Below are 108,943 nucleotides of genomic sequence, written 5' to 3'. Positions count from 1 at the left end.
TATTTTGTTCTGAGTGTAACTTTTACCAGACAAAAGGCAGGAATATCTGTCTTTGTAATGTGGTTTCTCAAATGGAATGGTGTAGTCATTCGCTTACGGTAAATGTGAGGATGTAATGGATTAATTTGGCAACCTTCCCATCTTTGTCAGCAGTGCTGGGAGAAAATAGTGTCGTCTGATATTGTTTATAAAGGCAGCACATTAGTAAGACGGAAAAGAAAATAGTCCGTGACCTAAAATGTAACTGTATTTTATAATTATATTATATTATTAAGTCCTTATAAATCTGCTTTTCAAGCAACCGACTCCACAGCTTCACAGTCCACTGGAAAAGTAAATGTGATGGTTATGTGGGATCCGGACGTGCCTTTTTGCTCGCTAGGCGGCGTTCTTTGCGGTGACCCTGGGTGTTGTGGAGACAGCGGTGCGGTGAGCGGTGGGTGGATGGAGGAAAAAAAAACATGGTAGAAATCCTGCAGTGTGGCGTCAGAGTCGTGAAAAGGTATGCCCCGCCTATTACCAGAAACTCGACGTCCTCATTGGCCACTAGACGCATTAGTCACCGAGGCTTCTTCCCTGATTGGACAGTCGAGCTGTCACTTAACGAGGCTCGAGAGGGAGTTGACGTAATCTCTTCGGTAAACCAAAGCGATCCATCAGTCCTCCTCGCCCGGGTTCCGATAGGCGTCCGCCTTGAGTGCATCAGGAAAATAAACTCTTTCAAGGAGCTTGCGGTCGCAACCACACGCCCTTCCAGCGGAGCACGCCGCTATAATGGGTGTATTTGCCGAAAGTGGACTTAGCAACAGCTTCCGTGCTCGCATAATTTGATAAGAAAGAGGGCACACTTTGACGCCTGCTAGCTAACGTTCGTTCTTGCTGCTGTCCTCAAGTATTTTTTCCCTCTGGTGAGAGTCTTCAAACGTAAGTACAGCATTGAATTGAAATTATTTATTTTTCTTTCGTCGGTACTGCTTCCGTGTATTTTGCACGGGACCCGGTTTCCATTTCTTGGCAGTTGTCGTCGGTGTCTGAGAGTTCTCTTGAAAAGCTAATACTGAGTTGAAACCTGCGGGTGTCTTCCAGAGCTCAGACCGTTAGTTCACCCTGGCTGTGGTATTACCAGGAAAACTGTCACGAATGAGCCAGTTAATGCTTGGTATCGTTTGCGTGGACAGCGTCGGTACGGTGGTAACACCTCAGCTCGATGTGTCACACACCAGAGGTTAGTCAGCTCGCGCTCCAGAACAGTTTAATTCATTTATGTGTCCACCTATGATGGCAATTAAAATATTCACGTTATTGTTTTTCTGTCGTAGCTTCATTGTAACACATTGAGGTTAGACTCGATGCGTCGGGTCTTTACTGTTGAAATACATATGTTAGCTAACTAGCGTCGCACTACTCGTTAGCGCACAGCGGCGGAGGATTAGCCTACTTCCTAACATACCCGTCCGTCATGTTTATAAATGATGTTTTAAGCCCTTTTGTTTGCACAAGATCTGTGGTTGATGTCGCAGACAGGACCCAGCTCAGTGCCCCCACCGTAGCTCTCACCAAATAGGGGAGATAGAATTTCATGGGCGTATGCTTTAAACAAGTATGGCTGACTACAAGGACGTGGGGGGGGGGGGAATAAAAAAAATCACCAGATACTCGGCATATGTAGTCACCGAGCGTATGGATTTATGTCTGGCATAGGATGTAATTGCCCTGCTAAAGTTGGAAGCCATGGTATAACAATTAAAAAAAACATATGTGTCAGCATCCCTGCAGTGCAACGCTGAAGCAAATAGATAATTATTTTTTTTTGTCAATTCCAAACTATTTACTCAAGTATTGTCAGTGGATACAAATATGTGCGTTGTGCTGCATTCTCCACATGCTTTGAAATGTACCAGGGGCTGCTGTTGACAAAACAATAATGTACTTCAGTGGTGTTGGTCAGCCATATTTGTTGTAGGCTGCGAGGACTTCAAAAATTGTGGCAAGATGGGAGGCTGCACTTCCATTGTATGGTATCAGTCGTGGGCTCCTCTGCGTTGCATAATTTGTCAGCTTTTTTTTTTAGGGTACTCGTATAAAAATGTGTGTTTTTTGTTTTTGTTTTTTTTTTAAACATAAAGTCTGTCCTGCTTCTTGTTTTGCTTTAGGAAGGATATACCAGGAATTTTAAAAGGGGGGACAGCTCAACGCTGCAAACATGTCTGGAGCGTCCGTCAAAGTTGCTGTCCGGGTTCGGCCCTTCAATTCCAGGGAAACCGGCAAGGAGTCGAAATGTATCATCCAGATGCAAGGCAACACCACAAGTAAGTACCTGACTGGCAAATAAACAAGGAGACACATTTCTAAAGGGGTGGAGGTTGGCATGAACATGTGCCAACTTCTCTGTTCATGTCTGCTCTTTGTAGCACACATGCCTCCACAGGGTCCTCCTGCAGCGGGCGTCTCTGCTAAGAACAGTAGAATGAGCACGGTGAATGGTGGACGGTTGGGGACAAACAGCCCTGAAAGAGAATAAAAGGCTTACAGGGGGAAAGTCCTCCTCCTCTGAAGGGGGACGCATACCTCAGGGGTCTCTGTGTGTGTGAGAAACGCCGAGTGGGGTCACACTGGGGGACTGAGGGGCTGCCACCAAGCCTGGCCCGCTAATGCCTTCAATTCATTAAGGCTTTATCACACAGTTGGTGCTCTGGAGGCGCTGTATTACTCTTACTCTTCTGGGTATGGTTGTTGTCTCGTTGTTTACACAAACAGTTGTAAAAAAAAAAAAAAAAAAAAAAGATTGAGAGACATCCTAACTGATATGGTGTAAAGTTATTCATTTGCAAAGATGCAAGGCTCTTCATTCAGCTGTAAAGTTGTAAAGGGGTACCGGTTCAGATGCTCTGTCAGCATTTCCGGCTTTACTTCAAACACATACAGATCATAAATTATTGTAAAATGATTGCATTATCTGAGTAGCCCGAGCAGCTCCACGTTCTTCTGTCTGTCTATCTATGAATGATTTAAAGAATCCATGAAAATATTGACTTTGTATATGGAAATCAGCAAAGGTGTCTTGTAGTCCTGTAAAATGAGTGCAAAAGGAGAGACTATTGGGGAGCAGAGCTCTATAGTCTTGTGATTCAACCTGCTGACTCGTGACTGTGAGTCATCTGGTCCTGCGCCTGCTGCCTCCTTCCTCATGTCGCTGTTGTACATCCCATTTTTGACTTTCAGACGAGCACAGCCTCTGTCATTAGCTTGGAAACACTTACTTAATCTAACAGGACAGCATGTGACAGTAGCGGACCAGTTCTTCCACTTGCCTCTGTTATTTTTCTGGCGTCCTGTCTGCCGCAACATTAAACTAAGTCTTTTTTTTTTTTTTTTTTTTTGAATCTTCAGTAGGATCAAGTATTCGTACCAGCTATGGCTCACTAGCCCTTCATCTGCTACGCTCAACCCAAGAGGAGCTTTGTGTAAAATCTGCACTTCTTTTACTCCATATCTGTGGGCTTTTTATTATGCCAATGTCATTCAGAGGAGCTGGAGGGTGACTCGTGGTTTGTAGCAGAACTGCAGTGCAATATGCAGTGTTTTGGGGGTTAGAGAGTGTGCGCGGGTGCGTAAGAGGAGGAGGCTGCAGCACTGCCTACTCTACATCCTATCACATGGGCAGATTGCAAAGCAGAAAGGGAGGCTGGCAGGTGGCCATACTCTCCCTTCATCAGGACCCCATTGCAGATGGTATGCTGAGAATGCTGTCTTATTTAGATTCAGGCTGGTTAGCTGTAACAAGGTCATAAAACATGCACAGGTCCCTGCAAGCAGCGGGTATAATGACTCTGTTTGTGGTTCACTGGATTATTGTCACTCGGTCTGTCACTTGTAAACAAAGGGAGGAATTATATTTGTTTGGTTTTTTTTGCCTCCTAAAATAAATTGGGAAGGCCCAAAGGATCAATGTTTCTGCATTGTTTATATGAATGGCCTGCGGAACACACTTATCATATGTTTCACAGGGAAATAAAGCCAAGCAGTCAACTGTTGAAGGTATTTTTCATATGTAGTAACAGAAAGCAACAGTACATTTAGCCCTATTAATTCAGTTTATAATTTAATATTATTGTATAATCCCAGTGTTATTCTGTGACACAGCAAAACAGTTAAGTTGACAAGGATCTTTTTTAGAGCTCATGTGTAATGTACATGTCAGTACAATCGTTTTTGAGTTAAAAGTATTAAATTTTTCTTTATTTTCTCCCTTTTTGTTGTCCTTTGGATTTACTGGCTGTCTTTTGATGACGACAGAGAGGAGTTTGTGGCTGCTGGAACGTTTGGTCAGAAGGAGCAGTCTGGCATTATTTGAGGCTACTGGAAACCATCATGAGTGATTGTCTTTCACCAACAGTTGCAAAAGGGACAAAGGTGGCTTTGATATGTTTGTTCTTTTTTTTCAGTTCAGCGAAGTCCATATATAATTTAGGATACCTCTGCGTCTGGACAATCCATCTTCAGTGCTATTCAGAAATGCCTTTGGAGAGAACTACCAGTCTGAAGGGTCGGATATCAGAGGCTGTCAGCTGCCTTCGTGAAACACTGTGTTATGGTTTTTGGGAACTGCCTGGTCAGCTTGTAGGTGTTCAGCAGATGTGTGGAAGAGACCATGACTCCCCCCATATTGTTGTAGCTTATTCAAGGGCATATGTGTCGGCATTAGTGTGTCAACAGAGACAGAGGAGAGCCTCGGGGCGAGAGAAGGATATGCTTTCTCCCTCGCTTTCATCACGCAGGGAGGGTGTTTGTCCAGAATAGGATGCAGGCGGAGGGGCAGCAAATTGATTATCCAGCATGCAGTCAACGTGTCCAAGGCCTCTGTGGGCAAGCTCCAAAGGAGTAAAGGCCTCTTTCAGCAGACGCTCCTAAACATACCAGAGCTAATGTCATTATAATGGGGTGACGCCATGGGCTTTCTGCATCGGGAAGTGTTGCTGCTCACAATGGTGAATAACGGCAAAACACCCAGAGCCGGCCTTCATTAGGGCTCTGATGTTTTCTCCTTCTTCTTATGTAACGCGTGTGCTATGCTCTGCCTCAGTCGGCGAGCAAACACACTCACGGCCATGTATGACCAAAGATGGTGGATGCACCTCGCACAGTCGGCCGTACAGAAGGAAAAACGCTTTCACTCCAGAGTGGAAACACAACTGCATCCGTATGATTCCGCATGTTTCAATGTTAGTATTTGCCAATGTTAAGAGTGGCTTTCTTAACTGCTTGCAAAGAGATATTAGCCGAGCTCATCCCGTCATTGTCTAAATCTACATATACAGTATGTTATGTAATCTCCTCCCTCGAGTTGCTACTAAAGCAGTGCAAGCCATTAATGGGGACGAGCAAAAGGTTACCTTGACAGTGGAAACCTTTACCGTTCAGATGCGTTTTGCTGAGTGTCCCGTCCTTGTGAGGAAAGTGGACGGTGACTTTACAAAAACGCCACTCGGAGGAACCACCTCAGCCAGTGTCAGTTACACACAAGAGGACGCCATGGTAAAAAGCCCACCTGCCTGGAGGGAATGGTTGACACGGAGGTGAAAGAGGATGCGGAACAAATAGCGGTCAGTCTGGCCATCCTGCAGCATGGGCCGATTGACCTTATTAGGTCCAATAATCCGCTGGATTGTCTCGGGTCACCGTGCCTCAGTGGCTGCTATAATCCCAGTGACAGTCGAAGGTGTGCACAAACCCACTCCGGTTGTTTGATTCCTCAACACCCCCGTACTAAGGTTGTTCTGAAGAGCACGCATTTGCCCACGAGCGCTGTCTGTTCTAGGCCGTGATAATGCAGTCCAGACGGATATCCTAGCATGGAGAGGCCACACAGGCAGAGTCACTTTAAGTCTTGGGACTGTGTTAACTTAATACATATATGACATTACCCAAATTGGCTTGTAGTGTTTCTAATAGTCTTGTGCTCGTACTGATTGACTTTAATATGGTTATAGCTCTTGACTGGCATGTAAGATATAATATGTAGGAAAGTGTTTTAATCTCTTCAAGTTTAGGGTGGTGCGAGACAAGACCTGCTGAAGGATTTCTTTTTTCCTGCAGTGTTTTCTGTTTACGTAATTCTTTGGTTTTAGTTATTTTGGTAGTTTTGGCAGAAGGTTGATCCAATGACTTAATCATGTTGTTGGAGGTTTTCCTGGAATGAACATTCTCAAGGAAAAGCCCATTTAAAAACAGACATTATGCTATTATTTGTTCACTTGGTTTCTGGGGATCTCGCACAGCAGCCTGGCCAACGATGGTGTATAGTTATTTCAGCAAAAAAAAAAGAAGAAGAAAAAAAAGGATATGTATATTTGTTGGCTTTCTGCTGTTGGTGTCTTTTAGCTGAATTGGTATTCTGTGGTGTGACTGAGAACACTGTGGGAGCCTTTTCAGAAAAAGTGCGACGTAAGAGAAGAGGATGCGATTGGAGCTGACTGGAAGGGGGGAGGGGAGACGTGAGCGAGCTCAGCCTTGGAAGCAGGGACAGTGAGAGTTGTGCACAGGCACCGTTCACGTGTAGAACAGCGTGAGGCTGCTTCACATCTACACTCAGCCAGATGAGGATGATGCTGCTTCAGTCATTGTGGCGGAAGCCCCCCATTATAGAGCTGCGAAATGCATAAAAGCAAAGCTGTTGTATTTGCATTTGGCCCGTTGCCATTAATGCCCTGCGGTGTATGCATGCTCTGCAAGAAAAAAAGTCTTTATTTACAGAGCAGATTAAAGAGATGTTTCTTGCTGAACAAAAACCCTTCAGAAAAACGAGATGGCCCTGAACGGAAGGAACTTCCTGCTGGAGGATCCTGCTTGGCTTTTTGCTGCGGGAATGACTCCGATTCACTGATATTTGCGAGTATGACGAGGCTTAAAATGTCATTCTGGAATAACAACATCAGTGGATCCCAATGCTGCATTGGTCCAGACAAACGCAGTTTAAAACAAGCCTTACGCTTGAACCCATGTAGTTGGCCAGTTTATTATCGTCTCTTGGAAAAGAAGCCTGATCCCAGGTTGGATTTGTGGCCCCAGTGACCATTTTCAGTCGTCAGTGTTTCCTGGCTTCCCTCCCTCATTTTCCATTTATCCCAGTCTCTCCCTGATGAAATCCGGGACCAGAACTGGGACCTGATCTCATATTGTTGTTACGTTAGCGTACTGCTGGCCTTCTCCTCACCTACTCCCCGCTCCTTTGCCAAAGTCGGATGAAACGGCTGAACTTTCCCACATTTCCCAGAGTGAATGTCTGTCTTTTTTTCTTTTTCTTTTTTTTTCAGTATTTGTGCCCGGACCAACACTAGCTCTCTTTCCAGACTGTATTGTTTGGTTTCCTTGCACAGTCTGTGGGATGAATTCAGAGGCAAAAACCAGAGAGCTTTGCAGTCCAGGCACGGGTCGTAGCTTGCTGCTGGGTATGATGCTTAATCAGCCTCGCGCATGAGCACAGCGATAGCAGCAAAGGCAGAACTCTTTTGGAAAGTTCAATGAATTGCTGGATTGGAATTGACCCGGAATCTTATTGTTAATTGGAAAAGCAATGTAATATTGTTTTTTCTTTCATACACCTGCATGTTGATAACAGTGTTCTCCTTTGTTTTTCCAATGGCCCATAGCTGTTTGACTACTAATACTAAACAATTTATTCTGTATTATCAGTAAGATATGACCTTTAATATGATGTAATTATTGTGCGCTGCAAAGTTGTTTTCATGAGTTCATGGCACTTATATAATGCCAGAAAGCAGTTAAAGCGAGACTTGGGGCTCTGAGTGGTGGAGAGTTGCAGAAATCCAGGTCATTGCTCAGTGAAATGGGTGCCTGTGGTGAGCAGTGAGTGTGAGGGGCCTCTGTATGTCCGTTGTCTGCCGCTCCGCCTGCTCCACACTGTTGTCCCCATTCAGCCATTCTGCAGGAAGCGCATGATGTCATGTGCATCGGCCTAAGACAAATTTAGAATTGCATTTGATGGCCAACGCATTGGCTGATTGTATTTCATAAACAGATAAAACACAAATCCAGTTTTCTGCAGCTCGCGGCTTGTCAGCGGCTTTCACATCTTTGATAACTGTTTACGTAGTTTGTTGAGCAGTGGTTGGAAGACACAAGGTATCGACGTTGAAATCTGCATCATATGGCAGAGGAGGTTTTATTAGTTTTCTTATCACAAGAAGCTATTTTATTACTTTAGTTTGATTTTTTTCCGCTCTTGTGAGACCTAGTTGTTAAATTCAGTCTGAAAGCAGCTGACGTGTCCAGAATTACAATTGTGAGAAATGCTAAGTGGTAGATTTAACCTGAAAATGCCAGACTTGCTACCTATGAGGCTGTGGATTGTCATCGTGACGCAGGAGGTTTGAAAAGGCCTCTGACCTTTTGCAAGCAGCACCTGCAAAGTTGGAGAGTTTCCTTCCTCAACCAGCCAATGTAAAACAAGGCTTGTGAGGAAGGAGACTTTCTTCCCCCCACTGACTAAATATCTTGTTCCATATTGTTCATCTAAACAAGTAAATATATCAATTCCTTTAATATTTGTAGACATTGTGCATTTGTCATTTAAACTTGGCATCACACATATTATTTACAAGCAGCGCGGCCCGTCGTTGATGTCTATTATGATGCCGCACGTTGTCCGTGGGGGAAGCTGCAACGGCGCGTCAGCGTCATCACCTGAGGGGCTGCCTGACATCCCTGTCATTGTTGAACTTGTGTGTTTGTTCAGTGTGTGAATGGAGTCCTGCTGGCTTAGCATGTTTTCGTCTGGCTGGTGGCTTCTCGAAGCCTCTCTGTGGTCTTTGTCATCCGGGATGCGGCGGGGCCTGCGTTCGCTGCTTGTGTCCAAAGCGACTCGGGGGGGGGGGGCAACCACTGTCTGTGGGCTGAAGGGCAGTGTGTGGTTTGGACACGCAGCGGAAAGGTTGGGTGGCTGAAATCTGTCCATTCCTTCCTGTCACTGACAGTCTGTCGGCATGTGAAGCGCTAGCAGCCATCTGCTGCTGTATAAATAGACAGCAGTCCGAGCTGGAACAGCTGGCGCATGGGTCTGGATGGTGGCCTTTCACACTGCTCTCCAGCTACACAGGCCAGCACGCAAAAATTCACCTGGAATTATTGTTATATTATTTCGAGTTGGAAAAATCACAAGAAACTTGAAAGAAAATCCTCTATCAACAGACTTTGTTTCATAAAAAACAATATATATATATATGTGTATATGTATATGTATGTATATATATATATATATATATATATATATATATATATATATATATATATATGTATATATATAAAAGAGAGTATTAGTAGAGTATATAGGACAACAGATATTATTAAAATGTATTTTATTGACTCTGTTTTACTTTTATGGGGTTGTCCATCATAGTAATTTCTTAAAATGTAAGTTCAATTCTTTTTAAAACCAGTATTAGGAATTCATTGAATATCTACTCTGGACCATTTACACAAATGTTTTATAGATTTTTAAAAATACGAATGGTAATTTGCTATTTATGTTTATAAGTTCAGTTGGGTTTGTTTCTCCGGTCACAATGCTGCAGTTGTTTCTCTTCCTGTCAGCCTTCAGATCTGCCTAAAGCACATTCTTAAAAAGAACACCTGCCTTCCACAGAGCTTGTAAACTGCTCCGCTGCTTTTCTCTTTTTTGATTGTAGAGATTCCAGTCTGAACAAGTTTAGATATACAAACCTGTGTTTAAGTAATGTTTGTTGTAGTGCCATTTCACTGATATGATCACTTTTCAAGGAAAGACTTGAAAGTTCAGAAGACTCATTGTTTAAATAGTCATTGTTACAGAGTGGACCGGGCACATAAAGCCTTGTCATAACAGATTACCTAATGCGTTTTACAGGCCCTGTGCATTGCGGTTCCCTGCATTCATCTCATTGTTCTGGTGTCTTCCTGTGTTTTTTTCCATTCCCCCTCTCACCCTCTAGAAAGAAAAACACACTGGGATCAGTGGACACATGGACACAATGGTTCACATTTAAAGCATCATTCTTGAACCATTAAAACACAGAGGGCTTTGTATCGAAATTAGACATTGAAGACGTTGGTCTTGTAAGAAACCTTCAGGGACTGAACTGCCCATCAAAGTTGAATATATTCTATTTGTTTTGTTTTGATCTATCAGTGTTGATTTTTGAATGTAATCAGCTGTGTTATTGTGAAAGTGTGGTAGAAAGAGCTACAATTACGCCTCCCATACAATTCCTAAATTTCAGAAGAAATTCAAAGTTTGCTTTTTAAGAATTTAATTTTTAAGATTTGAATTATCCAGAACTTCCGCCAGCTTTGGGGGTTCAGCTTGTACGGCAGGATCTCCAACCAACCACATATTGAAACACAACTCACAGCTGCTTGTGCACTTGCGAAAGTGCGCTATATCCAATGGGGTGATCAAGATATCACCTGCTGGAGTTTCTGTTTCGGAGCTGTTTGTGTGTTGTGCGCGGCGGCTGCGACAAGCTCAGCTGTTTGGTCGGATGCGGCGCGGCACTGCTCAGACGCTACTTTTAGCTCAAAGCTTTGAGCTGCGGCCACCGCCGGCTCCGTCACCTGCGCCGCTGCCGTGGAGACCGAGTCATCACACCAGCTCATCAAGACACTGGATACAGCGGAAAGTCCGCATCGCGGGCCGAGTCCGCTCCGTCGGCAGGCCTCTCTATTTTAAAACTGAAAACCCGTGTTAGCGTTACTGCGGCGCTGCTCGCACCAGCGGTTTGGTGTCAGCAGCCGCTTAGCTTCACCGCTCACGCGTTAAAGGTGTGTCTTTATGAAAGACGCGCAGCAGTGAAGCTGTGGCGGCATTGATTTCAGTCTTGATGTATTGATGATGGGGTAGGGGTCAAAGGTCAGACAATTAGCGGCCCATTAAAGGTCCAGTGTGTAAAATTTGGCTTGATTTTATGTTGTTGTTTTTTTTATGCTTAACACTGTGCGAATAAATACATTAATAAAAGTGTATACTCACAATACAATGAAAGTAATTTTGTTTTCCTACCAGTAGAATGTTTCTCCTACATATAAGAATATACGTAGAGCAAGGGCTACTAGCGAGCTGCCCGCCTGACAGTGCCCTAAATACAAAACGCGTTCTCATGCAGACTACATTAAATACCAGGCTTCCTTAAACATTGTTGCACACTGGACCTTTAAGGCAATTGTTTCTAAGACCTGGTAACAATTAGAGTTTGAATTGGGAAAAATGGTAACATTTAAGAAGTCATCACCACAAACTGTGGAATGTCTGACAAATTAAACACAACCTCTTGGCTTTGCTGTTAAATCTGGGAAGTTCAGTCCATCTGACCCCCGAAGCGCTTTACATTGAACCCATTATTTATCCACACCACATTCACACTGGTGGTGGTGAGCTACATGCGTAGCCACATTTCCCCTTGGGCAGACTGACGGAAGTGCCAAACCACCCCTCTGACCACCAACCAGCATCCACTCACATTCATACGTTTGTGTCGTTGTTTGCCATGCTCTCGTCACAATCATGCTTACAATCAATTACTTACAATCTCTCTGAGCTGTTGCATCACATGCTTGCGACCCTGGGGATGCTGTTAAAATTCCTCAAGCTTGTGAGAAACACGCATTATAATTATACATTGACGTCAGTGTTTTGTTGGTTGGACTTTGTGACCATGCATTAGTTGCTGTGTTTGTTAGTTTTTATTTTCAATCTTGAACGGCTGTTGGCTTGTTCTCTAGTACCTCGATCCCAGACCGACATCGACCAGCCCCAGCAGGTCATTGGAGGAGTTGCTACAGCGGAATGCACTTCAGGCTGTATGTATACAGACTGTATCTCAGCTGTCCCAGGTGAAATCGGCCGGCTTTTAGTGCCCATCCGAGGTTCAAAGCCCTGCTAACGACCCAATTACTGAGGGGTGTCTTCCTGCTCTGGCTGGATTATTGGCCCCATGCTGAACGCCGGAGCACAAAATGTCTGCCAGCTACCAGCCAACCAGCTGAGTGATGCTCTCTGCACGGCAGGATGTGGTTAGTTATCTGGTGCTCAGCCAGTCTTGAAAGGGGGACTTCCTCTAAAATGCCAGGAACCTGTGCTTTGAAATCTGTGCTTTGCTCACCAGGAAATTCAAATCCAGCACTGTCATACATGTGTATATATATTTTATTAACTAAAGATTGACGCCGTCGTCCATCATCTCTCCTCAGCTTAGTGCACGCAAGTTTCTGAATGAATGTCTTTATCTTAAAATGGTTATCTTTGCTGCACAGTGCTAAATACTGGCTAGCATTTCTTTGAGCAGCTTCTGTTTCTAGAAAAAGCCGTTTATGAAATGTTACCCAACCTTTTTTTTCTCCTTTTTTATTTTTAATACAATGTTTAAATCAAATACAGTTGAACATGTATTTAAGTGACAAATTAAAATGTCTCCAGTCACCATTAGAGATTTTGAGGCTGGAGGAAGCAGAACTCAGTGTGCTGCATCCGCCCCATCTGTGCCAAGTTGAGGTTGTTATGGCAACGGCAGTCTGCTCCTGTACCTGTTGCCATGGCTGAGAAGGACTGAATGATGACGTTTATTCAGCAGCAAGATATGCTTGTTTAAAAACTAGGATGTCACTCTGGTGGGAATATTTACCGTGTATGGAATACCGAGACATTTCTCGTGCTGGGTTATATATATTACCGTCAGTTCTACATGTTCGGTCTTGGGGTACAAGTATTAAAGGTGAACCAAGTGAGAAATACAGAGAAGTGGGTGACTCATTCTCAAGATGTGAGAGCTTTGATGGTGTGTGTGTATGTGAAGTTAAGACCCCCCCCCCCAAAAAAAAAAAACAAAAACAAAAAAACAATTGGATTTTTCTTAAAAGCAGAAGCCTTATAATCATTTTTGCTTATTAAAATGAGTTGTCAGGTGACGAATGTTGGACCCCAAAAGAACAAAGTACAGCAACTCTTTTCCCCCAACACCTTAAGTTAGAAGCGCTGGTTGAGGATCTGGTCCAGGAAACAGCTGGTGTCTGCTATCTGCTGTTGTCAATAGTGTGATGCTATCAACCTTCCTCTTACCACGCAAAGTCCAAGAAGTAAAACCGCGTCAGATTGCGTACAATGGGACCATTAGCGTCCATATTCTTCCCTGCTTCCTTCCTGTCAGTGCGTTTGCAGTCTGCGATGAAGAGAGACACTCTTATGACGCACTCGCACAGACACGCACACAGTGGGGCCTCGGCAGTAAACAGAGCCATCAGCGCTGAGAGCGATGCGCGGGCCACTGCGACGGGTACCATAGTGCCACGTCGTGAGCATGATTCACCTCGAGGACTCGTGCAGCCTCCCTCTAGCCGCCGCCGCCGCGCTGGTCTCCAGTCGAGGTTGGCCCTTGAGTTTGCACTCTGTCCCGCAGAATTATTGATATAGAGCCCACCTGACTCGCTGGCCCTCTTCAAACACAGCTCATCTGTCAGCCCGTCGCACATGGCGCCGTCCCATCAATCTCTCTGTTTACCCGCTAGGTTGCTTCGTTAGCGCTGCGTTTGGCTGACTCTGTCTCGCTGCGTATTTAGCTCCCCCCCCCCACTCCCTGGTAAGTGGCCACTGTAGATTGTTCCAAGAAAGGGGAGTCGGCGCACTGCTAACATATATAGATCTATACCCCTTCATTTCTTCATGCCCTGGATCCAGTTTCCCTTTTGGAGGCAGGTCAAAGTTGAAATTTGGCTTAATTTAGCCACCTGTCCCGCTGTATCTCCTTCCAGCGCCGCCGCCGTGTCAGTTTACCTGTCTGTACGCTGCGGGGGTGGAATCAGGGGGTACTCGACAACGCCTTTGTTTTTACCTGTTCCCAAGTTGCGGCCGACCCGCTGCAAGTCACTGGGTTTCTCAGCCGCAGATGAGGCTTCCTGCTTTCTGAGGACACGCTGTGCTTTTCGTGTGACCTGCGAGGGGCGATATGCAATCTCTGTCGCTCCACATCTGCTGAATTATTGATAAGCATGTGCTGCAATTCTCCGAGCGCATTAAGGCACTCTGCCTGAGAGACGCCGTGGCGCAAAGAGCCTCTTTAAGCGCCTTCATCTCGGGGAGGCGGGCCCCTGGCTTTAACGCCTCCTTTTGGCGAAGCAAAGATTTGCCTTGAAAAATCCAGCTTAATATTTCCCTGCTCATGTTTCACATCTTTTCTGAAAAGTTCCAAAAAATTGTCGAATGCATGCGAAACACACTGCGTTGTTCCTCTCGGAACCCCCCCCCCCCCCCCCCCCCCCCCCCACACACACACACACACACACACCCTCCCCCCCAACACACACACACACACACACACACACACACACACACACACACACAGCCGCCCGTTCCGTCTTTGGGTTCCATTGTTCCTCCATTTGGATTGTTGCCATTGAGACACACTGGTTACTTTTTAGTCTCTCAAACCATTTTTTTCCTCCAGCCTCCCACTCCTGCTCCGCCTCCCCTCCCCCTCTGACCATCGAGGTATGCGTTTGTCTGTCTGCCATTTGCAAACTGGCCGTATTGACCCAGACGCCAGGACGGTCTGGTCAATCAGAATGCAGTTTGTCTAAGGGTGGTGGTGGTGGAGTTAGAGGGGGCAGGTTATTGGAACAACTGGGACACCGTCTATTTGCGAATACCTTCTGTCAAACGTTTAGAGCCCCCCCGGTCGGCGTCGCACATCCAGTTTGCTGTGTGGAGCGCTGCAGCACTCAGCCCCGTGGGCACGAGTCAACACGGCGGGGAGGGACGGCATGCCGGGCATGGCTGCAAATTCCTGTTCATTAAGAAATGTCTCCGTGGCCGTGGGGAATGGCAGGCCCGGCATGGAAATCTCACGTCGCCACCATGTGTGCCTGCAAGAGGCGGACAGGGAGCAGACTTGATGTGTGGCAATTGAAACTCAATTGTTTGATCTCCTTACAGTGCTGCAGATGCATATTATGAAGGACAACAGTCAAGAGGACAGCATGGGTGCAGTTCTTGGAAAAACATAGTGACCCAAAATTTCTTCATGCTTCAAATATGTTATTGTCAGGGTTGTTTGTTTGTTTGTTTGTTTGTTTGTCAGGAAACGGTGGTAAATTCTAATTGTGTTTCTCTCTCTTCTCTCCCACAGTTATTTCAAATCCCAAAGCCCCAAAGGAACCAGCGAAAACGTTCAGTTTTGATTATTCCTACTGGTCGCACACCACGGTGAGTTGGAACACTTTCAGCTTTTCATAGTCTGCAATAAGACACATTGTTACCAATGTGGACATGTTTTGGCAATATTTAATCCTGATCCCTCTCCTGTTTTCCACCCCCGCAGCCGGAGGACCCCAGCTTCGCATCACAGAACCTTGTATACAATGACATTGGCAAGGAAATGCTGGCGCACGCCTTTGAAGGCTACAACGTCTGCATCTTTGCGTATGGCCAGACTGGAGCTGGCAAGTCCTACACCATGATGGGCAAGCAGGAAGAGGGACAGGAGGGAATCATCCCCATGGTTGGTTCCATCATATTCTTTCCCATATTCATATTTTTGACTGCAGACCTGTCTGTCTGTCTGTCTGTCTGTCTCTGTCTGTCTCTGTCTGTCTGTCTGCAAAGAGCTGCTGCACTTTGCAATATAAATAATAACATCCATCAGTTCTGTTTTTTTTTTTCAATGCGTCTTCACTTTGATCCACCTCAGCATTGATGAAAGAGCAGCAGCACTTTCTTTGCAATGAGATTGCACTTAGGCAGCACTTGCAGCCCTTGATTGCACTCACGCAGAGATGTGTTTGAGCCCCCCCACGCCCACACAGCAAAAAAAAAAAACAACGTTGTTTACAACACTTGACACATAGCCTGTCACTTAATGCATGCACTAGTTCAGGCATGCTCCCGTCTTTTTGGAGTAAATGACAAATAAAACTTTCCTCCAACTGAGAATTTTGCCAAATTCTAAAAGCCGTTTTGTCCAGCTGGGACTGTGTGGAAGCTCTCCATGCATTTATTGCCTAACTATGTAAACTCCTTCTGAGTCGCTGTCACTCCTGACTCTGGGGTCTGCAGCGTGTGCAAAGCACTGCAAAGCTTTCAAATGGCTTCCTGGGAGTGTGAGACAACCCCCCTCTGCAAGTCCCCTCCCCCCTTCACTTTAAATTTTTTCGGGTTCATTCGGAGTTCAGGTTGTACTGTATGTTTTGAAGCACTCCCCCCCCCCCCCCCCCCCCCCCCCCAATGGCTTTACTCTTATCAGTCTGACCGCTTAATTCCCCGCATCTCAGCGATGCCCCTCTGCTCTCCCGGTCGGTCATTTCTAGTCGTCCGCTGGGCTCATCAGATGCTCCTCTGTTCCTCTCTGCTCCGTAAAAAACAAACTCTTGTCTGCTCACTGCATCATATGAGTCTCACCCTGCAGAATAATCCAGCGTGGCTTCGGGCCGCCTTATTTTCTTTTCCTTTGATCCATATATAACTGCCACTTTAGCTCAACTCTCTTAAAGGTTGATATACTTGCCTGTGTGTGTGTGTGTGTGTGTGTGTGTGTGTGTGTGTGTGTGTGTGTGTGTGTGTGTGTGTGTGTGTGTGTGTGTGTGTGTGTGTGTGTGTGTGTGTGTGTGTGTGTGTGTGTTTCATTTAATCGAGTTAGACTTCAAAGTTCTTGCACAACAATTTAGTCGGCAGTACAGCTCGCACTCTGTGATCTCTCCTTGCTGTTGTTTGCACTTAACGTCTGACTGTTCTGCCTCTCAGCTCTGTGAAGATCTGTTTGAGAAAATCAATGACGACGGCAACAAAGAGGACCTCTCCTTCTCAGTCGAGGTGAGGCTTTGGCTTTGCTGTGTGTGTGTGTGTGTGTGTGTGTGTGTGTGTGTGTGTGTGTGTGTGTGTGTGTGTGTGTGTGTGTGTGTGTGTGTGTGTGTGTGTGTGTGTGTGTGTGTGTGTGTGTGTGAAATCCTTGTTATGCGCTGCTTATCCCCAATTCCCAGCCCTTGAACCCCTATTATAATGATGCATACCCACCATTGTTATAATCAGTTTTTCTCTCTTTCTTGTTTGGCCTTCAGGTCAGCTACATGGAGATCTACTGCGAGCGAGTGCGCGACTTGCTCAACCCCAAAAACAAAGGAAACCTCCGGGTTCGAGAACACCCGCTCATGGGCCCCTACGTGGAGGACCTGTCCAAGCTAGCCGTCACCTCCTACACAGACATCGCCGACCTGATGGATGCCGGCAACAAGGCCAGGTGAGTGAGTGAGTGAGTGAGTCAGGTCCTGATAACCTGCCAATAACCGAAACATCAGGGAAGCATTAGCCAGCGTGATGGCTGTGGCCTTGGATGATCGTTAGCAGCCCCTCAAAGTAATGCTGTCAGCTCCAGGTTGACTCTAGCCTTGTTTAAGTTGCAGATAATGGGCAATGCTTGTGAGTATGAGTGTTGTGTGATCATATGTCATGCAGTGTGTGTTATAAGCTGACTCAGAAGCCGTATTTCTAGAACACGGTGCAAAAAGCCCATCTCTTCCTTGTGAATTGGCTCTCTGAAGGCAGCTCGTGCATTTGTATTTGGAGCGCTACTAGCATTATCTACCTCCGCCATGCCAGCTAATCCCCCAGACTCGATTTACTCTTCTGGGTATAAAACCTTGTGCTTATCGCCCCAGTAACAGCAAGGCCATGAATCCGCCGCTAATGAAAAATAAGTCAATAAGAAATATTAGTGGGTTTAAGCAAATAAAATGCTGCGTTTCCTAACCTTGTTTGCGTGCGTGAACCTGCAGGACTGTGGCCGCCACCAACATGAACGAGACGAGTAGCAGATCCCACGCTGTCTTCACCATCGTCTTCACGCAGAGGAAACACGACAGCGAGACAGACCTGTCCACCGAAAAGGTCAGAGGAACTAACGCAGACGGTCGGCACTAATCTAATTCATAGACTCAGCCTCCTTTATTTCATTCACTAGTTGAGCTCGGCTGATTTCGTCTTTGTTGGCAGCGATCTGAAAATGACAAAATAGAGGCATTTTGGATCAGACCATTTCCTCTGACTGTGGCAAAACAAAGGCTGCAGTGTGACATTAAAGACAATGCCTGTCTTCGTCGTCGTTGTTGTTGTTGTTGCTGCTGCTGCTGCTGCTAGCCTCTTGATCAGATTTACCTGCCACACAACCATGTAAAGCTTCAGATTACACATATTTGACATAGTGACACATTTGACCCTTTGGGTTGTTGAAACATTTATGAGGTTTTAAAGGTAGATGATTTCTGAAGTGAACTAAACTGCCTTTCATCCCCTCCCCCCCCAGGTCAGCAAAATTAGCCTTGTTGACTTGGCTGGAAGTGAGCGCGCAGATTCTACGGGAGCCAAAGGAACCAGACTAAAGGTAAAGAGTCTCTTTGGCGCAAACACTTTGCACATGTGAAGCTTTGTTGTTTGCCCCCTTTCTGACTAATGTTTGTTTGTGCGCTCACAGGAGGGCGCAAACATCAACAAATCTCTCACCACATTAGGAAAGGTCATCTCTGCCTTGGCTGAAGTGGTAAGAGCTCCTCACATCTTCATACATCTTGTTTGTCCTTTGCTCTCTGCCTTTTCTCCTTACCGTTACCGTTTTCAACTGCCTTTGCAAGAACTCTGTGTGGCCAGGCATGCTGTAACGTCTGCCCCTCTGTTTTCTCTTCTCCTGTCCTTGTAATGCCTGCTTACACAGGATAATTGTACCAGCAAGGTAAACCCCCTGTCAGCCTGACCACTAACCCTGATTCTTCCCATTAGGCTGATTTTTACGTCATGTCTTGTTTCGATGTCGGTGCAACGTTTTTCTTTCACCGTCGTATTTACTGCCTTTAAATTCCAAGTCTTTGTTCTTGATCAAACGCTAATCAACTTAAACTGTCACTTCCATCATTCAGCTCAAGCCAAATTTGACATCTACTGCTGTGATTTCTTCAGCCTGAGCAGAATGTGTTTTTCCCCACTTGCAGAGCAAGAAGAAGAAGAAGTCTGACTTCATCCCGTACAGAGATTCCGTTCTGACGTGGTTGCTGAGGGAGAACCTGGGTATGATTCTTACTCTTGACTCTTACACTAATGGTGTGAAGCAATCAGCTGTATGTGTCCTGCTGTAGGGAGCAGACCAGAGATAGTCTATGTTGCTCTCCGCCAATTTAAAAATGACTCCGTCAGCAGGCTGTATTTTAACCCAACCAGACGAGAATATCAATCTCGCAGGGCCAGACATACAAGGAGGCACTCACTGACACTCTGTATGTCAGCATTCAGTAGCTTGTTTGTTGTTTTTTTTTACTTTTTCCTGGTCATGATCCATTTCAAAACATTTTTTTTTTTAATCAAATGTAGTGCTGTCTGTCCACATTTTATTTGAAAGACATCAGCTCCTTTGCACTGGCACTCAAATAGCCGCTTTATGTTGTTCAGGAGGAAACTCGAGGACAGCCATGGTCGCAGCCCTCAGTCCTGCCGACATCAACTACGACGAAACGCTCAGCACGCTCCGGTAAATCCCTCCTTTGAGGACCTTTCGGCTAATCGTTTGCCTTTGCGCCTCAGCGACACGCATAAAACCCCTTTACCGCTCCCTTTTTTTTTTCTAGCTACGCTGACCGAGCCAAGAACATCAAGTGCAACGCCGTCATCAACGAGGATCCCAACAACAAGCTGGTGCGTGACCTGAAGGACGAAGTGTCCCGTCTGAAGGAGCTGCTCCGAGCCCAGGGCCTGGGAGACATCCTGGACAGTGAGTCTGACGCTTTGACAGCACGGCCACATCTGCAGCCGAGCAGCAGCTTCCTGTCCTCTCAGGGGTCCACCATCAGCCCGTTTCTCTCCGCCATCCCTCTTTGTCGTCACTTCTGCACTTTTACATGAACCACATTGAGAGAAAAACAGATTCTGCTCTGTGCAGAGTGTCTTTGTGTAGAGTACTGTGCCTTTTGCTTCACTCTAATCAAGGCTGTCCAGATATTTTCTTAGATTTTGATGAAAACATATACGCCGCCTTGTGTCTGATTAACTTGCAACACAAGTTGGATTACACAGCTAATGCTAATGTGCTCCAGATAAAAGTAGGACTCGTTACCTGGCCAATTAGAGACGTTTTGCACCCATTAATAACTTCTAATATCCAAACTGATTAATAACCTGCCAAGTTGCTAATGCTTGCGCAGATGATCACTAATGACACAGCGTAAAACAAGACATTCCGGGCGTTTTTTTTCCCCCTCCCCCTGCAGCTTTCATGTTCTCATCCATGTTACTGACGTGTCTGTAACCGTTTCCTCTCATTCTATTGATGCTGACCTCTGACCCTTCTCATGTCTTCCTGCCTCCCCCCAGTTGATCCTATGGGGGATGATTGCCCGGGAAGTGGATTCAAATGTGTGTATATGCGTGGTAGTGATAATGCCCTTGCACTATATGCCCTAAATGCAGAGAGCTAACACTGCTTACCCCCCCCCCCCCAATACTGCTCTGCTTTGAGCTTTGCATGTAATTACTAAAAACAAAGGCTATACAGTCTGATAGAATAGGCAGACGTGCAAGGTTTCTGGAAGTGTGCTGGTATGGCGAGATTTAGCATGCGGTTAGCTTAGCATGCTTTACGCTTTTGTGTTTTGTTTTGTTTTTTTTGCTAAATGGCTGTGAGGTGAGGCAGGTATTTGTAAGTTGTGTAGAGTCACCTTTATCCTTTTTAACATCAGAATAGTTTCTAGTTTGTCCTCCTCACCCCCAGCTTACTTACAAGAATTTACAAGGCTTCCTTCCTGACGGTTTTCTTTCTGCTTTCTATTTTGTCTTCCTTAACCGTTCGTCCATTACAGGTGAAAGTGCTCAGAACATTAGAATAAACCACAGGAGGAAAGGTGCCTGATTCTAAGTTTTTTACGTAGCGGGCTAGCGGCTGCTTAGAGTAGCTTCCTCCACCTTCAGAGGAAAACTGTGTGCTATATTTTGTGTTGTGTTGTTAGCTCCCGTTGCTAGACCGTCAAAAAGCCCTCCTCAGCTTCAAATTGTTCATTTACTGCCGTCAACTCAGCTGCAGAAGAACATTTGAGTTGATCTATTCTTAGCGCACCACTCCAGTTAATGTGGCCAATGTCGAAGGTACACACTTATATCTGGAAAAGGACGGCACCTGCCAGCTAATCCAGATTTGCCCAGATTCACCCTTTTTTTTCATTCAAAAGTTCATTCTCAGAGGTCAGTTTGCTTAATGTGTGTGTGCGGCCTGAATCTTGGCAGCATGTGTCAATGACCCATCATCCCTCTGAGACTTTATGAACCTTTTCATCCCCTGATGTCCTGATGTTCACATGCTGACAGCAGTCTTCTCTCACACTGTTCTCCCGTTTGACAAAACAAAGAATCATGTCCATTCCTATTTGTGCATATAAGGTCATTTCGATTTCATTGCTCTGCGCTGTGATTCTGGCTCTCATCAAAAACACTTGTACTTGAAACACCCTACGAAAGAACCACTTTATGAATCTTTTCAAACTTTCTCCAAAAGAGCAAGAGAGAAAATTGCTGCTTTCCATCGCTGTCCGTGATGCTGGGTGTTTGTCTTAACTCAGTACAATGTTGTCTTACGTGGGTCTCCCCTCCCTTTTGTCTTTTTCTTTACCACCTCTTCCTGTCCTCTCTACTTAACCCTCATCCCTTCTTTTTAAATTCGTTCTTCCATTTCATGTGTTTGGTTTCTCCTCTCCCGCGCCTCCTCCACCTTGTCGTTCGCTCCCACCTCCCTCCCCGTCTCTTCTTCTCTCCCCGCTGTTGGTTCAGACCTCAAAGACATTCAGAACAATAAGAATAGATACTTGGTAGCTTCAGAGAATCAACGGCCTGGCAATTTCTCCACAGCACCTATCGGTTCCCTGACAGCCTCTCCGTCGTCCGGCTCGCTGTGCAGTCAGCCAGGCCTTCAGTCTGTCACCAGCATTCAGGAGCGCATCATGTCCACCCCCGGTGGAGAGGAGGCCATCGAGAGACTCAAGGTGAGCTTGGCCCCGGTGGGGAAAAACCAACTGCTGCAGCTCCTCAGCTGTGTGCCGCTTCTGCTCCTGGGCTCTGCCTCCGTTTATCTACCAGTCCTCAGTCAGGCTGAAAGACAGAGCTTTTTTTCTTTTTTTTTATCCCGCTAAGTGATTAATCACAGCCCCACTTCAAAACGAAAAGCCTCGCCCATCTTTCGCCCTGTGATGTAACCTTTAATGTCTGAGGAATGAGAGCGAAGGACGCAATTCAAAACTGTGCGTCCGGGCTACCGAAAAATAGATCTGACCTTTTTGTTATTACAGCGGTAGCTTCAAGTGTGATTGATAATATTTTGGCGAAACACAGAGATGACAGTAAACCCAAATCACACAAGCTCACAGTCACACCTCAGCAGCGAGCCTGGTGTGACGTCCGGCCGGTAAATAAGACAAAGGTTTTTCGTCAGAGTCTCTGTTGTTTCCTTTTTAGCCCACACGTAACCTTTCAAAGGGAACGCACCGCGTCCGCTCAGCCTCGTCGGGCCGCTCTGCGCTTTCACGTCTCTCACGCTCCGAGCAGACCTCTCGCTCTGTTTACGGAGGAGCACGCTTGATGATGATGGCAGCAGCAGCAGCGAACCCCGAGGAGCTGCAGTTTCCATAGCAACCGTGTTGCGCCAACTGTCTGTCACGCAGTGACGTCAAGCGCCGACGCACGTACGGAGGAAATTGGACCGAAAATAGACCTTCATCTCGTATTATTGGCAATCAAATGTGATTGTGAGCCGCGTAAGGTTCCCGTTCTTTGTTCCGTAGACGGCATCGTGCCTTTTTAAAGTACTGGGAAGGAACTGAGTGTTAGCGATCCTATGAGGCCTTCAGCAGAGGAGAGTTGCACAAGCAGCTCATTGGTGCCTTTATTTGTCTAGGTCTTCAAAAAAAAAAAAAAAAAAAAGTAATTTACAAATCAATTGTCACGTATATACTGCATATATGGTGCACTGGTGCACCTACACCACAAAATATATTTGTTAATCCAGCAACACGAAGCCCTAATGTTCTGTTGTGTCGCTGCTCCCCCGCAGACCACCGTCGTCGTGTCACCGTCGCTCTGCGGCCCCGGGATTCCACCGCACCGCGGGAGCTTCTCTCAGTAAAGTCTTCTCACTCGCGCTCTTTCCCCTTTCGCCCCTTGCAGGAGTCAGAAAAAATCATCGCCGAGCTCAATGAAACCTGGGAAGAGAAACTGCGGAAGACGGAGGCGATCCGTATGGAGAGGTGGGTGTCGTCAGCGGGCCGTGTCTTTTTCTTTTCCTGTCTCTGTCGCTCCCGCTCCAGAGATTTGGCCTCCAAGCCTTCCTTTGCCCCCCCCCCCCTTCAGTCTGCCTGGGGTCTTGTCAGTGTGTGATAACCCCCCCGAAGCTCTGTCTGTCTCTCTCTCTCTCTCTCTCCCCCCCCCCTTTTTTTTTTAACCCCTCCTGCGCTGTCTTGTCTCACTTATTTCACCTGCCCTTCTCATTTCCCCTGCTCTCATTCTGTCTCTTTCCGTTATTCTCTCCATCGGCGACGCTCGGCTGAGCACCAACACCCATCTGACACCTCCGCTCCCCCTCGCACTCACTCACTCGTCCGCGGCTGCAGACGACAGCCGTGTCGCTGTCTGTCCATTAAGTGTCATCGGTGCCAGTCGCCGCTGTCACATTACACATGGCTTGTTAATGTCGCACGTAATCAGATCCTATCTTTGGATTTTGGAATTTGTTGAGAAAAAGTCAATGTTTTTCCGTCCTGCCAACAGGGAGGCCCTGCTTGCGGAGATGGGCGTGGCCATCCGCGAGGACGGAGGCACGTTGGGAGTCTTCTCTCCGAAAAAGGTACAGCAGTTATCACAAATAAGCACCCATCAATTACATTCCCGTGTTCCACAGGTTGGGGACGCACCTTCCCATTCACTTCCTCATCTTGCATGTTGCATTTTATAACCTCTCCAGTGCATTGGTGCATTTTCTTTAACATCTCTTTGCTTTATTATTCTTTTTTTTTCCTACTTCATTTGCTCCATTCACACTCGCAGCTTAGTCATGAAATGCCATTTGATGAGCAGTTCGATCATTTTGCCTCCAAGGTTTGTCCAGTTGAATCCGTAGACTCCCTCTCCTCCTCTTGAATGTAATCCCATCAGGATTTTCTTAAAGTGTTAGTTTAGTCAAAGTCTGTAGATTAATAAGTAATCGCTGATCACTGTGCACACTGCACACATCCTTGACTTCTTTAGCTCTGTAGTTTGTTGGAAATGAACCTAAATAAATAAAACAGTGTTGTACTTGTGATTATCTTTAAAATATTTGGCCTTGTTCAACAAGGGCTTTTTGCATCCTATTTTTGTGATGATGTGGTGTCACCATAGAGGTAGATGGGCTTTTTGAGTGACATCGAAATGCTTTTGTTGCCTTTTAACCTGACACTGGTCTCTGTGAAAAGCCCAGCGCCGGTTTCAAATTCCTTCCTATCCAAATAAATCCTTCCTAGGCTTTTCTTCACCCTCTTTCTCTGCTTCTAACTCATGTTTCCTTTTTGTTCTCATCCGTTTGCCCTGCATTCATTTGTTCTCTTTCTTTTCACTCACTGCTGCTCCATGGCTTAACACTTGTGTTGAGAAGCCTTGCGATCTATATACAGACTTTAATGGGGTGTTTTCCCCGAAAAAGGTTGGTGCATTTAGGCCGCGCGTTTGCTGGCCCTTAGTGTGACTCCAAAGATGTTGGCACTGTGTCAATGAATGTTTGTGTTTATTGCGTAGGTTCAGTTGGTTCACATTAAATACCCTTGAACATGATGCAACCCTTGCAGTGCGTTTGCTACAATCTTGTCTCCGCTTGTGCCTCACCTGCAGACTCCGCACCTGGTAAACTTGAACGAGGATCCTCTCATGTCAGAGTGTCTGCTCTACTACATCAAAGACGGGATTACAAGGTAACCTTAACCTGGTTAATGATGGGGAACTGCTGCCAGAATGTGCCTAGTTCTGGCTTTGATGCTGTAGCTTTTAGAGCCTGAAACCTGCCATCGAACACGAAGCTTCTCCTCTGAAGACAACCTCTCCCGCCGGGGTTTTAGTTGTCTCCCTGCCTCGGGGGAAAACATTAAATGTCACGGAGCAGAGAAACTGTCGGGCTTTAAGAGTTCTTTCCTTTTAAAAGTAGCACTTGTCCGAAGTGTCCATTTATTTTTCTGTCTCTGATATTTTGACGAAGTGCCTGCTGACACAATGGCAGTGCTCCAGCCCTCAAAATGGTTTCTCTGACTGTCGCAGGGTGGGCCAGGCCGACGCCGAGAGACGACAGGACATTGTTTTGAGCGGCGCGCACATCAGAGAAGAGCACTGCATCTTCCGCAGTGAGAGGAACGCCAATGGAGATGGTAAGGCACCGTGGGTTCGCTCTGAGGTTCCTCAGCCAGTGCTTTTAATATCTGGAAATAATAGAGACACATCAGCACTTCCTGCTCTAATATAAAGGCCTAACGATGCCCAAAGTAACTGAGGACGTTGGTTAAGCACCTGTAATCAATGGATAGAAATGTCCTAGAAATCATTTCATGTCCTCTAATGGTTTGCCTGATGCATTTTGTGTGTTGCTAAAGTGGTCGTCTTGCTGGTGCCCTGCGAGCGATCCGAGACCTACGTTAATGGCAAGCGTGTTGAAGACGCAATCCAGCTTCGTTCAGGTATGTGAATCATTTTTCATGTGTAACCTGTAAAAATGAGACATCCGCATGCATAGGTGAGATTTTGTCAACAACATTATCGAACCTGAAACATGGAGTTGTCTTTGGTCAGAGTGAGATGTCTAGTATATTCTCCTTCACCCTTATTTCTGACACTTTTGTGCTGTGTCCTCTTTCAGGCAACCGTATTATCATGGGAAAGAACCACGTGTTCCGGTTCAACCACCCAGAACAGGCGAGAGCCGAAAGGGAGAAGACGCCGTCGGCAGAAACCCCCGTGGAGCCCGTGGACTGGACTTTCGCTCAGCGAGAGCTTCTGGAGAAGCAGGGGATTGACATGAAGCAGGAGATGGAGAAAAGGTTTGCCAGTCCTCATCCGTTCTGCTGAACATCAGAAATCACTTTGTTTATGTGAATTTTGCTAACTTACCTCAATCTCTACGTAGACTCACTGAGATGGAAATTTTGTACAAAAAGGAGAAGGAAGAAGCCGACCAGCTTCTGGAACAACAGCGACTGGTGAGTTTGATAACCTCGATCTATCTGGTGAACTTCTGGGATTTTTTCTGTTTTTACTACGTTAGATGATCCAGAATAGTTTATAAAGTAAGTTGAGTAGATACTGAGACATAATTATTATAATGCTTCAGTAATGGGCAGCTTACTGAGTGATGCTCAGTTTGTTTCTTACGATGATGTTTTAGTGTAATTGGTAGAAGTTAAAGCATGTTTTGGGTGGTAAATTACAATTTGAAATCTAGTATGTGTTGTTTTGGGACTTGAATCCGACTAGTACTAATTAGGTTGTTTGTGCTGACGCGTGTGTGTCTGTCTTTGAGTCACACTTTTTATTCTTGGCGCATGTCTGTTTTTCTTGCATGTTTTTTCTGGTTTGGGGCAGATGAGCCTTAACCTGCCTTCACAAGTGAATTATAACAGATTTACATAGCAATTTCACAGAGTGAGAATTAGAGTCGAAAGCTTTCTCCTTTTCAAATCCCTGTTTTCACTTTTCTCGTGTCCTCTATAGTGATTCTGAGTCTTGCAAAGCAGCAATTGGCAACTAAATTTGACGAGTTCATCCCGAGCAAATTGACCTGAAACTGATTGGGTGTCACATTGGATGGAACGGAAATTCAACGCCCCCGTTTTAATTACATGTTGCTGCTTTTGCACGGCTCACGTCAATAGCATGTTTTCTTAACTCCCTCAGTACTGGTTCTGAACTAAGTTGCAGTGTTTGAGCGTTGAGCTGGCTGGACTTTGACCTGGCTGTTGATTTGCTCGGATTAGATTATTATTCTCTTCTTGCCCCTGTTTTGCCTTGAGTTTCATCTTTTCAATGCAGTTGCCGCCGTGTACAATGCATTGTGATAACAACGGGGAAAAAAAATACTGCTGTAGTTTTTATTTCATTTTTTTTTTTTTTTTGTCAAATAGTGACAATGTGGTTTCTCATTGACTTCTTTGGCTACCTCTGTTTGCTAGCCCTACCTGGCACATGTTTAGCACACCGAGGGCACGGCTCGACAACACGTTTCACGGCTAGCAGCTGAATCAGATTCACTTGTCACACGCGTCGGTGGTTTCGTCTGCAGAGCTGCAGGCAAAGAGTTCTGGCTCCCAACATGCTCTAATTCTAGCCAAAGACGCAGCACCACACACAAGACTTGACTTATTGTTAGGAAATCGTTGTGATCTGTAATGTATTTTGTCTACAAAGAATGAGAAACTGCATTTTTTTTTTCCTCCCAACTAACCTGTTTCTTTGTAGTGGATTAACACTTACCCTCACTTCTGCCTGTCCTCTGTCTCTACTGGCTTTCTGATCAACTGCAAGAACACTCTTGTCTCCTAACTCACCACTAATACTAAAGACACTCGGCCCTTCTGGACTAAAGTTGGAAAGCTTCAAAAATCCATCTACATGCATGCGTTTGGGATTCCAGTATCAAACGACAACATTTTCCATTAAGAAGAGGAAAATCACAAAGCGATGCACAAGCGCTTCAATCGGCAAACCTTCTTCTATTGGTTTCTATCCAGTAATAGACATGCTTTACCTTTACTTTTAAAATCAATATGCAACATTGGGAAGTAGTCACATTTAAGCTGACAGAACCATTCCTGAAACATAATCAGACATTTTTTTGTCATCTCACCAACACCAAGAGTTTGTAGCGAAAAGAACCTGAGAAGAAAGTCAATGGAAGCCACTGTTGGATTTTTCTTTCCTTCGTATTTTTATTTAAATCATTATTCTAAAAAGTGCATGCTGACATACATCTTGTACATTCATGATGTATGCAGTTACTGAGATGATTAAACTACAGTTAATTGTCGTAAAAACAGACAGTACTTTGTCACAGCTGAAGTTTTGTACTCTGATTCCACTGTGACTGAACTCATGGTGGAAGTTCCCATGTTGCATATTGGTACCTTTTTATTCTTTTTTTTTTTAAAACCATCCTTTCATCCTCTCTTTGATTTCCCATTTTAATTTCTCCTTTTTTGGGAACCGTTTGGTTTTTTTTCCCCCTTCTTCTGTGTTGTTTCCTCAAGGATGGAGACTCTGATAGTGGGGATGACTCTGAAAAGAGGTCTTGTGAGGAGAGCTGGAGACTCATCACCTCCTTGAGGGAAAAACTGCCCCCCAGCAAGGTGCAAACCATCGTGAAAAAGTGCGGTTTGCCCAGCAGCGGGAAGAGGAGGGAGCCGGTCAAAATGTACCAGATCCCTCAGCGGCGTCGCATTACCAAGGACTCCAAGTGGGTGACCATCTCGGACCTGAAGATCCAGGCCGTCAAGGAGATCTGCTACGAGGTGGCGCTCAACGACTTCCGCCACACCAGGCAGGAGATCGAGGCCCTGGCCATCGTGAAGATGAAGGAGCTGTGCGCCAGCTACAGCAAGAAGGACCCCAACGAGCGGGACTCGTGGAGGGCGGTGGCGCGGGACGTGTGGGACACGGTGGGCGTGGGCGACGAGCGCATCGAGGACGTCGTCATGGCCGTCAACGGCTCGCGGCCCGGCGTCGTCGTCATGGACGACCTGAAGGTGCACATCGACAAGCTGGAGGACATCCTGCAGGAGGTGAAGAAGCAGAACAACATGAAGGACGTGGAGATCCGCGCCCTCCGGAACAAGATGGTCAAGATGGAGAAGGTCCTCCCGCTCATCACCCCGGACGGTGGCGAAACCCCTCCCCCTGCCGCCGCAGAGACCCCTCCCCCCACCGCCACCGCCGTGACTCCGCCCCCTCTGGAAGGGAAACCCCCGGTTGCCGCCAAGCCCGAGGCGGAGGACGCAGAGTCGCCGTCGTCGGTCCAGGCCCAGGGCGCGGGCGACGACGGCGCCTCCTCCAGGCGGGGCAGCCTGCTGCGTCTGACGCGACAGGAGCAGCTCCGCCTGAAGAACCTCCAGCAGCAGGAGATCTCCAAGCAGCTGCGGCGCAGCGCCGGCCCGCACCGCTTCATTCCCCCCGAGGACCGCAAGCTGCGATTTCCCTTCAAGAGCAACCCCAAGCACCGCAACTCGTGGAGCCCCGGCACCCACATCATCATCACCGACCAGCAGGTCATCGAGCTGAAGGTGCCCAAGGAGGCGGCGGTGGCGGAGGAGGGCGGGGAGGGCGGGGAGGGCGGCTGCCCGACCGAGGAGCACGTGCACGTGCTCTCCAGGGAGCAGGTGGCGGTGGCGGCGGCGCCGCTGTCGCCGAGCCCGTCGGTCCAGCGGAGGAGCAAGGAGCCGGAGCAGCAGCAGCTGCACCGGCAGAACTACAGGGGCAGGGCGCAGCAGGCGCCTCAGGAGCGAGCGCGAAGCAACTCTTTCAACCACCGCCAGCGGCCGTCTGGCTCCATGGAGTCCCTGCAGCAGCAGCAGCAGTACCCTGAAGGCAACAGGAGGCATTCGCAGGCCTTCTACCAGCCCCGCCCCCCCTACCACCACCAACACCAGCAACACCACCACCAACAACAGCAACAACACCACCACCACCACCACCACACCCAGCCGCTCTACCAGCAGCAGGCGCCCTGCCACTACTACGCGGACGGCCGATACGGCAACTACCAGCAGTACCATCCCGCCGACCACGCCCACCTGCCTGTTGGCTTCCAGCCGCCGCCGCCGCCGCGCATGCGCAGGCAAATGTCGGCCCCCAATCTGAAAGCCAGCAGAGAGACGACGGTGTGAGCCAAACGCTCTCAGTGTGCTAGTTGAGTAGGCAAAATGCATTACAGATCACAACTTTGACGCCTCGACTGCGACTAGTTTGCACTTGACGGCCGTGTTTTTGGTTGACCCAAAAGTATTGTTTGTATTATAAGAGACAGTTTATCACTATGAGATTCTATGCTGTTTTATCTTTTTTTTGTGTGTGTTGTGAGCAACTGCCCTCAGCTGCATTGGAGGCGCTGCCTCAGAACCCATGCTGAGTGATGAAAGGGAGAGTGGTGGTGTTTGTTCAGCATGTGTGACATGTCGTCAATCACGCTTTCATTTGCCAAAATCGTCTTCACGGTTGAGTTTATGAGTTTACGCGTGAGCCCTTTTTTTTTGGTATTGATTTATTCATTAATGTTTTAAGCCACTACAGTATCTAAGCGTCTAATTTTCATCAAGGTTTTTTTCTTTGTCGTTGCAGCCCACATGAAATGTAAAAAACAAAAACAAAGCACACACCCTTTATTTATTCCTTTTTAACGAAAAGTGCGACTGGGTTTGTCTGCATATTGACAGTTTGTGTTTTGTCCTGCCGTTTTCATCGTCGGCCACGATCTGAAGTCAGGAGATCAGTGCGGATAGAATTCTTTGTTACGCCGCAACTATGAACAAAAATCTGCAAGTTTGTTGAGTAACTGCCTTTAAAAAGTACTAAAACACTAAAAAGTGGTATTAATAAGTGTCTTAAATTTTATTTTATTTTCTGCTCTGCTTCAAAAACGTTTTTGCTTTGATTCTTTATAATTCAAGTTTTCAACATTAACAAAATATGTTTATAAGTTGACTAACCAATTAACTTTTTAATGTACTGAGTCCATCAAATTCCTGTTTTGGCTCTTGGCTCTGAAATCCCCAGGTTTGATTATAAAAGTATTGAAAATGATCTAAAAATTAGTTTATCTAAAATTTTGTAGTGTGTAAGGTGTTGGTGGAAACACTTCATTTTTGAAGGGTCACCATATATGAACTATCTTTTCTTAAATTTTATAAATATACATCCTTCAATTATCCCCAGATTGATTTGACATGACTTTTCCTCCCCAGAGGTTCACTGAATACATGTTCGTTTTGCAGCATCGAGTCCAGAATATTGAAAATGATTTCAGTTGTTTTCCAATATTAAACAGGAAAGGATGCACATCGTGCTGCAGCGAATGCATCCTATCCACAGAGCCTGGAGAAAATCTGCCAGGCTATACTGAAGCTAGTTCTCCGTGTCACCTTTCTGTGTGTTCTGCTCGAACTGGTGCCTTTTTTAACAGCGGTAAATCTCCAAGTCTCTCCCCTGCTGTATTTGTAGCCTTTGAAGAGCCCACAGATGGTAATATTCCTCCACCAGAAGGCCTTTAAACAGTTTCAGAGAAGCACTGACACTCGCCGTTGCAGGGAATATCTTTCAGTGGGAGAGTCTTTGAAAAAAATAGAGAGAGAGAGAGAGGGAGAGCAGCGCCTCTGTTTAATACTGCTTGTTTTGACTGTGTATATTCTGCTTCACTGTGCTGCAACAAACAACCAAATCATTGTGACATATGCAAGTGTAGCCCCTCCCGCTTACGCCTTGCCTTGCCTGAATATCTGCTATATGCATGCAGCCGTAGCTGGTGTTTCTTTGTGCCTAATAAACGTTCATTATCTAGTAGTTATGCAACATGCACTGGTGGTGCTTACAAATGCCCGGGTAAGCTGGAAAAAGAAGCCGACGGCCTCACACTGACAGCGTTAGCGTGTGCTGTTCTTATCCGATGTAAGTCCGTTTGTTCAGTCTCCCGGATCAGAGCGTCTGTTGAGTGTTGTACGTCAGCTTTCTTTCTTCTTTTTTTTAAATCTACAAGTGCCTCGTTGTGTCTTCAAAACAAGTTGTGTTGCGCCTGAAGTAAGAACTTTGTGTAAAATACACAGAACATGTGTTTATAGGTGTAAAAAAAAAAAAAAACGGACATATACTGAATGCGTGTATTGCTGGAGGTTTGTTTTTGGAAGAATGACAGACTGAAATAAAATGAGACGCTTCAAGTGCAGTCATTTGTTTCATATAGAAGCTGTTTGTTTGTTCACCACCGTCGAACCAGTTGAGTGACAGCGTCGGACTCCCCGCACGGTTGCTGCGTTTCTGACCTTGCTAGAAAGTTCTCATCAGAGTGAAGGTGCTTCCACTTCTTGCATGGGTGCAGTTTGACAGCAAGAGGCTGCAGTGAGTCAGCTCCACGACTGCAATGCCGGAGCCCTTTAAAGTCTAGTTTAAAGCCTTTGCAACATCGTGGCATCACTTGTATTTGTCACATTAAATTCCATCCATTCATCTTATTTCATGAACGTAACTTTAGGAATTAAATGTCGTCCTCGCCATTCAAGGATTTATTTTTGGTTTTGCCCTCATCCCAAAGTTCACATCATGATCCTTTTGTGGTGCCTGCTGTCTTCAGACAACATCCCAACTGCAGATTACTACGCTCAGGACAACTTATTGGATTTCCAAAAGGTTTCTCTTGAGTTTAGGGATTTCATGCACTCATTCCATTTGTGAGGAGTTCTGCAGGGGGGAGAGATGGTTGGGGAAGGGGGCGGGGGGTAAAGTCAAATGAAAAGGCTGCATTGTCTTCCCAGAAGACACTGAACAAACAGGATGAGGTCATCAGGACCGCAGCCTGTGCTCCTCCGGTGATGATGGCGCCCCTCATTGGATTACAGTTGACTCAGCTTCAAGCAGCACCTCTCAACTTCCACTGCAGCCATTTCCCCTCGCAGTGCGCCACACATTTCCATTGTTTCATCATTTGCATCCCACACATGCTCCGTATATGCACTGGAACATATGACATTTTCTGGTTGGCATATTAGTGTCAATGTACATCAGTAAAAAATGATATTTTAATTTGTCGCTTATGTGTTTGCACAAACGGCAGACGGTGCCATTAGGTTAATTGAAGTGGACAGTGTGTATTTATGAGCAATACATTCAGTCAGAAGGAGAATATAGAAAGGAGTTAGCAACGACGCTAAACGATAAAGCAATGTCTCATGTTATAATATAGTAGTAATCTGTTTGTTCACAGTTGAATCCATTTGGACCTGATGCCAGTGACAGTACCTTCATTTAACATAGGCTGTGAATGATACCACCATAATGTAGAAAATGTATTGCAGTCACTTGGGTGTGTAGCCATAACATCATACTGTATTATCACTCGTAGCTAACCGAGAGCGTCTTTAGCATACTGTGTGTCCTGACCTCTTAGAGAACTATCCATTCTGATGTACAGCATGTATAATAAGCCAAATGTATTTTTTGTGCGTCCTGAGGTGGGATGTGGTGCAGGCGGATGGCAGAACTCGGCTGTTGAGGCAGCTGACAGACGGTTGTGCTCTTCCCCCCCACTGTGTGTTGGTGTCCAGGTTTACGAGAGCAAACTTCAGGAACTGCAGAAGCAGGTGGAGACTATTTCCCTGGTAGCCGAGACACCGGATGAGGAGGAGCTGGAGGAGGAAGAGGAGGAGGAAGGTGCGTACTGGAAAAAAAACAAAAAGCTTTTTGGTGCAGATGCAGTATTGCTCAGATATGTTTACCCACTTCGAGTTATTTTCCTCTTGTTTCTGTCCAGAGCTCAATCTACTGGAATGTATGTATCGTGCTTTCTGTTTAAGCCGCTAGAGAGATTCATTTAAATATCTTAATTAGTGCCTTACTAATCTGTCATTTCAGCCTTTTTTTCTTTCCTTTATATAAGTCCCTTGAAAATTATAACTGCAAAAATAAAATTTTTACTGAAGGCCGAAAGACCACACTTAACCTTTGTATTATCAACATACCAGCTCATTTCTAAACCATTTATACTTTTAACACAAGGCTTTCCTTAAAGCTGTAACCATTTAGTCACATTTTTCAAAGGACAAATTTGAATTTGAATTGTTTTTGTATTTATCAATGTGGATCAACTTTACCAGGTATCGGTTTATGTTTTTCCAATAAGGGAACACTTGATTCTTATATCTTGGTGAACGCAGTGCTTGAGGACTCTCTCCTGTAGCCGACTGACTTGTGTGTGTGTGTGTGTGTGTGTGTGTGTGTGTGTGTGTGTGTGTGTGTGTGTGTGTGTGTGTGTGTGTGTGTCCGCAGTGCCGTGGACTCAGCACGAGTTTGAGTTGGCCCAGTGGGCCTTCAGGAAGTGGCGATTCCATCAGTTCACCTCCCTCCGCGACCAGCTGTGGGGAAACGCCGTCTACCTGAAAGAGGCCAACGCCATTAGTGTTGAGCTGAAGAAGAAAGTACGTTGGAGCGTTTGCAAAAGACCACTTTCAAATAGAACAGATTAGGAATATTGATTTTGATTAGGAAAGAAAGCCAAAATACCTCTGTGGCCATAATTATTCAACCAGTCAGGTGCAGCTTTGACAAGATAGTTCCATCAGGAAGCCCAGTATGATTGCTCCTCAGGTGCTGTTCCTGGCGCTCTGTGATTGATACCACTGACAGGTCGTCTGTCACAGAGACGGTTGCACTAGCCGTATTTAATGTATCCATGTTGTTTCGCTCTGTAATTTATGACCAACGTTGTCAACGGAGCTGGTGGCTTTGCCCCAGGAGGACGACAGGATGAGGGGCCAGAGGAATGGGAGTGGGTGTATATGTTTGACACCCCCCAGTCCCAACCTTGACATGACAACCTCGGAACTGACAGTATAGCCGTGGTGAATTAGAGGTCCGCTGGGAAACGTGCCAGCTTTAAAAATAACGGCGGCGGCAGAGCTTGGTGTCGTCATCGTTTGAGTCAAAAACAGTTTGTGTGTGTCGCTTGGTTTCAGGTTCAATTCCAGTTTGTGCTGCTCACCGACACCCTGTACTCTCCGCTGCCGCCCGAGCTGCTGTCGCCGGAGCCGGAGATGGAGCGCGACCCGCGGCCGTTCCCCCGCACCGTGGTGGCCGTGGAGGTTCAGGATCTGAAGAACGGCGCCACGCACTACTGGTCCCTGGAGAAACTCAAGTAAAGCGCCCGCTCCCTCACTTCCTGCTCCCTCACTCCCTGCTCCCTCACTTCCTGCTCCCTCACTCCCTGCTCCTTCACTTCCTGCTCCCTCACTCCCTGCTCCTTCACTTCCTGCTCCCTCACTCCATGCTCCCTCACTCCATGCTCCCTCACTCCCTCCTCCCTGTGTCTCTGCTCCCGTCGCCTTTGTCTTCCGAGGGGCCACTGTTGACCACCTGCTCTCTGTCGGCCCCTACAGGCAGCGGCTGGAGCAGATGAGGGAGATGTACGACCGTGCGGGAGAAATGACCTCCGGCGGCCTGGAGGACGGGGAGGGCGGCCTGACTGGAAACGACCCGTTCTACGACCGCTTCCACTGGTTCAAGCTGGTGGGGAGGTATGTGTCAGAGATACTGGTGGGGAGGTATGTGTCAGAGATACTCAGCTAGTCAGCTGCTGTTGGGAGACGTTTGTCGTGCTGCTTTGGTGCTTTAATGATGATGCAGCCGCTCGCAGGTGTTCACAGGCATTTGTTTTCTTGTTTGAAATAAAGTTTGTTCCCCCATTTGTCATAATTCACACTCACAGACCACATATTTGTCATATGATTTGTCTGTATCGGCGCCGTCTCATGGTTTACGTCATGTTTTTTTTTTTCATTATTTATTTTGTTTTATTGCTTTTCTTTTGTTGTGATGTTTGAAGTTTGATTTTTTTTTCTTTCTTTTTTTTTACTTGTCCATTCATGTCATTCATTCATTTTTTTTTTTTTTTTTTTTTTTTCAATTTGTGTTTTTTTCAAATTATTTTCATTTTCCTTTAGCCATTGTATCGTTCAGTTGGGTCTGTTTTCCATCCCCCATGTCTATATAATTCCTTCAGTTTATGCGAGAAGCCGTAAATAATATAGCGGATTTGGATAAAGTGGTTTTTTGCAGCAATTTGTATTTTATCCTCTTTCATACATTATTTATATGTTAATCCCTGTTAGGGTGGCGTACCGAAGTCGTGCTTCTTTAAACTGCTGTGACACTAAGCCTCTTGTTATTCCTGTTCCTTATGAAAAGAATCTGTTCTAACCAGCTCTGAGTCGTGAGCACCTTGAAAAATCTTTTCTGAAGCCACTCGGTGTCGTTCAGCATGTGGCAGAGTAGACTTTTTATTCATCATTTGTTTGCTTAATCATCAAATGTTAAACGTATTCCTTTTATTTATTTATTTATTTATTTATTTTTTTGGTGTTCTCATCGTTTCCTTTGGCACACGATATTTATTGTGCAAACTATCAGCGTCAAAGCTGCACCAACACGCTGCTGCCACCTGTTGTTTTTCTGCCTCGTCACCAACAACGTCCGATCGACACCCCCTCCCCCACCTCCCCCTCAGCTCTCCCATCTTCCACGGCTGCGTCAACGAGCGCCTGGCCGACCGCACGCCCTCGCCCACCTTCTCCACCACCGACTCGGAGATCACGGAGATGGCGGACGAGCGGCAGAGCGAGATGTCTGACCTGATCGACGACGAAGCCTTCGTGGACGACACCAGCTCTGACGCCGGCACCGAGGAGGGCTCGGACATCTTCAGCGACGGCCAGGACCCCTTCTACGACCGCTCCCCCTGGTTCATCCTGGTGGGAAGGTTGGTGATCGGCAGTGGTGTCTCACCCCCCCTCACACCACCCCACCACACCCGCCGCGACACAGGCTGGGACGGGCGTTCGGGGGCCGATGGTGGCTTGTTGCGGGGCCGTAGGTGTGATTGGAAAACGGAACAGAGTGAGAAAGCCTTGGAATTCTTTTCTTTCCCTTCCTCTGAAGGCCATGATAGGGATCAGGGAGGAAAGCTCACAGTCAGGACAAGAGGAGTCAGGAGTCCCTCACCACAGCTGGTCTGTCATATCAGAACGTTTTTTCGCTTTGCCCCCACAGCCGTGATTACACACAGGATCCATCCCAACTGGTGAAACACAGTACACAAGTCAAAAGTGATAAATGTTTTTGGTAGACTTTAAAGCAGCAGCAGTTTGACTATTAAGACATTTATGGAAACGATATCAGGGGGAAAAAAAGAGCAAACGCTTCAAGCCGGCAGATAGTTAATTATCTGTTCAGCTTTCCCCTGTGGAAAAAAACTAAGTCATTTTACGAATGAGATCTTGTATTCATGGCTGCTTGGCGGAGATAAACTGAAGCAGCTTTGGATTTAATGTGATTAGTCATACTTCTGTGCTCACAAGCGGGTGGTTTTTTTTCTTCTTATGACTTACTTTTAATTTAGACTCCAGATCTCAAAAATTGAAAAAAGCCACCATCGCTGCCCCCCCCACCCCCGTCCTCCCACCGTGATGTTTCATCCCCTGCCATCGTCACTGCGCTGACTGTATTAACTCCCATCTGTGTGTATTTTGTTTTTCTGTCTTATTTTTTGTGTTGTTGTCAATCATTGAAACCAGATTTCTGTGCTTTTTGTTTTTAAATCATGTAAAGCATTTACCTTGATGAGCTTGTTTGTTTTTAACACACGCTGTACCCTAGATGATATTAACTCACTGCTAGTTGCCCTTTTTACGCAATCATCCTTTTATTTGTTTGGATTTATTGCCGGGGGGGCTGACACACAACAGGCCCACGGGCAGTGACTAAAATCCCAAGTTGGCCGTGTGACTGCCACTGCGCCATCGGGGCCTGTAAATATCACGGCTCGCTAATAAACAGAGCGTGCCCAGAATACGACGGCAGATCAATGCGCCCCCTCTCCTCACCCTCTCCCCACCCCACCCTGAGCCCAGCGCTCTGCGCAGCAGCCGCCTTCGTCACCATGACTTCAGAGATTTGAGAGATTGATCTCTCCTCCCGCACCTCGGCCTTGAGGAGCGGGAGGAGAGGGGACGGAGGTGGAGGAGCGTCTGTGTCATCGGGGGCGCAGCAAAACAAATCAAGTCAGTGAGGGAGAGACTCGCATCGCTACGACGTAACACAATAAAACGTCGTTTGCAGCCCTTCCTGTTGCATCCGAGGTTTCCAACCTACCATATATTTGCTTGTTCCTTAACATTTGTTACTAATTTTTTAGTTGTTTCTTTTTTTTTGTATGTTTTCAGTTTGTCACATTTTAAAATGCTGTAGTCCAAAGCAGCTGCCCAGATAAATAGAAGAGAAGTTGTGTGTTCAGGTTTATGTATGATTTCTAGAACTTTTCTAGAAAAAAGTTAAAATTAAATCTTTTCTGTGTCTGGAGATCGTCGTGGATGTTCAGCCCTGCACAAGAGTCGCATTTTTCATTTTCGCCTGTCCTTCCTTCTATTTATCCCCCTTTTTTCCCCCCATTGCATTTCAGGGCTTTTGTGTACTTGAGCAACCTGCTGTACCCCGTGCCGCTGGTGCACCGTGTTGCCATAGTGACGGAGAAGGGCGAGGTGCGTGGCTTCCTGCGCGTGGGAGTCCAGGCTGTGGCTGGTGAGTAATTAACGAGGCTCCCTAATGAGCAGGACCGCTGGGGATCTGGATGATGCACATCGCCTCCTCTAAACCAGTGCCTTTCAGACACATGCAGGTTTTTTTTTTTAGTTTTTTGCTCTTGGTTGACTATTTTAAATGTGCATCTACTGATGTTTTTTTTAGGCTTAGTGCGTATCGCACAGCTTTAGCCCTCTTTTTGAACATCGGCACAAACACATTTCAGAGGGTTCCCCCTTTGATTCAGTCGCTTCTGTCCTAATGAGAGCGTTGCTTGTCTCTCTGTAGCTGACGAGGAGGCTCCAGACTACGGGTCGGGTGTTAGACAGTCTGGAACCGCCAAGATCTCCTTTGATGACGAGTGTTTGAAAAAGGTAAGCCCGGAGTTGGATGAAAAGAGTTTGTGGATTTAAAAAAACGCCTCCTCTGTGTCTGAGAAAGTGGGTGTGTCTTTAAAGAAATGGGTTAAATTCCGTGTCAATAATTTTTTTTTTTGCTGAAGCTCGTTCTCCCCGCCGAGGTTCATTCACTCCCTAGCAGCTATATGCTAATGCGTTTCTCCCTCTGCTCCAATCAGCACGACTTTCCCTCCACGGTGATGACCCGCTCCGGCTTGTCCCTGGAAGAGCTGCGCATAGTGGAGGGTCAGGGTCAGAGTTCAGAGGTCATCACACCCTCAGAGGAGCTTAACAGAATCAATGACATGGGTACGGCCGCCAGACCCGCAGCTCCTCGCTCGTAAATTCTGACTGCCGCTCCCAAAGGGATACGCACTTGCCAGATGGTCTTGTTGAACGGACCCTAAATGTTGTAGTCATGGAATTGTGCTTTGCAAAGGAATGCGTCCGAAGCCTCGCCGACTCTCACCCCTCTCCCCCTGTGGCTCCCTGCAGACCTCAAACTGGGCAACGTCGCCGAGACCAAGCTGAGCGAAGGCGACGGCCTGGCAGGTCAGCTGGAAGTGGGGAGCATCTTCACCTTCCGCGTGACCGTGCTGCAGGCCAGCGGCATCCAGCCCGAGTACGCAGACATCTTCTGCCAGTTCAAGTGAGTGGACTTGCGTCCCATTGGCTCAACATGCTTGATTGAATTACATTTGCTTGTCATTTTGTTGAACTTAAATTCAGTCGCTTTTAGCAGATATTCTGAAAAATGACCACAATACTGTTTACTGGTATTACCACTCAATGTATTACCACACATTGTAAGATATTTCATATCTTCATCACAGTCCTCATTGGATAAATCGTCCATAAGACTCAAACATTCAGATTTGTTTTTAGCTTTGTTCGTTAACAAACAAGAAACAAGATTTAAAAAATATGTTGGTTCCCCCATCATCAGTCCACAAACTGACTTGTCAGTTGTAGCTAATTGAAACAGGGAAGCAACCTCCTCGCTCAGTAAAATGATTGTGTATGACTGACCCCCCACGTGTGTCTCCTTCGTCTAGCTTCCTGCATCGCCACGACGAGGCTTTTTCCACTGAGCCCCTGAAGAACGGCGGCAAGGGAGCCCCCCTGGGCTTTTACCACGTGCAGAACGTGGGTGCACACAATCGCAACACACTCGCGGCAGTCGGGTGATTTTTGTTTGACGTGCCCTCTTTTTTTTCTTTTTGTCGCGGTGGGAGCAGATTTCCGTGGAGGTCACAGAGTCCTTCATCGAGTACGTGAAGAGCAACCCCATCGTGTTTGAGGTGTTTGGCCACTACCAGCAGCATCCTCTGCATCTTCATGGCCAGGACCTCATCAGGTCAGTTTCACTTCATGGAAACCTTCTTTCAGGAAAAGGCAGCATTTGGTTTGTTGTATTTTAAACTTCTTGTTCTCTCACTCTAACAGTCCTCCAACTCCGTCCAGGAAATACTATCCCATCCCCATGCCTCTGTCCAAACCAGGTAAGGACTCGGCCGCCGCACTCCTCTCCCCCTCACTCTCATTTCAGCATTTCCCCTCTGTTACAGTTCTATCAGCATGCCTCATCTTCTCTTTCATGTCTCGCTTCCACTGGATTTTATTTTCTTTCCTTTTTGATCCTTTTCCCACCATCCATAATCCTCTTATCCGACTCCCAACTCCCGCTCCCTCCAATCTCGATCATACACTTCGGCGCGCCGTTCGCCCCCCCCCCCCAGACCACACCCGTAAGATAGAGCTGGTCCGCTACCTTATGAGCGGCTACATGAACGGCCAAGTGCTGGACACGCTGTCCGAGCACGCCAACGCTCTGGCCTCCTCCGCCGTGGCCAGCCTGGAGGACGAGGCCGACCAGCTCTCTCATTTCCTCTTCCTCCCGCTGCCCAGCGACTTCGTGCTAACCGTCCCCAGGCACCACGGTTGGTACAGCGGAACCTTTGTAGCCCCCCCAGTGTAGTAACGGTTAGACCAGCAATAGACTAGCGTCTGTGCGCCGCTGCCCTGTGTGTCTGGACAGCACTGTGATAGATCTCTGCAGTGGTGAGTCGTGCTGCATGCGGGTCTGTTTGGTTCCACTGCCGCTCAGTCCAGTGTTGCCTAGAAACTGCCCTGAGATGACACCTTCAGGTAAATCCTACGCGTACCCCTGCATCCTAAGCCTTATTGCTCTAATAGAAATTTGTCACAATCGCAGCAGATCACGTAGGTGGCTTTCACAGTGAAAAGCGGGAGCCAAGCGGCTCAGGTCTTTGTGCGCTGAGCAGCAGCAGTCCAATTACCGCAGTTTTCACTGGGTATAACATTCTTTTTTTTTTTTCTTTTTTCCCCCCCTAGTACAGATGAATGCAGTTGCATGCTGCAGAGATTAGGACGTTCTAACCAGAACTTAATCCTGATGTGCCAGACACCAGCGTGCAGTCTGTGGTGCTGTAATGGAATTCCTCACAGCATCTCATTGGATTGCACAGGATTTTAAAAAAAGAAAAGAAAATCTCTCTTTCACGCAACTGAGGATGTCAATTTCAAAAGTCAACTATCCAAAAAATAACATGGAAAATAATCCCAGCAATGAATCATTAGGAAGGACTAGTAACATCTTATTATTCATTAGTGTTATGAGATCCAGGGCCAGCAGTGCGTTCACACCATCACTCATTCAATTACTGCACGTTATAATCCTATTAATGCAGTTACATATGGCCATTTAAATAGCGTCTGGAAAAACAGTCATGGAAAATGAAAGCCATCGATGCTCAATTTATGCGCGCTTGTCTTCCAGTACCTGCCACCAAGCTGAACACCATCACCAAGTCCAACCTGGGCCAGTGTGTGAGCAAGTACGACCTGCTGGTCTGGTTTGAGATCAGCGAGCTGGAGCCCACCGGAGAGTGAGTTCAAGACAGTCCAAGGCAGAAAGTTTTGAAGTCAAAAGTCATGAACGATTTTATGTCGTAGTCTTTTTGTAGTCGGTCACTTAGGATGTGTCTGGGAAGCTGAATCGTGTGTTGTCCTAAAAGTCGTGCGATGGTTGAAAGAGCGACGCCAGTAAAGAACGGAGTGAGACATGTAGTTTGAATCATCCTTTCTCCGCTCTGCAGGTACATCCCGGCTATAGTGGATCACAGTGGAGCGCTGCCCTGCCATGGCACCTACCTCCTGCACCAGGTACTGAACACCTCAAACCCCCCCACTACCCTCCCATCCCACCAGGGTCGTGTTCACTGCCTTGTTATTCATGCAAAGAGCTCGGAGAGAGCTTCACTCTCCTCCGGCTGTGTCCCACGTTGAGCCTCTGTCCTCCCGTCTCGCAGGGGATCCAGCGGAGGATCACAGTGACTCTCATCCATGAGAAGGGAAGCGAGCTGCACTGGAAGGATGTGCGCGAGCTTGTCGTGGGTGAGTGTTCCGTCCTCGGGGTCGGGGGGTGGAAACTCTCACTGCTTTTCTACCGTAAAAAGCAGCAGATGCGTGAAACCCGTGCCGTCTGAATGCTAACGATTAAGTTTCAATATCTCATGGGGAAGCTTTTTTTTTCCTGGGCTTCAATTCCAGTCTCGGGAAGTCAGTCTTCCTTCTTAGTTTCTGAATGATCAGATTATTTGATGTCATATCTCAGAATTTCAGCCCCTCTTAAGAGGCTCTTTCCTGTCCGGTTAAACGTTTTGTCAAGACAACATGTTACGTGTCCTGTCAGGCCGCATCAGAAACAAGGCTGAGGTGGACGACGGTGCTGCTGATGCGGTGCTGTCGCTCAACATCATCTCTGCCAAGAACATCAAGTCGTCCCACAACTCCAACAGGTAGCGAAAAGTGTCTGCTGGTCTAATTTGATGGGCGACCCCTTTTACTTTTGTCATATTTTGAATCTGATTTTTTGCAACATGTGTACGGCTTCATCTGTGGTTTTCCTCGTCTTTGTATTTGCTCAAGGCCGAGTGTAATCATTGCATGACTCAGTTCCATTGCCTTTATCATTTCTCTGTTGCCTGACTGTCTGTGCCTCTCTCTCTCTCTCTCTCTCTCTCTCTCTCTCTTCCTTTGCACTCTCTCTCTCTCTCTCTCTCTCTCTCTCTCTCTCTCTCTCTCTCTCCCTTCTCGTGCTCCCGCTGCGGCTGGACTCTTGATTGTGCTCAGGCTTTCTATTGATAAGGATATTGATAGGTATCATTGACTGGAGAACATAAGGCTCCTTCTCTGAAAGAGCTTCATGCTTCTCTTTAGCTCCCTAGATGACTAGATATAAGTTCCCCTCACTCCCTCCTTTTTCTTTGTTCGCCTGTTGCATTTAGTCTGCCTTTATTTCTACCATATATATATATATATATATATATATATATATATATATATATATATATATATATATATATATATATATATATATATATATATATATACATACATACATACATACATACATACATACATACATACATACATACATACATACATATACATACATATATATATATATATATATATATATATATATATATATATATATATATATATATACACATATATATATATATATATATATACACATATATATATATATATATATATATATATACACATATATATATATATATATATATATACACATATATATATACACATATATATATATACACATATATATATATATATACATATACATATACATATATATATACATATACATATACATATACATATACATATATATGTGTGTGTGTGTGTGTGTGTGTGTACATATATATATATATATATATATATATATATATATATATATATATATATATATATATATATATATATATATATATATATATATATATATATATATATATATATATATATATATATACGTGTGTGTGTGGCAAAACAGGCTAATTTAAAAATGGCCAAAATAAAGGCACTCCTAGATGCAAATGCATTGCCCTCTGTTGTTTTTGTTTGCGTCATTAAATAAGGATCTTCTGTGGCACCCACATCCCAAAATGAATGCTTTCCTCTTTATTCACTGGTTGGCAGTCACAAAACTATCCAAAAAGCCTTTAAGGTCAGCTGGCAGTCAGTGTGTGGATAGGAGCGCCCCCTGCTGTCACAGATGGAAACGGCGTTAAAGCCTCCCAAGCTCAGTGCACTTATGACTGCAGTCAGGTTTAGAAAACAGTTTATTATTCTTTATTTATTTATATATATATATATATATATATATATATATATATATATATATATATATATATACATATATATATATATATATATATATATATATATATGTATATATATATATATATATATATATATATATATATATATATATATATATATATATATATATATATATATATATATATATATACATATATATATATATATATATATATATATATATATATGTATATATATATATATATATATATATATATATATATATATATATATATATATATATATATATATATATACATGCATATCACTGTAAATAGTGCTAGCAACATTATCACCAGCTTGTCATTATTCTAATAATGAATATTAGTAGTGGTAGTGCCAGCAGGCGCACTAGTGGTGGGATTATCCTTGTCTGCCAGATGTTACACTCAAGCCACACACATTTCTGACACACTGCCTCTAACTCTCGTGACTTCACATCGTGTTGTGTCTGTTGTGTAGTTGTCTCTGTGTACTTTCTCACGTCTTGCTGTGACTAGAGTTCAGTTTGAGGTTTACCTCGTTCACCACACAGTGTGTCCCGGTCTGAAACACTGCTACTGACCCCTGCACACAGCCTCCACACCAGTGTGAAGCTTCACTGGAATAGCTATGAGAATATTTCATTTTTTCCCACCCAGGACCTTCTACCGCTTCGAGGCGGTGTGGGACAGCTCGCTGCACAACTCCCTCCTGCTCAACAGAGTCACTCCGTACGGGGAGAAGATTTACATGACTCTGTCTGCGTACCTGGAGGTCAGTCTTCCTCGCCTCGGCCTTCCCGCGGAGGTCGAAATCATCTTGACGTGTGCTCCCTTTGTGCCTCCTCTGTCGCAGCTGGACCACTGCATCCAGCCCGCCATCATCACCAAAGACATCTGCATGGTTTTCTACTCCAGAGACGCCAAGATCTCGCCGCCTCGCTCCCTCAGGAACCTGTTTGGGAGCGGATACTCCAAAACTCCTGACTGGTAGGGAGCCTCTCTCTCTGCTGCACACTGTCCATAGCTACAGACCAGAGCGGATGCGCTCAAATAAAACCTAATGTAATTCACAGCAATCGGGTCACTGGCATCTACGAGCTGAGCTTGTGCAAGATGTCCGACAGCGGGAGTCCAGGTGAGAGATCCCACGTTTTCAGCCAAGTTTAAGGTTCCTTCAAACAAGGCCGATCTTAATGAGGTTGTCCATCCTCCGAGCAGGCATGCAGAGGAGGAGGAGGAAGGTGCTGGACACATCGGTGGCTTATGTGCGTGGCGAGGAGAACCTGGCCGGCTGGCGGCCCAGAGGGGACAGCCTCATCTCGGAGCACCAGTGGGAGCTGGAGAAAATGGAGCAGCTGCACGAGGTGGGTCTTCCGAAAGCCGACGTCAGGCCTTTTTTTTCTCGTGAACGGCGTCTTGACCTGACGCCGCTCCCCTCGCTCGTCCTCCGCCCAGGTGGAGAAGACCCGTCACCTCCTGCTGCTGAGGGAGAAGCTCGGAGACGCGGCCCCAGAGGGACCCGCTGCCGGCACCGCCAAGTCCCTGGGCGAGCTGCTGCTGTCGCCCAGCATGAGCTCCGGCACGCTGTCCACCTCCACCTCCATCTCCTCGCAGATCTCCAGCACCACCTTTGAGAGCGCCATCACGCCCAGCGAGAGCAGCGGCTACGACTCGGCTGACATCGAGAGCCTGGTGGACCGGGAGAAGGAGCTGGCCACCAAGGTGAGTGCACGAGACGTGTGAAAAAACGCACGAGCTCGAGGTTCGTAGTTTAAACCCTCCGATCAAGATTAAATCAAACAAAGGCAAAAAATAAATAAATAAAAAAGATTGGTGTGAAATCCAGTCTACTCTGTTTCAGTGCCTGCGCCTCCTGACACACACCTTCAACAGTGAATACAACCAAGTGGTCAGCAGCATCAGTGACTGCAAGGTGAGCAGCGGCTCTCTTTCAAAGACTCACACAGACTCCCTCAGATTCACAAAGGAAGTTTTCTTTCTATTTCTCACCAACGTTTCCTCCCATGTTCCTCTCCCAGCTGTCCGACATCTCGGCTCTGGGCAGAGACCCCTCGGTGACCAGCTTCAGCAGCGCCACCCTCACCCCTTCCTCCACCTGCCCCTCCCTCTCTGACTCCCGCTGCGGCTCAGTGGACCAGAAGTAAACACACTATTAGCACGTTTTTATCAAACCAGGCCTCATTTTCCAGTGTGTTCCCCCCTCAGTGATGCTGACTGCAAGGAATTCTTCTGCTCAGGACTCCAGAGAACGGCTCCCGAGCTTCCAGCCCCTCCTGCTCGGATTATGAAAACTTCCCCATGGTTCCCGCCGTGGAGACGTCTTACCTGGCGCGGGCTGGAAAGAACGAGTTCCTTAACCTGGTGCCTGACATTGAGGAAATGAGGCCGGGGTGAGTTGCATTACGATCCCCAAAGTGTTTGTTTTTTTTAACGCAGTCGGATCAAGAAGCCTCGTGATGGTGGTTTGTTCCGCCGGACTCCTGCTGAACTCTCCCTCCCTCCGGCCGATTTTCTCCAAGGTCGGTCGTCTCCAAGAAGGGTTTCCTGAGCTTCATGGAGCCCCGCTCCAACTCGTGGGTGAAGCACTTTGTGGTGGTGCGACGGCCCTACGTCTTCATCTACAACAGCGACAAGGACCCAGTGGAGCGGGGCGTCCTCAACCTCTCCACGGCTCAGGTGGAGTACAGCGAAGACCAGCAGGCCATGCTCAAGGTGCGTCGCTTTTGCACTCGCTGACGCTCAAACAATCGAGTCCTCCTGCCTCCGACTGATGGGTGGCTGCTCGAGATGTTTGGGCTGAGAAATATTTGTTTTTGTTTGTTTTAGACGGCCAACACCTTTGCCGTGTGCACAAAACACCGAGGCATTCTCCTGCAGGCCATCAACGAGAAGGACATGAACGACTGGCTGTACGCCTTCAACCCGCTGCTCGCCGGCACGATAAGGTGAGCTTCGCTCAGCCCTCCGCTCAGTCCACTACAGTCCGACCCCATGTTGAAAACAGCAAACCAAACCAAACCAAACTGCCGTTTGCCGCCACAGATCGAAGCTGGCCAGGAGACGCAGCGGAATGCCGAAGAACTGAAGAGGTGGAGCGCCGCGGCTTCCCGCCCTCCGGAAGGCCTTTGAACATACCAAGTGTTAACACTTACTAATCATTGTGATTCTTGACGGTTTTCTCTTGTAAGTAGACTCGTGGCTTAAATCTCCTTTCATGCGACTAAAAAGTTTCTGTTCTGGAGGAGTTTGCGTCCCGCCTCGCCACCACCGAAGCCCCGCCCCCGCCCCCTCCCCTCGCACCCCCTGGCCCCACTCCAAAAGCTTTTTGTGTTTCGTTCGACGATGTTTGGGTCCAATTACGTTCTGCTTTCTCGTAATCCCTCAACTCCCTAACTAGTAGCATGTCGTAATAGTCTACTTGTGTGTGCACGACTCTTCGGAAACTGTTCCTTCCTTCCGGCCGCTAAGTTTAAGTTTGCCAATCATGTTGAGAAAAAAAACAAAAACAAAAAACAACTCTTGTCTATCAGTGTTATCTGTCTCCGGGGAAGATTTTTATTCTTTATTTCTTTTCTCTTTTGTTGTTTTTTTTTTTTTTTTTTTAAATAGTAATATGCCCACTAAGGAACTGCAGCAGCCATTAAGTTGAGAACAGGTTTGCAAGTAAAATTATTTAAAAAAAAAAAAGAAATCTCATTAAATGGGAATAGCCTCATGATTTGAGTAAACAAGGAAATTCATTCGTGACACTTCTCCTTACTGTGCGCTCCCGACAGCAAGGCCGACCAAGTCCGACTGCTGCTAATGAATTTGTGACAGAAGGCCGCAGCCTCTGGCTCCCCCCGTCTCCCAAAATTTGTCCCACCTTAGGCCGACTCCCATCTTCCTTTTTATGTGATGCGTAGACCCCCCCCCCCCCCCGCCCCCCCCCCCCCCGGCCCCGATCCCCTCTCCCGCCCCTCATGCATCAGCCACATCCGACTACCACCGAAAGCAACTTGTCCGTCAAAAAAAAGCAAACTGGATTGTAAAGAGACAAAGACAAACGTGATGAACAGGATGTGTGCCTGCCTGCTATCTGTTCGCGGTTGACTTTAAGTCAGGGCATTCCTTCTCTGCTCCGCCAAGCCTAAACAGCTCAGTGTTATGTTTCCCGTGTGCTGTAACATATTGCCAAGCGCTGACGCAACACGTTGAGGGGGCAGGGAGACAGTGCATTGAGGAGGGAGTTGCCGTTTTTCAGCCTGACACCAGTATTTGTTGCCGAGGCGGCTAACTGCTAGCCTGAACCTGTAGAGCAGCTACATTGCTGTCGAGATACTGAAGTACGTCATGCTCTGCAAAGCGATCATTGGACCTTTTTTTTTTTTTTTTCTTATCTTGATTCATATAACACCTCGTGGGTTTTTACAGTTGTTTTTCTCCTTTTTCCTTTTTTAAATTATTAACATTGTTCATTGTCCTTTTCCTATTATGCTTTTATCATTCCACAGAGAAGTTTTTATATGAAATGCAACAGAGGTCATTTATCTCCTTATTTCTAACTAACTTAACTGGTGTTTAATTTTGCACATTAGCACATTTTCTATAGCAAAGACACATGTTGGTGGCGCACGTCAAGTCAGGATGATTTCTGAGTGACGAAAGGGCACGCATGAAGGCTTCTTCACTGGACAGCTCTTTCTGAGAAAGTGCCAGAGAGGGACAAAGGAGAGATATTAAAGGGACAACATACACTCAAAGTTTTTATTTTCCGGTGTGAACGCTGAAAATATTTGCTCTGGACATTGCTCTACAGCTGCTAAATTAGGTCAATTCTAACGTTCCTCGGTGCCTCTGTCGCTGCGAGTGGTGCAAATGTGTTGTGTGCAGATGGGCGTTGAAAGCTCTGGCCAGCCAACCAGCAGCAGTCCCACTGCGTCATAAAAAAAAAAAAGAGCGGGCATTATGGGTGAGTTTGGCGAAACAGAGGCAACCGCCACTTATTGCAAGTATTGGTGGTTTGATTGGTGACGTATCTTGGTTTTCCTGCTGCGTGAGAGGATTACCAGTGTAGCAGGGCGTCGCTGCCCTGGGATCAGCCAACCCTTCAGGTCAGAGGTGTTAAAACCCTGCGGAAATGATAAATCTGTCAACCAACCCCACGCATTCAATATATAAAAGTGGGAGGGGGCAACAAAAAAAAAAAGTCTATGCACTGAAAAAGGCTCAAAGTGCAATGTGCCTCGCAGGTGCAGGCCTGCTAGAGCAAACATTTTCACATCAGCAACTAGTTTTCAGATGTGTATCATTTGGGACTGTGTATTTATTGTTTGCAATGTATATATTAGTTTGCAGCTCTTTGCACATATCAATAAAAGGGTTCAACTAACTGATCGAATAAAGTCTGTGCGGTTCAGTTGTTCATCTCAGACTCTCAGCCAAATGATGTCGCGGTAGCCTCCTCCAGCCTGCGCCGGGGGAGGGTTGAATGTACAATGAAGACATTTGTTTGGTCGCTATGTAAAAAAATAAAATAAAAGAGAAATAAGAGGAAAAAAAGGAATTTCCAAAAGAGGGAAGTGAAATGTAACCCACCGCTTCTGATCAGGGAGTGTGGTTTGAGTGGAAGTTTGATTTTTAAGATTATTAACCCACTGCTCATACTAGCCCGTCACTTTATTTCTAACAAAATAAGGGTGGTTTCTACTCATTTTATTTTCTTCTAATATCAGGGAATATCATACAAAGTAGCTAGCGAAATCTAAAATAATATAGTGTGTCATTGTTGTGCTGGTGTCCTTCCTCACCTCCACACTTTGCTTTTTCTGTTGATTCCTTTCGAAACACAACCACAACCAGCTGTGATGTCTGATCACTCCCCCACCCCCTCCAACAAGAATATCCATTGGGATTCGTTCACAGAGAGAAAAACACGGTGACATCTACACTGTACATTATTTGTCTGACTGGTTTCATTTTCATACTTCTTTTGTAAATATCTATGTTGTATGGAGCTTGAATTAAAAATGTAAATATGTTTACTGTATTTGTAATAATTATAACCCATTCGCTGTATAGCATAGATGTGTCATGCGGATATCCTAATTCTGTGTATGGTAATCTTGCACCATTGAACCGTTTAGTGAATGAGGCAAATAAAAGTGCAAACTTTGCATTAGCAGAACAAACATGCTGTCTGACTTCTACTTTGCATTTTTACTTTAAGCTCAACTGTGAGATGTACACAGTTGAGCTCAAACATCAGGAAGGTGTTTGTGCTGTGTGGACGTTTCTGTCACAGTTACAGTATTGTTGAGTGAAAGTCAATCGCTCATTTTTTAAAAATAAATAATAATAATAATTCATTTGATTAGGACAATGCACATTAATTGACATGTCAGCAAAAGTATCAATGCAAATATGCCGGAGTTGGCATAAATGCTCATTTGAATCTGTTGTCCTAAAGCAGTTGTGTAAAAACATAGTACACAATACAGTATGACTTATAAATAAAACATGCAGATATCTTACAAACAGAATTAGTTCCAATTCACATAGAAAAGATGAGAACATTACTCATGAGAGCAGGTCTGATTAGTTATTCACCACTGATGTAGACAGCTTCTGACATGAGCTGGCAGTGAGTTCCAGGACTGTTTTCTTCTGATGGACACCACCCTTTCCATCCATTTTATATCCTTAGTAAGTAAAAGGATAACTTTTTTTGAAGGATGATTACAATGCTAACCAGATCACATTATTATTAGTAGTAGGAGTAGGCGTAGTAGTAGTAGTAGTATGTACCCACACTCGAACCTTCTAACTGTCAGACTCCAAGGTAAATTTTCTGCAAAAATAACTAAAAAGTGCCCTAAGTGCTGACTTTCACAAACTAATGTGGAACAAAAAGGATGACGTTTCATACGGAGGGGCTCTCTAGAAATTTCGAAAAATGAAACGCTATCCCTCTCCTCTCATTCAAACAGAATTCAACATGCTATTGACCGTATTCGCGTCAGAAACAGGTAGTATACTATTCATTGTTGATGTATTTTTATTTTATTATTTTTTTTGCTGTGTGCTGTACAGTACTAATAATAAGCAGCACACTAAACTTTTATTATGATTGTAACGATTCATTTCTCACTACTATCGAAGTAAAAAACCTCTGCTAAAGAGGTGCGAGTGAGTGTGCGTGCGTGCGTGCGTGCGCCCACCTACCTTGATTGATTGGTGGCGTAAGCCAATGGGTTAGCAGATGCCTCTGCCCAGATTTCGCGGCCAACTAGCAGTCTGCAACGACGTCTCTTCAGCCTGAGGAACGTCGGGTGATTGGTGGATGCGGTTGTGGGCGTGCGTGAATTCCTCGCACCGTTACGCTGGGAGGAGAATACGGAAGTTGGTTCGGCGAGGGGAGGAGGAAATCCGAAGCTGAAGTGTGGTGGTGTGCGGGTCTGGCCGTCATTACACCAGCGTTAATTCACGGTTCCTCTACGTTCTGTGCATCATGGCGGAGAAGTAAGTTCTTGAAAAGTTTCTTGATTTTTTTTTTCTCCTGCTGCGGTTGAAGCGGAAAGGTTACATCCGTTTAAGACGGCAGTTACATAAATTCGGAAGCAATCACAGCTGGCTAGCATGTTAGCTAACTTTCTGGTCTGTGTTGAGTCGGGGAATAAATGGGATTTAGGAAGTGAATATTGAGCGTTTGTAAAAATTAAAACTTGTATTTACTTGTGGTTTCGGTTAAAGCTGTCTGGGGGGGGAAACAAGGAAAGGAGTTTAAGCGTGTTCAGAAAAGTAAAAGTAGAAAATGGTGGAGAGTGTTCAGATGTTCTTGTCGCTCAGTCACTGCCATCATGGCTCTTCTGCCCACAGAGCAGACATCGCACTCATCGGTTTGGCCGTGATGGGCCAGAACCTCATCATGAACATGAACGACCACGGTTTTGTGGTAAGGATCCTGACTCGCGTTCTTTCTCGATCGTACCTCGGGCGAGAGACGCAGCAGCAGCAGCAGCTGATCACCTGTCGGAACCTTGTTGTTTTCTCACCCAGTCTTCTCTGAACCCATCCAACAGGTCTGCGCGTTCAACCGAACCGTGTCCAAGGTGCACGACTTTCTGCAGAACGAGGCCAAGGGCTCCAAGGTGATCGGAGCTGAGTCGCTGGAAGACATGGTGTCCAAACTGAAGAAGCCCAGGAGAATCATCTTGCTGGTCAAGGCTGGACAGGCGGTGGACGACTTCATCGACAAACTGGTCGGTAACTTTTGTGGCCAGCGGAACTGTAGAAAACAATTTGGCGGAGCTGGCTGGATCTTAACCGGCGGTGTTCTCCCCCCAGGTTCCTCTTCTCGAGGCCGGGGACATCATCATCGACGGCGGCAACTCGGAGTACAACGACACAACGGTAGGTCGTGGAGGAACACCGTGTCCTGCCCTGTTTGTGGCCGCAGCGGACATCTCACACGGCAGCGTGTTTTTCTTTTTCCATTTCCCCAGCGCCGGTGTAAGAGTCTAAAAGAGAAGGGCTTGCTGTTTGTCGGCAGCGGAGTGAGTGGCGGAGAGGAAGGTGCTCGGTATGGACCGTCTCTTATGCCTGGAGGAAACAAAGACGCTTGGTGAGTGTCCAGAACAACATTGACCCTGCGGGTCAGCCATTTGTGAAAAATATGATCGTTGTACCTGCCAAAAAAGTTTAAGGTGCTCAACGCTCTTCTCCTGACTGTCTTTTGGAAGGCCACACATCAAAGACATCTTTCAGAGCATCGCGGCCAAGGTCGGGACAGGAGAGCCTTGCTGCGACTGGGTGAGTGCCTCTTGGCGTGCGTCATGGCCGTCGCCGTTTCCGCTCGTAGTGAGTGGACGTGCGTGCCTCTGCAGGTCGGAGACGAAGGCGCGGGGCACTTTGTGAAAATGGTCCACAACGGCATCGAGTACGGCGACATGCAGCTGATCTGCGAGGCCTATCACCTGATGAAGGACGTCCTGGGCATGGACCACGACGAGATGGCCAAGGTGAGCCGCGCGGGATCCTTCTGTATGTGTGTATTACATACATAAATATAGATATATGTATGTACATAAGTATGTGTGTATATTAACAATAATGTGTCTTTCTTGACCTTCACCCTTGCCGCTCTCAGGCTTTCGAAGACTGGAACAAGACAGAGCTGGACTCCTTCCTCATCGAGATCACGGCCAACATCCTCAAGTACAGGGACTCGGACGGCTCGCACTTGTTGCCCAAGATCCGCGACAGTGCTGGGCAGAAAGGAACAGGGAAGTGGACGGCCATTTCTGCCCTGGAGTACGGCACGCCCGTCACTTTGATCGGTAAGAGGATGTGAAGGCTGCATTATACCAGGAAGTGTGAGGCCTTCCTTTTGCTCCTTGCTCATTATGCTGAATTCCTCCTTACTGTTTGCACGGTGACACGACCAAAGGCATGACATCACTCATGTTTCCACAATGTTTCAACACCGCTTCAGCAAACACCCTGTGCCTTTTGATGAGCTCTGCTCTGGCTAATGATTAGCCTTGGCAGCTAGCTGGCCGCTAGTCAGCCTCCTCCAGAGGACGTGATCGATGTTTGCCCTCCGCTAAGGAGATTGACAGCTTTCCCCATGTCCAGCTCATCTCAAGTGACATAAGGGGGGGATTTGCTTTACTCTCTGCGGATTTCGGCTTTGCTCCGACAGTATAATAGTTTGTCTCGTAGGCTTTAACCCGTCCCCGTGGTCACAGTGCATTACTCGCTTACAAACACAGCAAACACACCTCCAGTTAAAGGTCCCACGATGTACATGTTGGTCTTGTGGCCACATCCCTGTAGCTGCTGTGTACTAACATGTGAGCTGTGATTTGTTTGCCCGGGCCCCTTACACACAATGCGTGTGTTGGTGGCGAGAGATAAAAGATGCACAAAAGCCTCATTGTGCTCGAGCTGAAGCAGGCTCACAGGCAGCGGCTGGATTTCCCCGCCCTGACGGATCACTGAGCACTGTTTTTCTCTTGATCCGTGTGTGTGTGTGTGTGTGTGTGTGTGTGTGTGTGTGTGTGTGTGTGTGTGTGTGTGTGTGTGTGTGTGTGTGTGTGTGTGTGTGTGTGTGTGTGTGTGTGTGTGTGTGTGTGTGTCACAACCACAAGTCATGCTTACGATGGTGTCTCGTCAGACTGGCAGGTAGTTGCGATTGTTTAATCACCACGCAAGTTCCTCTCCTTCTCGTTCCGCTGCTAATGTAGCAACAAGCCCTGGTTGTCAGATTCCTGCTGAGTCATGCTCGTCTTGTTCGCTGCTGCTCTTGCGCCAGCATGGCATTTCTGACAGGCCGTGTTTCCTGGAAAGCAGCAGAGTGTTCACCACCCACCTGATGCACTGCCAGGAGTGGAAAAATAGCAACGTTTTGACAAGCTTTGACTAAATAACTTGTGCTTGTTGTGAGGGTTTTTTTTTGTGCGTGTGTCTTATCACTCACCCGTCCTCCTCTTCCTCCTCTTCCTCCTCCTGCGTCGCTCTCAGGGGAGGCCGTCTTCGCCCGATGCCTGTCCTCCCTGAAGGAGGAGAGGGTGGAGGCCAGCCGCAGCCTGTCGGGGCCACAGGGCGTCAAGTACGACGGCAACAAGGCCGCCTTCCTGGAGGACATCCGAAAGGTAGAACTCTGCATTTCATCCATTTTTTCAGTGTTTTAAGAGTCACTTCAACCAAACACTAAATACCATGAGGCTTCAAAGACACATACATGTATTTTGTTGTAGCTTTGCTTCTCTTCATTTTTTAATTGACATTGAAGCACACGTTTTCTACATTTATCCTATGAGGTGGGTCACCAAAACACTCCATCCATCTGCACCTGCTCCGGCCCCTCTCTCACATTATAGAACCCACTGTGGCCCCACCAGTCCAAAAGTTTGCCCACCGCTGCTGTAGCCTGTAGATAGATAGCGTGATGTCCACCCTGGTCTGCTTCTGAATGCTCCAGTTTCTTCAGATATTGTGCGCTAAAGCACCGGTTTCTGGAAGTCAGGTCTTTGTAAGGTCAAACAGTGCCAGGCTGTAAACACGGGGCTCTTCCACTGCTCTCTCCCTGGAGGAAGTGACAATCTGGGACCTTTGAACGTTTTCTCATCCATCCGTCTGAATTCTTCACCCTTTGGACTGCTAAAAAAAACAAAAACATTCCTGTTATTTCTGCAGGCCCTCTACGCATCCAAGATCATCTCCTACGCCCAGGGCTTCATGCTGCTGCGGCAGGCGGCCATAGAGTTTAGCTGGACCCTCAACTACGGCGCCATCGCTCTGATGTGGCGAGGCGGCTGCATCATCAGAAGGTTCGTTCGACCTCCCGACGGCTCGCGCCGCAATTCCTCTTTGCCTGCAGCTTTGGGCAACGCGATGTCAACAGGCGTCTTTCACACCGGTGTTGAAAAGTTGCGGCCGGCCAGCGTTGGAACATGTTGTGAAAAAGAGAACACGCTGCTCCAGCTTTGAATGAACACATTACTTTTTTTTCTACTATTTTTAGGAAGGGATGTTGAAGAGAGCCTGTTGTGCCATAGAAAGGCCACTGACTTGAAACCAACTGTTTTGGTTGCTTGAACTAAAAGGGGAAAATGTGACTCTAATGTGAAATCGCACTGAAAGATGGAACTCCAGTTGTGACACTGGTGTGCTTTGTGTAAATGAGGAATTGCGTTGCATAAACCCAACTGTGACATTTTGCACAGAAACGAGAATGGAACGCTGCTCCTTTTGAGGGGTGCGGCCGATCTCCAGCTTAATCACATTAGTCTCTGGAGACTCACAGTTCCCACGTTCAATCAGTGCAGTACACTGGCAGGCTCTGCTTGCAACAATAAATCCAACCAGCCAGTATCATTTTACTCAGCTATCAGCAGAGTTGCGACAGAGGTGATTCCGTTCCGCCGCTGTGCAGTAAAAATGACGAGGCTCCTCTCTCATTTCCTCAACCCTTGACCCACAGCGTCTTCCTGGGAAAAATCAAAGAGGCTTTCGACCGGAATGCCGATCTGCAGAACCTGCTGCTGGACTCTTTCTTCAGCAACGCCGTGCAGGAGTGCCAGGTAAATATACACTCTCCTGGCAGCGATGCCAAACAAATCCCACGCGGACCAATCCAAAGTTTTGAATCCCTTATGAAGGCGCAGAGGTCATGGCAACGGCCCAGTACACAGTTTAAACCTCCGGCTGTTCTTTCTTACACGGTGCTGAGAAAGAAAAGACACCGTTGGGTTGTGTATCAGTTCCACGTTTGGGGCGGAGCCTCATTCAAAATGTTTCAATGTGGAGTTTTTTCATTGCTTGGTTTTGATTCCGGTTCCAGAAAAAATACTTTTCTTCATAACTTGGGAGTGATGAGTGAATATATGAATGGACATGGACAGTTGCACATACATATGCATTCCTGTTTTAAGTTCATATTGTAATAATAAGCGTCCTGCACTGCTCTGCTCCTCGCAATTCTACTTTCGGGTCAGTGTGAACGCAATGCATGATGGGATATATTGCCGGGTCAGTGAGCTTCGGTTGTACAGTACGTTTAGCGGTACATTTCATTGACTAGAGTCAATAAACATGTTCAGGCAGAACTTGGTCACCGCTACAAAATGCCGTAGCGAGGAGGCAGCCCAGACGTCATAATTCCTCCAAATCCAGTTTGTCAGGTTTAAATAATCCAAATAGATCTTAACCAAAGTGTGTGAGTGTCTTTGGTTTCACGCCTCTATAATGTGAAAACCAATCGCCAGCGACTTGGGGTCTGCCTAATGATTATTGGCTCCCAGATGCTTGGATTAACCATCTCGGACTTTGGCACGGAAAGTCGATCGTTTTTGGGTACGCCGCCCTGTCTGCACCGACGCGGTCGGTACCTGGCGTACCAGGCGCCAGTGTTTGTTGGCGACTGACTCCCGCTTGTGTCTCTCTCTGTCCAGGACTCGTGGAGGAAAGCGGTGAGCACGGGCGTCCAGCACGGCATCCCCATGCCCTGCTTCACCACCGCGCTCTCCTTCTACGACGGCTACAGGCACGGCATGCTGCCGGCCAACCTCCTCCAGGTGAGGCGACCCCGGGGCGACATATGGCCCGAGGGAGTCCGGGGGGTGGGGGCAGGGAGGGGGGAGCGGGGAGAGCTGCATCGGATTAAAACGGTTCACGTGCAGCTGTCGCCCGGGTGCGTCTGGCTCGCCGCTTAAGAGGTTTATGTGGTTGTTTTTAGGCGCAGAGGGACTACTTCGGAGCCCACACGTACGAGCTGCTGTCCAACCCCGGCCATTTTATCCACACCAACTGGACGGGCCACGGCGGCAACGTCTCCTCCTCGTCCTACAACGCTTAAGCCCCCCCCCACCTCGGCCGGACGCACACTAAAAGATGGAGGACCAAGACGGAGGGACCAGTTATCTGCGAGAGGAGTTCCTGCCTCCAACCAACCCCCGTTACCTTAATCCCACTTTTGACCCCTCGTGTTTGTTTCAGTTTTATTTATCGATGAGTGGAAATTCTAGATTTTGCTGTAGAGGCTTTTATCACAGTGAGAAGAAGACGGGGAAACAAAAGTGTTCGCTCCATCAAGATGCTATCGATGCAACACGTGATGGTTAACTCTTTGCATTGCACTGTACTGTAACCAGGCTAAATAAAGATTTAAATCCCTTTATAATTAGCTTGTACGCTCCTTACTCTCTGGCTGGTGTACACAAGATTTAGTTGTTTGTAGGTTTGTGGGGCTAAATTAGGCAACAGGTGACATGAAGTGACATGTAAACAGGAGCGCAGAAGAACAGTCTGGGAACCATAAACACACTGAGCTCCACAGAGTTGGTTAATGAATCTTTACATGTATAGTGTCAATGATCAAAAAGACATAAATGAGAAATTAAACGCAAAACCCAATCAAATAAAAATAAATTAGCAGAATTAAATTAGTTGAATATTGATAAAATAAAGGCAATTATTATTTATGAACATCACTATCGTCATCATGGAATGAACTGAGTTGAAGTTAAAAATAATTTACTTGGGTTTTAAGTTTAGGTTTGTGAGTTTTAGTGTCATTAGTCCCATGACTATGACAAAATCTCACTTACTGTCCAGCAGATGGCACCAAAACACTAGCAGGTCCTAAAACAAGGTTGTTGTTTTTTTTTGTTTTGTTTGTTTTTTAATGAAAAGCACTATATTCTCTTTTAAACAAAATTGAAAGAATGAATATGAATTAATGTAGCTTGTGGTGCTGGGTTAGAAATGAAATAGAATGTACATTTTAGTGATCTTTAAAAGCTTTTTTTGAATTTCTGGTTAAACAAGTTTTTCTTGGATAAAATCCAACTGATACTCAGTGAGATGTTTCACCTGTGTTGTAATTGGCTCAGGCTTCATATAGACAGAACCTGCTGGTGTCAACTTATTTTGCCTCTTTTTTTTCTACCAACTGTTAACTGTTAAAAAACAAAAAATAAATAAGTCAATTAAATAAAGAACAGAAAGTGTCTCTTGAGAAAGAAAACATAAGTAGCTGTGACTTAATCATTCCACTATAATCTGCCACTGGTGCTAGACAGTAACTTCACCACAGCGGCTGTTTGATCAGGGTTAGCATCTGCTGCTCTCACCCCCCCGCAGCCGGTGTGGGGGTGTTTGGTGTGACAGGACGCCGTCACAGCTGCTACCAGACCTGCTGCTGAACAGTAAACAATGCCTCGCCTTCGTATGAAACACCTGTGCTGCTGCAGCAGCAGCCCTGTCCCCTTTAATATTATTATTATCACCTCGTTGTGTTTGACGAGCTTCTGTCTCCTGGGAAGACCTTCTTGTTTGACCCCCGAGTGTCAACACTTTGATCCTGCGAGGGGAAAAGCAGAGCAAATGGTGTAAAACGGCGGCGTTGCAGTTGACGAGTGACTGGCGGGTTGTTTCACACGAATGGGGTTCAGGGCCTGCAGTGAAGTGGTGCTACCTGGCTTCAGTCCAGATGTAATCCAAGTGACAGGGTAAGATGAGATATCCTTTACTGTCCTTTAGGTGACAGAAGGTGACAAATTCTTCTTTTGACAGGGCCCACACTTTCATACAACTCCCATCAAGACACATTGGCATTTAGAACCAATTAAAAACCAATGAAACACATGGCTAATGCATGCAAGGGGTTGTTAATATCAGCTGCTGGATGTGTGTGTGGGGGGGAGGGGGGGTTAAAAAGTGCAGGGGCCACAACAGAGTTTAGTTAGGCTTCTGCAGGAGGAGGAGGAGAAGGAAGTAGCGGCGGTGTGAATGGAGGGGGAGGAGATGGAAATGTTGAGCTCCTCTATGGAAGGGAGTGAGGTTGAAACTGGCAGCCAGGAGATCTGATGGAGGAACAGAGATTTGGCTTTTTGTGGAACTGTGCTTCAGCAAACACTTTCAGAAAAGTAAAAGCAGCCGCAGGAAGAAAGCCGAGGACTTTTCTCATTTCAGTGGAGTTCATCAACAAGTTACATTGCTTTTACGAAAGAGAAGTCACAGAAGGTTGCATGACATTCAGGTGGGAACCACTGGGTTGGATGCAACTAAATGTGACTCCTCAGAAGCTGTCCTGGGATCAGTCTATTGTTGATACTCTGTGATGTTCACTAATATTTCCATTTCCTGGAAAAAGATCAGAAAAATGTTCTTGAGCTGTGACCAGTGATGGGAAACAACAGATTCTAGTGGCACATAATTGACATGAGCACACTTCAGTCACGGCCTTGGTGATATTGACCCTTCACGGTTTTCAATGACATTTTATAGCATAAAATGTCATTATCAGGAAAACAAATAGTGGTTTATTTACCTCATGAAGGCTTCATGTGCGCTCTCTCTTATTTGGTCTCTGCAGTTATACAATTCAGAACCCAAAATCATTCAATGCACACATTCATGGTGTTTTTTTTTTTTTTTTCTATTGTATTGGTTAAATCCAGCAGGAATGTTTTGGACTGGTAAAGCTTTCAGCGCAATATCTATATATTGTATCTCGGAGCAGTTTTGTTAAAATAAACAACTTAAGATTTCGCCTCTTGAGCTGGAGCAAGATGGTATTTAGCACCACCAACAGGCAGAACATTATGACTACACCCAAAAATAAACGTGTATAGTCTATCCCGAGGAGGTTGAAGAACAATGACTTGGAAGGTGGAGGCAGTGAGAAAGCCCCAACGCCAAAAGACACGAATCTGGACTGGAGCTACAGTGACACACACCAGGTGATTAAAATCTCAACTTTTATTTTATACTGCAATGCTAAAATAGTTCAGAACAGAGTGAATTCCTGCTGGCATGTTCAGCTACTTTAGTCCATTGAATAAATCTCTCAGGTCGTACATCCACGTCACAAAGCCGACAGTATGACAGGAACACAGAGTGCCTTCTTGACTCCACGGTGACAAAAACACTTTCAAAAGTTATTGGTGACTTTGAGGACAGAGAGAGAGAGAAAAAAAAATGCATTCACTGACAGAAATGCACGTTTATAATTTAAGGCAAGCTTTTTTTTCGTCATACATTTTGGAGAAGAAATGGGATTATGTAGCTTCAGGTGTGACTTTTTTTTTTTTTTTTCAGCCAAATTGAGTATGGTCCATTTTTAATAAATTTGTTACAGCATGCTCCGAGGTTTCTTGGAAGTGGATGATCCCTTTCAGGATTAAGGCAATGGTTGTTTTGTGCCAGTCCGCCCCTTAAATCTTCAGCTTTTCCAAACGCGAGTCCCACTTGGAATCGGGCGAAACCCTGGGCTGTCCGTGTCCAAGGTTCCTATACATGTAAATTAAAGTGTTGGCATATTCAATAAAAGTGACGTCAGGACAAAATAAAATAAACAAACAAATCACTGTAAAGAGAGTGTTATACCTAGTCAAAGTCACTTTTTATTTCAGACTTCCCTTCGAGTCACAAAACATAGAAAATGCATTCGTCAACACTTCAAACACAATCTTTCGATGGGAACTGGTCCAAACATTCACCACATCAGCCTCAGAGCTCACTTGCAAACTCACTTTCAGAGTCTCCCACCCCACACAGACCACTACGTAACATCACATCTTCACACAGAGAAAGGGGCGGTGACGAGGAGAGAACAGAGCACTCAGACAGGCACAGCATTCACATCGAGTCAGACACCAAGAGAGAAGGTACGAAGGAGGAGTACAGATACTCAGAGCACTTTGACGTTTCACACCGTTTGAGAAGAGAGCTGAGGTTTGAAAGATGAGAGAAAGCAGAGACCACAGGGGATCCCAACACTCGCACCAATCCACAGGTTCTTGCAACTCGCGCAGGCATTTCGTCTCGTTCAATTCTACTCGCACAGACAGTCCCTCCGCACCTTCGCTCTCACTCGCCCAGACACAATCCCACTCACTGATCTCCACTGAAGCTACAAAGAGCAGACACAATCTCTACATCCACAAAAAATAAAAAAGGCAGGCGGGTAGGGTAGGGGGGGGGGGGGTGTGAGGGGTTTGGGGTGGGGCGGGGGAGGGGGGACACAACAAAAAAAAAAAAAATAGAAGGACAACACCCACCGTCTAACACAGTAAATGCAGAGTGAAGCTGTTCTTTGATGACAAAGCATTTACACATTGGAGGAGGAGGGGAACTGATAGTGAGATCGGTTGAACATTGCTGCCAATGTGGCCATTCCTCCCGGGAAATTGGGAAAGACTTGGTGAACTGCAGAAGAGATTTTTCATGAAGGCGTTTTTCAAACAAACTAAAAAAAACAATGCATTCAATTGCATACACATGTGTTATGAAATCAAGCCTATTATACGGGTGGCTGGTTGGGGGGAGGGGCTCTCAAGTTGCTCGTGCATGAATATATTTAACTTGCATGCACCTTTTTCTCAATTAACCAAAAAAAAAAAAAAAAAAAAAGAGGGGGCGGGAGTGTGACGGCTTCTGCTAAGAAACTTTCCATCCACTCGGTGCATGACAAAAAACAAACCAAACCAAAACTGAAAAACAAACCCCCCAAAAAAACAGTCACACACAAGTATAAACGTCCTTTACCGAAATAAAAAGGCAGTGTACTTTTTAAATTAGAGAGAAGCAATCAACTCCCCCATCCCCCCGCCACCCCCACCCCGGCAATACTTACCAGTAAGACCCTAAGCAACCAAACGCTAACGTGTCTACATTCCCCAACTAGACGACTTGGACTCCATAGAGTTGCCAAAGCCGGAGTTGAAGCCGCCGCTGGAGGCCGCGTTAGCGCCTGCGGCCCAGCCCAGGCTGGCCGAGCTGGGGCTGCTGTAGCTGGTGCTGGCCGAGCTATAGGTCTGGTCGCGGGTGGTGGTGGCCGTGCCCGCCGTGGTGGTCAGACCCTGCTGGTTGGCCAGCATGCCCATCATGCCCCAGCTGCTCTGCAGCGCGGCAGCCACCATTGCCGGGTTAAGACCAAGAGCCCCAAAGTTAACCCCGCCACTACTGCTGCCCGCCCCACCGCGATTACTGCTGTAGCCCTGACTGAACCCACCAGCCCCGAACCGCCCTCGATCCATCATTTGCCTACTATTATTGTGTTTGGGCTCGGCGTTGGAGATGTGCACGCTGACGCCTTTGATGATCAAGTCCTCCCCGCATAAGGCTTGGGCAACCTGCGGGGCCGAAACACATAGAGGTCATCAGGGGGAGAGGGTCCTCGTTAGTTAATAAATGGAGCGCATTCGGCAGCGCCCCGGCGCCACTTGATACGAATCTCACCTGATCATCTGCAAATGTTACGAATGCAAACGCTCGGAAAGGTTTTGGGATGAAGACGTCTGTGACTTCTCCATACTGCATGAAGTACTGCCTCAGTTCATCGGTGGTCATGTCCTCCGTGCAGCGGCCGACAAAGATTTTACGGCTCCGCATAGGCTCATCGGGACATGCCTGGAAGGACAAGAAAAAATAGTTTAAAAAAAACAAAGAGATTATATCGGGTTTTTAAACCAAAACAACTACTAGATGTATCATGTGCAAGGTAAATATGGGAATTTCAAGAGGACACGTAAGCAAGAAGAATCAATTTGCTTTCTCACTGGAAGCTTCACTTTGTGTATTCATCTATTGCACTTCTGAAGACTATTATTCAATCGCTTTCATTCTTCAGGTAACTCGACATGTGGCGTGTCCAAACTACCTTGGAGTTGGGGAGTTTGCAGTCACACCATCGTCCGTCGATCATGTGTCTCTGAGCAATCACTTTTGTCTGCGTTTCGTAGTCTGTGAACCGGACAAACCCAAACCCCTTCGAGTTGCCAGTCTTTGCATCCCGCTTGACCTAAAGTGGACAAAGGTTAAACACATTGCTGAGTAATAATGACTCGGATACAGTTTGTTGCGCCGTGAACTTTGTGGTACACCCCCAGGCGTCGCTACCTGCACCATGATGACCTCCCCAAAGGTAGCGAAGTAGTCTTTCAGGTCTTGCTCCGTAGTCTTCCACGGCAGCCCCAGAACGATGAGATCCGACGTTTTCTGAAAGCCCCTTTTTACTTTGACGGCGGATGCTGCGTCTATTTCATCCATCTTCCTTTTGTTATCTGTGAAACAAGCTAGTATTAGGGGGAGAGAAAAAAAATTGTCAGCAACTAACGTGCATGTAATTAAACACGAAAAAAAAAAAAAAAAAAAAAAGTGTCTCACTCTGCCACAGCAGGTTACCGAGTTCCTTGGGCTGAATATTCTAATTAGGAGTTGGGTTCAACCACCTGCTTTTGGACACTACTAACACCACACACTGGCAGCAAAAGGTTGAAGGCGCCTTTTTACAGAAGGCTCGACTCACCTTTGGGATAATTGACGACATACACCAGGTTACCCCAGTCATTCTCGGGCGCGTGCAGGACGCCCTCGAGGAGCCGGACACCTCTCATGCACTGCGACTCGGGATTCCGGTACCGCAACCCGCACGCGCCGGGAAACTGTGCAGCAACAGACGACAACAGGACGGTGCCGTCGTCCTCGGAGGGGATCTCCATGGGCTCCTCGTTCTCATCCTCCGCCACACGAATGTACATCTCCGACATCTTTTCCCTTCTATTCGGGGAGCTCGAGTTACAGTAAACACTTTGTGGTTGCCCCGGAGCTTGCGACGTCGGCCCCTCGCTGAAGTTTACTTCTTGTTAGCCGGGGGAGGGGTGACGCAACTCGAATGCAACGACGGTCGAAATGAGAAAGATTAATTCGGCGTGGAAATATGAACGCTCGCCCCTCAACACCCCATAAAAAGGTTAGCAGACTGCAGCCATGTGTGCAGCAAATGGGATGTTTGACGTCGCCGACGGCGGCACGCGCAGACAAGTTAGCAAGCTGGCTAGCTATCAAGCTAGCAGAACTGGAGACGACGAGATGGGAAAATGAATGGGCGCCCAGTTTGCAGTGGCCTCGCTATGCTCGGAAACGCCGCTTCGCCTCGTCCAAGATGTGTATGACCGTAAACTATGCCCCAGCATCAACAACATCGATGACTTGCCTCGTCCGGTGAACCAAAATTTGGCAAAACGAGACAAAGTAGACGTGAACGGCGGTTCGCAGCTAACCCCCGTAACCTCGAGCTTGCTAACAAAATGGCCGCCCAGCTCCATGAGATGACATCATCCCGATGGAAGAGCGCACGGGCAGTATATGGAGGGATGCTGGAGGTTTTATTTGAAAGATTATACTGTAATCCTTTAACATTAGAGTAAAAATTCTATGTGAACGGCACCGGTTCAGAAAAATAGCTCGGGGCGCTGTTTTTGTTTGGCGTTTTCATGTTTTGTAACTCGAATGGGCCGAATCGGAAACTCTTGGCTCTCCCTGTGAGTCTTGACCAAACGGTTCACCTTCAAAGCCGTCAAGCATAAACAAAAGGTGCGCATTGTAAATTCACATTTCACTTTACATATCGGAGGCCCCATGTTTTTGCCAATTAAGATTTTAACGTACAGGCAACGATCCGGGTCAATAATCCCTGTGCAGTTAATAAATAGAAATAATAAAAATGTATTTCCAGGAAACGGCACGTTAGTGTTTACAGCCTCCTCCAATGCTGATACTGATGCTTTGTTGTATTCGATAGGAGCTAAACAAGGCCACAGCGAGGCATTCTCACTGGGAACAACAAAGACATGGCTAGTTGGCAACGGTCTTAATGGCGCAAGCATAAAGTCTAATGATCCACTGGTAAACTTAGTATGAGCTTCATAAATAACATTTTTGGTGTTTTCCTTAACTGCGTAAGACGCTGCAATGGAAACAGAAGCTACAATAAAAACTACCGTGACATATCTGATAGATATAAATGCCAAAAGACAGAAGACACACACAAAAAAAAAATCAAATACATTTTTGACCATTGATATGTGTCCTAATTTTTTATTTATTTATTTTACAAATAAATACTTTTATTGTATTTTACTTTTGTACTTTTCTGTTCTATTCTAAATAAACTGGCACCAAATATACAGATTTTTTAAAATTGGTCTTATTGTCATAAATGGGTACCACGTTTAATTGTTTTTAATATATCTTCAGTTGCAACATTGTAAATTTAGAGAGTCAGGATGAAGCTACAATTCTGGAATATTTGAATTTGGTGCCTTTGTAATGCCTTTGCCTTTGCTTTGTAATTCCTTAAATAAACCTTCACTTTAAAAAAAAAAAAAAAATCTCTCAAGACTGCCAGACAATTGATCAATTAAGAATCTAAAATCTAAAGGGATGGTTACCCAATCATTTCAGCTGAGTTCAGTTTCTGAATACAGTATCATTATGAGAAATTAGAGATCAGACCGCTGCAACTTTGCGTTTATTTCCAACACAATGGTCACTGTGGCTTTGATTGTCTTTGACCTGCCTTTAACGCAACACTGCGAACATGTAGTCCCTCCTTTAAAAAGGATGGGTCAGACATCACACTGATGTTTGAGTCACAGGAAGAAACATGGAGCTGATGAGAAGCAGCACCCTTTTCAGATTGTTGTAAGTACTATACTTCGCAAAAGACATTCAAGGTCTGATTTTAATTATTTGATCAAATATAAGCTTCTTCTTTTTTTTTTTAAATGTTCTCTCCTCCCACAGTGTATTTCATATTTTTGTGCAGAGTCTTTTTGCATCTATTCAAGAGAGAGAATGGATAAATAATCAAACAACAGAATTAACAGGTAACCCTATACACTGCAATAGCTTGTGATATTTAATGGTGGGCATTTAATACCCAAGAGGTGATTTCTAATTTTCAGGGGCAGACATGGTTTGTTTCTCTGAATACATGGAGAAAAAGATCCCTGATGCCACAAGAGAGGAGGTGGGAGTCTGGCTTTCTGATGCCCTGCACGGCCGAGGTGAAGATTCCCCAAACTAAACATAAACGTGATACAAAAGACAAAGTCTTGACAGTCGTCCTCTCCCTTTTCTCTTTGTAAGTGAATCTGACGTCACTGGACCACCTGGACCTGCAGCTGTCAGCCTGCGGACTCTCTCTGCACAAAGACCTGGACAATATCTTCATTTTAAGAGTCAGTTACTCGGGGTGTTTGGTGCAGCAGCAGGTATGCCGTTCTCTCTCTACACAGCTCATTGTTTTTCATCGTAGCTATGTTGATGGCCACTAACAAGATTCAAGCTGTCTGCATGCCTGGTGCTTGATTCTATACACCTGTGGCTACGAGAGTGATTGGAACACCTGAATTGAATGATCTGCACTGGTGTCCCGATACTTTTGGCAGCATAAAGTGTGTAGTTTATCCTTGTCCTGCCTTGGCACAGTCAAGTTTGGCTGGCTGCTTACTTTCAACAATGATCCATACGTACAGTAAGTCTGTTGTATGGCTGTTCTTCAGCACGGCTACTATGTCCTGACACTTGACACTGGGAAGCGGATGAGTCGTTATGGAGGCAGACCTCACAGTCTTCTGATGAAGTGTCCGGTGGCACCGGTGCTTCCCAGCCAAGAACTGATCCAGTGCGACCCGGAATTTATTCAGGTTGGCGATCAACAGATGATGAAGTTGTTACTGAGTTTTCTGGATATTTTACATTCAGAGATTTTTGTATGTTTGTAGGTGACCAGGCAACTTCCTCGTGACAACTGGGATAATGAGGTACTACTGCGATTAACCCTACCGTCTTGATTAAATTCCTGTCCTGTTGAAGTGACCTGGCCGTTTTATATGTGTGTTCCGGCGCTGTTCAATAGCTGCAGTGGTCTCTGTCTCTGAGCGATCAACTCATAGTCGCTCTGGAGGACGCCAGCCTGATTCAAATGAACGCTGCCCTGAGTGGGCCAAACATCACCCTTCAAGGCCGAAGGAAAGAAGTCCTGAGTCCTCTCACGGTAGGGCAATTCAGGCAACACACTGCCACCTAGTGGCCACTGGTAAAATTACAGCTAAAAACTCAAAAGATTTTTGACCGTGTTTAACTGACGCAGGTCACGGAAGAAGATTCAGTGAAATTCTTGGCTCTGAAGCTGATCAGTGGACCATATGCCTTCAGTATGGAAGCCACTTGTCCCAAAGGTGAGCGGGGCAGACATTCAGCATTGTTGAAAACAAAAACCAGCACAGGATGACCTTAATAGTCAAACTTAAGAGTTAAAGGATCACACACGTGAAATACCCGACTGTAAGGTAAAGCTCAGCCAATCTCTAAAGTGCAACATTTATTATTAATTACTAAATTTATTATAGTACTTATTCAGTGTAAATGCAAATGTCCCTGGAAAAAATAAAAAAAAAGGATTATAGTACTGTTTTGTACATTGGCCAGGTCAACCTTGTGAAAGACATTTATAATCTCAAAAAAGGAAATAAATAACACAACCTGGTTTGAATTTTAGTGGGCACAGCGAGAGAGGAGGAGGCCGAGCTGTACATTTTTAAGCGGCACATGGGATTAACCAAACGGGGCAGCCACGGCAATGGAGGACTGACAGTCAGCGAGGTGTTGGTGCAACAGACAGACAACTTTACTGTGCATGACACCAGTCAACTTGTGACCCTGGTCATCCCAACGGCTCAGATTCTGCAAACCAAGGTCAGAAATTAAGGCAATGACCTTAGAGTTTGTGTGATGTGTGCAGGCCACATTTGCTTTTTTTTTTTTTTTTTTTGCAAAAATGAAGCACCTTTTTTGTTCTTCATCACAAAGATCCACTGCAAGTTACAAAATTTAGATCTAAGTTTGTTTCACAGCCCTGCACTGAAAAGCACCAGCTCCTGCAGCCGTTCTACAGGGTCGATGTTGTGCTCTCCTTCAAGGAGACAAATCACAAAATGCACTGGAGCGTGGAGAACACGCTACCATGCACAGGTTAGTGCGACGCTCATCAACACATAAAGCTAAAGTGGTGATTAATTATCGGGGGGATATTTTGACCACTGGCCATTTTACTGTGGAAACACCAGGCACTTACTTTTGTTTGTCGCTCGGCCAGTCAATTATTTAATGTTATATGGCATCTGTCACACTCTTAAAGTGAGTTGGCAGTGAAAAGAAAGGTGAGGGACAAAAACAAGTGTCAGCAAAACATAGAAACAACAAAGAAAACAACTGAAAGCCATAACAAACAACAACTCTCTGAATATAAACTTACAAATTCTTCCAGTATGAATTTGTGTTCAACTTGTTTCTTTTTTCAAAAACCAAAAACCAAATGAAAATCCCAGAACAAAGAATACTCCTACTAAGCTCACTTACTACCTCTCGTCAGAAAATGATAAAAAACATAAACATACAGAGATGAATACATTTGAACATTTTCCTGCTTTTGTTTTTTTTTTTTATCTCAAATTCTTTTTTCAAACCCTAAGCTACAATTTTGTCTTGTAGTATTATATTTTGGTGAAAAGCCACATAATTCTTATAGTGTGAATTAACGTTGGGCCTCTGTCCCATCCCACACACACACACACACACACACACACCACAGCCTCCTGTGTCTTGTCCACGGCAAACCAAAAAGGTGTGATTTTGGCCTTGGCACCGCCTGTTGTGAGGCTGAGTGATGGAGCTCTGTTGGCCCACATGCAGCAACCTGCTCTTCCTCTCCACTCTGGTGAGATGCCTATGAGTCAGAGTGGAGACTTATCTGATGCCGGCTCCATTAATGCAACTGAAGCTACTTTTTCCAGATCTTTTAAATGCAACCACGGCTATATCAGCAGAGTCAAGTGTTGCTGGAACACCAGCCGTAGCCCAGCTATTGGAAACATCCACAGATCCTCCTCACCCGGAATACCAGCATGTGAACACAACCAGTAAAGAGCATCAGAGGTCTAGGTGGCCGAAGTGGGAGTGGGAATAGAACAGAGAATTTAAAAAACAATTTTCTTTCTCTTGTCCTCTGTTGCCTCCCTGTGTGGGTGCAATTATTGTACATGTTGGTTGATAATAATGACTTTCATTTAGTCTGTAGCGGTGACTGAAATGTTGTTTTATTTTTTCCCCCCAATTGTCACGATGCTTAAAATTGATACATTGACGTGCCACCAGCCTAGAAACACTGTTTTACACAGAAATAAAAGATAATAAATAAAAGCTTCCACGTATATCTGGATGTTTTGCCTTTGAATTTTCAAACTTTAAATGACTTTTCATAAATAACCTAACCCCTAACCCTCACCAGTGAATCAATTCTGCAAAGTAAAAAGTGATGAAGCGCCCCAACCCAACTCTGTGAACACCAGCTGGCAACAGACCACTGGCCCTAGAGCACTCCCCTCGTGGATGTTGGCTGGTGTGTTGTGTTGTTATTATAATAAATTGCCAACAGAGGGCGCTCCAAGACCGAGTAAGGATTGGGAGAGGGTGAAGAAGGAGAAGCAGTGGCGTAATCTTGTTTATTCTAGTCTAGTGGGTGTACTCTGACCCCCCCCCCCTCGCACACATCATCGGCAGCAGTTGCTTCAAAACAACACAAAATAAGAACCACAGTAATGCAATAAGTATGTATCCACATAAAAGTGAGATCATGAAAGACCGATGATGTCACTGTCTAAATGTATTGTCAGCAACACAAGATATATAACAGCCATTTACAGCTGGACTTTATTACCTAATGAACAGCAGCCACGAGACGAATTTGTGAAAATTAAGAAAAAATAATAATAAATAATTAACACACACACACACACACGCACGCACACAAAGTTTCAGCAATCAAGTGCAAATAGTGGTGCAAACACAAATAAATTCTTTAAAGCGGCACTTTCCTACCACAGCTTGGTTCCTACCTCCTAGATTGTGTTGTATGTAATGTCCGTACATTGTTCTGGACTTTGTTAACAGTATAACCTACTTAATTTAGAACTTTCACCTTTATATTTGTATGCATGGGCTAGAATAATTTTCCAGTATTTGATGTGCATTGTTTCCAGGTAGGTTTGAAAAAGTATAAAAAGGAAAAAACATTTGCACCTTAAGGACTACAGTCCTGTTTTTGTATTCACAATAGTCTAAAGACCATTCAAGCAGCAAGTTTCCCCTCATGTTTAAATAAAATACACTCTAGAGATGAACGCTGCAGCTGCTACTAGTGTGCACTGAAAAAAGCATCAGGGACATGCCAGCATTGTGAGGGCGGTCCTCTCAATGCTATTGTAAACATGGCTGGATTAGGATTCAAAAATAGATGTGAAGATTAATCTGACATAGTTTCAGTGTTAAAATGGATAAAATAATTGCTGTCTGTGGTTCTATATGGGCTCTGTCAATAATATTGACAAATAATAGCTGGCAGCAAAGTATTGGAGAAAAAAAAGAACTAAATTAGTTCATTTTTGGGAACATTGAACTTTAGTTCAAAATGTGGAATTATGAACGATGAACTGACCAAGTCCATTTTATAATGTGTGAACTGAACTTTGAACTCGTTCAGGTAGAACGTGAACATTCCCAACACTGCTTCCCCCCCAAAAAGTGTTATCCAAAAGTTATTGGATGCCGCCATCCAGTGGGCGAAAAGGGGAAAAGATCTTCCCCCCCAAAAAAGGGGGAAAGAGAGAGGGAGATTACACAAAATGTACACAAAACACTTAAAAAAACCCATAAAACATAAACATACACAAACATAAAAAAAAAATAGAGAGAAAACAGGAAAATGTAGAGATTCAATAAGCTAAATAATACAGCTAAAAGTTCGGTTTATCGTGAAGGTTAGTCTGCAATGGACAATGAGAAATGTACATATTTTTCAATCTTGAAAAACTAAAACAAAGAGAGAGGCTACACTTTCAAATTGAAAAATGAAGATTGATAAAAGTATTTCTAGTGTACGACTAGAAATAGTACAAAAGAAAAGAGGCCTGTGGAAGAATGACTGGTTGTAGATTTAAAGTATAAAAGCACAATGAATAACCCAAAACAAAAAGAAAGATTAAAGTGAGGTTATGAGGCAAGGAATGAAACAGTGGTCCCTTTCTTAAATCTTCCAACCTGCGTTATGGATGAAGAGATTCTGTCAAAACTTTGAATCTCAGGAGTCAAGGCCACATAAACAAGGTGCAAGTGGGTCAACACTGACATATATAACGGAAACAGACTTGTGCAAGTCAGAACCCCTGTAGGGTGCCAACCTGCCCCTGATGCAGGGCAACTTTCCGTCCTCTCTGTGGTAGCCGGACTCTGTATACGACGTCACTGAGTCTCTCCACAACCCTGCAGGGGCCCACCCATTCATTGCCCAGCTTCGGGCGCCTGCCCTTCCTCCTCTGGGGTTTGTGGACCCAGACCAGGTCTCCCGCTTCAAATTGTTGTCCCCTGCACATCATAATTCCTCTCCTGCCTCGCCAAAACAAATGAATCATGACAACATAGGTTTTTAACACTAATGTACGAATTAAGTTTTAACATACTTAAAAAAAAAAAACTAGATTAAAAGATAACCTTTTTGCCGAGGCTAGACACTGCACTACAGTGAGCCGCCAGGAGAGGGAACTGTTGTACATGTTTTAAACTCTCAAGTTGAGCTTTCCTGCAGATGCTCGCGGTCTATAAACCAAAGTGACGTAAAACGTACATTTAATTTATAGCTTGTACAATTATCTGAGCAATACTTACTGTTTTAGGAGGTAGAAACGTAGGGTTTCTTTTAATGCAAAATATTTTCCAGTGTTTAATTACTATACAATTAATTACTGTACTATACATGTATGTAGTTTTTTCAGTAGTTGCAGTCGTAATCAGGCCATTGCAGTACACTAAGAAGGTATGTGTGCTACCTTTGTTTCCACCGTCCGCCCCCCCCCATTGTCACTGACCTCCACCAAGGCGTCAGTAAATGAAAACAGTGCAGTGTTACGCACTTACATGCATCATATACAATGGGCTGTGGGGCAGAAAATCTAAACTTCCTTGTGCCTTTGGTTCCCATCTGCTCCCAGAACTTATGAGCAGGAAATGGAATAAGTGGTGCAAAAAGCAGGCCAACATCCCCTGACTCTTTCATGTGGCCTCTCTCAGCCACTACTTCTATCTGCAGCGACCGTTAACTGTCTTTGCAAAGTTTGAAAAAGAAAGAAAAAAAAAAAAAACCTTTCATGTTGCAGTGTTTCCTTCTTCTATTTTATTCCAGTCCGAACATATGGTTTGCACATCTGGGAGACGCTAAGCATGGTGGCACCCAGCCCCCCACGCACACACACACACACACACACACGCGCCGCGTCTGTGTAGTGATCCATATATGGTCTTCATTGTTATTGCTCATAATCACTCATCATTATCATAAACAAGTGCTGTCTGCGTCGGGCGCTCCAGATTGCCTTGTGACGATGCTCAATAATGTGAACTTTTAGAAGACCTTTTGGAGACGGCAACAACTTTTTAATCTGCTGAACAAGTTTGGCCGGACAAATTCTTTTTGTCCTAGTTGTCGTGACTGCCTCCCCCCACAGTGGGGGACGGTGACAAGTTAGCAGCGGTGAGATCGGATCAGGAAATTTGATAAGTGCCCCTCATCTCGGCTTGTTTGAGAATAACCACATTTTGAGGCTGTAATAGAACGACAGCGTCATTAACTGACTGATAACTTCATGACGCCAAAACATGAAGTCAGAATTGCTATTCTGGACAAACTTTGGGCCATTAAACGCCACTTGAGCGGCTCTTGGCGCCGGGTTACTGGGAGGCAGACAAGGTTTCATGCAACTGGAGGGGTGTGCGTGTGCGCGCGTGTGTGTGTGTGTGTGTGTGTGTGGGGGGGGTTTGTGTGGCTTAGAGTGGTTTGCCGGGCCTCTTCATCTCGCTCGGCGAGTAATTACAGAATCATGGGTCAACCACGCATGTAACCACGGTTTGCCTTGCACAGTAGCAGATGTGCTCCTGACATTATCCAGCGCCCGAGCAAAAGGTAAACAAAAGCAGATGCGGCCGGTTGCTACGTGGACCTTCGCCAAACTCGCGTAGACCCCTAATTGCTCCCATGTGGGGCCCCGCTGGGCCGCAGCAGTAAAAGAGAGCCGGGCCGTGCCCGCTCCAAAGATTGGCCCGCGCCGCTCCACGGGAGGAAATTTATGAATGGGACAATGATGGCGGTTGTGTTAGTGAGTGTTTTTTTTTTTTTTTTTAATATGCCGTGGCTTGATGTCACCAGTAGGTGTTGGGCCTCTCTTTCACCCTCAGCCTGGCGGCCTGTCTGTCGTGCTGCAGCCCTCCCTCCCTCCCACCTCAAGGCCTTTACTGGTCTTGAAACTTCCTTCGTCAAACGGTGACTGGATGAGCCCTGCGTGCGTGTGCGTGCGTGTGCGTGTGTGTGTGCGTGTGCGCTATGCGTGACACTGTACAATGTCAGGGAGGTCTGTGGCTGGACGGGTGCCAGAGCTGCTGCAGGCCAGATGAAAAACGGAGGAAGCGGCTCCTCGATTTGAGCGGCCTGTCATGTCTTTGTCTCTGTCTCAGATTAGCGCCTGCAAGGCGTCCAAACCCAGCTTTCGGTTGGGATCGTGCGTCCATGCAGGTGAACGGGTGTCGGAGGTCTGCCACCCCCCCCCCCCCCCGCCCCCCCAACCCCCACCCCCCACCACCCTCCCACCTGTGTTCTACTGAGACCTTGGAGCTACAGTATATCTTGTGATCTGAGGCCTGCACTGCACTGGTAGCATTGCTCTCTCCCTCTCCTTCTTTTTCTCTCCCTCCTTTTTTAAAACCTCTCTTTTTACAGGCGTCCTCCTCCTCCTCCTCCTCCTCCTCCTCCGTCGCGTGCGCACCGACGCGCGCGTGCGCACGCCGTGAAGCTGGCTGCCAACAGCACATGCCTCCTCTCCCTCTCTCATTAACCGCAACTGTCAGATCCTCCAGATGAGGAGCAATTAAACCAGATAATAAACACTCGCCATCAATTCCTGTTTGTTGATGTTGTTGTTGTTGTTGCTGCCGCTGCCGCTGATGTCGACGAGCCGGGGGCTCCTCTCCTGCCACCTCGGTGCTAACTAGTACTTGAGTAACACCGGAGAGCAACAAGAGGGAGAGTCCTTCATAACTGCTGAAACCTGTACCTGCTGCATGCGACGGCCAGCCGGCGGCAGGCATCGGATCATAAAAAAGACAGAGTGAATGTTAACAATTAGATCCTAATCAGACGCAGCTCACAGAGGCTGCGCTTTTATCCCCGGGCCTCACAGAAAAAGGCAAACAAAGCGCGGCAAACTGTCAAGATAAAACACTACTTGGGATTGGCTGTGTCTTAGGGCTTCTTAAAGGCCAGTAATCTCGCCGGCGCGCTGCTCTCCGAGACGACGCGCTGTAAAGACTCCCGTGTTTGCTCTTGTATTGGAGCGATAAGGCTGCTCCTCATCACGCCTCGCTCCCGACGAGCCTCGTCTCCCATGGCGATGAGAAGATGGGGTGGCGTCGTCGAGGGGAAGAACAGAGGGCAGCCCCGTGGAGGGATTCTTTTTAAATTTTGTTTATTTATTTTCACGCGGTAATGACAGCCAAACGTATGGCTCGTCTGCTGTTTTGTGGATCGCTGCGTACGCCCGGAAATCCCTTTGTGCTCTGAATGCCGCGATAAGATTAGCGCTGCGCTGCTGCTTGTGTATCACGCAGCTCATTTTTTTTTCTTTTAAATTTGAAGCAGTAGAACCTGAGACATTGCTGCATCTTTTTCCTGTATTACCCACAGTCGAAACACTACTGCGAACAACTGCACTGTGCTTGTTGCAGCTAATGCGGCAAACTGGAGGCTGGCTCAGGTGGCGCCTATCAAAAGTTCCATGTCACATCCAATTTCAGATAATTATTTTTCATCCAAACTCCAGCAGAGCAGCCTCAAACAATTAATTATTAAAGGAAGAAAAAGCCAACTGATCCCCTGAAAACTGCACAGTTAGCCTGTTGGCTTTAGCTTCCTGCTAAAACGGATGCTTTCTTAACAACCGTCCACATGTTAGGAGGGAAACAAAACAAGACAGTCATGGGGCCAGATGGCATAATGAAAACATGGAGAGGCATTAGTGCCCTTTGTGACACCACAAAAAGCTGATCTACGAAACTGCATCGACTGAGTCACAATATTTGTTTGCTTTTGAAACGGAAACACTGTGCATCGACTGGTGATACACAAAAATACCAGAATTATTTGGTCTGCGTGTATTACCTGTCTATATTTTCTATTTTTATTCACGAGGAGTTCACCAAAAGACTCAAGTCAGATATTGATGATTTAATATACATGCTAAAATTTTCATTTTTGTTTTATAGCTCTATGGATCAACAACAGGTTTAAGAGTGAGGAAGGGTTTTGATGAATAAATAACACATAAAATTTCTTTCACTTTTCAGGTGAACTCCCCTTGACCTCAAGATAAGCGAGCACATTTACTCGTGATTGTTCAGCTTGGGAAAAAAACAGCCCCTGGGATGGTTTTCCACTTTAATTTGAGGGGTTGGACCGAGTATTCTTAGGAATTTAAAGACAATACCCTTTCTTTCACAGGCTATAAAAACATGTATACAGCTGTACAAGGAGTTTCCTGATCTGAAGGCAAAAGATGGTGTCACATATTCCTATTACCAATCAGGATGGAGTGGCGCGGAAAGTCGTGTACAGTAATGCCTGCTCCCAAAAAAAAAAAAAAAAAGAGCAGAAAATAAATGATCTGATTTCCCTTTCCCTGTGGAAAAATGGATGTGGCCTCTTGTTTTGAAAAGATATTTCCCTCGAAAACACTCTGAAAACTAAACAAAATTGACAGTTGCTGGATTTATTGTCTGCAGCCCTTTTGTCTCGGGCGCCCGCTGTTTGTGCCTTTGCCATGGAAACTGCGAGGTTATTTATCTTTACAGCCCCTTTTACAATAACGTCCCTTTCCTGACCAAACAACAGAGGAAATATCAGGTCAAGCCTCTTCCCCCCCGACTAATGATCAGGTCAATTTAGCCTCAGCACTTCAGGCGGCTCACGCACACGTTCGCACGTGGTACCTGCTGCAGCCGTGCTATTTATGAGAAACGTACGGGTTTGTGAGTAATATTTCCGTCTTTTTTTTTTTTTGGGACGCCGCGCATTTGTTTATTTTTTGGACTTCTTGTTTTTTTTTGATTGTGCAGAGGAAAAGGGAGGCGATGGTTTCCTCTTTGCACTCCGGATGTCTGAAGGCTTTTGAAGGGCGAGAAACACTAGATGGAGACAGAGAAAACAGACTGGCTCTGAGAACATTTACGTTTGGACACACACCCACGCACACACACACACGCGCGCACACACACACACACACACACACACACACACACACAAGAAGGGCAGAATACACTGTCTCTGTTTGAGCAAGGGGAGATTTGTTCCGTGCGGTCCTGCAAGCTGCTTCCTCTGGTGCAGAAATTTGGAAAAGTTGCCGGATTCACTCGCTCAGAGTGCCGTATTTTTCCCTCCCTTGCGGGATAATCTAATAATGCACTTTTCCCAGATAAAATGTGCCGCCGTGCAGCCATCTGCGAACGTCTCGCAAATCCTTGTGACTCGTTGGTTCTCCAAGTATACTCAAGCTGTCGGCTGCTGTCCTCTCTCTTATCATTGGGGGGAGATGAGCAATTACTCCTTTTAAGGAGTCGTTCTGGTGAGAGCAGCCCAGCAGTGTGTGCACACACACCACTTCCCTCAATTCGCATATAAACAGTCGCAGATAATAGGAGAAAGTGACAATTTGGATGAGGCGGAATGGCCGTAAAAAGCACGAGGTGCGCAGGAAGTGCATGTCACCATTAAATGACTTAATGGGCCAAAGTGTCCCACGACGGATCACATGTAATTTACATCAAGAGTCGGCGTAATAAAGACTTTGTAAAACTTACATTGAAATTCAATTAGAGTGTTGAATGCATAACTAAAGCCGTGAAAAATGAACTCATTGGGGGTCCCTTTTCATTACTGCCCTCGGGCAAAAGAGACCATTAATTTAATACATTCCATGTTTTTTTTTCGCGCGAGCATTTTTAAGTTAACACGGTTCCGTCCTAATGTATCTGACACAAAGAGAGAGCCTGCCAAAGACTGCATTATACAAGCAGAAAAGAGCCCTGCCCCCCCCCCCCCACCCCCCTCTTTAGTTGTTACCTTGAGTAGTCGGACCACTTTCAATCAGTCAAGCTTGAAAAACGACCCCGGCCCCTTCAAAGAAACAAAACAACAAAAGGAGAAATTATGATATTGTTTTATTGATTCATGGCGCACACACGCCAACGTGGCGGCGTGCGAGACGCACATGGGCCGCGCCCCCCAGCGTCCGCCACGGCAACCATTCATTTCAATGGAGTTACTCCCCCAGCGCTGTATGCCAAAAAAAAAAAAAAAAAAAGTTTTTGGCTTCCGGGTTGCTTCTGCATTATGCGACCCATAGGGCATGAAGCAGTATTGCCGCTTCCCATCATGCCTCTGTAACTCATATGGTGCACCAGGATGCATCAGCCAATCAGAACAAGCAAAGAGACAGAAGAAACGCTGGGAATAAACTGTTTTCTGGGGAATTTCTGCCCTTTATAATTTTTTTTGTTGAGGGATTTAAAGTCCATGACTTAAAATTTTGCAATAGAAAGATTTACAATGAACCGCGTTTCAGTATTTTACTGCGGTCCATGGGAAAAATGCTTTTTTGTGTGGCATTGGGTTTTCAGCTGCAGTACTTTGAGTGGCCACCGGAAGAAAATCCCCGCGCCGCCGTAACGTTTGTCTGGAATCCAGTTCTTGTAATACAGCCACGGTGCCGACTGTAAACGGTTAAAACGGCAGGACTTAATTAAGACGCTGCCATTTTATGTGAGAACAGTGGATCAGCACCTTTCATTCAACCACAAAGTCAAAACAAAACAGGGACCCCACCAACCCCACCCCAACCCACCCGTCAGACGTTGCAGCCCGGAGAGGATCACTAATTAAAAAAACAATTTAAGAACTGTTCCAGCTTGGTAAATCTGAAGTTTACCAGGGGTCAGTAGACTTTACAGCGCGTAATGATTCGGAGTGTAATCACGATGTAAAAGGAGCAACGGAAAGCCACCAAAGTTTCTTGTCGGCGGGCCGACGGCGACCCGTTGTGTCAGTCTTCAGGGTTTTTTTCCCAGAGTTCAGGAGGCAGGTTGTGTTAACTGCTACCTGCTTGATGCTCCAACGGTTTATCAAGCTCCTTTGCACCTTTGCACGCAGCTGCTGTTTGGTGAGCGCCGGGGGAGCGGCAATAAACCGCAGGCACTCGTGCAGTCTCGTCGCAAAAACAGGTGAGGTCATTATCATTTGGCTCATCAGTAATTCTGTTCCTCTGCCAGGGAATCGGGCTCGCAACGCTGAAAATTTAGAATCTTTTTTATTCTTCTGTTCTGATGACAACAAGCATCTCTAGCCCGGAAATCCTTGTTGAAATTTGACTTTTGTTTGCTCCACCTTTCAGAAAATGTATGCTAAAAAACACAATTCTGGAAATTTGCCCTTTGTGATGTCAAAAGGACACGAACACCTCACACCACTCTGGTGTTGGTTTCGCTCTTTGATCCCTTTCCAAACATGAGGAAAGTCCAACAAAAAAACAAAAAACAAACATTTTTTATATCAGTTCTATTTTCTGAGGGTTGTAAACAAATGTTTTTAATTGAGTTTTTTGTGAATTAGTTCAAGGATCAATTTCTATATCTTTAAGCTTCAAACCGAACTCAACTGAACTGAAGCTTTTGATGTTATCACATATTTCTGAGGAACCTATGAAGTGGAATTGATGCTAATGTTCACTGCAGGAACTTACAAACCCATTGTGCACACACGCCGCAGAACAGTGCTTCATATAGCCATCAGCTCCTCTAAGGAGTGGATGCAAAAGGCAGTGCGACATGTGAAGAGTCGTAAGCCCATATTGTTTTTTGGGGAGGTTCAGGACAAGAGTGAAAATGGCAGCAGTCCGGGAGAGTCTTTGCGAGGTGGGAGGGAAGAACTCCATGTATAATTCATTGAAAAACTGTGAATGTTAGTGCTTCTTTTCCTTGTTTCGGCACGCATTTTTCCATTTGTCTTGTGATGCTAAATTTTTAACGTTTTCCCCACGTCGCACCGATGCTGCATATAATTAGTGACTTTACAGCAAAATCGCTTCTGACACCACCGTGTTTGCGAATTAGAATACTTCAGATAAGGGCGAATTCAGCTGGGAGAGCGGGGCTGGGAGGAGGACGAGAGTCGCCTAAATATTATATGCAGTGCCCTGGAAAAAAGTGACAAAATCATTTGAATTAACAGAAAAGACGAGAAAGCTAATTGCAAGCTCGTGCTTTATTCATGCGTGTTCGGAAATGCTCATCACGCTTTCAGGAGCAGGATGTGCCCTTCACAAACAAGGCGCCACGTCCCGCGCAGAAAAAGGCAGGAAACGCTGAAGTGCATATTTGATTTATTTATCTTCACCCAGACGGATACTCAGGGCTTTATACAGATTTTGCCATTTGGAGGTTGAAATAATGGATGGGGCGCTCATCCATTTTTAATTCCTCCATGTTGTGTGAAGGGTAAACATGCTGTTTGAGATGTCTTTTCTCTGCTGAACGGTGTTTTCTCATTATGAGCTTGTGTATAGGGAGCGAAAACTAGTCACGAAAGTGCTTAAAGTGTATTGCAACAAGTCGTCGAGGGCGCCTCGCCAATAACGCTTATTCCCAAAAGCCGCTGCTTTCCAAAGAGTAGAAAAAAAAAAATATTATAAAAAATAGAACGCGGCTTCTGTAGGTAGCCCTCGCTGCACTCTGCGTGCCGGCGCCGGCACAGTGACGGTTGTGATTTTCCTTTAATTAATTTGTAGTGCTCACTGATCTAAGGACAGGGATCTTTGTTGACAGACCATCCACCCATGGGAAGTTATTCTGCAAATAATACAGTGCAACAGCTCCCGGTTTGGACCCAGACACCAGCCCACAGATCCGCTGATAATTTGGAATCATTTTTAATAAGTCGTAATTACACTGAGGGTCTGATTGTGCTCTGCAGCCCTTGAAAATGAAATATGTTACATCGGGGCCTGATGGTAAAGGATATTGCTTGCCGTTCATACATAATTGAGCGATCTTGAATGTCAAACCAGTGGGAGAAAACGCAACAGAAGCAACTGAACACCTCACCGCAACGCAGCATGGAATGGGCTCCCAGTCCCAGCCAGCCAGCCAGCTAGCCAGCCAGCCAGCCAGCCAGCCAGCCAGCAGAGAGGAACATGTGTTATGTGGTGTACCAAAGTGCCCTTAGGAAGTGTACATTGACAGCTCTGCATTCAGGAGCGCTTCCCACCCAAAACTGCTTCTCCTTAAGTAGCTGCCGCCTCCGTCCCCTTCAGGGACCTGCAGGAGAATAAGCCGCCCTTTTTGTTTCCGAGGGCTGAACCATGTGAAAATCATGTGTTTGGACCTCCTGAACGCAAATCAGCTGAGAAAAAAAGAGGGGGAAAAAAAGAGGAGACCTGCTAATGGTGAAAAGTCTCCGTTCTGCCGCTGAGTGTTTTTTTTTTTGCCCCCTTCCTGCCTTCGGAGGGGCTCTCTGGAGGAAGAAGGAAGAGTCGCCTGGAAGAAGATAACCCGACTTTGTCCATAAATGAAATACAAACGTGGCTTGGGGATTGGTGGGGGGAGGGGGGTTGAAGGGAGGGGTGCTTTTTTTTTATTTCCTCCTCCTCTTCGCAGATAAACGACTGGCTGTCCTCCGAGCAAAGAGCCATCTTTATATTTTTGACGTTTTCCTGTTTAATGTGTTGTATATCTTGCACGGCGGGGCCCCCCCGCCCTGTATTTATGCGCTTGCCTTTTTGCATTTCCTTTTAAGGCCCAAACGCCGTTATGGATGCGCCGCCGCCAGTGCATTATGCATTATTTGTTAGTAAGTACCATTCTTTTGCATACCGACGGTAACAAGAAAATGCACATATGGAAATTTTAATACAAATTGACTTATACGTATGGACTTGGGAGTCTGCTCTGTAAGCTCTTCTGCAAATAAAATATAGCTCCCTGCGCAGCTAATCCTGGCGAGCGGGCCCTCAAGACTGGCTGCAGGACGAAGCGAGCGAGTGAAAACTGGGGACCTTTAGCTTTTAAAGACTCAGGCTCGGCTACAGGAAGACGGATCGCGCCTCTTTCTCGGGCTTTTATGCTTTGTTACAAGAGGGCCCGCGGAAGAGAGATGCACGCGGGGACGATGGGCGATGTTGATAAGGATGGAAGGTGTCGAGAGGCGCGCCTTCGCTGCGACGCCGCTTTATGATGCGCTTTTTCATTTAGCATGAATGGTTTTTATGATTCCATTTCTTGAGTGAGCGGGAGGGGAGAGGTGGGGGAAGGTGTGTGTGTGTGTGTGTGGGGGTGTGTGTGGGGGGGGTGTAAGAGGACTGAATCAGAAACATTGAGACCGGCGAGAACTTTTTGCCGCGGCTGATGGCAACACAATAAAAGCTTTCTGCTCAAAACGTTTGCGGCGGATGTGTGAAATTGATATTCAGGCGAATCCGAGGGCCAGTTTCTCTCCCTGCAAACTGCCCGGCTGATAATAAGCTGCCGCAGCCGCTGTCGGACCCTCATTAACGATTTGCACTTTTTGCGATAGCCACACATGATTATTACCTTATTATTAGATTTTATTTGTGAGCGCGGAGAAAAAACAAACTATTTTTCTCGTCAAAGTCCCACGTTGAGGCCCTTTTTTCACACCTTGTTTTCTTATGAGGATTATTTCCACACAAATGAACTCATGGCTGACGACAGTGGCAAAAGCTTCACATGCGACGTGATTCACTGTTTAAATGAAACCAGATTTTTCTTATGGAAACGAGCTGTTGGAAATATGTCAGAGTGAAGGATTTCTGCTTTTACCAAAGAAAAATATCCCCTCATTGCAAAATCACACCATTCAAAAATCGATTTGACGCTTTTTGACGATCACTGAAATGAGTTTGTCCGACCCTTTTGTGGTGGAACCCAAAACGACTCTGTTGTGATGAGAAACGCTCGAGTGGCTCCTTCAAAAGTTGCTGAAAATTGAATTTCAAATCGTGCCTCAAGTGGCTCAGAATCATTTGAACCTGCGCTACTTGTGTAAATGTGCTGCGGATGTAAACGTTCCTTTCCACAAGAACAATTAAAAAGCCATTTGAACCCGTTGGCTTATTAGGAAAAAAAAAAAATCCATTATTTTCCCCTTTGCCACTGTTATCAACCTCCTCGTGTGTCTGTCTTGCGCTCACTTTGAGAACTCCAGCAAACTTCCACTGCTATTTCTTTGGGTCTCATTTTCCCGCTGAAAGGCTTCGGAGCACGCTGACGTTTCCTCTTCCTTTGTAGTCCAGATAATATAAAACAAAAAGCATGTGAAGATTTACAGGCTGCACTTTGAAGCTTTTATCATTCCATGCTCTTCAAACCCTGTTTTTTGGGCTGGATTACAAATATAGATTAAAGACTTGTCTCAAATGGAATAAAATGAGCTTCTTTTTTCAAAGGTCGGGTGCAGGGTGGGGTCGGGTGGGTTGGGGTCGGATGGATGTCACGTCACGTGGACACACGATGTGGCTGATGGCGTGCGTGACGGTGCTGGCTGATTGATTGGCGCGCTTTATCGCCGTCCACTGCCTCCACCGGCAGTCTGAGTCTGAGCAGAGCAGCTAATCTGTTTCTAAAAAGGGAAATAAGGAAACGCTAATAACGTGGACGCACGCGAGCATCTGATAAACCCAAATCAATCCTTTAAGTTTGGGTGTGGGCGGACCCCGGCTGTCAAACACAGACCTGTAGGGGTTTCGCAAAGCACATTAGAGGAACTCTCGAGCCGGACCGCTTCCCTGATCCGCACTTCCTGCGATCCCGAACTCCGATACCTCCGTTTAAAGAGCCCCGGTCTCCGGGGAAGAGGGCACATCCCTCTCAATAAGGTTCTGTGGCTTTATCCTCTGGGTCTGAGGCACATAAAGGCTTTATGTGGGCGCTTACAGACAGGCTTGAGCAGAACCGGGCTTTTTGAAAGTGTGTAAATGATTTCAAAGGAGGGGCGGGAGGCTGCGACTCCCTGATTTACTGCTTCCCCCTCTTAGTTCAGATTGATGTTTTTGCTTTTCTGTGCCTTCCTGCTTTTATGGCATCATCTTGTGTCCAGAGATGTGGCTGCGCCAATAAAGAGCCTTTTAACTTTACTTACATTTTTTAATACATGAAAAACGGGGCATGAGAAATTGTTTTTGGAATGAATGGCAATAGCGTCTTAAAGCGCGCGTTTCTGCACATGTGCACCACGCATGTGAGATATGAATTAAAAAAAGAAAGAAAGAAAGAAAGAAAGAAAGAGAGAAAACAATTTAGAACAAGTTCTGTGCTGCCAGCAAGACAAACTGACGTATAAAAAAGAGAAGATGTTGATATTTTATTGCTGATAGTATATTTATAATTCCCCTTGAGGCTTTCAGCGAGGGGACAGCCAATCCGGCGGCGTTGTGCGCTGCCGTAATAGGACTCGCGCTAGGAGAAAATCCTCTGAACCGCAGCGTCCTCATGTCACAAGTGTCACATTGGGCTGTCTAAACAAAGACATGGCCTGGAAACAAGAGGAAGTTAAGGGGACAGGTTAGGCACAACGCGAGGCATCAATTTTAATTAAATGCAACACAGCCCCCACTCACGGGCCTTAATACAAGGAGGCTTACTGCAAAGATCTTATTTAGGACAAACAAGATGACTGCGTCTTTCTCCCACTATCACCCGCAGCCGAGCAGCGCCGAGCGATGCGCCGCTTTAAAATGACTGATGTTTGTAAAAAGTGACATTTCTGCCTAGTAAGCATTCTGCGGCGACGCTCCTTGAGATTTTATGTGCGGGTTCATAAACTCGCAGGCTAATGCACCCTGACACACTGTTTTGATATCATTACGGCATTACGCTCATCCTTTTTTGAGTGAAAAAACCAGAGTACTTAGAAAGTCGAAATTCATAAATAAATTTATGTCAAACTGCACTTAATATTGATTTTGCTAGTGTACAGATTCAATAATAAGGTACAGAGTGCATGAATATTTAAATATAATCTTCATTTCTGCATCTCCTAATGGCCTTTTCTCCTCTACACTCAATTTAAACACAATTTGGAAACTATAATGTATTGAAAATGACTGGAATTCAGCAATAAATCATTGCTGGGATACTCTGTGCCTTTTATAAGATAGTCCAATATTAGTCTCCAGGGAGATTTGCACAATTAGATTTCTTTCTTTCTTTCTTTCTTTCTTTCTTTCCGTAACCCAGCAATTATCATTCCAGCTATCATTCCGGCTGAACGTGTTGTGTCCCCTCTGTCAGTTTCCATGCAGAAATGGAGGAAAACCGAAATGGACTGCAGGCTAACTGGAGACGCCGCAGGTCAAATTTCAGGCACTTGAAGTGCAACCACAAATTGCGCAAGTGATGTTCCTTTATCTATTTATTTTTCACTGTTTGCCGGAGACCGGGGCGACCTGCATAAAGTCAGTTATTGTTAACTGCTAATGGATAAAAGTAAAAGAAGAAGAGTGATGCGTCGTCCGAGGCAGCCGTCCAAGCTAGCGTAAATGAATGAAGCAAAGCCTCTAATAGGCGTGTGGAGCCACAGCGTGCAATCCATATGATGTCTATCAATAATTCATTCTTGGCTTTGGCCTTTTGGGAGACATTAAGGTAATATGAAGAGCAGTCAGGCCAAATGGTTTGCAAATCCCTTTTAAGCGGCGCGCGCGGTATCATTTACCTGATTTCTGCACAACTTTATAATGAGCCTAACTGTTTTAGATAAGCACAGACATTCATGTTTCATGTTGAAAGATTAGAGTCATATCAGGCAATTCAGCTCATATTTTTTTCATTAGCGCCGCGTGATAAAAGCTAAAAGAGGCCATTAGAAAATAACAAAGGAGAAATAAAAATATATAAAGCAGCGGCGGTGTACATACAAAGAACTTAAGAGGAAGAAGAGAGGAAAAAAAATAAGATCTACAGGAGGGTTGTTGGTTTTTTTTGTTGTTTGTTTTGGATTAAAAGTTTCAGAAACCAGGAGAAAAATCCTGCTCATGTGGCCTTCAGTCATGGTGACAGCTGCTCATAGTTTGCCATTGGAACGCCCATCTGTTAGCATCGTCGCAGCGGCCCATGTGGTTCTGGTTCGTCGAATGACACTTTGTTGTCTTTCACTTGCCCTAAGGAAAAAAAACCCCGGTTCAGCAGTAATCAGTGGCCTTTTTTTATGAGACATTTTATGTGTTTTGGAGGCCAGATGGATATTTATTGTTTGTTTGTTTTTTTTGTTTTTTTGGAGGAACGGGCTTCCACTCAGACACGCAGGCCCGTGCTCCTTTCGGATGTCCACACTCCTGGAGGATTAGCGTGCTGTAAGTGTGAGCCGTGTGAAGGATTTCCCTCATTTCCAAGCGGCAGCGGGACAGGAAGCCTGGTCATCACTTCCAGCGTCCCTCTTGCATGTCCACTGTGTGTACACACACTGTGGACTGCAGGCAGTTTGACTCCTCGGCCCAGTGATTAGTCCGCGTGCGTGCGTGCGTGCGCGCGCACACACACACACACACACACACACAATGACACGCACGCACACACACTGACACGCGCACGCACAGCATATTATGTAAAGGTGGCCTGGCTGTGGCAGCTAATGGCCTCCCTGTCTCTGTAAGTTATGGATGTAGCCTTTTGTGCTGCAGGGTCGAACATAAAGGCCCCTCTTTTTAATTCACAGTCACCCATGGTCAGGCTAAATGGCTGACAGTGGAATTGGAAGTCGCTCCCCGACCGCCCCGTTTATTCCACTTTGCGCTTTTTGTTTCAAAAACGGCGAGTGACTTTGAACAAAGAGCCAGAGGTGCTTTGCTCTGAACTTTCTGCAAGGTTAAATGTCTGCCCGCGGGCTATTTCGCTCACGGGCTGAAACGCTGCTAATAGAGAACACTTGCTTAAAATTGTGTGTAAAACAACACGATGACGGCACAAAACCTAAATGCACAACGGCTCCTGCTTGTAAGGAACTGTGAAAGTACAGCGGCAACAGAACTCTGGCCGGCACTTGCCCGTTATTTATGTTTTCATTTGCATTCCGCCGTTCCAATTAAAGACTGTGCATTAAACTTTATGATTGCTTGTGTAAGTTATAGGAAGATTGAAGAGGTACATACAATAAAATATACTTGACTCTGCGCGAGTTGTAAAGAAAAAAAAAAAAAAAAAAAAAAGCCATTCAAACACGAGTTGTTGTGTTTTCTTTTTCCTTCCCGGAGAGAAGCGTGCAGATAAAGCGGAATCTGGTTTATTTATACGTGCCGCGTGGTTGTACATGTGCACCTGGCAAGTGTGGCGAGCAATATTTCTAATTCAGGCTCAGCCTGGCAGCCTCTCATGCTAATTGTGTCTGCGCGCTGAAACAAAGCTTGTTCTCGCCGCCCGACCCTGATTACAAAATGTTGCAGAATCCTGATCTGTGCATTTCTGAGCAGCACTTCATATCCCCCCCCCCCCCCCCCCCCCACACACACACACACACACCCCGTCCTGAGTAGATTATTAAAAATTGATCATTCTTTGTAATAGCTTCATTTCTGTCGCTTTTCATATTTTAATCCTGTTTTAAAGAAAACACGATGCATTAATCAAATATGACAGAACATACTCTTAATGTAATCATGCTGGGGAAACATGAATTGCAAATGCCTCCAACGCCCCCCCCCCCTCCCTCCCTCCCCCGCTGCCCCGCCTCCCCCTCCTACCCGGCCCCCCCCACCCCCCAAATGTACTTCCATTAATGTAACAAAATAAAATAATCATGACCGTTTTAAATAGAAAAGCAGCTACATGCAAGGGCGGCGGAATATTTAAGAATTAGGGTTTGTGTGAAAAGGCGAAACGGGGCGGCTTTACATCAAAAGGCGTCAGCGTAACGAAGCAAACAAGCGGCGGGGGGGGTCGGGGGTGGGGGGTGGGGGTCGGGCGGGCGGGGGCGGGCGGATCCTTGGGGACAGCCAGTCGAGGCAAATGCGAGATGAAGCGCGCCTCGCCAGGCCCCATTTCCTCACTGATCGAGACGGAACACAAGTTTTCTGTGTCAAGTACAAAGATTCTTCGGAGACGGGACGACTCCTGACTAATGGTGCGCCGTCGCTGCGCCGTGCACTGTCCTTGCACTAGGCAGATTGACAGCTCGGCCCCGGGAGCTTTGCATGCGTGCGTGCGTGCGTGCGTGTGTGTGGCAGCGAACGGCGGTGAGCACCGTCCTCACACCCCCCCCCCCAAACACACACACACACACACACACACACTCAGTTTTAGCTAGCTGCTGAAAACTCTGGGGTCATAGAAGGTCACAATGTCTTTTAAAGGTCCTTTGTTATGACCACGTTCAAAATTTCTTTTCTTTTGTTTTTTTTTTGAAACATTTAACATATAAAACATACAAAATTTTAAAACAAATATTACAAGAAAGTATAAAAAAGGCAAAAAATATATAATAGCCCTCTGTTTACAGCCTCCTGTTAAAAACACTTTCCACATTGTTTTAAAGGGGGCAACAACAAAGCAGCTGTGATGCGGTGAGGGGAACAGAGCAAACATGTACCTGGAGTGGTGTCACCAACCTGGGAAAGGTTTCTGTGCAGTTTGTGATGTCACAAACGGCTGTCTTCCAGAACCACGTGTCTTTGCGCACACTTTCTGAAAAGTGGAGCGCGTTATTATCGTAATCATGTTGGACTTTTCTTATTTATGCGGCAATAGAAAGACACCGCAAAGACACCATATGTACACTGAAGTCAGTCTAGCGTAACACAACCATGGGCCCTTTAAGGGCGTGGAGAGAAGAAGAGAAGGCCTTTAACAGCGGCAGAAACAAGTGGTGCCTTTAAGATCTCCTGAGCTGGAAATTAGTGCAGTGATCACATCCTGCAATTAATGTGATACATTATGAACGACTTGGCGCCGCCATGGATCTGCGCGGGGCCGCATTTGCCGACTAAAATATCTCATCAGCGTTTAGGAGTTTTCCTTAAAGAGATTGGGACGGAGCATTCCAAAGACATTCGCTCGAAATGCAGAGGCACCTTTCAAAACAAGTCAATATTCGGCAGCGAAGAAAGAGCTCCTAATTAGATTCATTTCCCTCCCGGATCAATGTTTTCCTCGGGATGTGAGTTATAAAGTCAGAGTGGAGCATAAATAATCAAAAAGAAATAAAGATGCATGTTTGGAGAAATATGGCCGATAGTGGCCATAAAAACCTCGGTCCGGCATCAAAGCGGAATGAATATTTAAAGACAAGCAGGAAGGAAAACAGAGCGAGAAGTGGAAGGGGGGGGGGAGACGACGAAGACCGCGGCGGCGGCGGCGACGAAGAAGAAAAGTCAGTTTCCATAAAGGTCTGACCTTGGCCGGCGGAGTGGAGGAATCCTTTAGAGGGTACCTTGGCCATACTTAGAGAAAAGTAGATAATTTGTTAATGTCACGCACTTGTTGGAAATGGCAGATAAATGGATTTCAGCCATTATTTTCCAGCCTAAGTGAAGTGAAGGAGGAAACGTTGCGGAGAGGACAAACCCAGTTATGACTGATAAGTGTCTAAAAGCTAATGAAGGCTGGCTGGGCCAAGGTCAATGGCTGCTAGTGAGATGCCGTGTGCGGCCGCGTTGTCCTGCCGCTTAAATATAGAGGAAATATACATTGAGCTTTTAACACCTTGAAACATAGGAGAGGCTACTGTATGAAATATGGCCATGTAATGGCTTTTTAATGACGGCCTCCCAGCCCACTATTCTGGCCCGAGATTGGAAATCGGAGGTGAACCTTGATATCACTGTGCTAAGTGCTTGTAATGCACCGTAACTTCTGGCCGTGCCGCTGAGTGAGACAGTCCAGGCCAGGAGATGAATGCCCCCTGCGCCGGACAGGGAGCTCTGATGGCAGGAGGACACGGCGCTCCTCTCCGTCCCAGACACAGCAGCCTCACTCCGCTCGCACGCTGACCGCAAACGCACGTGCAAGGCTTGTGTGTGCGGCCATTTCCATTTCCAGCAGGGGTTTAAGTGAAAAAAAAAAAAGTCGGATCATTTTGGGAATAGTTGAGTTGTTGGTGCAAAATGTTTGGATACGTCTTATGAAACTTGGTGTTTAAATGAGGTAAATGGGTTTAGAATGTTAGAAATGTTGCAAAGGTCCCTCGGACTTCATCAAACACTGACACTTTAGTGCTTTGAGTCGTTTTTCTTTTTGTTTTGCCTTTAATATTTTTGAGTTTAGAACGTACAAAATAATCCTCCTGCACGTTGTCAGTTGAGGGTTTGTCTTTTTAAACATAAAATGATGAAAAGGTGCAAACGGCTCTAAGCCATTTTCTGAAAACAGAACCGTTTAGAAACAGTGAAAAACTGTCTGCCAATCTGCATGCTTAGCCCTCTGTTTACAACCCCCAGGACAAAAATGACTTTCCCGTGAAATCAGGACATTTTAGTGAAGGCCTGGAGCCTGATCAGAAAATCTTCGCTCTCCACTGTGTAATTTCCCCTTTGTTAACAAACTCACCTGTAGGTTACACCTGCAAAATTACCGCTTGTCAATCTGTGATTAAAAAAACAAACAAAAAAAAAAAACCACAAAATGTCATCAGTTTCCATTTGATGTCATCATCCCGGTGACGAGCCGCACTTGGTGGACGCCACCTTTCAGTCCAAAACATTATTCCAACTGAATTCACTTCAAGAGTCCTGCTGTGCTTTGGAGTTGTGCCTCAGCAGAATTCTCAGGCGACAGAGACAGAGCGAGGGTGGTTTTACAGGCCGCTGCGGTTTTTAGGTACCAGCTGACCCTTGGCTGGACTCTGGGTTTTGACTCCCATAATCCAATCACCCGGGTGAATAATTAGAAAATAATAACACCGGTGCAACATCATCTTGGCTCCATCCTGTGCAGTGGCTTCCCTCCTGCCACTTGTGTGCTTAATGTCCTCTAAAGACCCATATTACACCCCAATTAGATGGCACTCTTGTTTCCTTACATCAAGGGCTTGACTCTACTGGCTTGTCACCCTCCCTCGGCCTAATCAATTTCATTACTCCAGTTACAGCCCCGGCCCAGGAAAGCTGTGCCCTTAAACTTCAGCTCCTGCTTCAATCGATCAATAGCTCGCGTCCCTGCCAAGGTTCCATTTAAAGTTCATTTATTTCAAGCCATCATATAAAACAAGACAGAGCATCGATGCAGCCCCACTTTGTTTTATTTGACTGAGGATTTCCACCATGACACTCAAATCCACTCCGGTTTGCTCCCTAAGCTGTTCTGGGAAGGGACGGCAGGTGGGATCACTCCTTTATTTACTTCCTGTACACTCCCCTCCCCCGCAGCCCTCCCCACCCCTCGCCATCCCTGTGACCCGAATCACATTCCTGTGCTATTACACAAATTAGAAATCATTTATTTTCCTTAAAGAGGGAAGATGGCAAAGTGGAGAGGCGGCGTCACCAACGTGGCCACTGCAGCTGCCAGACCGCCACAACAGCAGGACTTCAAGATGGCCATCAAGGTAAAGGCCGTCCATGAAATCAGTTGGTACTGTTCACCAAGTCGTCTGTATTACAGAAACAAACACGCAGGAATAACCGAGGAATCAATGATCAGTGGGAGTCTGTTGACGGAAAAAATCTCACTTCACAAAAAACATCCCGTCCCGCTCCCTTATTAAAGTTTCCGCCCTCTTGAAGAGACGTGGTTTAAACTTTCTGCCCGCGGACACGCGGAGCCGCGCCAGCAAACTCGTTAAGCGTTCGTGCCACTTTTACGGGTAATAACCGCCCGCATGAAATTTAACAGGAATACACCTTCCACACATTTCCCTCCGCGCGGCTCCCCACGGATCCCGCAAGTGTAACATCCTATATTATCACCAGTTAATTAATGTCAATGATTAATGAAATATCGCCGGCTCTGTCTCCTCCATTATGTACTTTATTTGTGAAGTCTGCAGAGATGCCCGGCTTTGGTGCGCAATTATATACAGAATTAAGATCCTTAAATATTCATAGGAGCCATATAGAAGATGATCGTGATTGTGAAAGCCTGCATCTCCAGCCCTTCATTAACGAGACAACTTCATTATCATTCACAGCTTGACAAATCAGCCGCACGGTCGTGGAAATCTAATGAAGACTCTTTTGCTTTGGTTACTGCGAGCGAGGCCCTAGTTGTTGGACCGAAGTCACGTGACCACCGGTGTGTGGAAATTCAGCAAATCAGCATCTCAAGTTGTGGGACGGCTGTCAGGCCAAGGCTCCGCCGGCTCCTCAGAGCTTGTTTTCTATTTCTCAGCGGAGGCCGTGAGTCAACGGTGACAGGCCGGCCGGGCGGCACACTCACCTGTCCACTCGCAGCCACGCACAGCACAGCACTGACTGCATGACCTGTCAGAGGACATCTCCACCACTTTCTTTCCCCTCCCCGTCGCTCGGATTTTGTGATCGCACTTGTCTCGAGCGGCTTAATCTCTTGACATTTATGAATTAGTAATCGCTGGTGAAATGCTGGAATAAGGTGAGAGCGCTCCGGGCCACGAGCAGAGTCAAACCTGCGCTTAAATCATCCAGTAGAGGGAAAGATTTGCTGCACGCACACACACAATGTATATATTTATGTATATATGTTAACCTAGTTAACCTAGTATATAGTAACCTAGTTAAAATCCAAACATTTACCACAACTGGCAACAAATGACTACATTATAACTGTATAGATGGTACTCTCTTGAACTTGTGGGTTTAAAAAAAACTATTAAAATGCATATATGCATCCAATCTTATTTGGCTATAATGAATAAACAGGAGTCTGGCTATATTTACAGCTCTTTAAATCTCTGACTCAAAAGATTTAACCTTTTCCCTGTATGGAGGATTAGGAACAACTTATTATCTTCAGCATTCAAATAAGCTAGTAAAAAAAAAAAAAGACAGAACAAATGTGTAAACATTTGTAGGTCTGTGTTTGGTTGATGATATTATATTTGTCACCTTTGCATTAGCAATGATTCTGGCACCACTGGAAAGCTTCTACACTTGTCTTCCTAAAGACGTCCCATTTGCAAGGATCAGCATTTACTGAATCGGCTGGGAAGTGGCTGAGGTTGAAAGCGGAATAAAGCATTTGAGGCTGTTCTCCTGTTAGTGCGAACTCTCAGTTGTTCTTTTTTTCAGTTGTTTGCACGGTTCAACTTTTGTGTATCCTTTTATTTTTTTTATTTCTGTTTTAATTTATTGAACAAAAATAAGGAGTATTGAGTCGAGCATTGAGCAGGGTTGTGTGGGTCACTTCAGTGCAAAAATCCTGGTCCGTGGTCCCCACTTCCATGTTTAGGCAGACAGCCTTGGCTCTGTGGGGTCGAGTATGTGACCAGGGATGGGAGTTCGCTCCCAGGCTGTGGACATTCAACTGGCTGTGAAATCTCATCCTGTCCCATCATAGAAATCATCACACTGCTCGGCGTCTCCTACCTGGCAGGTGTAGATCAGCTGATCCTCACAAGCCTCTACCAGAGTCAGTGCTGTTGATGAGGTGACAGAAGAGGTAATATCCATGAAACATACACTTCCAGAGTTCATGTCTAAACCAGGAGTGCACACACTTTTTCAACAGGTGAGCTACTTATGAAGTCAAAAAGATCCATTTTTTTAGCATGTAGGTTAGGGGTTATTGGTGTGTGTGTGCGTGTGTGTGTGTGTGTGTGTGAAATGCAGGCGTTTTGCTAGACCGGTAGATCGCAATTGACACATTGGGCACCGCTGCATGATTAGCATGCTCACCCAACCAGCATCTCAACTCCGTCCCAACATAAAACAGTTGCTGGATGAGTCCAAATGAAAGGCCTCTGTGTGAAAAATCCAATGACGTCATGCTGCGTGGGTTTTTTTTACTTCTTCTTAATAACAGCCCAGTGAGCCTCAGGAGCAATGTCTTCACGTGGACCTCGGAGCCGCCGGTGGAGCTGCGCTGTGTTCTCTCAGGCGACTTTGATGGAGCGCGCCTGATTCAGTAGCGCATTTTGGTTGAAGTAAGGGGGGGAGCGGGGCCAGGGAGGTGGGGGTGGGTTGGGGTGGCGGGGGCTCTTTGGTTGCGATGAGAATGTCAGCTTTGCCACACATGGCAGAGCCTCCAGCAGCAGCAGCAGCAGCAGGGTTTGGCAGGCAGCGGGGGCCTCACTCTGGGAGTGATTTCTTCCAAAGCTGGCCCAAATGAAAGCATCTTGTTTTAATCAGGGATTCTGGCTGCGATAGCTGCAGTGGGAGCCGTGAGGACTTGGCAGTCGGTTGCAACGCAGGCCGTGGCACTCGTACAAAATACACAAATATTTCCACAGTAATTATGTGTCAAGTTAAACAAGCAATTGAGGGCTCGGGCTGAATGTGTTGGGAGGGGAGCGCCGGGCACGAGAGCCCGGCGCTAGTTGGATTCGGAGGGAGGAGGGCGGGTGGGGGATTGAGTGAGACCCCCAACAAGACAAATTAGGCCATCTGACTTTGATAGGCTTTAGGATATTTTCTTGGCAAACGCGGGCGACCGCGCCGGAGCGCTCGGCCCTGCCGAGCAAGATCATGTGGTGCTGCCACGTCTGGTTCCAGCGGAGGGAGCCGCACTCAGTTCATCAGGCGGAGTTCAAAGACGGCCGGCGGGAATAAGTGGCTGTGAGATCAGTGACTCCTGCTTTTTTTTTTTTTGTGGTTCCTGGTTTATATGGGCACATTTGTAAATCTGTATTGGCACGAGAGCTCCGGTTGAGATGTCTGACTCTATGGTTCAATTAGAGGCGGCTGGAAATGCAGTTTGAGAAATGACTTTAGGATTTATGAAGGCCTGAAGCTGCACAATCTCGTGAATATGAGAGAACGTTTTAGCGTGCTTAATGTTCGGCTGGATCCAGTTTGCCTCGCTGTCGCGGCGTTAGAATGGATACACATGATATTATTCGCAATAATTGTAATCAAATAATGATAATTATTATTGTGTTATTATAAAATGAAGCTTGAAAAAAAATGTCTGTGTCCAACTTTTGTGACTTACACAAACTTAACAACTGACTAAATATGATAGAAAAAAAAAAAAGCAATATCTGTGAATGAAAAATAATTACATTTTCTTTAGTCTAGTGGTTGTAAATTTGAAATTGCTTGCAAACAAACACGAGTTGGACCATTTCTCTATAACAATGTATAAAGACTATGTGAGTCATACGACAGCCCAGATATAGGTTTGTGGTATGAAATAACGCAACCCCCCAAATCCTCCAAAACATAGATATTCAAATGTAAAAAAAACACTTCCTGCGCTCTGGACCAGGACCAAGGCTGAGAGGATCTCCGCATAAAGTCTCTTGCCGTGACCTTACACAATGAGGAAGCTGTGCGCACACACCGAGTATCACTAGCACCTGATGCAAAGCTGGCTCATCTGAACAGGAAACCCAACACTTGCCATTCAGCAAAAAAAAGAAAATCCCTCCCTTCACACGGCGACACACTGCAGCCACATTCAAAAGAGGCTTACAACTTATCAGGAAACTGCGAGTGTGGCACGGCGGTGATTTCGCCTTCGACTTGGGAACGGGGGGGATGGAAGCGCGCAGATTAGGGCTGCGACTCACCAGCGTTCTTCTTATTGATCGGCCTGCGTTAGGAAACCTGACAGAGGCCAAGGTGATTACTTTGTATTGTTCCCAAATAGTTTGAGAGTTGGCAGCGATATTCCAGCCCAATATTTGATTGTCCTCTCACTTGTGCGCTTTTGACTGTGTGATCATTGTTGGATGAGTGGATTTCTTCTCCAGTAAGGGAAGTGAATGATTAAACAGTGCCCTGCTCATTGTTTGCTTCAACTTTTACCAACCTGTAACCTGTTATGGCAGGAAAAATGTTTTCATTTGATGTCTGCTGCCCACTGAGTTTACACTTCTTTTTGTATTCTGGTTGGTTGCAATTGTGTCCATCTTCAGTAATACTGTGATTACATCTGGCCTGTCACCAGAATTACCACCAGTTAAAGACGTAAAAAGTGATTCTTTCTTTCTTTCTTTCTTTTTTCTTCCTTTCTTTCCTCATCACGACTGATTTCCTGATTCTCCAGCATCCACCCGCACCTGTGCTGCACTTCGGAGCTCCTCCGCAGAGCTTCTCAGGGCAGTGTGAGACTTGCACTCTCATTACACCCAATCCAATACACCCCCCCCCCCCACCCCGTCTCCCCCCCGCCCATTTCTCTCCTTACTGTATGGAGCTGGCGTGCAGAAGTGACACTCCCTCTCTGAAAGAATACGCTCATTAGCAGGAGCAGCTAACGGCAGATCTCCACCGCACGTCTATTAGTGTTACATTTACCTGTGGCGTGACAGTGATTTATCACAGATATTGGCTCTGACTGGAATCCTGTCTCCGCGCAGCCACATTAAATCACCTGCCACGTTTCGCCGCCGCCGCTGCCGAAGCCTGGCGGAACTCTTTGTAGCCCCGGCGGTGCAGGATTCTGGCGCCGAGACTTTGCCTGTTCCAGGACGAGCCAAGTGAAAGGTACAGCTGAAGGTCCAAAGTGATGTAGAAATGTACTCCATCGGTGTCAGTCATCAAGTTGTTGGCTCCTCCCTCGAAGGCTGGATTTTCAGGTAATTTATCAGGTATCTGGTATCAACTATCTTGGAATGAGTAGGGACCTTTGACCTTTAGCTCCTCCATTCATGCGAGGAGGGGATGGTGAGATTGACGAGCTTGCTGAGATGGATCGGGGGATGTGGAGAGCACACAAGAGATCGGCCCTAATTATCACGTCATAGCGAAATCCTTTATTTTCCCAGGAAGTCTCCTCCTTTGAATCTTTTCCTGCAGCAACTTTTCCTTCTGAGGAGAAAAAAAAGGTGTCTGTTTCAGTTTCAGCCCCCTCTTTTTGTCTCTCTCATGACCCGGAGTGGGAATTGAGACACAAAGCAAACAGTCGCGCTCGGATTCTATTTCTTATTTAAATGCTCACATTGTCTGCGGCAAAACTGTGATTTCCCTCCTCTCGCTGCTCCGCACAAAGCTCACCTTCCCCGGTGCCCGCCACAGATGGCGATACAAGGTATTAGCTTTTTGAAGGCATTGTCTTGGGTACTTTTTTTTTTGTGAGAATCCATTATTTAGGCGATGGTTTGCCTGGATCTTTAGAGTTGTGAATTTGGAGAAAACCTGCCTCTTCCAGACGGAACGAGGCCACAGCGCCTGGAGCTCGCTGGATGTTTGAAATATAAAAGTTTTGATGAAAGGTGGGACCGGGGAGAGATGTTTGTGTACAGCAGAGCCGCCGTTGTCTTTCCTGCTTGACTGAGTCCTCTGTGTGGATTCCCGCTCAGACCGAGTGCTGCAGCTGCTGTTTTAGCTGAATGACACACTTCAGACTGGGCAAATCTGGCAACATTGTTTCGGGCTTCGGTCAGAAAATAAGCTCACCAAGGACTTCAAAGCGAGACCCTAATTGTCACAACATAATATACCTCGAGGATTTCTTCTCACGGCAAAGTCGTCAACCCACACAAACCTAATTTAAAATATACATCTGGATTTCGGACTCTTTATTTTACACTTTTGATTTTATGGGACAACCGCACCAACAGTGACATTACCAATAAATGTTAACAGAAAATTTAAAATAAAGTGGATCCATCTTTCACCTGCTCCCCGTGACAGATTAGACTCAACTTCCAAACTGATGAGACTTACTTATAAATATCGGGGATCCTTCCGCAAAACTCATTGCACGCTTCACCGTTTGCAATTCCTCCATCATTTTAAGCTGCGACCTCAGATGTTGTTTTGTTGCCTGACTAGTTGCTTCAGGTGTGCGTGAAGCAGCCGCGCAGGGGAGCTGGTACTACAACCTGCCAGTGGGAGGCGCTTTAGCCGTGCTGTACTCAAACAGCCAGTGCGCGAGGAGAACTTCTCCTCAACTGGAGCGTTTTTCTCTCCCCCCATAGATTCTGAACACTCTGAGAACTTTGAACTGTAGGTCCACTGTCTAAAAAAAAAAAAAAAAAAAAATGCTCTCCTACAATCGAGCATAACAGTTGTTTTAATTCACTGTCAAAAACGGGTTTTTGTTGTTTTGCTGCCTAAAGTGAGATATTTGCGTTTTTCTTCATAGTAAATGCGCATATTAGAAGCCGCCTTTTGTCTTTTTTTTTTAAAGGTGAAAGAAGAAATGTTTTGCGTTGTATATCAATATAACAGAGCAAGAAAATGAACACATCCGATTTTGTCTTATAATTATTACATTCAAAACGTGACCTTATCATTATTATTATTATTTTTTTTTAAATCCAAAACGCGACACGAGCCGCCAAATATTGCTGATGTCATTAACAAAGTCCGCGGCGGCAGCCGATGATGGATGGGAGGGGGGGTCAAGGTGCTGTTGCTCAGATTTCAGTTCATTTGCACAAAGACAATCAGGCGCCTCGACCCACTGCGAGTCAATATCGTTAATAACAAAAGGACAGCATCCTCATGTGACAGCGCCTCACAGCTGCGTGATGTGCTCTTCCGGATGGAGACAGAGCAGAGAGGAAGTGGGCAGAGAAGTTAAAAAAAATATGTATATATAAAGAAATAAAATATCAGCATCAGCACCAAAAAATAAAAAAAGAAAAGGAAAAAAGAGGCTCCATCAGGACCCTCTTGTCATCTGGCTGTTTAGCTTTTAACACAGGGGACCCGCAGCTCAGTGGGAGCATGCAGGGAAATAACTGCATGCAAACGATCTGCTGCTCTCCTCTGGCTGGGTATTAAACACTTTATAGAAAATTAAACCTTTCACAGGTAGCAGTAAAAGACCCGGCTGCATCTGTCTTTGCCGGGCCGTAATAAGGCATCGGTATCTAAACAATGCCAGGATAATGCATTTAAATACAAGTCCTATTATTTTTTATTGTTATTTTGCATTTTCTCATTCCGCGGCTCCGCATCTTTGGCTACCAGATGTGTCTCCCCGCTGAAGAATTATTTCTCCTCCCCAGAGTCAAATAAATGCAATCAATATGAGTATTGCTCTCAGGCCTTGAAATATTACATTAATGTTCCATGTGGTGACATTTTAGCCGGAATTTTCAAATACATCACGAAGGCTCAAATTAATATTTATCAGCGAGAGGTTTTTATGCTTTGCAAAACAGTGTTAGTGGGAACTCCAATAATCTTGTCTCCTAAGCGGGGAAATGGTGTCTGTCCAACCGCACGTCTGGGTTTTTAGATAGAGGTCCCTTTGTTGTCTGATTGCAGATATGTGATCACACGGCGAAAATAAACAAATGCATGTGTACAATTTTCCCCTCCGCCCCCGACATGCTTTTATATTTTTGCACACTTTTCTGTCAGAGGTTAAACTATGAATATCTTTACGCGTGGGTGGGGTGGGGGGGCTGGCAGCCGTGATACAGTTATTCACTCAGGCATGTTAAACAATTTGTCCTTCCCCTCTTTGCTGATCGGAGCGAAAATCCAAAAGAAATTCAAAACAGATTGATTTCTCAGCATTAACTCACGAAAGGCCCCGGCGCCGCCAGATGCGTGCGCTCATGCCTCCACATATCAGCGGTCCAGGTATTTCTGTCTTGGATTATCAGCATCTTTAAGCACATTGTTATGCATCTGTGGCCACGGGGAGCAGAATCCTATCGCTTATGGATCCACTTTAAATTATTCTTGTCATTGAGCCCCAAAATTTATGCCGCCATTGATCCGGTGAGGAAAATATGAAACGAATTGGGGTTGTTATTTGATGACCCGCAGGTCAAGGAGGTTTTAACATTGGTATTATTGAGCGTGGCATCTGTGTCGGGTTATTTATTTATTAATTTTCTCTTTCCCCTCCACCTGGGCTGTTGCACTCGTCACCTCTGCTGACTGTTACTGCCACAACAACAACAACAACAACAACAACAACAACAACAATAAACACCAAAAACAGAAACAACATTGGTGCCAAGAGACACTTGGTCTGGTTGGCGTCCAGAAGATTCTGGTGGAGACAGAGAGTTCCTTTTATTTTTAGGTGACGCCGAGGCGTGGCGCCCAGCCTTCAGACCTTATGCCTCAATCATGATCGGTTGGATTCATTAAAGTTCATTAATTAAAACATTTATTCACTAATTAGATCGTTCATCAAGTGTTATGAAGGCTCTTTGCTTTCGATCATTTTAGGACAAGCAGCCGATGAAGATGATGTATTATGCTTGTGTTTATGATGAATGCCGCTAGTAGTTTCTTGATATTAAGTGCTTTAATATTTTCCTCTTAAAAAAATGAAACCTGGTGCATTTGTGAAAGTGTTTAACAGTGACTCAGTGTGACTCTGTGTGATGTGCAGGCGAACCCAGCGAGAAAAAACACACTTTATAATTAATGTGTCAGATTGCTCCTGAAGTTTTCATACCAGCGCTCACATGACGAAGTCCATGGATCCGGTGGTGCTGTCCCCCAGCGGTGTGTGTGTGTGTGTGTGTGTGTGTGAGATTTTTTTTGTGTGTGTTCAGTCAGATAGCCAGACTGCGGCGGAGCGCCGGCGCTCTGAGCAGAACGAGCCAGGTGTTGCGGTAACAGACTTCCCCTGTGGCCTGCTGATGAAGAACATCTGGAGTGCTTCTGTTCCGCCACTTCTTTCCTGTCCCCGATATGACCAGGCGATGTAGCTAACAGTGCGATGCGTGTCGACACATGGCTCCAAGGTCCCCAGATAGGCTGCGAGACGCTCCGGTATTCATACCTGACAGGGCCGCCCCGTTGACACGCCGTTGCACTTTTTCCCATATGTGTGCCTGCCGCTCGGTGCAAAGGGGGGAGAGGGGGGCGGAAGGGGGAGGGGAGGAGGCCGAGGGTCTGTCAGAAGGTCTGGAGCTTCTCTGCTAACTGCTGCGGCGGGAGCTCTCTGCTGGGCCTGAAGACACAGGCAGGAGGGCCGCCGAGTCCAGCCGAGACCCAGCTCCCTCCACGCTGAGAGGTTACAGCCGTATTTCTTTCCGCCGTAATCGAATTCAAACAAAAAAACTCGGAGGTGGCATCGCTCGCCGCGCTTTAAGGAGATTGAAACTTTATCCACTCTGACAACCTCTGTTTCCACTTGATTAATGGCGGCGAATAAAAGTCCACGGCAAACAGAGTAATGCAATAATCCAAACTTTTCTTTCGCAACGCTGCCAGCCCGTCTGAGCCTGAGCGACTTAAATCAGTCGAGTGGCTCGCTGACGCTCACTGGAGTTCGTCCACTTGACGTGCAAGATGCAGATTCGCGACCCCGCGGCAAAAGTATCATCCTGTTTGATTTTTTTTTCTCTCGCTTTGGAACATCTGCAGTGATGTCTGTGGCTCCTGGAGATTCAACTGGCGGTTCAAGAGCAGAGAAAAAAAAAACAACAACTGTGAAAATCTCTATTCACAAAGTGTCAGGCAGGATTTATTGCATCTCTGTCATCCATCAGTCCTCCACTTCCAAACATCCAGCCTTCCATTTGCCTCTTTGACGCGTCCGTGGTTGTTTTCGTCCCCCTCCCCCTCGACGGCCGCTGCCGCGAAGGAGTTAAATCTGCTGGAACTCTGCCCCGTCGGCCAATTGCACGGCGCGCACGGTGATCCAAAACACCCTCCGCAGAGATAAAACAATATATAGAAATGTGCAATACAAGGATTTAATTTTCCCACTGCCATCCATTTATATAATACATGAAATGAAGCTCAAATTAATTTGCAGCCAGGCTCTAAAGTAACAATGTAATCTCAGTGTTATGGCACAGTTGCAAATGGATTTCTGTCTCTTGTAATTTTATAAGGCGGACTCCGGGGGTCACCTTAAAAGATGTCGCTATTTTTTAAAAGCCCAAACTACCCCCGCCGCCTGTCAGCAAAGGGAATCTGCGCAATGCAATCTGTTTTGTGGCATCGATTTGTCTGGTATTGCGCCCTGTCACACGGTTTGCCTGTTAGCTTTGCCCATATTGGCAGAGATGAGTAATATTATGGCCAGAAGTCTATAATAAAGTGTGGGGGGTATCTGCTTACTTGTGTGCACTTCGCTCCTTACAACTTCCCTGAGCTGTGCAAAATGACTTGAACCCTGCTAAATGTTAGAGGAACATTGGGTGGCAGGGCGGGCGGTGACGCTGAGGGTAAGGGGTGGAGTGGAGGGGGGGGGGGCTCGGCGGAATATGATGAGCCGTCTGTTAGTGGCCTCCTGCCGATGAGCCGGAGATGGATTACTGCAAATATGCCGGATTATGCCGCAGTTGATATCGCAGAGATTAAGTATTTATAATTAATGACGTGTGCGCATTTCAACGTGGGAGAGACGGTGAGAGGAGCTCGAGAAAGAAAGAGGAAATCAGCCGTTTGCTTTCATTCAGAATTCTTTCATTGCGGATCCCCGAAATGCTTTAGTTTTTTTACCTCTTTTTTTCCCCACATTTCATTAAACAGCGGGTGACGTTGTCGTCCAGCTGCACCTGTCACCGGCTGCCTGGCTGCAGAGCTCACACCAACCCTATACACAGCTGGGACGTCCTCCCCACCCCCCCATTAAACTTTAAATCCATTCAGCATTTCCAGAACTTTTTCATATGTCACATGAGCCCACCCAGATATCCCCTCGGCCCATAACTCAGGACCTAAATTTAGGCGGTATATTAAGACGCTCCCCTTTGGAACCCCGATGGCGACTTTTGCCTTTTTTTGGGAGCAAAGCGAGGCGTTTAACAGAGGCCGTCCTCGGCCCCGCTGTTTAGTTTTAAATTACCACAAAGACTCGGTGAAGGTCGCTGCGAATACACAATGTGACATGATTTACAGAGTGTTTCCAGGACGGTAGCGGCCCCGCAGCGCGGCGCTTGCCAGGAGAGCGCGGCAATGAGACAAAAAGCAGAACTTTCACATCCATTTGCCCAAAACCTCTGATCAAATGTTTGGGTGCCGCAGAAGCGGTTCCGCGCCGGCTTTGCCAGCGACGGATGCTTTGTTTCCCCCGCGGCACTCACAGGCGCTAACGGCGCGGTCACGTGGCTCGTTAATTTCCTCTCAGATCTCACATATAGACTTTCCAGCGGCCGCTTGCGTCGGCGGGCAAGAATCTCAAAACCGAACACCCGGCCGTCCCGCTCTTCGTTGTGTGTCAGCGTTTTCTCTGAAGGAGGAATTTAGAGCTCAGAAAGTTTATAAATAAGCCTTCTATCAAGTTCCACAACAGGTGTGACCCCTGTGTCCTAAAACTGAACACTTTCAGCGGGCGCCGTGCGTGCAGCAGGGGGCGCGCTGCCTGCCTTGTGACCGGCGTTGGCGTATCTCAAAAAAAAAGGAAAATAGCATCACGCCGTGACACTGTGTCCCTTCCTTCAGAAGCCGTGTGACAAAGTCTTGTGAAGAGATCAGTTTAATAATAGCAGCTGTAGTGAGGACAGACATGTCAAGTTCTGCCCCTGCCGGGGAACTTTGAGGTATTCAGTCAAGCTTTCAAGGATAAACGCCGTATCAGGTGATTCGGAGTGTTTCCACGGGCGCGGGAGGAGGAAGGGGGTGTGGGGGGGGGGGGGGGGGGGGGGTTGGGGGGGGGGGGGTGGTGTTTCCACGTGCCGGCGAGAGAGGAGGGCGGCCGGTCCCTGCGGTGGCTGTTTCAACAAACTGCTGCAGGAGGTTGTCAAGGGTTGCGAGTTAAGCAAGAGTCTATTTACTGTTGCCACAGAAGCCTGACGTTGCCCAAGATGCAAACAGGCACTGAAATACCCACTGGGCCTATAGGGGAGCTTATTTTTATTATTATTATTATTTTTTTTTTAAGGGCATCATTCAGACACGCAATAAGAGAGGAGACTCACCAAAATGAAGCACGTGACATAACATTCTTATGGTGGTAATCCGGGGGAAAAGCTGCGTGCTGTGTGACGGCAGCTGTTGGGCAATTTGTAATTCGCCGTTGGGTCGAGGAGAATTGCACGGTTGCGAAGTGTGCGCTGATTACAGGTGTGCCCCAACGCATCTGTCAGCGACGCATGGAGTCGGAAGACAGGCGGGATTATATAAAAGGGTAAATACCTTTCATGGCTGTGAGGCCTTTATCTTTTTCTTTCTCTCTCTTTTTTTTTTTTTATAAGAGAGAAGCTTTTCTCATTGAGGATATCAGAGGATGAGACGGTTGAAAAATAAAATTTGGGAACAATTTCTTAGATCTCGGGGGGCCAATACGGGGTTGGGATGATACTCTATCGCAGGTTTATCAGAGTGCGAGGCAAACAGAGCGGCCGGGTCGGAGCAGATCGCTCAAATACAGTCCAAACAAAGAGGTCCGCTCATGCATGGCTGATGTGCTCTTAACCTCCAAAGGTTATCGCTTACATGCTCCCCTATCACCAGTGTACTTTTTCTCCTGCCGTGCAAACAATGCATCGCCATATGTATATGAGGTGAAAGGTGTCATATTTGACAGAATTCACCTCGGTGATGTTTGTCTCGGGCCTGTCACTCAACTCCACAGACATGATAGAAGTTCCTCCTTTGCATCTATCACTTGCTGGGTTTGCTGTGCAGGTATTTCACAATGTGACAGTAATACTTGGATGGGTTCCACCCCGTGGGACCGCCTCAGAACCTAGAAAGAAGGTCCTAGAAAGCCAGTGTTTTTACTGAAGGCTCTCAACGGAGGCCTAAACACAAAACATCTTCCGTCCATCTGAGGACCAATCACGCGAGGCCGCGCTCCCCTGGAGTCTTGGTTGAAGGACAAGGATCTGAAAACTGCTGCAATATGAGCCTTTAAATAATGCAGCTTTGAGCTGGTAGGAGTTAGGTTCCGCAGTGAACACATCTGCTGGGAAGAGAACTGACTTGAAACCAGTTTCTCAGCATTTCTATCTCCGAAAAACTTTGCCTACTGCGTGCGCAGCTGACAAACACAAACTCACCTGTATTTCAAGTTAACGTGCACGGGATTATTTTGACGTGCACTCGTTACCCTTCTCCACAAACTGCTGCAGCTGGCACTTCTTTTTTGTTTTTTTTGTACTTGTGCTGGTGATTGACAGGCGGCGGAGAAATAAGAGCCGATGTTTAATGGCGGGTAAAATGTGCTCCTCCGTGTCACTCCCATGTCCTTAAATGTTCCTCCACCCCGCCCCGGTCCGCCGTCAACCCGAGAACGGTCTCAGAATCAAGAGCAGGCGATCCAGGAATGAAAGCGGGCTGGATTACTTTACATTATTTCAATCAATTATTCAAATGTTCCCCCCGTCGCCGTCACGATGGCTGGGCCCAGTAACGGTAGCCAGCTCAAACAGCCGAGCGGTGGGGAAAAAAATAAATAAAAATCCACGCGCTCACAACAGCTGGGGGAGAAGTTAGCTTCACTCTGGGTGGACCGGACCCGAGTGTGGAAAGATGTTTGTGTCAGGTTGACCTCTGTGAGGTCAGCGCCGGCGTGTACCGCAGCTAGTAGCATTTAATGTCTCTTGTCACCGTGGCGGCGGATAAGCAACTGCGAGGAGGAGCAAGTATAGCTGAACGGGTGCGGAGAGGACAGGCTCGCCTCCCTCCCGGATTGTGTCTTCAAAGAGTGTCAAAAGCTAATAAATATTTTAGAATTAGGTGCGTGTCAGGGGCCGGCGCGCTCCATCAGGCGGCTGCTCTGTTTACTCTCCCAGGGAAACAGGTGCGGCCACATGAAGGAGAATTTCATTTCAAAAATAGCATTTAGCATTTTCGCCCTCCTGGAGGCCTTCTCTGGCAGAAATTCTCATGTAATCATACACCGCGCTTACAGAAAACTCCTCAAGTTGATCCACCGAGACATATGGTGTCTTAGGGAGGGGAGGAGCTGCAGGGGCTTGGGAGACGTAAATAGGATTATTTGCAGGAGGCGAATTTCTGCAACAAGTACGTGAATTGACTTGTTTGCCTGTTTTACAATCCACGCTAAGACAAAAAGAAAACGCAAGGGCTCTTAAGTTAATACGGTTTTCTGTTGGACAAAACATTCCAGTTCTGGGCAAGGACTCCAGGTCTCATCGCGGACTTTCCCCAAAATCTTAAATTATTGTGTTGGAACCTGTTCTTTTTTCTTTTTTTTTGGCTCTGCTTCATGAGAGATTTTTATCACCACGACATCCAGGTTGAGCCAACACCCCCCCCGCCCAACCCCCCTCCCCGACCCACACACACACACACACACACACACACACACACACACCCCCAGGGCATTTCTTGGGATCAATTTTACACCCCCCCACACACACACCCTTACGTCATCAAATGCTGCCTGCAACATAATGAGAGATGTGGCAATTAATTTTCTTTTAATCAAGGTCGAAACGAAGTAAATTGGCACGGCTTGGCGAGCCCTCATTTTCTGTTTTTGCAGCGATGCAAAACAAATAGGATAAAATTACGGACCATCCTCACCTTCTGTAATTAAAAAGCATGAGTGATCAGAGGGATATGATATGTACCATACAGAGCCTCCGATGCGCCGCTGCCGCCTCCTCACCCCCTCCTAGCCCCCCCCCCCCTCCAGAGATCAGATTTCAGCTCTTTTGAAACAGATGACCATGTTTTCCTCCCCTCGCCTCCCTTATTTGTCTGCTCCTCTCGCCGTCTGCCTGCAGACACAGACAGCGGGAGCCGCTCGACATGACATTGAGTGCACTGTTGTTGTATGCCTCTCAAATCTTATTAAGAGCAGAGCTGTGAAAGACCTTGCTGACTCTGCGCATTCCTATTAACCGTGCCGTTTCGCTATCCCGCCAAGCTGATTAGGAATTTATTACAATTAGATTTTACCTGGGCATCTTATCATCGCCACATGGTGACCGGCTGACACCAGGACCAGGACTCGGCTCTGATCTCACCCGGGTCGTTTTGCCGAAACGCTCGCTCGTTATCGCCCCGCGGTTATCCCGTGCTGACGATCTTCCAGCGCAAATTCTCGTCCACCTCAAACTGACAAGTTCACCATTGTGCAACATAGCTGGAGCTTGATGTTGTAGTTCTTTCAGTTATTTAAGGAACAGGATACTTGCTTGTTTCAATGTAGCGTAAACTTGTTTGCCAATGCATGTCTGTGTAGATATTTCGGAACTATTTTTAAAGCAGGCAACTGTCCTGACTGGAAGCCAGACGGATCGTTTAGAAGCATGTGACCTAAAAGAAAGCAAACATATGGGATTCCAGAAGTTTATGTACAACCTTTTAAAATGTTCTCATGAAATGAGAGCTCGTTACCACATGTTTTATTTAAGAGTCAGGATCTGCGGTGGCGCTATTAGTGTTCATAATAGATGCACCTCTGAACTTCATAATTTCCGAGAGGAAGCGACTGAAGTCGCCCTCCTGCCCAAAGTAACCCGGATGCACAAAATAAACCGGCCCCGGTAAGACTTTGCACCGCGTTTATATGCTGGCGTTTAATTTGGTTTCGGATGATAAACTGTCTAAGGTCACGACAAAATCATTGCCGCGCGCCGCAAGGTTCGACTAAAAAGGCGTCTCAGCTCGTGCCCTCTGCCTCTTTGTGAGCCGCCGTACATCTGTCACGCCAAATGTGCCTCCATGCGGCCTCAGACGCACGGTGTACACAGCGCCGGGGAGGGAAAAAAAAAAACATATATACAAAGGCCCGATCGAGCATTAGCTCTAAGTCAGCACGGTGAGGTGGGTATGGCGACAGCTGTCCGACCCTCACCACCGCCGCCCCCCTGCCCCTCTTCCGCAACCCTCGCCGTCCTCCCAGTCAGCCCGCCGTCACTTTTCAAAAACGCTCCCTGTTTACCGTACACAGGCAGCTGCCACCGCTGCTAACTTCCGCGAGACAGCCACCTGCTAAAGGACATTTATACATGCCTTTATGTAATTAAGGTGAACGCCACTCGGTCGCCGCCCCCCACACCCACCGCTTGCGTCGCTACCGAGGATCCGTCGACCTTGATAAGGCTCCCGTCGGTGGGCGAGGGAGATGACGTGGTGCGTCCTCCTCATTGAATCAAATGTCACTTTTGCCGCCCAAAAACGGATACGTGTTCGCCATGTGTATTGGGGCTGCTTCTGATTAAAACTTAAGCGCTCGTGTACTTTCCCGATGCACCAAGAAGAGAGTGGCGTTTCACAAGCAGGCGCAAAGATTACGGAATGTCACGCCCACGCTGTTGTTGCGGACGACAAAAAATACAGTATCGCTGACTGTCGCTGTGAAACCGGAGCTTGTTTTGGTGATCATAAACAAAGTTTTTTTTTTTTGGTCAATTGAGCAGCTCCAGGCAGTGGTGTAATGGGTGTGACAATCTGGGTGGGTACAGATGACAATTGAGTTCCTGGCCAATTGCTCTGTGTCCTTTCCTTCTTTGGGCATCCATGGAATTCTTGGGTAGCTTGTGTTGCAGACTGGTTTCCAGCAATTCAGTTTCAATGTGTCATATTCCCAGACGGTCTGAACTGTGTGAAAACAGTTGACGAGCGGGATTGTGATGCGTTTGTACAGGAGTGTCAGCGGGAAGAGTAGAGTTCACTCCGGGTTGCTCGTGTTTATTTTGACAGCAACTCTGTGTGTGCGCTAGTGATGGGCGATAACATATTTTTCAAATTCGATACGATAATCTATATTTTTGAGATCAAAAATAAATATATGTATCGATATTTTCTTAAAATTATCGATATAAAGTTTTACTCTGCTTAGCGATTGATATATGGATACTAGCATCATTATGCACATCACTAGTGTGCGCCAGATAAAAGAAAATCAGCAGTTGACATATTTGGTAATTAAAAGTCTGACATAATGGGAAAAGCCTGATCTATAAATCAGTGACAAGTGTTTCCGAACGTGCTGTGTCAAGCAGCGACAGGTCGAGCCAGGACGTGTCTGGGTGCTTGTGTCTGTTTATGACCTCCAGATTTCCATCCAAAAATACCACAACAACATCGCTGAAACATGAGAAAGGACACATTATTTCTTCAGGGACGGGACGGGATTTTGTGTGGCTTCTTCATCAACAGCCACATAAGTACATTCCACATAAGAATGCTGGTCTAATAAGAGGGGTTATCCTGACTACAGGAAAGACAGCATGCACGGTTGGCAAAATGGTCTGTTTGGACTACAGGTATTAAAAATGTAACCCTGGCCATACAGCTAGATTGCAGATATTTCATGTCTATAAATGTCCCATCCATCACAACAAGCTCCTGACTGAAGTGTTTTCTCGTCTTCCTCCTTGCCTTTAGAATTGTAACACTTCATATCCTGCCATCTTGCTAGTGAACAACATATAACAGTGAATGGATACTGCTCAATGCTAACAACAACAACAACATAGCCTGCTAGCCTGGTGGCTCATGGTAATTCACAGAAAAACAAAAAACTGAACACCAAGAGGAGCATCTTCTCATTTGCAATATCATGTACATACCTTTTAT

General features: G+C 46.1%; 4 protein-coding genes across 16 annotated transcripts; 3 read left to right on the top strand and 1 right to left on the bottom strand.

The window, feature by feature from the left end:
• Positions 1-626: 626 nt before the first annotated feature.
• Positions 627-50,176, top strand: kif1b (kinesin family member 1B). 8 transcript variants are annotated; one of them, XM_076042302.1, is made up of 50 exons: positions 627-924; positions 2,154-2,309; positions 15,168-15,244; positions 15,360-15,539; positions 16,778-16,846; positions 17,092-17,270; positions 17,806-17,917; positions 18,333-18,410; positions 18,501-18,566; positions 18,738-18,755; positions 19,012-19,087; positions 19,466-19,544; positions 19,642-19,784; positions 20,384-20,425; positions 21,908-22,041; positions 23,219-23,298; positions 23,819-23,894; positions 24,914-24,993; positions 25,334-25,440; positions 25,663-25,746; positions 25,926-26,106; positions 26,193-26,265; positions 33,364-33,469; positions 33,570-33,587; positions 34,085-34,233; positions 34,771-34,949; positions 35,191-35,328; positions 36,318-36,569; positions 38,268-38,386; positions 38,675-38,760; positions 38,964-39,093; positions 39,280-39,433; positions 39,840-39,930; positions 40,023-40,141; positions 40,231-40,286; positions 41,585-41,693; positions 41,904-41,970; positions 42,117-42,201; positions 42,500-42,605; positions 44,643-44,757; positions 44,839-44,972; positions 45,059-45,120; positions 45,204-45,349; positions 45,441-45,707; positions 45,847-45,918; positions 46,025-46,146; positions 46,244-46,396; positions 46,526-46,718; positions 46,833-46,951; positions 47,049-50,176. In XM_076042302.1, exons 2-50 carry the CDS (start codon positions 2,204-2,206, stop codon positions 47,089-47,091), a joined length of 5,430 nt encoding a protein of 1,809 aa, XP_075898417.1. In that variant the 5' UTR covers positions 627-924; positions 2,154-2,203; the 3' UTR covers positions 47,092-50,176. The 8 variants fall into 8 exon arrangements, with proteins under 8 accessions (XP_075898417.1, XP_075898418.1, XP_075898420.1 ...); XM_076042303.1 differs by lacking the exon at positions 18,738-18,755 and having other exon boundaries at positions 628-924; XM_076042305.1 differs by lacking the exon at positions 20,384-20,425 and having other exon boundaries at positions 628-924.
• A 1,189-nt stretch (positions 50,177-51,365) lies between these two features.
• On the top strand, positions 51,366-57,872 carry pgd (phosphogluconate dehydrogenase). Its single transcript, XM_076041788.1, has 13 exons — positions 51,366-51,506; positions 51,864-51,939; positions 52,067-52,246; positions 52,332-52,397; positions 52,490-52,608; positions 52,727-52,796; positions 52,871-53,005; positions 53,134-53,323; positions 54,510-54,640; positions 55,185-55,318; positions 55,972-56,071; positions 56,942-57,064; positions 57,226-57,872. Exons 1-13 carry the CDS (start codon positions 51,496-51,498, stop codon positions 57,343-57,345), a joined length of 1,455 nt encoding a protein of 484 aa, XP_075897903.1. The 5' UTR covers positions 51,366-51,495; the 3' UTR covers positions 57,346-57,872.
• A 2,364-nt stretch (positions 57,873-60,236) lies between these two features.
• On the bottom strand, positions 60,237-64,568 carry tardbpa (TAR DNA binding protein a). 4 transcript variants are annotated; one of them, XR_012928624.1, is made up of 7 exons: positions 63,802-64,564; positions 63,393-63,568; positions 63,154-63,294; positions 62,733-62,903; positions 62,506-62,626; positions 61,553-61,700; positions 60,237-60,782 (listed from the first exon to the last, which is right to left on the bottom strand). XR_012928624.1 is itself a non-coding variant. In XM_076041680.1 (6 exons), exons 1-6 carry the CDS (start codon positions 64,040-64,042, stop codon positions 60,715-60,717), a joined length of 882 nt encoding a protein of 293 aa, XP_075897795.1. In that variant the 5' UTR covers positions 64,043-64,564; the 3' UTR covers positions 60,237-60,714. The 4 variants fall into 4 exon arrangements, 2 of the variants coding, with proteins under 2 accessions (XP_075897795.1, XP_075897794.1); XR_012928625.1 differs by having other exon boundaries at positions 62,542-62,626; positions 63,802-64,563; XM_076041680.1 differs by lacking the exon at positions 61,553-61,700 and having other exon boundaries at positions 62,542-62,626.
• Positions 64,569-64,671: 103 nt separating this feature from the next.
• On the top strand, positions 64,672-69,416 carry ciroz (ciliated left-right organizer protein containing ZP-N domains). 3 transcript variants are annotated; one of them, XM_076041675.1, is made up of 12 exons: positions 64,672-64,868; positions 65,897-65,978; positions 66,081-66,163; positions 66,242-66,343; positions 66,426-66,550; positions 66,842-66,985; positions 67,064-67,102; positions 67,198-67,335; positions 67,432-67,519; positions 67,840-68,036; positions 68,195-68,312; positions 69,134-69,416. In XM_076041675.1, exons 2-12 carry the CDS (start codon positions 65,941-65,943, stop codon positions 69,304-69,306), a joined length of 1,245 nt encoding a protein of 414 aa, XP_075897790.1. In that variant the 5' UTR covers positions 64,672-64,868; positions 65,897-65,940; the 3' UTR covers positions 69,307-69,416. The 3 variants fall into 3 exon arrangements, with proteins under 3 accessions (XP_075897790.1, XP_075897793.1, XP_075897792.1); XM_076041677.1 differs by lacking the exons at positions 64,672-64,868; positions 69,134-69,416 and adding an exon at positions 68,832-68,958 and having other exon boundaries at positions 65,631-65,978; XM_076041678.1 differs by lacking the exons at positions 65,897-65,978; positions 66,081-66,163.
• Positions 69,417-108,943: the final 39,527 nt, after the last annotated feature.

The sequence above is a fragment of the Nelusetta ayraudi genome, unplaced genomic scaffold (assembly GCF_046127955.1).
Source record: "Nelusetta ayraudi isolate G7.1 ecotype Tasmania unplaced genomic scaffold, CSIRO-AGI_Nayr_v1 ptg000070l, whole genome shotgun sequence".
Lineage (NCBI taxonomy): Eukaryota > Metazoa > Chordata > Actinopteri > Tetraodontiformes > Monacanthidae > Nelusetta > Nelusetta ayraudi.
The sequence above is the reverse complement of the archived record's forward strand: the minus strand, read 5'-3'. Positions and strand labels throughout refer to the sequence as shown.

Bases quoted from the DNA above. Each gene is read 5' to 3' on its own strand.
- kif1b (XM_076042302.1), top strand. From the start codon at position 2,204: ATGTCTGGAGCGTCCGTCAAAGTTGCTGTCCGGGTTCGGCCCTTCAAT. The intron at 19,088-19,465 runs GTATGATTCTTA...TATGTTGTTCAG, and splicing joins GTTGCTGAGGGAGAACCTGG to GAGGAAACTCGAGGACAGCC. The intron at 42,606-44,642 runs GTAGCGAAAAGT...TTTCCCACCCAG, and splicing joins TCGTCCCACAACTCCAACAG to GACCTTCTACCGCTTCGAGG.
- pgd (XM_076041788.1), top strand. The intron at 53,006-53,133 runs GTGAGCCGCGCG...TGCCGCTCTCAG, and splicing joins ACCACGACGAGATGGCCAAG to GCTTTCGAAGACTGGAACAA. The intron at 53,324-54,509 runs GTAAGAGGATGT...CGTCGCTCTCAG, and splicing joins CACGCCCGTCACTTTGATCG to GGGAGGCCGTCTTCGCCCGA.
- tardbpa (XM_076041679.1), bottom strand. From the start codon at position 64,042: ATGTCGGAGATGTACATTCGTGTGGCGGAGGATGAGAACGAGGAGCCC. The intron at 63,569-63,801 runs GTGAGTCGAGCC...CCCTAATACTAG, and splicing joins TGTCGTCAATTATCCCAAAG to CTTGTTTCACAGATAACAAA. The intron at 62,904-63,153 runs GTAGTTTGGACA...TTGTCCTTCCAG, and splicing joins GCAAACTCCCCAACTCCAAG to GCATGTCCCGATGAGCCTAT.
- ciroz (XM_076041675.1), top strand. From the start codon at position 65,941: ATGGAGCTGATGAGAAGCAGCACCCTTTTCAGATTGTT. The intron at 67,103-67,197 runs GTACTACTGCGA...GCTGTTCAATAG, and splicing joins GTGACAACTGGGATAATGAG to CTGCAGTGGTCTCTGTCTCT. The intron at 68,313-69,133 runs GTTAGTGCGACG...TACTTTTTCCAG, and splicing joins GAACACGCTACCATGCACAG to ATCTTTTAAATGCAACCACG.